Source organism: Quercus lobata, chromosome 8, assembly GCF_001633185.2.
Source record: "Quercus lobata isolate SW786 chromosome 8, ValleyOak3.0 Primary Assembly, whole genome shotgun sequence".
Classification (NCBI taxonomy): Eukaryota; Viridiplantae; Streptophyta; class Magnoliopsida; order Fagales; family Fagaceae; genus Quercus; species Quercus lobata.
The window spans coordinates 48,561,647-48,705,825 of record NC_044911.1 but is presented as its reverse complement, the minus strand read 5'-3'; the positions used below and the strand labels follow the sequence as shown (position 1 = coordinate 48,705,825).

At 35.5% G+C, this 144,179-nt stretch overlaps 7 protein-coding genes across 10 annotated transcripts; 4 read left to right on the top strand and 3 right to left on the bottom strand.

Moving 5' to 3' along the window:
• The first annotated feature begins 10,942 nt into the window (after positions 1 to 10,942).
• On the top strand, positions 10,943 to 20,671 carry LOC115957001 (U-box domain-containing protein 33-like). Its single transcript, XM_031075252.1, has 5 exons — positions 10,943 to 11,080; positions 11,381 to 11,568; positions 12,414 to 12,454; positions 18,338 to 18,759; positions 19,623 to 20,671. Exons 1-5 carry the CDS (start codon positions 10,943 to 10,945, stop codon positions 20,427 to 20,429), a joined length of 1,596 nt encoding a protein of 531 aa, XP_030931112.1. The 3' UTR covers positions 20,430 to 20,671.
• Positions 20,672 to 20,755: 84 nt separating this feature from the next.
• LOC115955728 (protein PAIR1-like) lies at positions 20,756 to 30,708 on the bottom strand. 2 transcript variants are annotated; one of them, XR_004084190.1, is made up of 8 exons: positions 25,493 to 26,388; positions 25,179 to 25,313; positions 24,444 to 24,645; positions 24,122 to 24,187; positions 23,969 to 24,018; positions 22,572 to 22,734; positions 22,258 to 22,392; positions 21,354 to 21,843 (listed from the first exon to the last, which is right to left on the bottom strand). XR_004084190.1 is itself a non-coding variant. In XM_031074017.1 (6 exons), exons 1-4 carry the CDS (start codon positions 30,695 to 30,697, stop codon positions 21,728 to 21,730), a joined length of 585 nt encoding a protein of 194 aa, XP_030929877.1. In that variant the 5' UTR covers positions 30,698 to 30,708; the 3' UTR covers positions 20,756 to 21,094; positions 21,196 to 21,261; positions 21,519 to 21,727. The 2 variants fall into 2 exon arrangements, 1 of the variants encoding a protein (XP_030929877.1); XM_031074017.1 differs by lacking the exons at positions 22,258 to 22,392; positions 22,572 to 22,734; positions 23,969 to 24,018; positions 24,122 to 24,187; positions 24,444 to 24,645 and adding exons at positions 20,756 to 21,094; positions 21,196 to 21,261; positions 30,518 to 30,708 and having other exon boundaries at positions 21,519 to 21,843; positions 25,493 to 25,646.
• Positions 30,709 to 36,835: 6,127 nt separating this feature from the next.
• On the top strand, positions 36,836 to 47,515 carry LOC115956005 (U-box domain-containing protein 33-like). Of its 2 annotated transcripts, none has more exons than XM_031074449.1 (9): positions 36,836 to 37,299; positions 37,999 to 38,120; positions 40,434 to 40,555; positions 41,561 to 41,662; positions 42,432 to 42,996; positions 43,109 to 43,216; positions 44,768 to 45,196; positions 45,965 to 46,725; positions 47,335 to 47,515. In XM_031074449.1, exons 1-8 carry the CDS (start codon positions 37,116 to 37,118, stop codon positions 46,706 to 46,708), a joined length of 2,376 nt encoding a protein of 791 aa, XP_030930309.1. In that variant the 5' UTR covers positions 36,836 to 37,115; the 3' UTR covers positions 46,709 to 46,725; positions 47,335 to 47,515. The 2 variants fall into 2 exon arrangements, with proteins under 2 accessions (XP_030930309.1, XP_030930308.1); XM_031074448.1 differs by having other exon boundaries at positions 36,838 to 37,302.
• A 24,341-nt stretch (positions 47,516 to 71,856) lies between these two features.
• On the top strand, positions 71,857 to 102,678 carry LOC115957000 (U-box domain-containing protein 33-like). The gene is made up of 8 exons (XM_031075251.1): positions 71,857 to 72,186; positions 74,888 to 75,009; positions 85,172 to 85,293; positions 85,911 to 86,015; positions 86,681 to 87,125; positions 87,274 to 87,390; positions 100,616 to 101,044; positions 101,881 to 102,678. Exons 1-8 carry the CDS (start codon positions 72,000 to 72,002, stop codon positions 102,676 to 102,678), a joined length of 2,325 nt encoding a protein of 774 aa, XP_030931111.1. The 5' UTR covers positions 71,857 to 71,999.
• Positions 102,679 to 115,291: 12,613 nt separating this feature from the next.
• Positions 115,292 to 121,561, top strand: LOC115955163 (U-box domain-containing protein 33-like). Of its 2 annotated transcripts, XR_004084057.1 has the most exons (9): positions 115,292 to 115,906; positions 116,541 to 116,662; positions 116,904 to 117,025; positions 117,614 to 117,718; positions 117,960 to 118,422; positions 118,619 to 118,738; positions 119,115 to 119,555; positions 119,680 to 120,453; positions 121,167 to 121,561. XR_004084057.1 is itself a non-coding variant. In XM_031073216.1 (8 exons), the coding sequence occupies exons 1-8, from the start codon at positions 115,732 to 115,734 to the stop codon at positions 120,397 to 120,399; spliced, it is 2,268 nt and encodes a 755-aa protein (XP_030929076.1). In that variant the 5' UTR covers positions 115,292 to 115,731; the 3' UTR covers positions 120,400 to 120,457. The 2 variants fall into 2 exon arrangements, 1 of the variants encoding a protein (XP_030929076.1); XM_031073216.1 differs by lacking the exon at positions 121,167 to 121,561 and having other exon boundaries at positions 119,680 to 120,457.
• A 724-nt stretch (positions 121,562 to 122,285) lies between these two features.
• LOC115956999 (60S ribosomal protein L12-3-like) lies at positions 122,286 to 122,696 on the bottom strand. Its single transcript, XM_031075250.1, has 2 exons — positions 122,634 to 122,696; positions 122,286 to 122,489 (listed from the first exon to the last, which is right to left on the bottom strand). Exons 1-2 carry the CDS (start codon positions 122,694 to 122,696, stop codon positions 122,286 to 122,288), a joined length of 267 nt encoding a protein of 88 aa, XP_030931110.1.
• Positions 122,697 to 136,421: 13,725 nt separating this feature from the next.
• Positions 136,422 to 137,858, bottom strand: LOC115956998. Its single transcript, XM_031075248.1, has 2 exons — positions 137,264 to 137,858; positions 136,422 to 137,089 (listed from the first exon to the last, which is right to left on the bottom strand). The coding sequence occupies exons 1-2, from the start codon at positions 137,856 to 137,858 to the stop codon at positions 136,422 to 136,424; spliced, it is 1,263 nt and encodes a 420-aa protein (XP_030931108.1).
• Positions 137,859 to 144,179: the final 6,321 nt, after the last annotated feature.

The window sequence follows — 144,179 nt, the reverse complement described above, 5'->3', positions numbered from 1 at the left end:
TTATTAATTTATTTGAATAAAATTATTTTATATTATTTTATTGCTTTGTGTGTCTAACATCCAGTTGCGTGAAGATGAATTTAAACTTAACTTCCTTTTATTAAGTATTTTATTTATTTTAATTAATTTATTTTATTTTTAACTTCAACTATGATACACCAAATATATCAATATCTAATGAATTTATAATAATAATAATAATAATAATAATAATAAATAAATAAATAAATAAATAAATAAATAAGAAAACCTACTGCCATGTGTCATCTAAAAAAAAACTTTGTATTATTATCAATAATAATTAAAAATAATATCAATGTATAATGAATTTTAAAAGATAGCATTTTAACTAAAACTTAAGGATCAAAGATATTTAAATGAGTTTTTTTTTTTAATATATTTAAATGAGATGTTTTATAATTTATAAATACTTTTAATAAATTGTGTGCACTTTGACTTTTACTAACATGAGTTTTACACTCCATCATTACTAAATTTGAATTCTTTATAAAATAATGGTAATCCCGAAACGGTACACCGGTACTGACCGGTACCAAAATATTTTGTTCCATTGGCTAAACCGGTACAGTCTTCGGTACGAGATTGACTCCCTTGCTATACATTGAGTGTGGGTGGGTTAGTGTGTGCTAGGCTGTGTGCACTGTGCAATGCTAGTAAGCCAGTGTGTTGTCTTGTTAAGCAGATTAAAAAAATATAATTTGACATATTGAAATTGAATAAAAAGCGAACACTCTTCAATTTTAAATTTACATGAAAATTTTGGAAAGATAGAGAGGGAGAAAGGGGTTACCTCTGCTATGCCCACACCGCCACTCTTCAATCTTGAATTTGCTGTGAAGGCAGTGAATTTGATGCAAAGAATGACTGAATAAAAGAAAGCTTATGGGAAAAGGATCAAGGATTCAAGAATCAAGATGAAGAAAAGAAAGGTAGGAATATAGATGGAGAGGCAGAGAGATGAGAGATTTTTTCTTTTATTTTAGAAATTTATAATCTCTATATTATTATATTTCAAGACATTTACAGTGTATTATTAATAAATTTGTCTGGTATTAATTTTGATTTTAGCATATTTTAAGAATGAGTTAATGAATTTGTCTCCTAACATTTAATATTTTTAGCTGAATTTTGACTATTTTTGTTTTTTGATTTTTAATCTTTTGTATTTTTGGATACAATGAAACTTTTTAATGCATTCTATTGACCAATAAAAGGATCAATTTTTTATTTTTTATTTTTGTAGTTAAAATATATAGATAAATATATTATATATTATATATATATATATATATATAATTTTTTTTTTAATAAGTGGGAGCCTTCTTTTATTTGGAGGCCTTAGGAGATTGCATTAATTGCATCTATAGTTCAGCCGGCCCTGTAAACTAAACTCGATTGGTGTCTTAATTTGATGATAAAAAGCACAATCATAAGAAGCAGATGCTAAAGATTGAAACTCTATCAAGTAAATAAATAAAAGATAACTCTAAAATCCCGTATGAAGGAGTGATGGATTTACATAAATAGTACAATTAATGTAACAGAATGTGATTACTATTTGCCACTTTGGAAAGAAAGAGTATAATCCTTTTAACTACAATAAATAAATATAAAGATAATTCTAAAATCCTGCATGAAGGAGTGATGGGTTTACATAAAGGACAAAGTTTAGTTACAAAATTGGTTGTAAGCTAAGACTACAATCTTACTCAATATCTTTTTATTGGAGGTGAATTTTAACAAATTCATCATTGAATTACATCTTTTTCTTATATTTTTCATTCTTGCAAAATTTATATGATATTAAAGATCAATAGTTATGTCATCAATAAATTGTTTATGACAAGTTTTGGTAGTTTAAAATTATGCATAAAATATAAGCTTATAAATCATATAGTAAATAATATCCGATTGACACAAAATTTGACATATGTATTAAGAGTGTAAAGAATATGTAAGTCAACAGTTGGATTTTCAAAATATGTAGTAACGTTTATTTTATTGAGTAAAGTGGTAACTTAAGGCTACAATCAGTTTTGTAGCTAAACTACAAATAGTAAAATGTAACATAATGTAGCCACTTTGGAAAGAAAGTGTATAATCCTTTTAACTACAATATTATACACTTTGTGCAATGTAAAAATATAATTTTCCTTAATATATTTTGTAAGAATTTTTTTTAATGACTTATGCATAATATTTTATCATGTGGTATATAATATTTATTTCAATTATTGTATTGGTAATTGACGTGATCAGTATTACACACTATTACATCAGTAATAGAATACATAATTTTTTTTAATTAAACAAATAAAAAATTTATAATATTCTTAATATTACTCTTTGTTCTTTAGAGTAATATGATCATTCTATTTGAGTTGGACCCATCTTCGGTGTGTTCACAGGTCATAATAGTTGACCCTTCACTACTGGATCAACACTTGGGAGGTGAGGAATGGGTGAAGCAAAAAATAAAAAACAAACAAAAAGACAAAAACAAAAATTATACAACATGGGTAGTTGAAAATGTGACGGACTTTGTGTTAAATATTTTGTCTTTATACTATTTTTCCTATTTATTTAATTTTTTTATTAAATGAAATTCACATTATTTTAACCTTAACAAGTATTTCACGGTACTGGATAACATTTGTTTTTATTTAAAAATAAATTTTACGTTTAAAAACTCCCGCCTATGACATAATTCTTGGGCTCATGCTACTGACACAAACACATGCAAACGAGCAATATTCCCTTTTGCACCTCAAATCATATATGTAATTGCAAGGTGGTTGTTAAGGTTTGCCTTTATTTAAAAATAAATTTTACGTTTATAAACTCCCACCTATGATGTAACTGGGCTCATGCTTCTTACAAAAACACACGCAAACAAGCAATATTCCCTTTTGCTCCTCTAATCATATAGTATATATATATATATATATATATATATATATATATATATGTAATTGCACAGTACTTGTTAAGGTTTGCCTTTATTCAAAAATAAATTTTACGTTTATAAACTCCCACCTATGATGTAGCTGGGCTCATGCTTCTTACAAAAACACATGCAAACAAGCAATATTCCCTTTTGCTCCTCTAATCATATATGTCATTGCTCACTTTAGAAACTTCACAAATCCATCAAAAGAACTTTTTCAATTTTTCTTAATAATTTTCTCCTATTTTTTATTTATTTTTTTGTTTTTTTGGTTGAAAATTTTGTTTCTTAAGTTCTCTTCAAAAAGTGAAAGGTGGTGAATATTAGTATGAGTTTTATCGTGAGATTCTGATGAATAAGTTTTTGTTAATGAGCAGTTGATTATATATATATATAGTATGGCAAGCAGGCATGAGAATTTAGTGGATCCTGTTACAAGTGTGATCGAAGAAACGATATACGTTGCGGTGGGAATAGATGTGAAGGAATGCAAATCAACCCTGTTATGGGCTTTACACAACAATGGAGGAAAGAAGATTTGCATCATTCATGTGCATCGACCTGCACAACGGATCCCCAGTAATTGTAAGTCACAAAATTTACACAAAGATCCACATACAGGGGTGTGTCTGATCATGTATATTATATTTATATAATTAAAACTTGGAAGTTTTGATGGGAATTCAGTTTTTGATGCGGTAAAAATTGATCTATTGTAATTAATCATTCGTACTAGCTAGCTACTCCTACTAGCTAGCTTAGAGCTTTATGGCCTTTTAGTTGAGAAGAAGACGTTTTTAGCTGAATAGTTTAGTTTAGAGGTGTTATTGGTTGACTTTATTTGTGGAACTTCAAATTACAAACTTGATATTAATGATTTACCTCTCTTGATTTTTGCAGTTATAAAATTTACCAGGGTTTTGGTGTATTTTTTTTGTTTTGTTTTTTCCTTGGAACAATAAAGGATTTCTGCTAGAATCTTGAAACGAATTGAAAAGAAACTTCAGAAAATAATTGGCCACAGTTGTGGAGAAATAAATTCGTAGAATTTAGTAACTTCGGAAAAATTGGTCAATCTAACATATAAAAATTTTGATTGAGATTTTAAACCCATGATCTGGTAATTAATATGAAGAAAAATGACTATGGAGAACTGGAGAATTGCACGTTTGTCTATACGATTTGGCTTTTTTTTTTTTTTTTTTTTTGTTTTTTTTTTGGTGCATGGTTTTCCGTATTTCAAAATGAAATTATTTAAGCTTTTCTTATCTTGCAGTAGGTGGAGGCTGCCCAGCAGAATTAGTGGACGAAAAGATTGTAATGGAGTACCGGAAAACAGAAAGCCAAAATATGAATGAGACCCTAAAAGAATACCTTTCTATTTGTCGCCGAAAGGGGGTAAATTTATCAAATATTCTTAACAAATCTTCCTTACACACACACACACACACACAAAGTTGATATCCATAGCATATCTCAAAATAATGATCCTTGAAAGATACAAAGAATTTCACAAAATATTTCATAATTGTCAAGATTTTAAGTTGTTAATAGTAGTTTAAAAAGTATTGTTGGAGGTGAACTTAGATAAGAATTATTTAATAAAAACTTGTCAACTCAATTATTTATGAAAAATATTGTGAAAATTAGCAGTACTTATCTCAAAATTTATATATATTTCCACATTTTTGGGTTACAAAGTTTTGTTTTTTGTTTTAAAGTCTAGAAAATGGTTTCTTGAAAATGGTTTGTGACTCTATGGTTTTTTGTCTGCACTATTTCATTTCCCCCCCTCAATTTCTTAACATAAAAAAATCACAACCGGGTAGCACAAAATCACCATCACCGAAATATAAACAATCTCCACAAAAATCCACTGGTTGTCTCAGAATCAACCCAAATTAACCTCAAATCCCAACTCCAGCTATCAAATACAATTTCCCTTCTCCACTACATACCAATGTCACAAAAGTGAGCTCCCAGCAACGATCAAAGCCCAGAATCATAAACAAAAGAGAACTCTTGAATCATAAAGAAGAGCAGAAAAATCAAAACCCAGCAACGATCGTGAAATTGATGTTGATTATTGAGACTTCAAGTCTCAAACATGGAGAAGAGACATTTGACTGGTGCCATATGTCCTATACTCTTCACTATAGATGGTATATCATAGAGCTGGTCAGTGGTGGCTCTAAGAATTTTTTTTAGGGTGGTTACTAAGAAATTTAAATTACCACAATATTTTTATTGGTACCATTTTTTAAAGAAAAATGAAATTAGAAATTACTTTTATTGAATAAGTTGAATGAGCTACAAATTTTATCTTTTTGTTTTATAATAGGCTTTTTGTTGAATAATTTTTTCACTTGTTGTTGTTTGGTCTTGTCTTGTCTTGTTTTTGTCTAGTTTATGTTTGTTGTTATTTGAGCTAATATTTATTGTTGTTATTTAAGTTTTAAAAAAAACAAAGGATTAAGAATTATGTTTGGAGTAATGTTACGTTCACAATATTTTTACAATAAATCTTATGCAAAAAAGTTGTTATTGGTGGGTAAAAAAATAATATTAGTATTTGGCCCAAATTAGAATCATCAACAGCTTATTACATTAGATTTGTTTTAAAAATGTTATGAATGTAGTAGCACTATTCTTATTTTTGTTGAACTCAAAATTTTGTAATTCTCAAATTAGGGTGTTCAAAATTTTTATTAGAATAGTTACAATAAGTTAGTTTAGCATATAACATTTTTTTGGCAAATGTACATATACATTTTTTTCAAGTCGGGGTGGTCCTGTGACCACCTTGGCTTGCAAGTGGAGCCACAAGACCACCTTGGCTTGCAAGTAGAGCCACCCCTGGAGTTGGTTCATGAGGAAGATTTTGACTTTATGTTAGAATTTGCCATTTGCCAAACAATAAGTCTAGAATAACTCACTTTTTTCTTAAAAAAGAAGAGGCAAACAAGTCTAGAATAATAATTTTTCTGAAATAATTTTTCACAACTATTAGGTAACAAATTATTAGAAAATTATAGAATACCCATAGAGTTCATATTTTCTCCTCTTATATGAATAATGGGAATGTGAGAGAAGGAAGTATTCATTTATGGTACTCCTAGAGTATTTTATATTTTCTGTTATTAATGATCCATATGAAAATTAATGACAACTAGCCAAATTATTTTTTTATTTTTTATTTTTTTTTAAGGGAGTTTCAACCTATGGCGTCCGCTTCTGATGATAGCTCTTTGTCATCAGACCAAGACACCAATCAGTTTTTGGTGTAGGCGGGGATTGAACTCCAGATCTCTTATTCAACCATTAGAAATTTTACTAGTTGAGCTAACTGGAACCTACGACAACTAGCCAAATTCAACCGTTGTGAAAGCATTAGTACTGTCTACCAAAATGGATTTGAAGTTAATAAAATCAACCCCCCAAAATGTGCATCAATAACTGTCCTCTTTTATTGGTTAATCCATTCATAGGTTACAAGCATTGACAATTTGAAATTTAGGGTATTAATTGTTCAGACTTTCAATATATGGTTCAATGGTAACCACATTTTTTGTATTGCCTTGTATATATAGTTCGAACTCCGAACCCTACCTATCTCAAAGAAAAAATTAAAAAAAAAAAAAAATCCAAGATTCCATTGGCATTGATGATTCCTTTTTGAAATTTCAATTACTGAGTTTTCAAATTTGTTGACACATTTTTTTTTTTTTTGCTGAATGACATTATTGTTTTTTAAATCTAGGTAGAGGCACAGAGCGTATGGATTGAAATGGGCGATATCGGGAAGGGAATTATAGAACTCATTTCTCATGATGGGATCAAGGATCTTGTAATGGGAGGAGCATTAGACAAGCATTATAAAGAGTAAAAATCACATAAAATGCTTTCCATTAAATTTTCCTGTTCAATTCTTGTTCTATGTATAATACACTGTGGATGTCTACTATCAATTTTTATTGCCTCAGAAATCAAAATATATACATGGTTATTAATAGGTCCTAACTGCAGACCATGCGGTTTTTATTATGCAAAAAGAAGCCTAATGTTCAAAACATAAGGGAAAAGGGGAACTATGAATAGAATGCCTAGCTTAGTAACACATCTAGAATTAGTTAGACTAAAAAATAATTAATCTAATAATTAAAGAATGAAATATATCTTTTCCTTGATAAGTGAAGACTGAAGAATGAAATAAATCATTAATAGATATACCATGTAATTTTGATATGCTTTTTTTTTTTTTTTGGGGGGGGGGGCTTTAGAAAATCTTGTACCAATGGGAATGGCCTGATTGATAAATTCAGTTAGTTAATAGAACTCTTTCAAAAGATGGTTTGATTCCTTGTTTATTGAGATTTTTAGTTTTAATTTATCATGTATGTGATGATTCAATTCAAGTATTCTATAATTTAACATCAATGGTTGCTATATGATCTTGGAGAGCTCAGCATCATGTTTTTGATAATTCAATTCAAGTATTCTATAATTTAACATCAATGGTTGCTATATGATCTTGGAGAGCTCAGCATATCTTTAAAAGTATTGACATCACTCAATGATGCAGGAAGATGGGCCTCAAGTCTAAGAAAGCTAAGTATGTGTGCAGACAAGCACCTCTTTCCTGCCGCATACAATTTATTTGTAGCAGTCACTGTATCAATACCAGGTTTGCTTAACAGGGTTGTTAATTACATTTGGTAAAGTAACTGTCAGTTGATGATCGAATAAACTTAACTCAATTATGTTAAAGAGAACTTAGAGAATAGTTAAATGATTAAAATTTCCATTTCATAATAGTTTTAAGCTTTTGGAATAAGTGGTAATTCAAAGAATTGATTACTTAGAGTAAATCAAGAGATTGGACAATCAATTATATTGATATATGAAATTCAAATAGTTAAATGATTAAAATTTCCATTTCATAATAGTTTTAAGCTCTTGGAATAAGTGGTAGTTTTTTGTTGGAAGTATGATTTACTTTCCACCAATTTAAGACATAAATCAAAGAATTGATTGCTTAGAGTAAATCAAGAGATTGGATAGTCAATTATATGAGAAAATTACACTTTATCACCCCTAAACTATACCCTCGATTATACTTTGCACTCTAAACTTTTCGAATGCACGTTTTGCACTCTAAACTATGACTATTGTTACACTTTGTACCATGATGTTAAGTTTTCTGTTAATTTAAATGAAAATTCAAAGTTTAGGGTACAAAGTGTAATCAGGAGTATAGTTTAGGAGGGTAAAATGTAATTTATCTTTATTTTTAAAGAATTGAGAAGATAGGCAATTAAGTCTTTTTACATGGTGCCATATTTTTTGATTCAAGTTAACAACAAACTTGATGTTGGGGTGAAAGTGTAACAATGATCATACTTTAGGGTGCAAAACGTGCACTTGAAAAGTTTAGGGTGCAAAGTGTAATTGGGGGTATAATTTAGGTGGTAAAATGTAATTTCTCTCAATTATATTGATACAATCCTATTAAAAAAAAAAAAAAAAAAATCAAGTGAATGCAAGATGTAGCCATTGGGCCTTTGGTGGTATGGAAGTAGGCCTAAGTGACTGAACCACATTGATCACTTCTGTTCTTTCTTTCTCATGTTTTCTTTGTGTTCCATACTATTTTAAACTCCGACATGGTGTCAAGTTTAACCTCTTCGCTCACATAATATTCCTATTGTTGGTGATTTCTTATACAATTACCTCTTCTTTAAGCATATTGGTATTTACCTATGTAATTCTTACTCTTAATACCTTGCATCATTGCAATGGATTTCATCACATTAACACTATAATGACATTTATCAAAGGAGAATTTCTTGTGATTTCTCATTGAGGGGGAGTTGCCGTTTTTAGTGTTGTTATCTTCATGTGCCGTTGAGCACCTACATTGGTTCATACCAAGTTCCAATTTTGTTGGTAAATTTTCTTGAACTCCAAAAAAACAAAAAGAGAATTAAAAATTTCGGAAGACATTTTCAAGTTTTTTTGGATTCGGTTTCTACAAGTTTTTCATTTCAATAAGGATTCATACACAACTTGAGGGGGAGTGCTGGACTTAGAAGTATGATTTACTTCTCACAAATTAAAGACAAAAATCAAGGAATTGATTAGTTAGAGTAAATCAAGAGATTGAATAATCAATTAATATTAATATGAAATTCAAAATTAGAATATCCATATAATAAATTGGTAGTTGACTTATTTTTAAATTTTATAAATGTTATTATAAATATGAGTTCTCTTGTAATGTGTTATTAATAAATTAAAGGCAAGATGTAGCCATTTGACTTTTGGTGGTGTGGACGTAGAGGTTTCCCTGACTAATGCAAGTATCAAAATAGGGAGGCAAAGCACTTGATATTACGGTCTGTTACTTGGGAGCCCGATAAGGACAACATGGAACCTAGAGCGTCAAACTACCGGAGGTCAAAATCTGTACGCAATTGGGACATCACTGAAGCTGGACCATCAAACCACTTGAGATTAGATCCTGTTACACCGAAGCGTTGGCAAACCCAAGGAGGATTGACCATACACATGGTAAAGATTTTAGAGTGCGCTTAGATGCAAATTTTTGTTAATTGCACCTTTTGTTCATCGCTTATTTGTCTATTTGTTAAAAATGGTTTAAGTACTTTAGGGAATAGAAAAAAAGAGGTTTAAAACTTTAAATAGTTGTACAACAAGTTCAAACAGACACAATAATTGACTATGTACTATACTATGCTTGAAAAGTATACCAATGTAAACTTCAGAAGGTCCACAATATTACACAAATTTCCAATAATCCAATCAATAAACCTAAAAAGAGAGGGAATTTTTTTTGGAGATTTCACATTTAACAAGCCCCCCCACCCCCCCCACACCCCCCAAAAAAAAAAATCATATTACTTATGTATGGTCATGGACCTGTGACCCTTGGCCCAAAGTCAAGAGCCCAAACAATTTGTACCGAACAATGGGGGGACTACCTTGCCTGGTAGATCAATTTGGTGGTTATATCGCCTATGAGCCCAGTGCAACCTGGGCTCGGCCCTAACAACTTCAGTAGTGCCTTGGGAAATATCACTGCCGAGTAGTCACTAGCGTCTATTGCTAGTTCCAAGGCTCCAGTTTCCAATGTGGGACCCTCTTTCGTCAGGAATAATTTAATTGAGCCCCTCCCACATGAGTGGAGAGTAAATCATTACTAACCCACTGAGGCAAGGCTATAAATAGGGAAACCACCTGAGAGAAAGGGGTTAGACACCAAAGAGAGAGAACTAGGAAAGTAATCGAGCATTAATAGACGGGTGTTCGGTTAAAAGAAGTTAATCACTTTAGTCAGTCTAGGGATAATCTACTTTGGAGCTGCCCATTGTAGGATACTCAAAAGCCCACTTTAATAAGTAAATTGTGAGCCCAATTACAGAGTTGGTCTAAGAGCAGGGAATTGGGTACGCACAATTGACACCGTCTGTGAGAATCTCTTACTTAGCTATAGTTCCACCAAGATTTACTTGACTAAACATGTCTGACCATCGCTCACCAAGTTATGCCGATAGTGGGTCAGGGGGCTCGTCTTGAAGTTCGAGCTAGCGAGAAAGGAGGCATAAGAGGAATGAAGACCAAAGGCACAAATGGAACGGGGAACGCTTTGGCTCAAGAGAGGGATCATCGCAGACATACCGGTCAGCATTCGAAGTCCCTGAGCAAGAAAAGCGTGATAGAAGGGATCAGAAATTAGAATGCTTGCGCAGACTGGTAAGGGACCTGAAGTTGGAGGTACAGGGTAGGCGCCAAAGAAGGAATTGCAATGAGTCTCCTGAAGGGTCAGTAAGTGTTGGGGGCAGTTATGGAGAAGCGTCCCGCCAATTTGGTTCCCATTTGTGCAGGGATAGATCAAGGGATTTCGCTAACAGGGATTCGGTTTCCTTTGAATGGCGTAGGCACTAGAGTGCTGCAATGGATGCCATGAGTTATGTGCTGCGCAGAGCGGCCCGGTCACCATTCTCGGATGAGATTGAATGTGCTCAAATGCTGAGGAGATTTAGCAGACCACCATTTATCTCGTATGATGGGAAGACAGATCCCGTTGAGCACGTTAGTCATTATATTCAAATGATATCTTTATACAATCAAAATGATGCTCTTATGTGTAAAGTATTTCCTTCTAGTTTTGGGCCTACCGCTTTAAGGTGGTTTAATGGGTTAAGGAAGGGATCAATTCATAATTTTGGAGAGCTAATTCAGGAGTTCGGAGTCCAGTTTATAACATGAGGTTGGGTACCATAGCTGATGGATTCGTTACTCTCTATGAAGATGGGAGTCGGGGAAACTCTTTAGAGCTATGCCAGTAGGTATTGGGAATTGTATAATGAGATTGGTGGAGGTAATGTGAAGGTGGCTGTAAGTACTTTCAGGCTGGGTCTACTTAAAGATTCGAAGTTACGTGACTTATTAACTAAGAGGCCTCCAGAGAATATGCGGCAACTTATGAGACGTATTGAAGTATATAAAAGGCTAGAAGATGATTGGGCGCAAAGTAAAGGAAAAGCACTTATCGCATCGCAATACACGAAGGAGTCTCGGTTAGGGGGCTTCCAGCCATAGGCAAGAATGGAATTAAGGATTTAAGAGCCTAATGCCCGTACCGGGGAAATCAAGGTGGCCGAGCAAAATGGGGGGTGACCCAACAAGAAGGAATCAAAACCTGTATTGCACTTACCACCGGGACAAGGGGCATATCACCGAGTAGTGCAGGATATTTAAGGATCATTTAGAGCAACTAGTGAAGTCAGGGCATCTAAAAGAATTTGTTGTGGAACTCGGGAGTGGTGTTATCTGGCAGACCTTAAGGCTGCGGGGGAACACACTTCCATCCCTGTTGGGAGTGATAGAAGTTATCCATGCAGCTTCAATGGAAACCACAGTGACTCGACGAAGGGGGGTGTTGACCGTAGTGTCTGCAGAGGGTAATCAGGAAGACCCTTGGCCTAGAAAGAAAATGAAGCCTACTCGAAAGCCGATTGCGTTTGACGACGATGATTTAGAAGGAACAACCCAGCCATATGATGATGCGCTTGTGGTTACTACTCGAATAAACAATTTTATAGTCAAAAGGGTGTTGGTGGACTAGGGAAGTAGGGCCAAGGTGATGTATCCTGACCTGTCTAAAGGGCTAGGATTAAAGGCTGAGGACTTGTCCAAGTATGACACACCTCTGGTGGGATTTGATGGCTGAATGCTGGTACCTGAGGGGTAGATTTCACTTCCCGTGAACACGAAATGAAAGGAGGTGATGGTAAACTTTATTGTAGTCGACTCATTTTCTCCCTATACGGCCTACTCGGCAGGTCATGGATTCACATGATGGGGGCAGTCCCGTCCACTTTACATGTTAAGGTGAAGTTTCATACCGATCATGGTGTCGCAGTATTAAGAGGAGATTAGCAGGTAGCGAGACAATGTTTAGTGGTGGTAGTAAACCAGGAGATAAAGCAAAAAGAATCTGCCGAAAAGGTCCCTTTATAGCAATTATAGGAGCCCCAAGAGGGCTAGGGGGCTAACAGTGCCGAGGATTTGATTAGGGTAAGTATACTTCCATATGAGAATAGGAGTTTTCAAATAGGAACAAGTATGAAGCATGAGGATCAGGTGAACCTATTGTTTTTGCTATTTCAGAATCTGGATGTTTTTGCATGGAGTCCATATGAAGTACTCGGAGTGAATCCGAAAATTTATAACCCACAAACTCAACATGGACCCGTTATTCCCACCGAAGAAGCAAAAGTTGAGGAGATCAGCTAAGCAACACGTTGAAGTTGTTAAGCAGGAGGTTGCAAAGTTGAAGGAAGTAGGGGCGATAAAAGAAGTCTTTTTCCCAGAATGGCTATCTAATACTATGGTAGTGAAGAAGAAGAACTTTAAGTGGAGGGTTTGTGTGGATTTTACTGACCTTAATTGAGCATGCTCGAAAGATCCCTTCCTAGTGCTGAAGATTGATCAGTTGGTGGATGCCACATGTAGACACCCTAGGATGAGCTTCTTAGATACTTTTCAGGGCTATCACCAAAATGCTTTGGCCGCTGAGGACTAGGAGAAGACGTCATTCATCTCTCTTGAAGCTAACTACCATTACACAGTAATGCAGTTTGGGCTAAAGAATGAGGGGGCCACTTATCAAAGAATGATGACCAGAATGTTCAGGGAGAAGATCGAGAATACAGTGGAAGTCTACATTGATGAAATGGTGGTGAAAAGCAAGGCAAATCAGAGACATGTCGATGACTTAATAGAAATATTCAAAATACTCAGGTGGTATAGGTTACGTCTCAATGCCGATAAATGCGTCTTTGGCGTGGGGGCTAGTAAATTTCTCAGGTACATGATCACCCACCGAGGAATAGAGGTGAATCCCGATCAAATAAGTGCCATAGAGCGGCTCAAGCCACCGAGTAATCTAAAGGAGGTTCAGGTATTGACCGGGATGTTAGCTGCATTAAATTGATTTGTTTTAAAGTTTGCTGATTGGTGCCGTCCATTTTACCAATTAATGAAAAAGTTGAAAGGTTTTCAATGGACTGAGGAGTGTGAGGAGGCTTTTCAGGACCTGAAGAAGTATCTAGCAAGCGCACCAATATTGTCTGCCCTGGAGGCTGGTGAGGACCTGTTTATGTATTTGCCAGTATTTGAACACGCAATAAGCACTGTATTATTGAGAGATCAAGGAGTTCAAAAGCCCATCTACTACATTAGTAAAACCTTGGTCGACATTGAGACGAGGTATTTGCCCTTGGAAAAGCTGATGTTAGCATTAGTGCATGCAACTAGAAAGCTACCTCACTATTTTCAAGCTTATACGATGTTTGTGTTGACTAAGTACCCACTACAATCTTTGCTTAAGAGGTCTAGCTTTACAGGACGGATAGCCAAGTGGAGGACCAGGCTAGGATCATTTGATATTCGGTATTGGCCTTGAAGCTCGGTCAAGGGCCAAATACTAGCTGACTTTGTCACAGAGTTTACTCCTCGAAGAGACAAGGGGGTTATATGTAATGTGGAGGCCCGACCTTGAAGGGTGTTTATGGACGGTGCATCTAGTGCAATGGGAGCGGGGGCTGGTATTCATTCAGATTGGGGTTTAGGGCATCAAACAATGAGGTCGAGTATGAGGCTCTTCTTGTAGGATTAAGGGCCACACTTAGCCTTGGAATGGCTGACTTGGAGGTGTATTTGGACTTTCGACTGGTAGTTAGTCAAGTTGAAGGAAGCTTTGGAGCCAAAGATTCTCAGATGATTGACCACTTGAAGCTTGTGAAGCAAATGGTGAGCAAGTTTCAGAAGATGAAGTTGGTTCAAATTACATAATGATAGAACCCTAGGTTCGGTTCGACCCCTGTCACTGAACAGGTAGAAACCTTGCTACCAATTTTCTAAGGATTGGAACCTAGGCTCGATTTGACCCCGGTCACCGAGCAGGTAGAAACCTTGTTACAAATTTCCTAAGGACAAAAGTCTAGGCTTGGTTCGACCTCGGTCACTGACCAGGTGGAAACCTTGCTACAAATTTCCTAAGGACAGAAGCTTAGGCTCGGTTCGACCTCGATCATCGACCAGGTAGAAACCTTGCTACAAATCTCCCAAGGATAGAAGCTTAGGCTCGGTTCGACCCCAGTCACCGACTAGGTGGAAACCTTGCTACCAATTTTCTAAGGACTAGAACTTAGGCTCGGTTTGACCCTTGTCAGCGACCATGTGGAAACTTTATTTCAAATTTTCAAAGAACAAAAACCGAAGTTCAGTTCGACCATGGTCACCGACCAGGTGAAAACCTCACTACATTTTTTAAGAAAGCTCAGGCAGGGCATATAATACACCAAGGTAATGAAAAAAATTAACTAGGCAATTCGAATTAAGAAAAGGAAAAAGGCTTAAATAGTTGAAATTTAAAAGTGTTTGTCACCAAAACCACGATGACCACCAGTATCATGTTATGTCACCTCACCCCAGTGACTAGGGACAAATTAAGGTAAAAGATAGATAGAAACTAATTGTCATAATTCAAACGGTTGGGTCCTGCGGTTGTTCGGTTGAATAAGGGTAGTATCCACTACAAACTGGAGGTTGGGCTCTGGAAGTTGGGGCTGTGTTTGTCCTTGTGCGCCAGTCGGATTGCTGGTGATCTCAAGGTCAATTAGCTCAGCATGAGAATCAATCTCTTCTACTAAAGCCCTTATGCTCTGACTATCTTCGTCCTCAGCACGAGCAAGATTTTGAATTGGAGGAGGAGGAGGAGGAGGTTCGGGGTAAGGAATCTGATCAAGATTTCTGAATGGTGATTCTTTAGGAACATCCAAGGCAGACATAGCCACCATCCACCCCTCGCTGAACCTGTACCTTCATGTCTGCATCACAACTGGCTTACAGAACTTGTCCTTGCTCTCCTTTAGGGCCAATTTTAGCTCGACTACTTCCTTATCTTGGGCTGATATTATGCTTTCTACCTCGGCCAATTTGAGCTCCATCTCCCCGAGTTTAGTCTCCAGATCAGCTACCCTCTGCTTGGCAAGAATGCGTGCCCTCTCGGCTTCTCTAGCCTTTTCCTCAGCTGCCTCTGTGGCTCTATCCCTATCCCTTGCAGTGGCTTCAACAACCTCTTTTAATTCCTTCTTTGTGTCGGCCTCCTCGATGGCGTTCTTCAGGCGATCCTCCATCTGTATGCTAGTTGGGCCGCCTATCATTGCAATAAGAAACAACCATGTAAGAGATACACCGTAAGAATAGCAAAAACAAATAATAATAATAATAATAATAATAATAATAATAATAATAATAATAATAATAATAATAATAATAATAATAATATGTTTTTAGTAGGAAATAAAGGGAAAGACAAGGATTAAGCCTTATTGCAATAGTATGCCATTGAAGTCTGACGGCCACCGCCTCGTCAGTACCGTTCGAGAAGTAATGCACGTCGTTCGGCAATTGTAGAGCTTGCCCCAAACTCCGTGCAATCTTCCCACCCTCCTCGGCAGACCAATTCCTCAAGCTAGCTATCACCGGGAGAGGACTATCACCAAGCACGAAAGTACTTTGCCATCCAACAAGAGGAGGTGCTGAGTAAGAAGCTATGTTTGAACCCACCTCCTCGGTTGGAAGACTATTTGTGCCGGGTTCCTAGATAGTCAAAGGAGCCACGGTTGGGTAGGTGAGCTCATTGGTAAGCCAATTGTTGCTCACCTGAACAAATTCTCTAGCAGAGTTTTTGTTAGAATTAGGAAAACACGATATCAACCGTACTAGCGTGTCCCTAACTTTAAGTTAATACCCCGTCCTCTCATTACTGCACAAACTATACATAAAATTAATGTCGTGTTGGTAGAGGTGTAACTCGTACAAGTTATTTAACCGGCTAACACCGCTCACCACTTGGTAAAAATTGGGTGGACGTTGGTTGGGACAAAGACCGTAGAACCTAAGGGTTCTAAGTATTAAAGAGTCTATGAGAAACCTTACCCCACTCTCTAGTATAGACATTAATGGGAAGAATACTACATAGGGACGTCGTTCTAGTGCTATATTACCCTCATGACAGTAAGCTACATCAATATCTAAAGGGATGTTGAATCTAGCCCTAAAATTGGCTAAGGTAACCTCGGTCTTAAGAAGATGAGAAAAATCTATTCTAATGTATCAAACAATTAGAAGGAAAACTTAAGAGAAGAGGAAAAAACAAATGACTTACAGTAGAAATGTGAAGAGGGATTTGCTTGGGAAGGAGTTTGTGCTCGGTAACTTAGGGCACTCAAAAATGGAAGAAGTAGAAAGTGAAACAAAGAGATGGAAGATGATTTTTATAGGCCAAAAGAAATTAACAAGCATTGAATGTGTAATCAGGCAGGAGAAATAATTACAACCTCTTTTTGAAACTGTCACATGCATTGCCTCGGTACACGAAGCGTCTGATAATCATAACCGTTGGATGAGAGAGCCTGTCATACCCATTTTCCCAAAACACGTGGGTTGTCTTGTCTGTAATTAATGAAACTGACAGTTGGTATTCCAGAGAAGTAAAACGAAAATCTTTATTAAGGATCTTTGATTCTATCCTCGAGAATGGGAAAAGAATCAAAGGGGGGCTATTGTACAGTCATGGACCTATGACCCTTGGTCCAAGGTCAAGAGCCCAAACAATTTGTACCAAACAATGGGGGGACTACCTTGCTTAGTAGATCAATCCGGTGGTTATACCGCCCATGAGCCCAGTGCAACTTGGGCTCGGTCCTAACAACCTCGATAATGCCTTGGGTAATATCGTTGCCAAACAGTCACTGGTGTCTATTGCTAGTTCTAAGGCTCCTGTTTCCAATGTGGGACCCCCTTTCGTTAGGAATAGTTTAATCGGGCCCCTCCCACATGAGTGGAGAAACGAGGAAATCATTAGATTCATTACTAACCCACTAAGGCAAGGCTATAAATAGGGAAACCACCTGAGAGAAAGGGATTAGACACCAGAGAGGGAGAACTAGGAAAGTAATTGAGAATTAATAATTGAGTGTTCGGTTAAAAGCCCACTTTAATAAGTAAGTTGTGAGCCCAATTATAGAGTTGGCCAAGAGCAGGGAATTGGGTACGCACAACTTATGTTAAACTTTCTAGTGTAATACATGAGTTACGACTAATATCTATATACATAAAAGCAGAAACTTTATTCTTGATAATCTAAGGTTCATAATTTCAATTATGTAGTTCTTTAACAATTTAATTACATTATTATTTAAAATATTATTTTATATAAGATTTATAAGAAACAATTAATTTGAAATAAGATATTCTTACTCAAACTTAATCATCACAATAATAAAAACTAAGTACAACAAAAGATAAAAGCAATTTTGATTACTTGCAATTAGGAATCTAAGATATATTTTTGAAATAGGAATTTAAAATATAATAGTGCATTTAAATTAATGTAATAATTAAATATTTGTCAATATACTCAAGTAAGTGGTTCATATTGTTGATTATTCTTTCTAGCTAATGACATATAATATATTTGAAGTTTTTTTTTTTTTTTTTTTTTGAGAAAATAATATATTTGAAGTTGATAAATATTATTGTGCATGATAAGTAGGATACATGATACATAAAATAATTTCTTATAAAATATTTTAAAAACAGCGCCTCAATAATTTTTCTTGTTCCTGAGTAGAATACTCAACACGCAGCACACACTGCACACCTTATAGGCTTATACTATTATATGAACTATGTAATTGAAAATTATACCACTATAAATGTTAAAAGGTTCAAAATCTTACTCAAAGTTTTGATAACCCAATCAACAGTTCCAAGAAGAGGTGAAACAAAGGAAAGAAGTTGAGGAAGCACTAGTGAAAGAGAGAGAAGAACTTGAAAAGTTGAAGAATCTGAAAGACCAAATGATGGAAGAACTTCGGATTGCCAAAGAAGAAAAAGCATTATTAAAGAGCCAAAATGAAGTGTTACAAAAAGAGAGAGATGAGTTGCAGATTGAGCGTGACAATGCACTGCAAGAAGCTGAAGGGTTGAGAAGTAAACAAGCGGAGGCCTCTATACAAATGTTTGAGTTCTTGCCCTCTGAGATTGAAGAAGCTACTCAAGGCTTTGATGATTCCCTTATAATTGGACGAGGAGGATATGGGAACGTTTATAAAGGTCTCCTGCGTCAAAACCAAGTTGCTATAAAGAGTCTAAAATCTAATGGCTCGCAAGGCCCCTCAGAATTCGGAATGGAGGTTTGTGTATTCATTTGAAAATCAGTTTAATAATTTATTTAGTTAAAGATTTATTTGACCTGTGGATATGATTTCAATATTAGGGTGAGATTAGTATAGTTTTATTATTTGTTGTTAAGCTGTTTACTATATTCTGATCTTAATTGATATCTCAACCAAAAGAATATGTCAAATTTGTTGAAAAATTGATAAACAATTTTGGTGCATCCAACTCGATCTTCTATATATGATGATGAGATGATCAATTGCTTAAATAATTTGGAATTATGTAGATGCCTGTTTATTTGGAGAGTATCTGTAATCATTCATTTATGTTGATAAATTTAACTACTGTAAATTTCTCTTTGCATACCAAAGCATTAGAAGATATATATATATATATATATATATTTCATTTTTCCTGATCTGATATATATATTTCATTTTTAAGTACAATTCACTTAAGCATTTTATCTGTAACTACATTCTGTCATACAGTATTATGTTATGTAGGTGTATATAACTACGTTGCAAAATTATCGGTTGACTGTAGCCTATAGAATGAGACAATATTAAAGAGTGGTGCTCAGGTAGTACAAAATTTCCTATAGTCCAATTACAACCTTACGTAGTTATATTTAATACTACCTGCTGCGGTACTTGCTTTTCATGCGCTTTGCACTTGTAAAATCATGGTTTATGACTTTATGCTTGTATAATATGCATAAGGTGACAACTTAATTAGTAGTTTGTAACTCTTTTCTGTTATCAAAACAAGCTAGTAATATCTAACGCACTTCTCTATCTGGAAATTTTTTTCCACTACCTAGAAAGAATAAGTCGGATCAAAAGTTTGTCTTTCTGATTAGTTGGTTGTATATCAGGTTCGCGCATTGAGTCAGCTGACGCATCCCAATCTAGTCAGACTTATTGGATATTGTTCAGAAGCTTCTGTCCTCGTCTATGAGTATCATCCCAATGGAAACCTTGAAGATCGGCTCAACTGCAAGAACGAAAGTACTCCATTATCATGGCAAACTCGAATACACATTGTCACAGAGTTGTGCTCCGTCCTCGTTTATCTTCATTCTAGAAAACCTCACAGCATAGTACATGGTGATTTGAAACCCTCTAATATTCTTCTTGATGCCAACTTTAAGAGTAAACTTAGTGACTTTGGACTCTGCCGTATATTATGCCATGAAAGAAGATCAAGCAACGATACAACACAGTGTCATTTTACAGACCCAAAGGGCACTTTCCATTACATAGATCCCGAGTTTTGTGAAACAAGAAAGCTTACTAGGAAGTCAGACGTTTACTCATTTGGAGTCATATTACTACAATTGTTGACGGGCCAGAGACCACACTTCGAAATGGAAAACGACGTGCAAGTTGCCTTAGATGCTGGAAAGTTGCCATCCCTCTTGGATCCTTTGGCTGGAGACTGGCCAATTAAGACTGCTGAAGAGTTGGCTCACTTGGCCTTGAGGTGTTGTGACAGGTACCAAAGGAACCGACCAGACCTTAGCTTAGAGGTCAGGAAGGTACTTGAACCAATGAGAGCTTCATGTGTGGCCTCATCCTCATCCCCAGGCCATAAGAGGAAATATCTTCAAGTTCTAGCGGCAGACTCTAGTACAAGGTTTTTTACATCAAGCAGAGGCTTTGAGGAGACGGCTGGACAGTAGGCATAACACGTCAGGCAGGATGAATCTAATTTCTAAGCTTGCACACTGTAAATATTCTAAATTCCTGATCACAATGACGGAAGAAGACTCTAGTTTCAAACTAGGAACACTACAACCAAGCACCAGACAATTTAAAGCTCTACAAAAACAATAACAGGAGTTATTGATTTGAACACCATCTTCATGCATGTGCTTATAAAATCTTTCTTTCTTCCCTTTTGGAAATGATCAAGAGATTTCTTGTCCCTCCATTTCAGTCAATGGATGATTTCAAATGAATCTATTGTTAGTCTATCCTTTCTAGATTTCTTCCAATGAGCTCTAGCTTAAATGACACTTCTTATTTTATAAGAAAGATGAAGGATGAGATCATGGGTTCAACATTGAGTTTGTGCATGTAACTTACGAATAAAAAAGAAATCCTTTCTAGCCCTCTCCAGGGCAGGGGCAGGTAAAGAGAAGTAAAGAATATATCCTAGAAGCTAGACTTTAAATTTCAGTTGATACTTGAAACATTTAGGGAGATCACATTATTTCTGAGGATCGGATAGGGGATGTAACTTGTCCAATTAAGCAGGACTATATCCAACAGAAAAAAAACTGAGTTTTACATACTCCCTAGGAGGCCTTGCATATCTCTGTGAAGTATCACGTTGGTCAGTACCCTGCAGATTGACAAATGTAAGAGGTTTTTTGAGATCACACATTCACTACACATGATTACTTAAAGAAACTCATGGGTCATTATCCAAGAAGAATAAAGCACCTCTCGGAGGAGGACAGAGGCTGCTATATATTATTGGTTAGGAGTCTTCAGGCTGCAAGCCATTGCCTGAGAATAATTGATGAAAAAAAAAGGCATTCAATAAGCTGAGAGGCATTACATTATTTAATATTTATAATAGAAATATTGAGTTGAGAAAATTGAAAAGAAAGAGATTAGGGAAGATTTGAGCATTGTTTGTGTCAGGCAAAGAAATAAAATTCAATAAAACATTTACTACAGTCAAACAAGGACCACAAAATGAATTATCTTAAAGCCTTGAATCACACATATATCAGCAGTTTCCATTACGACATCGTACATACTTGCACTTCTTTGAAGAGGGTGTTGCCGAGCTTATCTTGTAATCTCAATATAGATGCTTCCACCTGCTGTGGTAAGGTTGAGGCCACCTTGAAAATCTCCTGTAACTTGTCTTGAACTCTTGATATATATCTTTGCTAAGCCGATCAGATATCAACTTAAATCCCCCCAGCAACGCTAGCTTTCAAATCTTCATGTCCCTTGTTCTGGTTTACCATATCTCAAAACGTGTTAGAAGAAACCATATCTCAAACATCACAGCAGAAGGCTTTACCATTGACTGCAGAAAGTTATCTCGAACAATCAGTTTCCGCCGTATGCTGTCCACTGAATCAAATTTGAGAAAACATAAGAAAATTATTTTGTTAATTATGTTCCCCAACTATTTACATTGCATACAATATAGATTTGGAAGCACAGTTGTTCGCACTGAACAATTTATTGTGTTCACTGTTCATCAAATCTAACTAAGTCCTACCTAATAGATGAAGATCTTTACATAATTCAAATCAAGCAAATTCATCATCAAATGCAACCAAACCATAAGTAAAGCCACACATCAACATCAAATAAGTGAACTTAATTCATCTGAAACTTCATGAAAGTAGTAAATATTTCCTGGTTTTTATGTCACAAGTCTCTTATATAGAAAATGACAGTATTACTTCTAAAGATTGAGTTATATAGTTTCTCTTCAGATCCTACTTTGTAATGTATTGACTGTTGGACTAGATTACTCACTCTCCAGTGAAACTTCTTTCATTCCTTTGTTTAGTTGCATGCCATCGCTCTGAACAGAATCCAGGATCATTCCAAACCTGCTTAATGAAGTTTCCATCAATCCAATTCGATGTTCAAGTTCTTCACTAATCTGACCTGCTCAGGCAAATAAAGAGTTCAATATCCGTGGAAGCAATCAAGAACAAAATCTTAATTGACATGCCTACTTTTGCATAACAGTAAAGAAAGGAAACCACATTTTCTAATAATATTTTTACAGCACATACAAAGATACTTAAACAATTTCAAGATAACAAAGAAAATTTTGAACTTACTTCTTTGATCTGTAACAGAAGCAGAATTCCATTTCCGCATTAGATTGGATGAAGATCTTGAGATTTGCATTTGACTCTCTTCTTGTGTACAACTAGGTTGAGGCAAGCAAGAAATCTTCTTTACAGAGTTTTCTGGTTCTTGAGAACCAAATCTCTGCAAGGACTGAAAAACTAAACTAAGACGTGTATACATACTAGTTCATAGAGTTCATTTTCAAGCCACAAAAGAGGAAACAGAATAGGCGACTCAAAATTTCTGTTTACGCAAGCACAGTTTAAGCCTTTGCCTCTCAAAATCATTACATGAGAAAACCATTTTATGTATTAGGTTTGGCAAAAAGGAATTTTACAAAGAGATCATACCATGGAAAAGAACCAAAAAACTGTTCTAGAGAGCTAAAAACTCAATCAAGCTCGTGTCTCCATTCCAAACTATCCAGATATCATTCAACAATGAGAACACCACATCTCTTTGTATTTATATGCAATCAAGACAGACATGTAAATATATACAAAACTATGTGGGAAGTGAACATCTAGAGCTCACAGTTTATATAAATCCATAAGTTGGTGAATGGTGACCTCTGCAATGGTCGTAGATAAATATGAATCGTGATAGCTTCCACCATTTGGAAATTACAGAAAGCCATGTACACAAAATTTCTTGAACCAATGAGACCTTCATGTGTGGCCTCATCCTCATCCCCTGGCCATAAGAGGAAATATCTTCGAGTTCTAGCGGCAGACTCTAGTACAAGGTTTTTTACATCAAGCAGAGGCTTTGAGGAGATGGCTGGACAGTAGGCATAACATGTCAGGCAGGACGATTCTAATCTCTAAGCTTGCACACAGTAAATATTCATAATTCCTAATCACATTGCAGGAAGAAGACTCTAGTTTCAAACTAGGAACACTACAACCAAGCACCAGACAATTTAAAGCTCTACAAAAACAATAACAGGAGTTATTGATTTGAACACCATCTTCATGCACGTGCTTATAAAATCTTTCTTTCTTCCCTTTTGGAAATGATCAAGAGATTTCTTGACCCTCCATTTCAGTCAATGGATGATTTCAAATGAATCTATTGTTAGTCTATCCTTTCTAGACTTCTTCCAACGAGCTCTAGCTCAAATGAGATCATGGGTTCAACATTGAGTGTGTGCATGTAACTTACCAATAAAAAAGAAATCCTTTCTAGCCCTCTCCAGGGCAGGGGCAGGGGCAGGGGCAGGTAAAGAGAAGTAAAGAATATATCCTAGAAGCTAGACTTTAAATTTCAGTTGATACTTGAAACATTTAGGGAGATCATATTATTTATGAGGATCAGATAGGGGATGTAACTTGTCCAATTAAGCAGGACTATATCCAACAGAAAAAAACTGAGTTTTACTTACTCCCTAGGAGGCTTTGCATATCACTGTGAAGTAGCACGTTGGTCAGTACCCTGCAGATTGACAAATGTAAGAGGTTTTTTGAGATCACACACATTCACCATACATGAGTACTTAAAGAAGCTAATGGGTCATTGTCCAAGAAGAATAAAGCACCTCTGGGAGGAGGACAGAGGGTGCTATATATTTTTGGTTAGGAGTCTTCAGGCTGCAAGCCATTGCCTGAGAATAATTGATGAAGAAAAAGGCATTCAATAAGCTGAGAGGCATGACATTATTTAATATTTATAATATAAATATTGAGTTGAGAAAATTGAAAAGAAAGAGATTAGGGAAGATTTGAGCATTGTTTATGTCAGGAAAAGAAATAAAATTCAATAAAACATTTGCTACGGTCAAACAAGGACCACAAAATGAATTATCTTAAAGCCTTGAATCACACATATATCAGCAGTTTCCATTACGACATCGTACATACTTGCACTCTTTGGAGAGGGTGTTGCCGAGCTTATCTTGTAATCTCAAAATAGACGCTTCCACCTGCTGTGGTAAGGTTGAGACCACCTTGAAAATCTCCTGTAACTTGTCTTGAACTCTTGATATATATCTTTGCTAAGCCGATCAGATATCAACTTAAATCCCCCAGCAACGCTAGCTTTCAAATCTTCTTGTCCCTTGTTCTGGTTTACCATATCTCAAACGTGTTAGAAGAAACCATATCTCAAACATCACATCAGAAGGCTTTACCATTGACTGCAGAAATTTATCTAGAACAATCAATTTCTGCCGTATGCTGTCCACTGAATCAAATTTGAGAAGACATCAGAAAATTATTTTGTTAATTATGTTCCCCAACTATTACATTGCATACAATATAGATTTGGAAGCACAGTTGTTCGCACTGAACAATTTATTGTGTTCACTGTTCATCAAATCTAACTAAGTCCTACCTAATAGATGAAGATCTTTACATAATTCAAATCAAGCAAATTCATCATCAAATGCAACCAAACCATAAGTAAAGCCACACATCAACATCAAATAAGTGAACTTAATTCATCTGAAATTTCATGAAAGTAGTAAATATTTCCTGGTTTTTATGTCACAAGTCTCTTATATAGAAAATGACAGTATTACTTCTAAAGATTGAGTTATATAGTTTCTCTTCAGATCCTACTTTGTAATGTATTGATTGTTGGACTAGATTACTCACTCTCCAGTGAAACTTCTTTCATTCCTTTGTTTAGTTGCATGCCATCGCTCTGAACAGAATCCAGGATCATTCCAAACCTGTTTAATGAAGTTTCCATCAATCCAATTCGATGTTCAAGTTCTTCACTAATCTGACCTGCTCAGGCAAATAAAGAGTTCAATATCCGTGAAAGCAATCAAGAACAAAATCTTAATTGACATGCCTACTTTTGCATAACCGTAAAGAAAGGAAACCACATTTTCTAGTAATATTTTTACAGCACATACAAAGATACTAAAACAATTTCAAGAAAACAAAGTAAATTTTGAACTTACTTCTATGATCTGTAACAGAAGCAGAATTCCATTTCCGCATTAGATTGGATGAAGATCTTGAGATTTGCATTTGACTCTCTTCTTGTGTACAACTAGGTTGAGGCAAGCAAGAAATCTTCTTTACAGAGTTTTCTGGTTCTTGAGAACCAAATCTCTGCAAGGACTGAAAAACTAAACTAAGACGAGTATACATACTAGTTCATAGAGTTCATTTTCAAGCCACAAAAGAGGAAACAGAATAGGCGACTCAAAATTTCTGTTTACGCAAGCACAATTTAAGCCTTTGCCTCTCAAAATCATTACATGAGAAAACCATTTTATGTATTAGGTTTGGCAAAAAGGAATTTTACAAAGAGATCATACCATGGAAAAGAACCAAAAAACTGTTCTAGAGAGCTAAAAACTCAATCAAGCTCGTGTCTCCATTCCAAACTATCCAGATATCATTCAACAATGAGAACACCACATCTCTTTGTATTTATATGCAATCAAGACAGACATGTAAATATATACAAAACTATGTGGGAAGTGAACATCTAGAGCTCACAGTTTATATAAATCCATAAGTTGGTGAATGGTGACCTCTGCAATGATCGTAGATAAATATGAATCATGATAGGTTCCACCATTTGGAAATTACAGAAAGCCATGTACAAATAGTGGCCATTCTTAAATACAGCCATACTCTTCACAATGAAAAATTTATTCCCTATGCATAAGATTATTGCACTCTAAAAAAAATAAGTTTCAGCTATTAGAGGTTTAAACTTTAAACTAGCAGTAAGTTTAAGGCGACTAACAGAATTTCAAAATAGCACGATTAATCGATTGTATTTGGTTTCGCTTAAGACTTATCTTTCAACAATTTCCTGCAAGACTAAAGATCCACAAGGCTCAATAATTATTCTCTTGTTCCTGTTGTCATTTTGTCGTTTTTTGTGTTGTTGGGGGCATGTGTGTGGGGTTTCCCATAAGCAAATACGACATTTTCTGCATTTAATGATTCTGACTTCTGTGACAGGTATTTATTTATTTTAATTTGCTGAATTTCTGTGACAGGTATTTATTTTTCAACAAATACGACCGGAAAATAGGGCCAGTAGCAGCCAAAATGCCTGTTGAAAAATGAGGTAATAAGAGCATTTTTTTTTTGGTAAATAGACGATGCATTAAACAAACTAAACACTTACAGCAGTAACAGAACACAGCCTATTACAATAAACACCATTTAAGTCATCCTCAAAGGCATTGCAAATGTCCACAGGTGGACTTACAAAGGAAATAAAATCAAGCTCCTGAGCAGCACCTATTTTAGCAAGCAAATCCGCGCAACGGTTAACTTGACGGTAATAATGCTTAAACTGAATCTGATGAAACCGGGCTGCCAAGAGTCTACAGTCATCCAAAATGGGAGAAACAACATTATTCTCATAGGCATTGTTCTTCAAAACATCCACCACAGCTTGAGCATCCAATTCAACCATAAGGGATTCAATGTTTAAATTACAGCAAAGTAAAAGACCCTCTCTCAGCCCCCATAATTAAGCTATGAAGCTACTTGTAAAGCCAATGTGTCTTGTGAAGCCCGCAACCCATTCTCCATGCTCATCCCTTACTAGGCCACCACATCCAGCTCTATCCGACCCTCCCAAGCAAGATCCATTTGTGTTAAGCTTCTTCCAGCCCGTTGGAGGCCTTTCCCAGTGAAGATTTCTACTTATTTTGTGATTTGGACTCCTGGGAGACTGCACACAGTAGATAAACTCTAATACTTGGTCCATTATCTCTTTAGGCAGATTTTGGTTCACCCTTTTCCCATGAAAGACAACCATGTTCCGGTTTTTCCATAAGCACCACATAGCAAAAGAAAAAGTAATTTTCCAAGGGGGTTTCTCTTGGGCACGGTTGCAATTGGTTCTCCCATTAAGGTTGATCCAATCTTGAAGATTACTCATCCAAAAATCCCGGTTAGAAGCACTCACACCAAGCTGCATCCAGATTCCCTTAACCCACTCACAACCTCTAGTGGCATGAATAATTGATTCCGGAACCCTTTGGCAGATTGGACATAAGTCTTCAATTGTCACCCCTCTCTTAGCAAGGCAACTCCTAACACCTATGCTATTATGTTGGCACATCCAAAGGAAAGTTTTGATCTTAGGCAGTGTTTCAAGCTTCCAAATCCAGCCAGAACTGAACAGAGGAGTATCTACATCAGCCGTGGCAATTGAATAGGCACTCCGAAGATCGAAAGTGCCCCTTGGATTACCTGACCAAGCAAGCCTATCTTGACCTCTACTCGTGATAGGAATGGGAATGGCTTGGATTATGGCCTTTACCTTGGCAGGGAAATCAAAAGGAATCCGCCCCCAATCCCAACTAAAATCTGAAAGTAAATCACATACCTTCCATTGATTAGCTCCTTGGGTTAAAGGATTGTATCATACAGCGGAGGGGTCCCTTACCCGTCCAATTGTCCCACCAAAAACTGAGATTGCTATCCCTTCCAACCGTCCACATGCTACCCTCATTGAAAGTACTCCTCCCTATCTTAACAGCTTTCCAAATTTGCGAACATGGCAGTCTATCTGCATTAGCAGAGCTGGTCCTCCTCTGGTTGCAGTACTTTTTCCTAAGAACTTGGGCCCATAATGCTTCTCTTTCAACATGCAACCTCCAGTTAAGCTTGGCCAGCAAAGCAGTGTTTCTGCCCTTAGCAGATTGCAAGCCAAGACCCCCCTTCTCCTTTGGTTTTGTAACCTTTTGCCACCCAACCCAATGAATTTTCTTTGACGACTCCGAAGACCCCCAAAGAAAATTTCTATTCACCCGATCAACTCCCTCTAATATTTTGTTTGGAATGTGAGTACATTGCATGACATATGCAGGGATAGTCGCCGAAGAAGCTTGAATAAGGACTGCCCTCCCAGCCAAGGATAGCAAGTTAGCTTTCCATCCCGCTAACTTATTTTTAACCCTATCAAGAATGAAGTTAAAATCTTGAGGGGAAGATTCGGGGTGCTTAATAGGAATTCCAAGATACTTGCCAAGAGAAGGAGTTGAGGCAAAACCAAGAATATCACAAAAAGACTCCCTAGAATCCCTATCCACATTAGGCGAGAAATAGACTCTAGACTTAGCAGCACTCACTGATTGACCCGAAGCACTACAGAACTCATCAATGACGTCCCTCACAGCCGAGCAATTAATGTGATCAGTTTTGGCAAAAAGCACTAAATCGTCTGCAAAAAATAAATGAGAGAAAGCCGGCCCACCACACGAGGCCTTTATAGGCTGCCAAATCTTAGCAGTACATTTCTCTTCAATGAGATGCCCAAGAAATTCCATACATAGAATGAATAAGTACGGAGATAGGGGATCTCCCTGCTTTATGCCTCTCGTAGGATAGATCGGATCCAGAGCTTCCCCATTAAACAAAATGGAAGTCAATACCGTGGATATGCAACTCATAATAATGTCAATTAGGTCAGCTGGAATATTTGCCCTAAAGAGCATGTCCCTAATGAAGCTCCACTCAAGTTTATCATACGCCTTTTCAAGATCGATCTTAATAGCCATGTACCCCACATTCCCTTTCTTTCTACTGAGAGTATGAATGATTTCCTGCACTATAATCACATTATCAATGCTTTTCCTTCCCGGGACAAAAGCTGTTTGAAGAGGAGAGATAAGCTTGTCCAAGTAGGGTCTAAGTCTAGCAACAATAATCTTAGTAATAATCTTATACACCGTGTTGCATAGACTAATTGGCCTATAGTTATTCAATGTTTCAGGACTTTGAATCTTCGGAATCAAGGCAATAAGGGTTCTATTTAAGTATTCCGGGACAGCCCTTTCCGTAAAAACCTTCTTCACTACCTCAATCACTGAATCACCAACAATCAGCCAAAATCTGTGAAAGAATCCTGCATGCAATCCATCCGGCCTAGGGGCTTTGAAGGCTTTTAAAGACCACAGGGCTGATTTTATCTCTTCCACAGAAGCAGCCCCACCAATACTCTCCCTTTCTTCATTAGATAGGCTAGCTTGCCACTGGGATATGACAGGAGCAGCCCGAGAAACCGAGACAAAAGAAGAAGTATAAATACCATTGAACCCGCTTCTAACAACCGCCTTTACATCACTCTCCTCAAGAACCCATTCCCCCATAGAGTCCTTGATAGCTAAAATCTGATTCATTTTCCTTCTAACAAGGGTAGAAACATGATAAAAGGTAGTGTTACGGTCACCTTGTATCATCCAATTAACCCGGGATTTTAAAGCCCACAACTCTTCTTCTTGACTCAACACTTTATCTAGATCTTTTAGAAGCTCATTCTCTAGGTTAACAAGGAATGTAGAAGGTCTCACAGACAAGGCCCGTTGAATCCCATTAATCCTAGCCATTAAGTTCTTTTTCCTAGTAAAGATATTACCAAAATGGGAAGCATTCCACCTAATTGCTACCTGAGTGAATCTATTAACTGCATCTCCAAGAGCGGAAGAATCACTCCACGCTCGAGACACAATAGATGGAAAGGATGGTTCAGACAACCAACAGGTTTGAAATCTAAAAGGCCGCTTTCTCCCCAAATTAATTCTCGGTTGCATCTCCAATAGAATAGGGCAATGGTCGGAATGGCATCTAGTAAGATGGACCACCCGAGCTTCTGGATACAATAGACACCAGCTAGGATTAACAAAAACCCTATCTATTCTTTCTTGGATTAAAGCTTGGACTTCTCTTCTATTAGACCAAGTGAAACGGGGTCCTGAGAAACCGACATCAATCATATTACATTTATCTAGACACTCTTTGAATAACAGAGATCTATTGACACTCACTACTCTACCTCCGAATTTATCTTCCGCCGACAAAGGCTCATTAAAATCACCCGCCAAAACCCACGGCATATTATGTAACTCAGCAGTTTTAATGAGGTTATTTCATAAAATAAGTCTTTCAGCAGTCCTAGGACTAGCATACACAGCGGTAAAAAGCCAGCTAGAGTTAGCATTACGTACCTTCATTGAAGCATGTATTTCCTGTTCAGTATTAGCCAGCGGAGAGACATCCACCCTCTCTGAATCCCACAACATCCAAATACCACCCGCAAACCCAATAGAGTCCGTGTGAAATGATCCATCAAAAGGCAATCTATCAATGATTCTTTTTGCCCTATCACCCCCAACACGAGTCTCCATAATTACTAGAATCGCTGGATTATAACTCCGAACCAACTCACCAATATGTTTTTGAAAGGAGGGCTTACACGCACCTCTACAATTCCAAACGATAGAATTCATAATAAAAAACAATAAAGATTAGGGGAAGGCATACATCAGCGGTCGGCACCACCTTCGCTTCCTCTTTCAAGAACCAAATCCGCATCCCCATCTTTACCTTCTTCAAGTGCGCATGGAGATTGAACAGCTTGGATATTAGTTCCGCTCGGATCCTCTTGCATAGCGCCAGACCACGAAGCTTGATCAGTTCGGGTCGCCACTCCATTAAGCTCTTCTTGTGTAGAACAACGGAGGTTAGGCTCAACAATAGCAAGCGTCGCTCCACCTTCGCTGCCGGCACAACCGTCACTCGGAGCAAACCCTCTGTCAGCGATATACAGCTCCGAATCATTCCTAATATCCTGCCGATCATTCCCTTCCATCTTCCGGTCCGTTTCTGGGCAATAAGCTGCGGTGAACTGAAAACCCGGTGGCACCCCAGATATTTGGTCACCATCGTATATTTGGGCAAGACGATTTTGAGTGATGTGGATCGATGAAGAAGGATTTCCTCTTTCAACTCCAGCGGCGCCAGAGGAATGAGCTTGGAAAGCCTTAGCACGTGCTAGATTTTTCTTTCCTTTGACCAAATCACTCTGGCTGGGCTTAACTCCTCTTTTCTCTTTTCCAAGCCCAGCCCGGCCTATAACCTTGTCCACTCCAACGTTTTTAGCCCGTCCCTCAGCTTCCTTTAGAGCCCAATTGCCTGGTGTCTTCACTAGCCGCTGCAATGAGTTAGCTAATAATGGCCCATTCACTTCTCTAATGGGCGAAAGCTTGCGCTTGATTTCCTTCCCAAGCCCATTGCTGAGGCTTGGTTGAGCATGTCCCATGCTATTCGTAATCTCTGTACCACGCCTTGGCTGGCCATGCATCTGCACCATGGAGGTCCCACCATTCACCTGATTCCTTGTCCCATTACGCTTGCGACTAACCACGATCCAAGGCCCGTACGTACTTGCTGATGCCTCCTCATTCGCACTCCCACTCACACTCTCCTCGCTGCCTTGTCTTTTCTTAGCCATTTCAGATGCATGCATTTCGCATGAGGAGGAAGGCACGCTCCCTTCCGGCGTCGTCTCCGCTCTTTCAACGGGTGGGTCTTGCCGAATAATGTGCGGGCAGCAGTCTTTGAAGTGCCCCACTCTGCCACACTCAAAGCAAAGTTTTGAAATACCCTCGTAGCACACGGGTTGTTCGAATTTTCCTATCAGAATGGCCATGATCAAGGGTTTATTGACGTCGATCTGCACGCAAAGTCTGGCGAACTTTCCTCTAGTTTCAGTGGCTGTATGCGTGTCTACTCGGAGAACATTACCAATCGACTTGCCAATCTAATGCAAGGCTTTTGCATTGTAATACTCAATGGGCAACGCATTCAGTCTAATCCAGACCGCCACTAATGAGACATTGGCCGTTGCCGGATGGAAATCTGGCTCCCACGGTCGGATGGATAGAAAATGCTCTCCAATGAACCATGGTCCCTTCCTGAGAATATTTTCGCAGTCCTCCTTGAGAGATAGCCGAGAAAGGAAGAACCCATGTCCTAAACCTACACAATCTAATCTTCCAACAGGTTTCCACATAGCAAGGAGCTTGTTTTGGATAAAATTAAAACCCACCGACCTACCATAAACCTTCACAATGAGAGCTCGTGTCCACGGGGTGCGAATCTCCTGTTTTAGGTCCTTAGAAAATTTCACTGCGACAAGCCCTTCTCGGAGATTTTCCACCTCATCATCTGATACAATGTCAGCCTCCATGAAGTCCTCAAAACTGAAAGCTTGGGTGTAGGCACCAGGAACCTCACCCACCAGTCTATCCTTAAAGGTCCCGGTCTGATTCCAATAACCATTGCTTTGCCCTGTTGACGAGGAGGGTATATCCAGCCCTTCTTTGAATCCTGCATGTCCAACATTTTTCACTTTTTTGTTGCTACGTGAGAGTTCGTCTTGCTCTTCTGCTGAGAGCATGAGAGAACGAGAGCTATCCATTTCTGCACCCGATTGAGCTAATAAGAGCATTCTCACTAGGCGTGCCTATTGGCATTTGACATACCAAGCATCGGAAAACACTTCACATTAGGTATTTTAAATGCCAAAACACTTAGCACAAGTGAACAGTATTGTTTTAAATTTGAAATTGTATGGGCACAAATGTCAAACAAATTTTTTTTATTCGACTTTTTCTCTTTCCTCTTAATTCTTTATTTGATTCTTTCTCTCTCTTCTCACAAATTTGCCTCTCTCTCCCAACTTGTGTTCTCTCTCTCCCTCTTTCTTCTTCAAATCAAATTCCCAGCCCCTCCCTCACCCTCAACCTCAAACGTTTTTCTCTCTATTAGGGACATATTTTATATAATTGGTTAATCCTTTGATAAAATACACTTTACTTGTAATTAGGTAGATCTAAGATGGGTTTAAGAGTTCAAGAAACATGTTGTTCAAGTCAAGTATTAAAGCCATGAAAATCTGACAAAAAAACAAGTGAAGAAGAGTTGTTCATTAAATTAAAACTCGACAGCAATCTCAACAGAAAGACTTCTATCGAGATTTAAAGTTGAAACTCAACAGAAGCTTGACACAAGCTGTTTCTATCAGACTTACGAAATCAGAACTTCCAGATCTAATTTTCGGCCCATGCTGAAATTTTGTATAGGGTTTCTTTTTTCACAATCTTAGACATATATAAGACTTATTTTAAAGGCCGTCGAGCATGCAAAAAGTGACCTAGTGCTTGTCCTCTCTGAAGAACTTACGGTGCCTTTACACCAAGGGTTTTGTGACCAAGGGGTTTTCTAATCTTCATTATTGATGAACTGAAAAACTTTGCAGCCAACAACCTCTTCAAATTGCTGGAGTTAGTCACGTACTAGGATCCGTGCATCATTAGTTAATCACGTATTGGGATTCGTGCATTGAACGGAAAGATTACAGTTACAATACAAGTCCAATTGGGTATTGGGGTTAGAGTTCAATTGTAGGTTGGTATGTTGGGATAGGCCAAACGGTTTGGTAAGTTTCCTTATACTTGTAACCACTTGTGATTGATAATAGTAGATTTTTGGGAGTGGTGACCTTAAAATCACCCGGTGGGGTTTTTGTTTTGGTGGTTTTCCCCATTCATAAACAAATCACCATGTCAAATTTAATTTCCACTGCATTTAGTTTAGTAGGTGATTTGTTTGTGCTACCACACCATTGCATGTAATTGAATCTAATTAATTAACTTGGATAATTAATTAATTTGCAAGGGGTCAATACATTTTTTCCCCATCACTCTCTCTTTGCACCTCAAATCAAACCCAAATAAACTTCTTTCTTCTCTCTTTATTGAGCGGCAGAGCTATGGATTGGTGTCAAGGGCTTTTGGATCATGGGTCAGCTGGTTACGGCGACGTTGTGGATTGTGGATCTTCCCTCCTCTCCTTTCTGCCTCCCTCACCGATCAAGCCATCGCCATCGCCATCGCCGTTGCCTCTGGTTTGAAGACTCCATCACCATCGGTCTGAAGTCGCCATTGCCACCTTGGTTTGAAGTTGCCATGTCGCCTCGGTTTGAACCCATCTCAACCATGGCTTGAAGTTGCAGTCACCGCTTGTTTGATGCTCATCTCAGCCACGGTGCAAAGCCGATCTAAGCCACTATCGCCGATCTAAAGCCACCATTGCCGACAAAGAAAGTCACCATTGCCAAATCTCTCTACCTTTCTTACCTGTTTGTTTTTATTTTTAAATCTAATTTATGGCGGTTATGGCTGTGGGTTTGTTATGGGTATTTGGTTGGAATTTATTTCGTTTGTTTTGAGTTGTGTTTTAGGCTATAGAGGATGAGGTGGTTGTTGGTTGGTGGCCACTGGTTGTGGCAGTGGTTGTTGGTCGTTGCCATTGCCATTGCCACTGTTTGTGTTTTGTATATTGGCTGAGTTTTGAGTTAATATATTATTTTAATATGTTGTATATATTATTTTAATGTATGGAATTGAAGAATAAAACATGTGATGTAGGGTATATTGTAAAATGATGTGCTAAAATAATAAAGTAGGCTTTTTGGTGTGTCAAAATGACATATTTATAGAAAACCTGATGAGAATGCTCTAGCAGCCAAAAATGCTATAATTATAAGTTTCATTTTCTTGTTATGGTTCGTTTGGAATGAGAGGGAGAAGAAAGGGGAGTGTATCAGATTGAAGGTAACAGTGAGCAATAAGAGTAGCATAGCTCTGTAGCTAGAACAGAGACAAAGCACAAACGACAGTAGCTTGTAGTGTGTTTCTTGTATATAGGACTTGTAGTTTAGCAGATAGTTTAAAGCTTTAAGTTGAAGCATGCGTGAAGATTAGTTATTACTGTAGGTAGACACGTGTATAGGTGGTTATTATTTATTTATTTTTTTTTTTTCTGTTTTGCAATTAGACGGTTTGCTTGGTACATTCAGTGTATATAAACTCTTGTAATCACTTTTTCCTAATTAATTCAATACTGAAATTCATCATTTCATCAATTCTTTGATAGAGTGGAGGGGAGTGGAGTACAGTTGGCTGAAAATAAACTAATTTTGGATCAAATCTACTCTATTCTCTCTCCCTTCCCTTCAATCCAAATGGACCATTGATTTGCCGTGAAAAGGAAATATCTATTTTCACATAGTCTATCTTTTTTTTTTTAAATAAAATTTTTAGGTTGAGAAGATATCATAATCTAGCTAGCTTTTAAAGAAAAAGAAACATGTGAATAAGTAACAGAATAAAAGTCCAAAAATTCCAAGAATGTGTAATGGCTTAAAATCCAAATACTTTGTAACAGAAGTTATCTACACTGTTAATAACAGGATTCCCAGGTTGAGTTTCAACATTTTGCGTACTAAAATATTCTCACATAAAATCTTAAACTTTCTAAAATATCTATATCTTTTAGTTGAATAATTTTAAATTTAAAAACACAAATTGGTTAAAAGAGTAATTTATTATTTTTTAAAAATTTCCTAAATTTTAGGCTTAATGAATTGCCCCCCCCCCCTTTTTTTTATAGATATTTTAATCCATATATTTATTGATCAGTAATTTCAAACTTTTATCAAGATCTTAAAAATTAGGATATTGTCTTTATCTCACTTTTAAATGTTATTTCACTAAATCCAAAAAAAAAAAAAAAAAAGAACCTTATTGCACACGCAAAGTGCGTGTGATGAGTCTAGTATACTGTAAATAGATATTTTCTATGAAAATATTTTACTATTAAGATAACCAGCTAAAATCTCCTCAAAAAAGAAAAAAAGAAAAAAGAAGATAACTAGCTAATTAAAATCCTGTGCATAGAGTTTCTTATATTTTCATTTAATATATTTTGTAACAATTTTTTTGACTCATGAATAATATATTCTTTTTTGTGGTATATAGTATTTATCTTACTGTATAGGTACAATTAATGTGATTGGTTTCTCAAAAAAAAAAAAAAAATTATTAATGTGATTGGTTTTCACTATTACCTCAATAACAAAATCAATCAATTTATAGAAAATTTATAACGTTCTTAACATTACTCTTTACTCTTTAAAATGATATGATTATTTTATTTGAGACGGACTCATGTTGTGCATCCATAAGCTATAATAGGTGACGTTTTGTTAGTTCGCTCAAGAGTAATGCTAGGTTTACAATATTTTTATAACAAATTCTAAATAATAAAATATTACTAATTGTTACTAGTAAGGAAAAAGATTATTTTAATATTGGATCCAAATTTGATCCAATAATAACTTATTACTTAGGATTTGTTATAAATTAAAATATTGTGGAAGTAATGAGAAAAGGGTCCAAGTCTCTAGACCTCTAGAGGATCAATACTTAGAAGTTAAGAGATAAGGAATGAGGGAAGGAAATTAAAAAAAAAATATATATATATATATATATATATATATATAAAACATGTATAGTTTGAATATGTGGCTATCGTAACTCTTGGGCCCATGCTTCGTACACAAAGAGTCCGGAGAAACAATGAGCCTTACGCTACTCTAATCATTATATGAATATCATACGTGTAATTATACAGAGCTCAGAAACTTCACAGAACCATCAAAAGACTTTTTTTCTTTTTCTTCTTTTTTTTTTTTAGTCAGGAAAAAAAAAAAAAAAAAGACTTTTTTCAATTCTTCTTTATAATTCCTCCTCCTATTTTTTTTTTTTTTTTGGTTGAAAAATTTGAAGTTCTCTTCAAAAAGTGAAAGGAAGTGGTGAATATTAGCACGAGTTCTATATAGAGAAAGCAAGTATTCTTATGAATAAGTTTTGGTTGGTGAGCGGTTGATTATATTAGCTTTCTAGAACATCGGCAACTATGGCAAGTGGGCATGAGAATTCAGAGGATCCGGTTACAAGTGTGAGCGAAGAAATGATATACGTTGCAGTGGGAACAGATGTGAAAGACTGCAAATCAATCTTGTTATGGGCTTTACGCAATTTTGGAGGAAAGAGGATTTGTATCGTTCATGTTCATCGACCTGCACGGTGGATCCCCAACGGTTGTAAGTCTGAAAAAATTATGTGTGTGTGGCTATTTGGGCTCTTACATTTATGCACAAAGATCCACATACAGAACTGTGTCTGATCATGTATATTATTTTTTTGGAAAACTGATCATGTATATTATGTTTATATAAAGCTTGGAAGTTTTGATGGGAATTCGGTTTTTGATGTGGTAAAAATTGATCATTTGTGCTAAGCTAGCTTAGAGCCTTATTACTTTCTAGTATTTAAGTCTAGAAGTGCATTTGGTTGACTATATTTGTGGAACTCCAAATGACAAACTTTTTTTTTTTTTTTGTTGAGAAAATCCAAATGAAAAACTTGATATTAATGATCTACTTCTTGATTATTAATTTATTATAGTTCTAAAATTTACGAGGGTTTTTAAAAATTATTCTTGGATCAGTAAAGGATCCCTGCTAGAATCGTGAAACAAATTGAAAAGAAACTTTGGAAAAAAATTGGTCACAGTTGTGGAGATCGAAATAAATTTGGAGAATTTAGTAACTTTGGAAAATTGGTCAATCTAACATTTACCTTACAAATTTTGAGTGGGATTTTAAACTCATGATCTGGTAATACAAAGAAATATGACTATGGAGATCTGGAGAATTTCACTTTTGTCTTTAAGATTTAGTTTTATCTTGCATGGTTTTAATTATTTCAAAGTGCAATTTATTTTTCTTATTTTGTAGTGGGTGGAAACCATCCAGTAAGCTCATTGGACGAAAGGATTGTACGGGATTACCGGAAAGCAGAAGGGAAAATTATGAATGAGATCCTAGAAGAATACCTTTCTATTTGTCACCGAGAGGGGGTAAATCTGTCAAATCTCCTTAACAAATTTACCTTACAATTAAGAAATTTTTTTTATATATAAACATAGCATATTTCAAAATAATACTTGAGAGACACAAGGAATTTCATTAAATATTTCATACTTATTGAGGCGGTAAGATTTCAATGGTGGTTAAAAATATAATGTTAAGTGGTGAACTTAGATAGTTATCATAAAAACTTGTCAACTCAATTGTTTGTGAAACGTATTGTGAAAATTATTGTGTTTGTGACCATGTAACATTACTCATCTCAAAATTTATATACTCCCAAACTTATAGAAAATGATCATAGAGTACTTGCCACATTTGTTGGGACACCAAGTTTTGTTATTTGTTTACAAATCTAGAAAAAGATATTTTGAAAGCTTAATCTGAAACTAGTTTTGAGATGTGGACACGTGTCCACAATCTAACGTGTCCAGTGAAAACTTTCACTGGACACAAGCTGGACCTTTTTTGTTTGTGCTTGTTTTCACATACAGCTGTTTTTTGTTCCTCTTTGCACCCTTTCATTTCCTCCCTTGATTTCTTAACATAAAAATATCACAACCACCTCAACACAAAATCACCACCACTGGAATATATGTAACAAACCATCAGAACAATCCACAAAAATTCTCTGCTTGTCCCAGATCAACCCAAAATCCAAATCCCAATTCAACCTATCGAGTACAATTTTCCTTCTCCACCACACTCCAAAGTCACAAAAGTGAGTTCCCGGCAACGATCAAAACTCAAAATCATAAACTAAAGAGAACCTTTGAATCAAAAACAAAAGTAGAAAAATCAAAACCCAACGATCGTGAAATTGGTGTTGAGAATAGAACATGACAAGAGCCCACCACTGTTGTGAACACATCCTACGTACCACACGTCCACACCACAATATAAACCCATAAATCCCTAGATTGACCACCCAAAATTGTGAAAATGAGGAGTTGGAGAGGCTAAAAGAGAGGGACAAGATTTCTCTCCAAACTAGTTTGGAGAGAAACTTTTCAAAGTCCTCACATATCTTTCTATTGGATGTGAATTTTGAAAATATAACTGTTGGTTGTATTTTTTTTTTTTTTTGTCTTTAACACACAAGTCAAATTTTGTTCAAATTATATGTTATTTACTATTCGATCAATAAACATATTTTTTAAGCATAATTTTAGACTACAAAAACTTGAAATTTAAACATTTGATTTATGATATAGTTTTATTTTTTATTTTTTATTTTTTTTATTGAGATTGATGACATATATAATTATTGATTTTTGATATTTTCAAAAGTTTATAGACACGGAGGATATAATAAAAATATATAATCTAATGGTTAGATTTTCAAAATTCATATCAAATAAAAAAATATGGAAGAAGTTTAAAAGATTTTTTTTCCAAAGTAGTTTAAAAAAAAAACCTTTTCAAACAGGGAGGGACGGACAGATAAAAGAGTGAGGATTGAGAAAGAGCGAGTAAGAGGGCCAAACATATAGTGAGGATTGAGGAGTACGAGAGAGAAATCTGACTTTAATATAGACAACAAGACTAGTGTGGGCCCTAGTCTGTTCTCATAACCAAAATTTGGATTTTTTTTTATTTTTTTATTTATAAAGCTGAAAACAAAAACTTCAACCCAACACATTTTCACCTAGTGGGGCCTACTGTTTTCAGGAATGAAACCAAAGACAAACGATTAGTTGAGTGTATGAGAAGAGAGCACCACATCATCCTATTAAGCCTAGTGGGGGATCACAAGTTCAAGCTCCAAAGAGAGCATTATATGTAGGGTAGATTAGGATTTTTGATTTAGTTAAAAAAAAAAATATATATATATATATATATATATGGAAGGTATATCATATGAACTGACCGTTGACAAAGATTTGGACTTTATGTTAGTATTTGCCAAATGATTAGTCTAATATGAGGAGACATCACCAAATCACTGTATTCTAAAAATACTTAATAATTTTCCATTGTTTGCAACATTTCTTTCTACCAAAATGGATTTGAAGTTAATAAAATCAATCCCCCAAAAGATGCATCAATAACAATCATCTTTTATTGGCTAATCCATATATAAGTTACAACTTACAAGCATTGAAAATTCAAAATTTAGGGTATTAGTGGTTCAAACTTTCAATATTTGGGTTCAAGTGGTAGTTTTACTACATCAATGGTAACCACATTTTTGTAGTGCCTCATATCTGTAGTTCAAATCCTAGTGCCTCATATCTGAGTTTTCAAATTTGTTGACTTTTTTTTTTGGCTGCTGAATGACATTAATTGTTTTTTAAATTTAGGTACAAGCACAAAGAGTCTGGATTGAAATGGACGATATCGGGAAGGGAATTATAGAACTCATTTCTCGTGATGGGATTAAGGAGCTTGTAATGGGAGGAGCATTAGACAAGCATTATAAAGAGTACAAACCACATAAAACGCTTTCTATTAATTTTTCATGTTCAATTCTTGTTCTATGTATGATAGACTATGGGTATCTACTGGCAATTTGTATTGCTATAGGAATTAGAATATATGTTTATAGGTCCTAACTGTAGAACATGCGTTTTGGATTATGCAAAGAAGCCCAATGTTCAGACCATAAGTGAAAAGGGGAACTAATGAAAAGAATGCCTTAAACTAAAAAAATAATTAAACTAATAACTAAGGAATGAAATAAATCTTGGACAATGTTTAGCTACAAATTGGTTATAGCCTAAGATTACAACCTTATTCAATATCTTTTTATTGGAGGTGAATTTTGACAAATTCACCATTGAATTATATATTCTTCTTATATTTTCCATACTTGCAACATTTCTAGAAAAGTAAAAAACAATAGCTATATCATCAATAAATTGTTTAAGTTGTAAATTTTTGTAATTTGAAATCATGCATAAAATATAAAGTTATAGATCATATAGTAAATAATATCCAATTGACTCAAAATTTGATATATGTATTAAGAGTGTAAATAACATATAATTCAATAGTTAGATTTTCAAAATATGTAGTTTGAGTAAGATTGTAGTTTTAGACTACAACTAATTTTGTAAGTAAATTTTGTCCATGAATCTTTTCCTTGATAAAAAAAGATTGAAACAAATCATGAATAAATATACCATAAAATTTTGATATGCTTTTTTTTATTTTATTTTTTATTTTTTATTTTATAATTCTGCATTTATTGATAGGTACAGTTAGTTAATAGAACTCCCTCCATAGATGGCTTTATCATTTTAGGTGTCGAATGGGGTGTTTCCCAATCTGCTTCCTTGTTTGTTGAGATTTTGGTTTTAATTAAGTTATCATGTTCCTGATGATCTAAGTATTCTATGCCTCTATATGATTTAACATCAATGATTGCTATATGATATTGGAGAGCTCAGCATATCGTTAAAAGTATTAACATCACTTCATAATGCAGGAAGATGAGCCTCAGGTCTAAGAAAGCTAAATATGTGTGCAAACGAGCACCCCTTTCCTGTCGCATACTATTTATCTGCAACAGTCGCCTTATTTATACCAGGTTTGCTTAACGGGGTTGTTAATTATATTTGGTAAAGTAACTGTCAGTTGATGATCATGACTAGTAAGGCTTATAAACTAAACTTAATACATTGCTTCATAGCAATAGATATCATCACATCAACATTATAGTGACATTTTCATAAGAAATATTTTTGCAGTTATTGATTGAGAATTGCCATTTTAATAGTGTTGTTATCTTTATGTTCTGTTGAGCACCTACATTGGTTCATACAAAGTTTCAATTTTGTCTGTTAATTTTATTCTACTCCAAAAAAGAAATAGAGAAACAAAAAATTAGAAAAACATTTTGGATTCAGTTTCTACAAGTTGTGCATTTCATAAAAAATTCATACACAACTTGAGGGAGATTGTTGGGCTTAGAATTATGATTTACTTTGCACAAGTTGAAGATAAAAATCAAGGACTTGATTGCTTTGAGTAAATTAAAAGATTGGATAATCTAATATGAAATTCAAAATCAGAATATCCATATAATAAATTGATAGCTGACTTATTTTTAAATTCTATAAATGTCATTACAAATATGGGCACTTCTGTAATGTGTCATCAATTAAGTGAATTCAAGATTTAGCCATTTGGCTTTTGGTGGTCTGGACGTAGAGTTCTATATGACCGAACGGCATTGATCGCTTCCGTTCTTTCTTTCTTACGTATTCTTTATGTTTCATTCTACAATATTTCAAACTTTGACATTTATCGTACTTAATAATAGCTTAATCTTATCACTAATGCAAGTATCAAAATAGGGAGGAAAAAGCAAGTTCGGACACTAAAAATGGACAAGCAAAGCACTTGATACCACGATCTATTACTTGGGAGCATGATAGGGACAACACTGAATCTGAAGCATCAAACCACTCGATATCAAATTCTGTAAATTTGGGACATAATGGGGACATCACTAAAGCTGTACCATCAAATTGCTTGAGATCAAATTCTGTTACGCTGGGTAATGAAAGGGAAAATGGTGGAAAGAGAATGATGGATTTTCTTATCAACGAAAGTATAGAAGAGTGTTCATCTCCAAAGAACAAGTTGGATGTAGTGGTAGAAGGGATTGGGAATTTTGATGAATGGGATGGATCAATCATTAGTCCAGGTTCTGCTTGCCCGTCATTCCCTCCCAAAAAAGTGGATGATTTAACACTGGCTTTGTGGAATGCGAATGGGTTAGACTTAAGCCCAATTTCTTCAGCTTTAACTAATTCAGCAAGCCCTTCTGCATCTTCATTATTGCAACCAAGTCCGACATTGACTTCAAGTGGAAGTACAACATCAATATACTCATCTATTGGATCTCGCAGTGCAGTGGTATGTGCAAAGCATTCATTCGCAGTGTTGTGTTTTGCGTGTAATAGATATTATCCTTTCCTGAAGTCACTTCAAAGTTATTCACGTGATCAATCACCATAAATCCTAACAGGATGTATCTCTTTATGAGAAACTTCTACTACAAGTGATAGAAGAGGCTGGAACTGAGGCACAGATGCGTCGGCAAGCCCAAAGAGAATTGCTTGAGACCACACGCATGGTAAAGATTTTAAAGTGCATTTAGATGCCAAATTTTGCTGATCGCACTTTTTGTTAATTGCTTATTTGTTTATTTGTTATTTTTTTTTTTTGAAAATACTAAGTATTTTTGACACACATATATGGGGAGAGAAAATAGAAGGTCTTAAAGAAACTGACAGTGGTGAATATTCAAAAGGGCCTAACTCTTTGATACAAAACACCGATTTTAAACCTTTTTAACTCACAATCATTTTCCAATGTGGGATTAACTTACTGTTTTTTCTTTTGAGAATATTAAGTATTTTTAATACACACACTTGAGAGAGAGGAGAATGTTTTAAAGAAACTGACAGTTGGTTAAGTACTTTTGTGAATAGAAAAAAAGAGGTTTAAATAGATATACAACAAAGTCAAATAGATACAATAGTTGACTATGTACTATTCTTGAAAAGTATGCAATGCAAAATTAAAAATGTCCAAAATTTTACTCAAATTTTTAAGAGATTAAATTTAATAAGAATGCGGTGTAAAATCTAAGTTTTATCTTTCCAATTTCAACATGTTATATCATCATATTACATATTAAAGAATAAACACAATCACACTCAATTAATTCTAATACCCATTGAAAATCTTACTTAACTGAGAGTTTATTGAAATGTTATTATGTATGGTAGAATGTTTTGAGTTTTAAGTAAAAAACTGATATGACAATTTTTGGATGGTATAAAACATGAGTTTTATATCCCATACATACTAAATTCGGACTCAATTTCTAATAATCCAATCAACAGACCTAAGAAGAGAGGGAAAAAAAAAAAAAAAGAATTTGAGGAAGGGTTGGCAATACAAAAGGAACATGAAAAATGTCTATTAATAACTACTATAATTAACAAATATCACATTAAAAAAAGAAAAAAAAATTATATTAATTGTGTTAAACTTTAATTCCCGTGCAGTACATGGATTACAACTAATATCTATATACATAAAAGGAGGAACTTTATTCTTAGTAATCTAAGGTTCACAATTTTAATTATATAAATCTTAAAAATTTTATTACATTATTTAAAATATTTTTATAAGATTTATATAAGAAACAATTAATTTGGAATATGATATTCTTGCTCAAATTTAGTTGTTTTGACAAACTAAATACAGCAAAAGATGAAATCAATTTTGATTACATGCAATTAAAATATATTCTTTTAAAGAGGAATTTAAAAGATAATAGTGCACTTAAATTAAGAAAATAAATAAATATTTGTTATTCACTCAATCCAGTGGTTCATATTGTTGATTATTCTCTTTCTCTAATGACATATAATATATTTGAAGTTGATAAATATTATTGTGCATAATAAGTAGGATACATGGTACATAAAATAAGTTATTATTAAATATTTTTAAAACGATGCATCACAAATTTCTTCTTGGTACTGAGTAGAATACTCAACACGTAGCACACCTTATACTATCATATGAACTATATGCTTGAAAATTATACCACTGTAAACGTTAAAAGGTTCAAATTCTTACTCAAATTAAGTTTTGATAACCCAATCAACAGTTCCAAGAAGAGGTGAAACAAAGGAAAGAAGTTGAGGAAGCACTAGTGAAAGAGAGAGAAGGACTTGAAAAGTTGAAGAATCTGAAAGACCAAATGATGGAAGAACTTCGGATTGCCAATAAAGAAAATATATTATTAAAGAGCCAAAATGAAGAGTTAGAAAAAAAGAGAGATGAGTTGCAGATTGAGCGTGACAATGCATTGCAAGAAGCTGAAGGGCTTAGAAGAAAACAAGTAGAGGCCTCTAGACAAGTGCCTAAGTTCTTGCTCTCCGAGATTGAAGAAGCTACTCAAGGCTTTGATGAATCCCTTATAATTGGACGAGGAGGATATGGGAACGTTTATAAAGGTCTCCTGGGTCAAGCCCAAGTTGCTATAAAGACGCTACAATCTAATGGCAACCAAGGCCCCTTACAATTCGAAATGGAGGTTAATTTGTGTGTTCATTTGAGAATCAGTCGAATAATTTATGTAGTTAAAGATTTATTTGGCTTTTGGCTATATATGATGTCAATATTAGGGCAAGATTGGTATAGTTTTCTAGTTTGGTGCTTTTGTGAAGCTGTTTACTATATTATGATCTTAATTGATATCTTAAATGAAAGAATATGTCAATTTTGTGGGAAAATTACACTTTACTCTCTAAATTATAATTTTTTATATTTACCCTTCTAAACTATGAAAATACATATTTACTCTCTTAAACTATTACCTGTATAATAGTTGCCCTTTAAACTATTGAGAGTGTAGACTTATCCCCCTTCTAAGGCTTTAACTACTGTATCTGGCATGCTTGCATGTAATTTTTCTCTGCATATATACTAGATCATTAGGGTTTATATATATATCTACTTTTTTTTTATTTTTTATTTTAAGTACAATTCACTGAAGCATTTTATCTGTAACTAGATTCTGTCATGCAGTATTATACTATGTTGGTATATATAATTGCGTTACAAAATTATCTGTAGATTGTAGCCTATAGAATGTGACAAAGTTGAAGAGTGGTGCTCGGATATTACAAAATCTCTTTTCATCCAATTACAACCTTACGTGGTTATTTATTGTATAATAGTACCACGGTACTTGTTGGATCGTGCACTTTAATTTGCACGTCTAAATTCATGGCTTGTGCTTGTATAATACGCATAAGGTGACTACTTTGGCTTTCTTTCTGATTAGTTGGTTGTATATCAGTTGCGTGCGTTGAGTCAGCTGAGGCATCCCAATCTAGTCAGACTTATTGGATGTTGTTTGGAAACTTTTACGCTCATCTACGAGTATCTCCCCAATGGAAGCCTTGAAGATTGGCTCAACTGCAAGAACAAAAGTCCTCCATTACCATGGCAGACTCGAATACGCATCGCAATAGAGTTGTGCTCTGTCCTCGTTTATCTTCATTCTAGAAAACCTCACAGCATAGTACATGGTGATTTGAAACCCTCTAATATCCTTCTCGATGCAAACTTTGTGAGTAAACTTAGTGACTTTGGAATATGCCGTATATTATGCCATGAAAGAAGTTCAGGCAACGACACAACACTATGTCATCTTACTCAACCAATGGGCACTGTTCCTTACATGGATCCTGAGTTCCTTGTTTCAGGAAAGCTTACTAGGAAGTCAGATGTTTACTCATTTGGACTCATATTACTACAATTGTTGACTGGGCAGAGACCAGACCTCACGATAGCAATGGAAATGCAAGTTGTCATAGATACTGAAAATTTGTCATCCCGCTTGGATCCTTTGGCTGGAGACTGGCCAATTGAGATTGCTCAAAACATGGCTCAATTGGCCTTGAAGTGTTGTGACAAGTACCGAAAGAATCGGCCAGTCCTTGGGTCAGATCATGTCAAGAGTTTACTTGAACCAATGTTGGTAGTACAAGGCTTTGAAGAGACGGCTGGACTAGTAGGAATGACACTTCACGCAGAATGATTCTAAGTTTGCACACTGTAAATATTCTTCCCCAACCATTCTATTCGCCCTATCATTCAAAAATGGCTGCAATAGCATTGGAATCTTTATCGTTTCTTTCTTTTAGGTTCGGTTTTACAAATCTAATTGTTTGTGTCAATCTTTTCAAAAAAAAAAAAAAAAAACTAATAAAAAATAAATAAATAACAAGAAAAAAAGAAGACATTATCAGATTGTTTTTTCTTCATTATTTCAAACTTTGTTTCTTTGTTGTATGTTGAGGGGTGCAATGACATTATCATCTTGTTGTGTAGAACAGAAAAGTTTATAATAGTTTGAATCTCAAGCATATTTCTAAATGGAATGATGACAAGTAAGGGAATTAATTTTGTGTATTGTAGACACCTCATTTTGTACATGTTATTAAATTTTGGTCCCCGGCCCCAATGATGATCTTGACATATGTCAATCAAGGGTAATTAAAGAGTTCACAATAGAAATTCAAAACCTTTTTCTAACACAAAACTAAGGCAGAAACTTGTTTCTAATTGGATTTCTTAAAACCTTATGTTCTTGAGTTGTAATTACTAACTATTGTTGTGTTTTTCAATTATTCTTATTCCCTCAATCTAATTTGTGTGTTGTAGGCACTTAGGAGCTGGTTAAATAATCTCAAACTCATATTGTTAAGCAAGGTGAGTGTTCTTCCCATGAATTCTTTCTTTGTTTAATAGGATTTACATGAGTTTCTCAACATAGTTTTATATTTGTTTTATTTGATTTGTTTGTTGATCTTAATTCTTTTGATATGTGTTAATATGATTTTGGGCTGATTATAATCTGTTTTTGTTGTTCTTGTTTTATTATTTTGGTTTTATGTAAAGTTTAACATGTTTATTTATTTTATGTTAGTTTAGTATACTTATTTGATTTTGTTTCACGTTTATTTGCTTATATTGGTGTTTGTTTTATTTACTTCATGTTAGTTTAGTGTTTAGGGTTTCTAACACACTTATTTGATTTCACATGCTATATCTTTGTTTTATTAAATCTATAACAATGTGATTTATCGTTTCTGTGCTAAAGGATGCGTATGTATCATTGAGTATGCGTGTGCATTGTTTCGATCATGCGTATGCATAGTTGAGTATGCATACGCACTTCGAACTTAAATTTGACAAAAATCTTATTTTTATTGTTTTAATCATTTTTCATATGTTCTTTGATTTTGTTTGACTTTGTTTAGGTGAGTCAATTGTGTTTAATTATTTTCCATGTTTGTTTGAGTCTTTTTGCCATGTTTGGTTTATTTGTGATATTTTTCATTTTGTGTTTGTTTATTTGTTATCCTTTCATTTTTTAATATATTTGTTTGATTGTGTTTCCTTTTATATTTATTAGGACATATGTGAATCAAACATATGTCATTATAGAATTGGCTAATCCTTTGATAAAACGCATTTTATTTGTAATTGGGTAGATCTAAAATGTATTTAATACTTCAAGGAACAAGATTCTAAGTTCAAGTGTTAAAACCATGCAAGTTTGTTCAAGAATTAAGTGAAGAAGTGCTAGATTTTAAAGCTCGACAGCTAGTATCTATCGAGATTTAAAAGGCTATTTAAGCCTGATGCTTGACAGCTGCTCGATATATAGGGTATCTATTGAGATTTAAAAAAGTCAAATTTTTAGTTTTGATTTCACACCAATCCGTGTATACATGTTTATGATTTCTTTTCTCACAACCTTAAACATATATAAGGATTATTTTAAGGGCCGTCGTAGATGATGCAAGTGAGTGCAACTTGATGCAAATGTTTTTTACAAGCATATTGTGAACTAGAGACATATGCCCTGGTTCATCTTTTTCTTCAAGAAGCTGCTGTATTTGTACACCGTATGGTTTTGTAACCAAGGAGTTTCATGATCTTCATCAGTGTGATGAACTAAAGAACTTCGTAGCCAACATCTTTCTTAAGTTGGTGTGTAAGCCGCGTACTGAGATCTGTGCATTGATTGGTTAGTCATTACTGGGAACCATGCATTAAAAAGGAGAGATTGTCATTATAGAACAAGTTCAATTGTAGGTTGGTATAAGGTACTGTGATTCTTTTACTTGTAACCGTTTGTTGTTATAATAGTAGATTTTCGGGAATGGTGACCTTAAAATCACCCGGTTGGGTTTTTTTTCGTATAGGTTTTCTCCATTTGAAAACAAATCACCATGTCAACTTTATTTTCCATTGTATATTAACTTAGTTGGTGATTTTTTTGTGCTACCACGCGTATTGCATGTTAATTAATTCACTTGGCTAATTAATTGGTTAATTTATCACAAAGGGTCAATATAATATTGGCCTATCAAATGGTATCAGAGCAGGCACATTTTGATTAGGTTTTAATCTTTGCTGTGTGATCCATTGAGCCCTATTTGTCATGGATAGAGGACAATCTCTTATTATACATCCTTTATTTGATGACACTAACTATATATACTGAAAAGTACGCATGAGAGCTTTCTTGTAGTCATTAGATGAGAAAGTATGGCAAGCTGTGGAGATAGGCTGGATCAAACCTAAGGAAGTGCCGGCTGATTGGGATGATGCTAAGATCAAAGCAGCTAACTTCAACAGTAGGCCATTGAATGCGTTATTCAGTGCGGTCACGGAAGAGGAGTTCAAAAAGATATCCTCTACTGAAACTGCTAAGGAAGTATAGACCATCCTCCAGACAACCTATGAAGGAACTAAGGCTGTCAAGGATTTGAAACTTCAGAGGCTTACTACAAGCTTCGAAGAGATTGAGATGGAGGAGGATGAGTCATTTGATGAGTTCTATGCCAAGTTTAAGGACATAGTGAACTCAACCATTAATCTTGGGGAAACCGTTCCTGAATCCAAGATTGTTAGAAAAGTGCTCAGATATCTACCCGAGAGATTTTATGCCAATATCACTGTGATTGAGGAATCAAAGGATATTGAAAAAATTCCTTTGATAGAGCTGGTTGGCAATCTGCAGACCCATGAGTTGGGTTTGACAAGGATTAGGAAATCTAGGAAGGGTAAGAGCATGGCTTTGAAAGCTAAGAGTAGTGACATTGATAAGTCTTAAGACGATGAAGAGTCTAAAATGAAATCCTATATCACTAGGCAATTCAAAAAATTTATGAAGAATGCTAATGCCAAAGGATTTGACAAAGACCGCAAGTAGTCTGTTTCGTCTCAGTTTAAGAACTAAGACAAAGGAAAGAAAGATGCTAGGGATGGTGATTAGTACATTGTTCCCTCAGTACCAAAGTGTTTTGGGTGTCAAGGTTTCGGTCACATGAAACAAGAGTGCCCTACATATCTCAAGACCATTAGAAAAAGTAAGGCACTTGCTGCTACTTTAAGCGACATCGAGCCTGAGGATGATTTAGACAATAAGAATGATGGAATCCTAAATGCCTTCACTGCCACTGTAAATCCTACTGAGGGAATTGTTGAAGATGTGGATAATGAAGTGGACTTGTGGACTCTAAGTTTAAGAAAATGGATGATCAAGATGATATCCATACAACCTATGAAAAGTTGTATAAAGTTTCTGAGAAGCATGACAAACTATATAGGCTGGCCTAAGAAGCTGAGTGATGTGGAACTTGATCGAGAAGAGCTTTCCATAAAGTTTGATGAAGCCAATCAGACCATTGAAGCACTGTGATTTGAGAACAACTTCTTGGCTAAGAAGACCAAGAAACTTGAGGTAGAGCTGTTCCAAGTCAGAGCTCAGTTGGAAAGTACTTCAAGTGCAAAACTTGATGAGATGCTCAGTCTTCAGAAATCTGCTTATGATCGAACTAGTTTAGGGTATGATTTCTCTTCTCCTAGTATTACAGTTTTTGTTTCTCCTACTAATAATGTTGAATCTAAGAACAATAATGTGAAAACTGTTGTTGTAGTTAGTGAGAACATAGAAAAAGGTAAATCTATCTTAAGAGCATCCTCTAAGCTCGATAAGAAAGAGACTAAAAACCCTAGGGCTAAGAAGGGAAACAATCAAAAGCCTAAATAGAAGAAGTAACATCTCTGTCATCACTATGGAGCAGCTGGACATAATCGACCTAATTTCTATAAGTGGTTAGCCACTCAACAGAGTAACAATATGATCTCATTGGGAAACCAGAATCAGTTTCCATCCTCTTTTGCTCCTCTTGGAGATCTACTCAAAGCCCTTATGTTCCTTTTGAACTTGAACGGTTTCAATTCTTCCCCTTCATTGCTGGATCAAGGGTTTGCAAAATGGAAAGGTTCTTCCAAGGTGTGGAAGGAAAAAGGTTCCAAGTGATTTAGTCACTTTTTCTCTCTCTCCCCTTCTTGTTTTTGATTTTGCATTACTTGTGTGTTTTGGTTTCTTGTTTTTGAGTTAGTCTAGTTTTATGCATTGCTTTATTTAACATGTTTTTGTTTGTTTATTTTCAATTTTACTTTATTTTGTTTTTCATTAAAAAAAATTGAAAAAAAATAATATAAAAACAGTGTGTGTTTGTGTATATTAGTACTTGTGTACCTTGGATGGCTATTGAAACAAAGTTTTCTAAACTTTGTATATTTTGTAGCTTAGATGAGCATCTCTATGCAGAACTAAGTAAGTGAGCTTTGTGGGTCATGTTTGTAATGAGTAAGATTAAGTAATCTCTTGTACTTAACACTCGTATTACTCTTTTTGACAGAAAGGATTAGGAAATACTAAGAGAAAGACATAAATAACCATCTCACCACTGTTGCCTACCAATCATGAAATGATATCTGTATGTTTCGACATAGCAAAAGTGCAATGCCAAAAACTTAACATAATTGGGTATTTCTTTTCTTTCTCTTATATGCCCATGCATAGTTTGCTTAAAAGAAAAATATGCAAAGAAAAAATTAAAAGCAAAAAGAATCAAAATGATTGCAAGCGTGTTTTCTAGGAGATGTGGGAGTTATAAGATGTACCTCGTAAGTGATAGTCCCCATCAAGTAGCTATAATTATGTGTGAGTTAAAATGATTTTCTCATATCTCAAATTGTCATAACATGTAGACACTCATGCAATCTTGCGATATTTTTCACACATAACACATAATATTCTTTGCTGCTCTTGATACATGTGCAGGTACAATGTGATTTGGCTATCACAAGGAATACATGTGTTAATGTATACTCACTAAACTTTCTAAATTTGTTTTTGAAATATAAAATTAGTTAGACTCGTTTAGTGTGTGTGTGTGTGTGTGTGTGTGTGTGTTTTGGGTCTAAATGCTTGACATTTTTCTTGACGAGAGATGTTTTTGAGAGCTTAAAATGTTGTTTGGATTTTTGGTTGTGTTGCATGCTTGATTGCATTCATTTTTGTGTTTTTCTCTTATTTGAAAAATTGTTTTAAGCGATCTCGACAGCTGTTGGACACCTTTCGATAGCTAGGCTATCTACCGAGCTCTTTAGCTTCTTTTCTCGATAGCTGCTATCGTATTTTTGATCCATCGAGCTTTTTGAGAATTTGTCTCAATAGCTTCTTGATCCATTGATGAAGTTTCTGTATGCTTAATAGCTTCTCGATCCATCGAGCCCATTTTGTTGTGGACACCTTTGGATAGCTTCTCGATAGATGTATCTGTCGAACTTTATATCTTGACACCTTTCGATACCTCTCGATCTATCGAGAATTATGGATTTCTATATAACGGGTCAGCGCAATTTCTACTTCATTTTTCTCGATCTCTCTTGATCCTTTCTGTCTTCTCACCTTCCCAAACTCTTCTCTCTCACTCCAAACCTCTTCCCTAAGTGTTCTTTGGTCTCAAGAGCATTTTCTTCCTCTGATATGTCTCTTATTCATTCATTTATCATGCATTTCATCTTTTGTGACCTAACTTTTGGGGTTTTTCAAAATTAAAGAGGTTTTCGCAAAATTTTTGGGATGGGTTTTGTTCAAATGATCCTAAATGTTCATGCATTGCATTACATTTGCATTTTAACTTTATTTTCATGCATTATAGATGTGTGCTATATATGTTGAATTCATGTGTGCTGGTAGGATTGGATTGGGCTGAGCCCATAATGTTTTTACTATTGAATATCACATGCTCATGCATACGAACCTTCATTTCTTTATATTCCTATATTGATCTGTGTTGGTGCTTTTTTGTTTGTCTCTCTCTCTTTCTACGTGTTAGCTTGCTCCATGGCACCTAAGCGTAAATTTGCTTTGTCTCGGAACTCCCTTCGTTCCGGGGCATCTTCCTCTGATTCTACCCCCTCCCATGTTAGATTCCATGATGAGAAGGCCAAGTCGGACTTCTCGGAGAACTTTTCACGATGCGACATTCATTCGGAACGCCAAGTCGTTCTATCAGACTTTTTTGATACTAACTTTCCCACTGTCATCTACAGTAAGGGTTGGGAATCACTGTGTGGCATCCCGATCGCTTGTCCTTCAGTGATCATATAGGAGTTCTACTCCAACATGCACAGATTCGACTATCCAGTACCTTATTTTATCACTCGCATTCAAGGTACGCGCATCGTAGTCATTCCGAATGTTTTATCCGTGGTGCTACATGTTCCTAGGGTAGCGCATCCTAACTACCTTGGCTGCGATCGTCTGAGGACTGTGTCCAAAGACAAACTCTCGGCTCTTTTTTTTCTATGAGACACCTTCTTCTTGGGGTGACCGTCAAAACACCCTCTACTCGGACTTTGCAAAAGGTCCGAGGTTTCTTAACATGGTGATGACATTTGTTCTTCATCCTTTGTCTCACTATAACTCTATCACAGAGCCTCGTGCTTAATTTTTGTTGTCCCTTCTTGAGAGGCTTACCACAGATTTTTCCTCTCACTTCATCCTTTCCTTTATAAATGTCTATAAGGATACGACGACTTGTGATAAGCTCATTTTTCCTTCAACTATCATGAGGCTTTTTCACCTTTTTTCTGTCTCCTATCTCAAGTCTCCTTATTTTACGATTATGTGTGTTATAGACGCTGCTACTATTAGATGGAGCGAGACCCAGCTTTAACTGAGGTGGCCACGGACTGAGATGGCGACTCCTCTAGCTTCTTCCGCTCCATCCACCTCCGCTCCTTCTTCTTCTGGGAGTGGAGTGACTTTCGAGGCCATCATGGCATAGCTTATGTGCATGGATGCTCGCCTTGACACTCTAAGTGATGAGTTGTGTCAGGTTAACACCCATGTTGATCGTATCGCACGACGACAGGCTGTCATGGGTGGTTTCACTGCTTCTTCTTCTCCATCTCCACTGGCTTCAGAGGATGAGAATGATAATGGCTCTGGTAGTAATGATGTTGATGAGGACAATGGTGTTAGCTCTTCCAGCGATGATGAGATGACTACTTGAGTTACTTTTCCTTTGTCGCTCGTGAAAAAAAGGGGGAATAGTTTTGGGTATGAGAGTAGTCATATACATAGGGGGAGAGTTAGTATAGGAGATTTTTGTTAGGGGGAGTGTTTTTCTTTTTGAGGGATGTAGTGAGGACTAATGTATTTTTTTTTCTTTTTCTTACTTTATAAATACATTGTTTTTACTTTGTGATAGCAAACCTTGTACTTATGATGTTATATATATGATGAGGTTGTTATTACAATTTTTTCACCTATCTTTACTTTTGTTGTTTCTTTTCTCTCTTAATGCACATACTTCTTATTTATTGTATGCAATCTTTTATTTCTGTTTCACACTAAGATGCCTTGATGAATTTTGTTTAAAATGTTTCAGAAATACAAGTTGTCAAAGTCTTCTTGCCATAAACTCTCTTTTTGCAAAGTTTTTCAAGAGTTTGCGTTAGGATAGATTTTATTGTATTCAACAAGTGAATATGAGTTGAGTGATTTATGACTTCTCTCATATGTTTATTTGTTTGTTGTGGTTTTGTCATAGATTGCCAAAGGGGAAGATTGTTAGGACATATGTGAATCATGTTAGGAACATATGTTATTATATAATTGCCTAATCCTTTAACAAAACACACTTTACTTGTAATTAGATAGATCTAGGATATATTTAATACTTCAAGGAACAAGATTTCACGTTTAAGTGTTAAAGCTATGTTAGTCTATCCAAGAATCAAGTGAAGGAGTGCTAGATTTTAAAACTCGACAGCTAATATCTATCGAGATTTAAAAGGCTGTTTAAACCCGATGCTTGACAGTTGCTCAATAGATAGGGTATCTATCGAGATTTAAAAAAGTCAGATTTTCAATTTTGATTTCACACCAATCCGTGTATACATGTTTAGACTTTCTTTTCTCACAACCCTAAACATATATAAGAATTATTTTAAGGGCTGTCACAGATGATGCAAGTGAGTGCAACTTGATGTAAATGTTTTTCACAAGCATATTGTGAACCGGAGACATATGCCCTAGTTCATCTTTTTCTTCAAGAGGCTACTGTGTTTGTACACTGTAGGATTTTGTAACCAAGGAGTTTCGTGATCTTCATCATGTGATGAACTAAAAAACTTTGTAGCCAACAACTTTCTCAAGTTGGTGTGTAAGCCGCATACTGGGATCCGCGCATCGATTAGTTAGTCACGTACTAAGAGTCATGCATTAAAAAGTAGAGATTGTCACAACAGAACAAGTGCAATTGGGTATTGGGGTAAATGTTCAACTATAAGTTGGTATAAGATACTGCGATTTTTTACTTGTAACCGCTTGTTATGATAATAGTGGATTTTTGGGAGTGATGACCTTAAAATTATCCGGTAGAATTTTTGTCATGTAGGTTTTCCCCATTCAAAAACAGATTATCGTGTCAACTTTATTTTCATCTGCATATTAACTTAATTGGTGATTTGTTTGTGCTACTACGCATATTGCATGCTAATTAACTTAATTAATTCACTTGACTAATTAATTAGTTAATTTCACAAGGGGTCAATACATTCTTGGCCTATCAATATTGTGATGTTATCTTTGAAATGTGTGTGTTATTTCATTTAAGTGCATGATGTATGTTTAGGTTAAAAATTAGGGCTCTTTTTATAATTTCTTTATTTAAATATGGCTTTGTAAACATGATGGAGGCCAGCCCATAAGCCGGGTGGTCTTGAATGCCTAACACCTTCCCTAGCCTCAATAGCTCAACTCAATGAGTATGACCTAAGAGTAAAGACTACTTGATAGATCAGAACTCTGAGCCCGGTCGTTTAGTCGACATAGATATCTCCAAGTATAGATATCTCCCTTCGCATCAAATATTAATTGTGACTCACTTACAATATTTACATTTAATGCAACATTATAAGGCTTTTTCCTTTGCAACTATATACAAGGAAGCTCAGAAGTCACGGGAGAATGGCATGGTGTCAGATTTTATTTATGACTGCATAACTTAGAGAGAAATGTATGCACTACACCATCGTAAATGGCATTAGATTTCATTTATGACTGATAGACAAAAGCAAGAAAATTTTCGTAAACACTAATGCTATCAAATACAATTCCCCCATAGCATTTTTTATCTTCTACTAATCATAACTTATCATGTTTTTGTTTAGTTTACCTTATAAAATAACCAAAGTTTAAGATGGAAAAAAATAAACACATGACAAGTTGTGTTTGGTGGAATATAAAGTGGAACATAAAATGTGGTACAAAGGATTTGTATTCAGGGTTCTCATGTTGTACCCTTCCCCTATTTTCCAAAATGTCATCACATTGATTGGCTTCACTAGTCACTATTCACTAATCACTATACACTTATTGATGAATTACCCTCTATTGTATGGTCAGCTACTCCTTGCAAGTTGCAATCCAAAATAAAAGTGTACTTGGTCCGGATGGTTTTCTTTTGTTGTGTAACTTTCAAAAAGGAGCGATAGATGAATGTACTGATAGTGTTACTTGCACAAGTGCGCTGAAGATTATGGGGTTACCAATTATAAAGGATTTGATGAAAATATCTCGTGTAATTGCATTAATCTGATCTTACAAGTATATATATACATCTAGCAAAGATTAATCCTCTAACTAATTCCCTTAATGAGCTCCAAACTATGCTGAATTAGTGCCCCTAAATAACTAACTAATCAGCCACTGAGATAGATACACGTGGCTTATAAATTATAATGTAACTAACTCATTATACTAAACTACCTGTAGTTTTAGACCATACAAGGAAAAACTATATGTCGTATTACAAGAGGCTAATCTAAACTAACACTTGCTGGACTTGCTTCCTTTCTTATGCCCTGGATCAGGATCATGATTCCTCTTATGCTTGTTATTTTCAGCTTTCTGATAACAATGAAAGAACGCTAGAAACTTCAATTGTGTAGAGGCATAAATGAATTCGGTTTTTTTTTAAGAGGATATTTGCTTCCACTCAAAGAGCTAGTTTGCTAAAGGGCACAAACAAATTTGCCTCCAAGATATCAAACTTGGAGAATGCTGTGGATTTCTCTAATGTTTTAAATTGTAAAAATATTTAATATGAACTCTATATATATAGACAATATATGGAGTGTTGCATTTGAAAAGTTTTTGGAAAATCACATTGGTCGGTAGTCGGTACAAGCTTTGAAATTCATGTTGTTACTTGTTACTAATCCTTAGAGACAAGAAATCTCCCATTTCCTTGTTGTTGGCCTTTTTGTTTGTTTGTTTTTATTTTGCAACATTATGCAAAAGTTGACATTTTGTAATTGTCTTGCTCGAGTGGATATTGGGTGAGCGTAGAGCGAGATTCCTTCCAACTTCACTTGTACCCTGCTCGTCCTCGCTTATACGTTGTTCCTCTTCTGGATAGTGCAAACTTGGCTAAAAGTGTCGATATGACCACTCTGTTTGTCGTTTGATCAGTTTGTCGATCATACTGTTGCTTGCACTGTGGCCTTGGTTGAGTGAGTCACTAATAAAGCTTATATTTATATGGATAATTGTTGATGAACAAACCATACACAAGTTATTTTTTGAATTTTTTGAACTGAAATGTGTGTAATACGCGGTGTATAATAATAAACACTGCAACTAATGTTTCTTAACAATAGCTTTCAAGCATTTGAATTCTCACAACTTAAGCACTCACACCAAAGATGTTAAAATGACTTAAAACTTATTTTAGCAACCAAAACACAAAAAATCAAGCTACATCAAGGTTGCTAAATTTAAAACCAAGCTACAGTAAAGTGTCATCTTTGACACTACCGTAGCTCCAAAGCTATAAAAAAAAAAAAAAAAAAGTATAATATTTCATTCTCTTTCATCTTTATTTTATTGGGGTTATTTATTGTGTTGAGAATATTATTTTATTATGTTGTTTATATTATTTTAATGTGTTGAATGTTAAAATAAAATCTTTGATGTTAAATATATTATAAAACTAGGTGTTAAAATAAAAAAAGTAATATTTTGAGTTAGTAAAAACTATATTTTTTAGCATCTTTGTGGTAAATGTTGTTGTCAAATAACGAGACAGCGATAACAAATAAAACTATAGAACAGAAGTACATAAATTTCTCTTAAGTGGTCATCCATTCGTCCACCCATTTATATTCAGAGAAGATATATAGTTCTGAAAAAAAAACAAAAAAAAACAAAAAAAACAAAACAAATGTTCCAACTATATATATATATATAGAGAGAGAGAGAGAGAGAGAGAGAGAGAGAGGCTGGGCGGCTATATTGCCGCCCAGTACTGTAGGATAGTGTGGGCAGCTTAAATGCCGCCCGTATTAAATATTAACAACAGAACGTATTTTTTTTACATTTGTTTTTCTCATCTGGTTTTTCTGACCCCATGAAGTCAACTCAATTTGTATCATCACGCATTCTCGACTTTGGCCTCTTCAAAGATTAAAAAATATGAACAGTAGTTTATTACACACAAATTATTTTACACATACCCAAAAGCATTGAAATCGTGAAGTTAGGATTTTTATTTAAATTTTTTAATAAAGTTTGTATGCAACAAGTTTAACTCATATATGAACAGGGATAGACCAAAGAAAATAAAGGAAAAAAAAAAAAAAATTGGGCCCCCTAGCCCAAAGAAAAAAAAAGAATTTTTTTAATGATTATATATATTTTTTATTTCTAAAGTTGTGCGTGACTCTTCCAAAAACTTAGACTCTCCCCTTTTAATTATCCTAGTCCAACTAGCAACTACCAAACTCAAAAACTTAACAAAAACAAAATTTTAAAATAAAAAATAAAAAATCTCAGTTAACCCAGTATTAGGTGTTCTAAATGGTAAATATTTAGTATTTAGAACGTCAAATATCAAAAACACTACTATATGAGACATTTCAAATGTTATATTAAAGTAGTAAAAGTAAGTTTTGGTTTGTGAAAATAATTTTTTTTAGCAACAGTTGATGCTCTTAAGAAACAATATTATTTTGTATTATTTTATTTTTATTGATAAATGATTGCATCTTAATGTATGACTAATAGTTTGTTAGTACTATATGGATACTTATTGAGATTTTTTTTTCTTATACTTCGGCTCCTCTTAACTTGAAATCCTAGGTCTAGCCCTGTGTATGAATAGGAAACATGGCAATTGTGTTCATTTTTTATGAGCATGTGACTCTTGGCACTTTATCCTATAACTAACAATGACTATTTCATATTTTAGCTTTTTCTTATTTTCTTCCAACAAATATGACTTGAAAAGTGAGGTAGTAGCAGCCCAAATCTAGGGCCGACTTAATGTATTTTGGGAACTAAGGGCCTAAGGAAATAATTAAATTGAGACATTTTATATAGTTAAATATTAATTAAAAAATATTTTGTTTACTTAAAATCTATTAGTCTTGTTTTGTTAGATGTAAAATTACTAATTAAAAGAAATTCTATCTATAGAATTATAATACTTCATGTGTATAGCAATAGCAACTAATTTATAAAATGTACCATGCAACTTTACTTAACCTTAAAATTATTTAGTAGTCTCAACCTACGTAAATAAAGATATATTTGTTAGATTACTCAATGCATTGAATAAAAGAACACAATACAATTAAATGAAATACTATCTCTTGGTTGAAGCAACCAAATACTAGAAAAATATGATTGAAAATTTTAATGAAATTAGATATATTTTAATTATAAATTTAGTTAATAGTACTTAGTTATACATTTCTTTGATGTTCTTTTTTTTTTTTCTTCCACAAATCTTAACTTTTTGTTAACAATTGGCGTGTGTATATAAAGCAACAAGTAAATTCAGAAGGTAAAATTTTATTTAAAGAAAAAGGAGTGTATGATAGACCACCTATAGCTATTCTTTTTGGTTTTTGATAAAACCTATACTACAGTACTACTACTACCGGTTTCCAAGTAATACTACTTTAGGGTTTATCAAAGTATAAGTTTTGCTTGAGAGAGAGTTTTTTTTTCGTATGTTTGTAGGGGAAAGTGAACCATGAGCACAACACACAAATAGAATTTCCTTTTAGTACCGATGCTAAGGGTATAAAAAAATATATTGCTTATAATTAAACTGATGTATCACTGGTCATTAAAAAACTGTCAAAATGACAGCAAAGAAATGCAAGAGAGCAAGAGTTGATTCTGCACTGGGTTTTGATTTTATGACAGTGGCATATCTTCTGTCCTAAGACGCATGGATGGAGTCATCTCCCCAATTTTTTTTAAAAAAATATTATTATTGACGAGTAGTGTAAAATGGTCATCTATAAAGTGACCATCATTACTAAGGACGACCGTCATTACTAAAGACGATCGTCATTACTAAGAGCGATTATAAGCACACATTAATTCTTAGATATAAATTCTTTACTTAAATGGCATAAGCATAACAGACGTACAACATTTCTAGCCACCAGCTCACAACTATTACAATTATCTCAAGCTGACCATTACATAGCCGTTACAAAACATTGAATGGGGAAGTTAAATGGCTATTAAATGAGCCATTTAACCCTCTAGCTCAACCATAACTGATGGATAGTGATAAAATGCTCCTCCATATTGCAAACCGTCCATGTTAATGACGAGTAAAAGTACGGACGAGTGTAAGCGCATTAGTTCCAGACAACATTTAATGTCCAGATGATAAATGAGCATGGAGTCATTACTGCTATCCAATTATGCGCATTTAATGGCCGTTACAAACGTTAAAGTACTAAGGATAAATGGTCATTATTAGGCCATAAATCCTCTAGTTGTGGTACAACGTTAGAGAGGCCAGTAGACTGAGCATTTACTCACACAAAAACTATATAAAGCCAACAGAGACAAGTAAGTGAGGCATATTGAACACATACACAAATTATTCTACAAATTACAGATTTCTAAAAGAGTTTAAGCTAACTTAAGAATCGGAGGGTCATTGGCAAGCTCCAAACCGGTGTCGTTATCTGCTTAATGCTTTCTTTCATACAGGATCTCCAAGTCGTCCATCATACTAATGAGATACATGTAGACAAGCTCCAGGTCGTCCATCGTACTGACAAGGAACATACTTACGAGGTGAAATTCTGCTTCATCAATTATGTATATGGGTACTAATTTTAGTAATTTTGTTTTTATAAAATTATACTTTTTCACCCTTAACAATAAGCATTAATTCTTTTAAGAGTATTGTTATAGTCACAAATTTTTTTACAATATTTTTGTTAGGGTTATATTTTTTGTAATTGGCTAATTTTTTAACAAAATGCACTTTACTTATAATTGGGTAGATCTAAAATGGGTTTAACACTTCAAGAAACATGTTGTTCAAGTCAAGTATTAAAGACATGAAAATTGATCCAAGAAACAAGTGAAGAAAAGTTGCTCATTAATTCTTGATAGATAGCTACATAAGTGCTTCTTGATCTTCATTGTTGATGAAGTGAAGAACTTTGCAGCCAACAACAACTATTCAAGTTGCTAGAGTGAGTCACGTACTGGGATCCGAGCAAATTAGTTAGTCACAAATTGAAGGTTTGTGCATTAAGGGAAAGAAGGCTAATACAAGATCAAGTCCAATTGGATATTGGAGCGAAGGTTCAATTGTAGGTTAGTATTTCGGGATAGGCCAGAGTAGTTGGTAAGATTCCTTATACTTATAACCACTTGATTGTTGATTAATGGATTCTTAGTAGTGGTGATCGTAAAATCACCCAATGAGAGTTTTTGCCTTGCGAGGTTTTCCCCATTTGCCAAGAAATCACCGTGTCAAATTTATTTTCCACTACATTTAGTATTTTTGGTGATTTGTTGGTGCCTCCACGATTTGCATGCAATTATATTGAACCTAATTAATTAACTTGGGTTTTAATCTGACACACTCTGATTAGAGCTGACACACTCTGATTAGGTTTTAATCTTTGTTGTGTGATTCATTAACCCCTGCTGTTATGGATTGTGGGAAATCTTTGATTATTCCTCTTTTATTTGATGAGACTAACTATGCATATTGGAAAGTATGCATGAGAGCTTTTTTGCAGTCTCTAGATGAGAAAGTTTGGCTGGCAATCAAAGTAGGATGGACTAAATCTACAGATGCACCTGCAGCATGGGATGAAACCAAGATCAAGGCTGCAAACTTTAATAGTAGAGCATTGAATGCCTTGTTTAGTGCTATGACTAATGAGGAATTCAAAAAGATCTCCTCAATTGAAATTGCTAGGAAGTATGGACTATTCTTCAGACTACCTACAAGGGCACAAAAGCTATTAGAAACTCCAAACTTCAGAGGCTCACTACCGATTTTAAGGAAATCATGATGGATGATGATGAGTCATTTGATGAATTCTATGCCAAGTTCAAGGGCATAGTGAATTCAGCATTCAATCTTGGAGATAAGATTCCAGAGCCCAAGATTGTTAGAAAGGTTCTCATATCTCTTCTAGAGAGATTTCATGCTAAGATCACTGCCATTGAAGAATCAAAGGATATTGATACTATTCCTTTGACAGAGCTAATTGGGAATCTGCAAACCTATGAATTAGGTTTAGTAAGGGTTGGCAAAGCGAGCAAGAGCAAAAACATTGCATTGAAGGCCAAAAGTGATGAAAAAGATGAATCATCTAAAGATGAGGATGCTAAGTTAAAATCATGCATCACTAGACAATTTAAGAAGTTCATCAAGAATGCGAATGCCAAGGGCAGTGACAAGGATCGCAAACAATCTGTATTCTCTCAATTCAAGTCCCAAGACAAAACCAAGAGAGAAGCCAAAGATGGTGGCCAAAACAGTAATGTTCCTTTTGGGCTTAAATGCTATGGATGTCAAGGGTATATACACATGAAGCAAGAATGTCCTACTTTTCTCAAATCCATTGGAAAGAGCAAAGCCCTAGCTGCCACCTTGAGTGATATGGAACCGGAAGCTGAGTTTGATGATAGTGATCAAGAAGGGATAATAAGTGCATTCACTGCTACTATTGATTCCCCTAAGGAAGCAGTTGAGTCCGTTGATGAAGAAGAAGAGCTGATGGAACCCAAATTTGAGAAGATGGATGAACTAGATGACATCCATACAGCCTACTCAAAGTTGTACAAAGTTTCCAAGAAACATGAAAAACTTTATAGACTTGCTACAAAGAAGCTCAGTGAGGTGGAATTAGAATGAAAAGAACTCTTCAACAAGGTTGATGAAGCTAATCAGACCATTAGAGTTTTGTGGTTTGAGAATAATTTTCTGGCTGAAAGGACCAAGAAATTGGATGCAGAATTGTTCCAAGTCAGAGCTCAATTGGAAAGGGCTTCAAGTGCTAAGCAAAATGAAATGTTCAACTTCCAAAAAGCAGCTTTTGACAAAACCGGTTTGGGGTATGATCATTCTATCTCTTCTCATAATACTTCTACTCGTGCTCATAATAAAGTCATTTTTATGCCTCTTGCTAATAATGATAACTCTGAGGATAATGAACCTAAAAATGATAAGAGAAAATCTATTCTAGGAGCACCAAACCCCCCCCCCCCCCCCCCCCAAGACTGTTAAGAAAGAAACCAAGCAAAGTAGCCATCTCTCTACTAGCAAAATGTCTCAACCAAAGAAGCCATACTTTTGTCATCATTGTGGAGCATTTGGGCACACACGTCCAAATTGCTATAAGTGGCTAGCCACTTAACAGAGCAATAGTGTGTTCATCTTTGGTAGCCAAAATCAACTCCAACTCTCTATGGCTCCTCTTGGAGAACTTCTTAAGGTTGTCATGCTTCTTTCGAACTTCAATGGATTCAATTCTCCTTCTTATCCACCCGAACAAAGGTTCATGCAAAAGAAAGGTTCCTCATCCAGGTCTCCCATTTGGAAGGAAAAGGACTCCAAGAGATTCTATCACTTTTCTCCCCTGTTGCTTGTGTGTTTGTTGTTTTATATTTTATGTTTTGAGTTAGTTTAGTTTTTTATGCTTTCTTTTTATATGCTTGCTTTGTTGTTGTTGTTGTTGTTTTTTATTTATTATTTATTTTTTAAATTAAAAAAAAAACATTGTGCGTTTGTGTACATTGGTACTTGTGTACCTTAGATTGCCTTTGAAATAAAGTTTCTTAACTTTGTATCACTTGTAGCTTAGATAAGCATCTCAATGCACAACTAAACAATGTTAGCTTTGTGGCTCATTTTTGTGATGGGTATGGTTGGTTGATCTTTAATCATTCATATTCATATCACTATTTTTGATGGGAAGGATTTAAAAATTCTAAGAGAAAGACATAAATAAACATCTCACCACTAAAATTTATCAATCATAAATTTGTGTGCAATTTATAAAAGCCGTGCTCGGTAAGGTATAGCACTTGTACAGCAAAATCAAGATGTTCAACTTACATAATTGGGTATTTTCTTTTCTTTCTCCTATATGCCCATGCATGATATGCTTAAAAGAAAAATATGCAAAGAACATGAAAAGCAAAAAGAATCAAAATGCTTTTAATATGGTTGCAAGCGTGTTTCTAGGAGATGTGGGATTTATATGATGTACCTCAAAGGTGGTGGTCCCTATCAAATAGTTACGATTGTGTGTGGGTGTAATTGATCTTCTCATATCATTACTCTTCAAAATATGAATCACTTATACTTTCTTGCAAAGTTTTCACACATAACACATGTAATCTTTGCTACTCTTGATATATTTGTAGGTACAATGTTGTATGGAGTATGGCCTTGGCCTGAATATTCTCAAGAACCAAAACTGGGTCCAAACCCCATAATTGGTCCATATCGTTTTTGAGTGTGTGATAGACAAGCCCATGTCCGACCATTTATGATTTATTCAGGAGTGTGTATGCCCAGAACAACATACCTCCCCAGTGGCTCGGTATTTCCTTGGGGAGTATCGTTGCTGAGTGATCTTTTGGAGACAGAAATTAGTTCCAATGCCATTACCACCGTTTCCAATGAGATATATTCCATGTCAGGAATGATCACATCGGATCCCACCCACACCGGAGAAGAAAGACAGAATTTGTTAGGGTTTAGGGGTGCCGTTAGGTCATTTGGCCAGGAACTACCCTCGGTAGGAAATACTAAGCCCACTAATACAAGTAAATTGTGAGTCCAATTCTAATCCCGGCCTATCAAGTAGCCATTGGGCTCGCACAAATGTGATTTGTCCATCACAAGGAATACATGTAGTAATATATGCTTACTAAATTGTTTAAACTTGTTTTTGAAAATAAAATTGGTTAGACTTGTTTGGAGTGTTTTGATCTAGGAATGCTATGAATCTAGAGTTGATGGCGTGTTTGAGTGCTTAGCATGCTGCTTGGATGTTTGTTATAGTGTCTATCTTGTTGCATACATATTGTGTTGTTTTTCCTCCTTGAAAAACCTTGGGTTTGGCCTCTCGATAACTGCTCAATACCTCCTTGACAGCATCTCGACAACAATTCGACACATGCCTCTTCTATCGAGATTTCCGAGTTTGTTCTCAACACCTCTCGACAGATAGCTCAATCTATTAAGCTAATTTCCTAGAGCTTCTGTCAGCTCTATAACTTCTCGACACCTTTTCGATCTATCAAGACCTTTTTTGCCATCGACACCTCATCGATACCTCTCGATCTATCGAAAATTAATTCTCGATACCTCCTTGATCTATTGAGCTATGTTTTTTTTTATATATATAATTGAGGTTCGACTCGGTTTTGCTCACTCTCAAACATCTCGATACCTCTCTCTTCTCTCTCCACCCAAACACTCATTTTTCACCAATATCTCTCTTCCCTTCAAGATTTTGGCCTTACCCAAGCTTCAATTTCTTGGTAAGTGTTCTTAATCCTCTCTTTTTCACATTCTTCATGCATTTCATGCATTTAGACCTAAGTTTTCTAGTTTTGGGAAAAAATTGGTGATTTTGTGTTTTTGCTAAAATTTTTGGGATGGGTCTTGTTTAATTGTTATCACATGTTCATGAATTGCATTATATGAGCATTACAACATTGTTTCATGCATTCTAGGATTGTGTAACTAATTATATCTTGTGAATATTATTAGATTAGATTGGGTTTTTGCCCATAATGCAATGTACTTTTGCATGTCATATGCTCATGCATTACCATGCATAGTTCTTTCTTTCCTTCTTTCCAGAACGTTCTGCTGTGTTCATGTTTTCTTTTTCTTCCCTCTTCTCGTTTAGTTTTTTTTTCTATAGCACCTAAAATGTTAGTCCCTTCTTGGAACCCGATCTCACGTCCTCTTTCTGCTTCTTCCTCTTCTTCTATTCCTCCCTCTCCTCTCTTCTATGTCATGGGTGCCATTAGCAAAAAGTCTATCTGGAGGAGTGCAGCGTAATTGGCTGTGAAGCGAACTCATGCGGAGACAACGGATCCACCCCTCAACCCTCTTATTTATCTGCCTTTTTTTCCTCCTCTAGGGCTAATGTCTCTCTTTCTAACATCATGGATCAGCTTTAGCACATGAGTGCTGATTTTGGTAGTCGTCTTAACCATCTGTCTAATGAGATGTGTCAGATGAACACCAGAATCGATCGCATCGCTCGCCTTTAGTCTAACCTTGGTGGTTTCGCGCCCTCACCTTTATCTGAGCCTGCTGAAGAGTCCTCTTGTGGTGGAGATGATGATGATGATGTTGATGGTTCTAGTTCTTCTAATGATGATGAGATGACGACCTCTCAGTGACGCAATCTTTGTCACTCGTGACAAAAGGGGGAGTAGTTTTGTATATGAGAATAATCATTATGTTAAGGGGAGAGCTAGCATAGGATATAATGGATAGGGGGAGAGTGCTTTGAGGGATTTAGTGAGGTTTTGATGTATCTTTTCTCACTTCATGTATCGTGGTCTTGTGACCATTTTTACATACATTGTATTCTTCTTTCTATATATATATGATGATGTATGTTTTTCTCCTTAACTCACATGTGTTGTTTCTTTTCTCTCTTTATACACATGTTTTTTCTTTTATACAACTTGTTTATGTTTCACACTTGATGCCTTGATGAATCTTGTTTAAGTGTTTTAGTTAAGCTAGGTTGCAAGTCTACCATGTCATGATCTCTCTTCTTGCAAAGTTTTTCAAGAGTTCGTAGTAGGGTTAGACTTATGCACTTTTGTAAGTTATAGGATAGTTGTGTTAGACTTCTCTCATAATTGTTGTTTGTGGTTTTGTCACGAATTACTAAAGGAGGAGATTGTTAGAGTTATATTTTTTGTAATTGGCTAATCCTTTGAAAAAATCACTTTACTTGTAATTGGGTAGATCTAAGATGAATTTAGTACTTCAAGAAACATTTTGTTCAAGTCAAATATTAAAGACATGAAGATTGATCTAAGAAACAAGTGAAAAAAAATTGCTCATTAATTCTCGACAGATAGCTGCTATTGAGCCTTAATTCGAAGCTTGACACAAGCTCGATCTATCGAGAATTACAATTTTAGAATTTTCAGATCTGAAATTTGGCCTAAGCTTATGTGCATGTGTAGGGTTTCTTTTCATACTACCTTAGATATATATAAGGCTTATTTTAAAAGCTTTCATATACAGATATAGTGACCAAGTGCTTAATTTCTCTGTAAGAAGCTACTACGTTTGTATGTTGTTGGGTTTTGTAACTAAGTGCTTCTTGATTTTCATTGTTGATGAAATGAAGAATTTTGTAGCCAACAACAACCATTCAAGTTGCTAGAGTGAGTCACGTACTGGGATCAATGCAAAGGAGTTAGTCACAAATTGGAGGTTTGTGCATCAAGGGAAAGAAGACTACTACAAGATCAAGTCCAATTGGGTATTGGAGTGAAGATTCAACTGTAGATTGGTATTTTAGGATAGGCTAACGCAGTTGGTAAGATTCCTTATACTTGTAATTGTTTAATTATTGATTAGTGGATTCTTGGGAGTGGTGACTTTAAAATCACCCAATGAGATTTTTGCCTTACAAGGTTTTTTTCATTTGTCAACAAATTACCGTGTCAAATTTATTTTTCCCTGCATTTAGTATTTTTGGTGATTTGTTGGTGCCTCCATGATTTGCATGCAATTGAACCTAATTAATCAACTTGGGTAATTGAATTAATTAACCGGGGTCAAGTTATCTTAACCCAACAATTTTTACAAACTGTTAAGATAGTAAATTCTTATTAGTTCGCATTTGGACCGACCAGTTACATTATTTTTTTGCTTACTAATAACACCATCATATCTTTGTAAAAAAGTTTGTAGCTCTAGCATTTTTCTTATTTTAAAGACCATAAAAAAATTTATTGATCTAAAATCTAAAACAAAATACACAAGCCTCAAAAAAATTAGTCCAATAACAAAAATTACCAATAGTAAAACTAAAAAAGATTAAGTATAATCAAACAATTTTGCCCAAAACAAACAACTCGGCCTTTTAAAAAAATTTTAAACAATATAATTTTTTTTCCTTACCCAGCAATACACATCAAAGACCAAAAAAAAAAAAAAAAACTCTCAGCAGCTAAGCAGCAAAAAAGTCGAAGGCTAAAGTCACTGCACACAACCAGAAGTAAAGCTGCCCTCTCTAACTATAAGTTTTAGCTCCATCCCTGCTTAGATGAACTGTAGGTCGTTTTGTTATCATTTGTATTTTATAAATGGGACATGTGCTAATCACGTGCTCCTATAATGTATGTGCATGTCTAATTGTGATAGGTTTGAAGATATTTTAAGTAAGTTAAGTTTGTTAGCATCTCTGTTAGGCATGGCAAACAAGTCAAAATTTGCTGACCTAACCTGAAAATATCCAATCTGACCTTGAATTTTTTTTCTGAAGCAAAAATGGTCAACTCATGACTTGACCCACTCTTTGCGGGTCAATTCAACTTAACCTGTTTTAAGAACTTTTTTTTTTTTTGGTAAAAATAAATAAATAAATAAATAAAATTAAGACATCATTGGTTTAATTGTATTTTGTGAGCTTTACAGTGCACAAATTGAATTCAATGGACAATATATAATGGAAATTACTATTATTATTATTAATTTAAAAAAAATCAAAATTTTAATATTTTTTGGATAATGACATTTCAAAAAAAAATATAAAAAATATATATATATATATATATATATTTATATAACGTCATTTAGATACAATGGCTTTAAGGAAACATTTGAGAATTTTACATAACTGCATGCAAATGAATTGAAAGATGAATGGTTGAGGCATTCAATAATGAGTAAAAAATTTTAAATATCAAATAACACAAAGTAGAGTTAAAAACGTATATTTAAAATTATAGACATGTATGAAAAACTTTCATAAGCGTGAAAAAAGTAAAGCCAAAGTATATCAATGAAATTAACATAAATGATGGATGCTTAGGCCTATTTTTTAACAATTTATATCCAAATTAAATAAACGACTTTTCAAAATAAAATATGATATTTCCTAGGGTATGTGTTGCTTAACAATGATATGATATTCATAAAAGAGACCATGTATAAATAAGTAAGTAATCAAACTTTAATGTATATTCTCAAATTGAAATAGAGTGACAATCGCAGTTAATATTAGATTACAAAATTAGTTTTCAAGCTAGATGGTAAATTTCTTATATGTTTCTATTATTTGTCAAATTAGTTATCCAATAAGGCATTTGTAATTTTGTTTTTTATGTTTTGGGATGTTGATATTGTGTATAAATGAAATTTGTGTGTCTATTTTAATTATCTTTCGTGGTACTTTGTTTTGGTTCGTAATGTTGAAATTTGTATAATTTTAAAATTATTGAACAATTGTTTTGCTGAGCGATCATTCTTGATATGAGTGGGGAATTCAAAATAATACATTTTACATCAAGTAATTTACTGCATAACTTTTCAAATGACAGATATATTTTCTTTTCTTAAAAAAAAAAAAAAAGAAAATTCAGGAAAAAAAGACTACTTAAAATGACCCATTTTCAACCTGAAACTTGATTGACCCGACCCGACCTAACCTGCCAGTTTGCCACATCTAGTTTTTGTGATGCTGCAAAATAAGACACATCAAACTTGACAAAAACAAGCAAGCTAGTTTTTTAAGAGTTGCAATATTTTCAAACCTAATCTTTCAGAATCCCAAACTCCACATTATCACTAAACTTGACGAGTTCATCCCATCAATATTTTAATTACTGTTCAAGGTATTATGAATTAGTTCTATCCAGATCAAACTTCACGTTGAACATTATTACTCATTAGGCCAACATGTTATAGTTAAATGCTTAGAACTTCTCTCGTTTTAATTGTAGCAAATCATGGATTAAGTTTTTTTGCCATCATTAACACTAGCATGTTTGGTTCTAGTGAAAGTAGGGAGAATGGAAAAGATAGAGGAGAAAGCCGAAGAGAAAATGTTATTTTTCTCTAACCGTTTGATTCGAAAATACAGAAAAAGAAAAAAAAATCCATATCCATAATATTTTCACAATAAATTCTAAGTAATAGACTATGATTGATTTTTAATCTAGGCTAATCATTGAAATTACAATTTTGCATACCAATAATAACCGGTATAACTTATCACTTAAAATTTATTGTGAAATTATTATGAAAATATTAGAGGCAAATCACGTGATCCAGTATTTTTTATCTGGACCCATCAAAATGCATCCCAAAAAGGGAGAAGAAACTGAAATGACTCTTTTGCCTATTTCTCGTTCTTTGTCTTGCCAAACTCTTTGTTTTTTTTTTTTTTTTGGATGCCGAGATTATACAAATGCACATATCAGAAGAGGATCAGAGCATTGGGAAGCTGTTGTTATGCGATGCTAATGGTGAATCGGTAAGATGCAAAAATTTATTAGATAAAAATGTAAAAAGGCTCTGCTACATTTTTTCATTTCTAAAATATTTTTAGCCCATTTAGAGAGGTGCTGTCCACAACATTTTCATAACAAATCATAATTAGTTAGTTGTTATTGATTTAAATTTGAACCTAACATTAAGATTACTTTTTTGCCTCAATAATAACAACCAGTAACAATCTGCCACTTAAGATTTGTTGTAAAAATGTTGTGGACATATCATTTCTTTTTATAATAAACCTTTAGTTGCTGTGGAAAATGATAACAAATTAAAATGAATTGATTAAAACAAATTATAATTTTTCTCTCCTATTTTTTCCTTCCAATAATATATATATATATATATATATTTTTTTTTTTTGTATTTTATCATTCCACTTTTCCATTTATCTCAGCAAACAAAAATAATGAACAATTAAAATCTTTTCCATTCTCTTGTTCTCTCACTTTTCCATCCCACAACTAAACAGGCTCTAAAAGATTAGACTGAGGTGGTGAGGTTGGGAACGTGGTGGTCTGTCTTTCTGAACTGTTGAATCTCTGAGATTGACCAGTAGCGGGTTGGTTTGGCTGTCCTTTCTACTGAAACAGACTAGCTATCTTACTTTTGAGCCAGACTGTACTTTGGTAGAGAATAGTGGAATCTCATGTGAGTGAAAGGTGCTATATATATATATATATCATAAGACTAATAATATAAACATATTGTTTGTTTCAATTAACGTTGATTGCTCTTAATCTTATATTTAAATTTATAGTTTTTTGGCGATTTGTGATTGAAGTAGCTTGTGTGACAATTTCATTGGACATTCTGGGGAAGGGGACTACCTTTCGCTCAATGAAAAATACGGGCCAGATTCTACCTGAATGATGGAAATGAATTTAAAATAAATAAATAAGAGAGAGAAAAATTTATAAAACAATAAAAATAAGTAAATAAATGAAAATGAAGTGGTAGATCCAACAATGTCGCCTAGATGGTCCTGTATTTAAAAACTTATCAACTCCCGCACAACTCTCGGGTCAATACTAGTATTTAGTATTGCGGTGAGTTTTGAGTCCTCTTGTGCCTGGAATCCACAATACTGGGGTTCCGGGAAGTATGGCATGTAGGAATGAGACTTTAGCAGAGGATTCGATGGCACGCGTGACCGGAGATACATTATACGTTGCAGTGGGAAAAGATGTGAAGAAGTGCAGATCAATACTGTTATGGGCTATACAACACAGTGGAGGAGACAAGATTTGCATCCTTCACGTGCATCAGCCGGCTAAACGGCTGCCCTTATGTAAGTCCCCATATTGTATCATGTAGTGTACACACAAACACCCACCCACGCCACGCATATATGCAGCGTTCTTTGGATTCTGAATATGGTTGGAGGTGAAATATGAATGATAGAAAACAAAGGAGATAAAATAGGGAAGAACATAAGATTTTGAGCTGTTTGGTAGGGAGAGAAAAGTGAGAGGAATTTTTGGTAGGTTCAAACATTTTCTCCCCTATCCTGCCAAAAATTGATTTTTCCAAGCTTGAAGCAATTGATGTTACTAAGTTATTCTCAATTAATACCTCTCACCGACCTCTCCTTTTTTCTCTCTTTTGCAATTTGTATGCAGTTAGGCACAACCAGATATGTCTCTCACCCTTCTTTTCTTCCTGTTAACATTTTTTTTTCTTAACTAACTGTGTGTTTTTTAATTAAAGGGTGGTTTTCACTTTTAATACAAAAATATCTAAGTAATATAATGGAAAATTATTATTTTTATTTAATGATTAAAAATATTATTTCTTATGTTATATAACAGGGACATAAGAATAAATTTATACAAAATATACATTTTATCTTTTCACTTTTTCATTTTTCCAACCAAACAATACCATGAGAGAAAACTTAAATTTCTTCTATCATCCTATTTTTCTATCATCTTCTCATTTTCTATCCTTACACTTTTTCATCTCTCCAACCAAATGGACCCTTAAGATAACTTTATTGCATTAGTTCTTAAAATATTTCTTATTAATTCATTTTAAAAAAATTTAAAAAAATTGTAGAGTGATTTTAAAACGAGTAGATTGAGTTTTATTAATGAAAAAGTTTGGTTTCAAATTTGGTTGTAACGTAGCTAAGACAACAACTTCTTTTTTTTTAAAAAAAAAAATTTAACATTGCTACATAATTTAAAAATCTAACCATTGAATTGCATGTTATTTACGTTTTTAAGTCTTGAGTCTTAACACACATGTCAAATTTTGTATCAATCATATGCTATCTATTATTTGATTTATAAAATTATTTTTTATGTATAATTTTAGACTATAAAAATTTGCAATTTAAACATTTGATTGATGACATAGCTATTGATCTTTGATTTTCTGAAAAATTTTCAAATATGTAGGATATATGAAGAAAATGTAATCTAATGACGGATTTGTCAAAATTTATATTCAATAAAAAAATATTGAGTGAAATTGTAGAATTAGGTTACAACCAAATTTTTAGCCATACTTTGTCATTTTATAAAAAAAAAATGAGTGACTTGGTAAAATCTAATCCGTTACTCGTTTTAGTGCATCATGCTCATGCATATGTATGTTTTACTACTCGAAAGGGATTAAATAGTTTACACTCAAGTCTAGAATCGCAGCCAAAGTTTACGTATTAGTTAGATTGACCAGTTTTTCCTAAATTACCCTGAACTATTCCAATTATTTTCATATGTTATATTTTCAGTTCGTTTAATGACCCTAGTTCGAATCCTTTCTTTTTCCAAAATAATTAAAAATCACTAGTTACAACTTACAAACCCATGCATCTACATAAAAGTATAATACATGTATATACATAAATATATATATATATATATATATAAGTGCTATGCAGTCACCATATATTTGTTAGAAGATTATAAAAGTTGATTATACCGTTTCTTGTGTACACCTCGATTGTGATTGTTTTTTTGGTTCACTACGATTATCGTTACTTATATATATATATATATATATATATATATATATATATATATAGAAGATTACAAAAGTGGGAAGGGGTGAAAAAGTGTATGCATAGAAAGCTTAGGTAAATCATTACGAATCTATTAACTGCGTATAGCATTAGACCTAAAATTTATTTAAAAATAAACATGAAGAAGAATCAAGTTTTATATCCAAGAGTTTCTCAAAAAAATTTATATCCAAGAGGAATATTCATACATCTATTACTATATATAAAAACAGAAGCCTAATCCTCAATTTCCTCCCATTAGGCCATGTGGCATATCTTGTGAAAGATGTAAACTCCCAAACTAACAAACTCTTCCATCCCAAAAACAATGCCTAAGTTTTAAGTGGAAAAAAATTGGTTAAAATTAATGTTATGAATTTTGTTCCGTTTTAGTTGGACTAAATGGAATTTCTTGTACTGGTATGCAAACTGAAACGAGAATACCCTCAATACCCTCTATTTGACCTCTGATCAGATTCTGGCCTGTTTCGGCCAATAATGGACATTTTGATCAATTTTGGGTAATTTCAGCTGAAATGAAATTTTTGCCCGAAAAAAATTCTGGCCATTTTTTTCCTTCTTGAACCTGTCTTTTTTACCCCCCCCCCCCCACACACATATATGTGTGTGTATATATATAAAGTAAACTGGTAATAAATTAAATTATATCCATGATATTAGAGAAAGTTTTACATTAAAAACTGAATTCCTTTCAAAACTTCCCATTTTTATATGCGTATATTATATTGTGGATTAAAATAGAGTTGAGAAAAAAATGTGTTGATTCTCACATCAAATATTTACTGAGTGAAATTGACTTATATTGAACCACCCAATTGATTTGCAATGCCAACTTAAAAAAATTGTTTATTATGGAGAATTGCACTTTAAACTCTTTTTGCATTGCTTTCAATAATTTTTTCCCCTCTCAGGTTTTCTCAATATTTTAAAGTGAAACCTATTTAATCTTTTTCTTGCTTTGCAGTGGGTGCAAAATGGTCAGCAAAACTATTGAATGAAAAGAGTCTAAAGGGTCATCGGGACACTGAAAGACAAAGGATGAATAAGATCCTAGAAGAATACCTTACTACATGTCATGAAAATGGGGTATAAAACAAACATCCTTCTACCTGCATCAATAACATCCACTTTTAATTTTTAATGGTTATACATAACAAAGTAGTCATTATAATTGTTATACATAATACAGTAGATTTATAGATGTATTGTCAAATCCTAACGCCAAAATATATTATGGTTGAATTATAAAAGTTTTAAAGTCTTTCAGAGCTTTTTAAATACATAGGATTGTTAAATTACTGATTCTCTCAAAAGTTTAAGTTTTTAGGAAATTTTAAATTTAATCATTTAACCATAATTCCAACTTTCCCCCTCACGTGTGGGCCTAAACTTTTCATTAATAAGTAGAGGCCTAACATGTGAGAATTTAACATTTTAAATTGGAAATAGAGTGAAGACAGATATCAAACTCGGGATCTCTTACTTTGATACCATGTTAAACTACAAGTTCTTCCAAAAGCTTAAATTTTTAGAAAATTGTGAATTTAATCACTTAACCTTAATTCTAATAGGATTTAAGGCTCAAACAGATTTTCGATTGGTATTGGAATCTAAATACACAATTGGTGATATTTTCCTGAGTGTGATCCCTTGTTATTATAGATAAATCCCGGTCCCTTGGTGTTCCCCTTACCTTAATAGAAAGTATTTGACTTTACAACCTCAGTTAGGAATGGATTAGTCCAATATGGAGGATACACGAGACTTGGGCAGCTCATCTCAAGAATGTTGTAGTCAGTGATTGTGATGATAGACTTCAACAAACTATAATAAGCTCTTCATTGAATGTATTAAATTTAATAAAATTTCTAACAAATTACTAAAAAAACTAAATGGGGTTCAATATGAAAAGGAGACTTTACAGGTTAAACTTGATAAAGTGAGCTTGATAAGTCTAGATCTCATTTAAAGAGGTTCTCAAGTGAAAAACTAGATCAAAAGCTCAGTTTTTAAAAGTCTAGTTATGACTAAAGTGGCTTATGATACATTGGATTGGAATAAGATCTTCTATCCCATTAGCTGCCTAACAATTTCCTGCTATACTAAATCACAAACAATCTTCATTCCTCCACCTTTCAAAAGTCACAATGTGGGTAGGAGGATAGACCAAGTTTATGTAGACAAGGGCAAAAGGGCAAAAGAACCATAGCCAAAATTCAAGCCTCAAAATCCAAGTGTGTAAATTGTTAGAAGAGAAATATATTTAAAATCCCACGTGTTGGGCCTGGTTTCACCTATTAAAAGAAAGTTTGGGCCCACACATGAAAAGTGTTAGACACTTTCACTTCTCTTGACTCTTCACCTACAAAGCCAATTAATGATTCATGTATGTAAAAATATATTCTAAATGAGTATTATTTTATATTGTCCATGTCTCAAATCTTTTAATCATTTGAGCTTTATTTTTGTTGTTTACTATTATGTTTTTTTTTTTTTTTTGGGTGAATTTTATTTTTACTCTTTTTTATTGTCCATAAACATTGAAAATGTGTTAGGGTCTGTTTGGTTCCGCATTTTAAAAATAAAAATGGGTGTTTTGGACTCAAAACGCCAGTTGTAACCTGTTTGGCTATGCATGTTCTAACGTTTGTGATTTTAAAACGTGCGATTTCAAAACGAAACTATTTCCAGCAAATTCGAAAACACCATTCTGAGGGGCTGTAAAACGCATTTTTAAAATACAATTTACCACAAATACCCCCATCAAACTTGAACAAAGAACCCAGATAAATATTTCTCATTTTTTCCTCCATCATACCTTCACCCTTGCTTCACCTTCCATTTTGTTTCGCCCTTCTCTCACTCTCACCATAGCCTACTAAATCCTCAATAAGCTAGAGCACTCATATTCATCTTCTTTCTTTTCTTCAAGACTCAAATGGAAAGTATCATGGACAACAAAAGGATGGGTATTTGATCAGTGAGGATAGTAGCTAGTGTTACTGGAGGGATAAGTGCAGAAGTAGGACAGTAAGAGTAAAATGAAATTGGTAAAGTGAAAGGTGTGCAGTTGATAGGGAATCTTTGTTAGGTGAAGTACTTCATGTGGAGTGGTGTCTTCACCCTCCACGTGTAGTTTTTTATTTATTTATTTTTTTTATTTTATTTTTTTTTATAATAAATGGAATACTTTATTTATTTATTTTTGTTTTTGAGAACTGAATACTTTAGTTTTATATATAAGATTGAATTTAATAAATGGAATACTTTAATTTTATAAGATTGAATTTAAAAATGTTGGTGTATATAGTTCTTTATGGTGATTTGTAGTTAAAACAACAATTGAAAATCACACTTTTACAAATTTTGCCAAACACTCTAAAATTACATTTTTAAAACACACGTTTTAAAACTACTACTTTTTCAAAAACGCACTTTTACAACCAGTTTATCCAAACGGACCCTTAGAAAAATAAAAAAGATATTTTGTTTTGTGTATTTTATTTATGTTTTGATTTGGAAAGTCTTAGAGGCATATTATATGAATAAAAATATCTTTATTTTTATTTTTTATACTTAAAACATGCTCGGCATTGTCCAAAAACATAGGAAATATGTATACAACATAATTAGTTAAGTATATAACTACTGTAGGATAAATGCAAATTTATGGGGTCAATGTATAAAAGTCATGTACGTATTGTATGTTCATCACGCCGTGTCCACACTTGTTTACTTCTAATTAAACTTACTTGTAGTTAATTTTAAAAATAAATATTCATTTAAGTCAAGCGTTGCTTTAAATTTTGATGATATTATTTATTTTTCACACAAATTTTGCTTGAAAAGATAGTGGAGAGGACTATTACTAAATTAGTGCAAAATTGTATGATGTTGAAACAAAGAGAGGGATGAATTGCCTATTTTAATAGTGTGAAAGCCACTACTCTGTGTAGCATGTGTGAATATGGATAGGTATGGTGGCAAAAGCAAAGAAAAATCATTTGCAAAAGAATAAGAAAAGGAAAAAAGATATCTATGCAAAGAGAAAATGTGAAAAGCAAATGTCGTCAAGTTTAAAGAGTTTTGATTGATTTGAAAACATTAGAATCTATAATGTTTGATTTCGTAACTTTTCTTTACCTTTGACGCTGATTTGAGTTAATAGAACACTTTTAACACAAGAAAATACTTTGCATACAAGAAATTTTATATGCTTGTTATCTCTAGTGCATAGTCTTAAATAATTTTGCATGGAAAAATGATATCTATTTAAATAAAATGCATTCAAGTTTAAAGAGTTTTGATTGATTTCAAAATGTTAACAATAATTTAAATAATATTTGATTTCATAATTTTTCTCTACCCTTGAAGTTGATTTAAATAATTGTATAATTGCATGCATGACATGTTATATCATTGCTATCTCTAGCGCATAGTCGTAAGTAATTGTACCTGAAAGTGTCTACCTGAATATATATATATATATATATGCATAGTCGTAAGTAATTGTACCTGAAAGTGTCTACCTGAATATATATATATATATATATATATATAATGTATGTATGTTTTTTTTATTTTTTTATTTATTATTATGATGAAAAACCTCATAATTTTAGTAAGAAGAAAATAAAAACAATAAAAACATTACATCTTAGGTCAAAACTAACTCAATCATAATATGATTTTCCTTTATCCAAACTACATATCCATCAATTCCCGTAGCATGGTGAGCCAATAAGAGATGGGTAAGGCGATTGTCTTTCCGTTCAACATGAGACACTTGTACCTTTCTAAACTCCCTCAGTCTTAGACGAATCGATTCAATGATGTTGCCGATTGATACCGGAGGAACACTTGAACCGTTCACAGCCTTTGAAACAATCTTGGAATCACATTCCAAATAACTTCATGGATGTCGACATCCAAAGAAAAATGAACATCCTTCTCCAAAGCCTTGGCCTCAGTCTCTAGGGGACCTAGTGGGGTTGAAAGCTTCTTGCTCAAGGTCACCTCTACCCTACAAGCACTGTCACAAATCAACACCCCAACACCAGCAGCTTGAATGTTAGCAAAATTAGCTTCGTTCGCGTTAAGCTTGTACCAAGGTGCTTCAGGTGGAGCCCAGTGGACTTCATTCTTGGCTTCGGTTTGAGGTATCTTAAGATTGGCCATGTGAAATTCATCTAGTAGTAGTGTAGCTTTTTGCACAATTGTTGAAGCTTGTTGTCGTACCTTACCCTATCTTGCCTCATTTCGACTAAACCACATACTCCACGCCACCATAGCCACTAGTTCCAACAACTCATCACCAAAACATAGGCCAGACTTCAAGCGCCATAGGAAGTCGGCAAAACCCGGAAAAACCATACCGTGTGTAGCAAAAGAAATACCAGTAAGTTGCCAAACCTCACGAGGCTTATCACAATCCTAGAATATATGCCCACTACTTTTAGCTTCCTCCCTACATGCTTCGCAGATTGGATCATTAATGACATTCTACTACACAAATTGACTTTTGTCAGTAATATGTTCTTACTTGCTCTCCACAGAAAGGACTTAACTTTTTTGGAACATTAAGCCTCAAGATTGTTCTCCAAAAGAGTTTGTTATTTTGGTTGCTTGACGCTTCCCCAGAATCCCCCAACAAGAGTTGTAGCAAGAGCCTTTGTACGCACTCTTTACTGTGGACAGCCCCTTAGGGTTGTAAGCCCACATCAGATGGTCCGCAGGAGCTTAAAGGGATGCTTAAAATGGCTGATGCATCATCTGGTGAGAAATATTGTCTTATCATGTCCATTCTTCAGGCCTTCGTATTTGGGTCAATCAACAACGAAACTTTAGCATCAAATGGTACCTCATTTGGTCTGGAAGTGAGTCAAAACGTGGATGGTAAAGGCAACCACTTATCCTTTAAGATGTATAGGCTCAAGCCGTTACCTACCTGCCACCTATGCCTTTCACGAATGATAGATTGTGCGACCATAATACTTCGCCATACAAATGAGGGGTGATTTCCTAGCTCAGCCGATAGAAAGTCCCCATTGGTAAAGTAGCGAGCTTTAAACACCCTATGAACCAATGAGTTTGTACCCGTCAATAGGCGCCACTCTTGTTTGGCTAAAAGAGTAAAGCTGAAAGCCCCTTCTTCCTTTAGCTTACACATCTTGTCCCAACTTAACCAAGTCATTTTGTTTTTCTCATTTGCTTGCCCCCACCAAAACTTGCATACTAAGCTTGTCATCTCATCACATAATGCATTAGGAAGCTTAAAGACACTCATGGTATAGGTTGGAACCTCTTGTGCCACTGTCTAGATAAGGATCTCCTTCCCTACAATAGATAACAAATTTTCTTTCCACATAGATAATTTGTTATTCAGCCTATTAATCAATTGGTGAAAAGTGTTGCACCTATTTTTCCCCACTAAAGAAGGGAGACCAAGGTATTTTTCATTCTGTTGGATAATCTGAGTTCCAATCCATGCTTAACATCGTCACGGATCTCCTGATTAGTGTTTCAACTGAAGTAAATGGATGTTTTTTCATGATTTAATTGTTAGCTAGAAGCTATCTCATATTTCTCTAGGATGGTAAGTAAAGTAGAGCAATTTTCCTTTGTTGCTCGACAAAAAATGAGACTATCATCAACAAAGAATAGGTGAGAAATCGCAGGTCCCCGAGCATAAGCTGCAATTCCTTTAAGTGCACCTTGTTCAACCGATTCTCTAATCGATGCAGATAGACACTCTGCACAAATTAAAAATAGATACGGAGAGAGGGGGTTCCCTTGCCGCAAACCCCTTGCCACCATAATTTGCTCCAAGACCTTATCATCCTCCTGCCATACACCTATTTAACCACAAAGCCCATGAATGCTATTCCTCTAAAATCGGATAGAGGCCTTTGCATGGAAAAAATCGGTGTTACGGTCCCCACATACCAGCCATGTATTGCGTGATCGTTGCTCCCACATCGTATTCTCCACATTAAGGCAAATGTTAAGATTCCTCCTAACCTCTTGTATTTCCTCTTCGGTGCTACTGCTGGTCTGGCATGATTCCAGCATTTGTAACCGATTTTGGAGATTGACAATCCTCCTTCTTACATGCCCTAACTCCACCTTGTTCCAAACTTTTAGCCGCTCTTTGCAAGTATCAATGAAATTCTTAAACTGAGACCCTCCAAGCTTGTTTAGTCCCTCTTGCCAAGACTCATTTATGACCTCATCACATCTTGGATCCTTAACCCACAAAATTTCAAAGAGAAAAATCTTTTGCTTGAACTTTAGTGGAGCCTTACCATTTATACAAAGAGACAACATGGAATGGTTTGATGCAAAAGTTGAGAGATATTGAACTACTGCTTCACTGAACTTTTGCCTCCATGTAGTAGTAGCCAAAGCTCTGTCCAATCGTATCTTAAGGTGACCCTCCTCAAAATGATTCTTGAACCACATAAACGGTGGACCATAGAAGCCTAAATCTGAAAAACCACATTTATTGACACCTTGAAACCAAGACATTTGCTACATTGGCCTCAAGTTTCCACCCTCTTTTTAGATGCTTTAGTAATCTCATTAAAATCTCCTATGCATAGCCATGGTAAATCACTAATTAAGCTAAGTGATTCCAACAACTCCCATGTTTCCTCCCTTTTACTTGTGTCCGGATGGCCGTAGAAACCTGTTAACCTCCATACATCAGCGAGAGTATCTGCGCACCTCTACCCTTGTACCAGGTTTCCATTGTAACACAAGGCCCCCTCTATTTCCTTCACTAGAAATTGTCATACACTGTGTATACCCCAGCTCATGCTTAACTCAATTCATAATATCTTTATGAAGTTTCGTTTCCATTAGGAAGACAAACTTGAAATCTTCGACCCCTATGACTTTCTTTAGAGCTTGAAGTGTTTGTTAGTTCTTAAGCCCCTGATAGTTTCAATTAAAAATACTCATTGGTCCCGACGGTTCTGCGTAGCAGTTATCACCGATCCAAAATTCATTGCCAACACCTTTCCAAGCACAACTATGTCATGTTCTAACTTTTGCCTTTTTTCCTTAACGGAGGTCAACTCTTCATAAGCCACCTTACCTTTTTTTTTTGTTCCCAAAGGGTCTGCAGTTATCTCTACCATGTCCGTAATTCCTTGGTGTGGTGGATTCCTTTTCCAAGATCCTTGCTTAGCACCCCCAATTGTAAGAGTATTCTCTATAGGTTTGTTTGCATGGGCATGCACCTTGTCTATGTCCACCAAACATCTTTTTGCTTATCAAAAAAGGTTTCCTTTGTCAGTCGTTGTTGGTTTTTGAAATATCTCTTGAGTCAGAATTTTCCCACTCTTTACTGATGGTCCTTGTTGGTCTTTAAACAAATTCAATTTTCCCACTTGGCTCTATCGATCCCTAGACTTTGTCCACTCCCTGAGTTCTTTATTGGCTCAAAAAATGTGGGTACCGTGGCTACTTGCTTCGTACTCACATCAACAATATTAATCCTGCCATCCACCTGTAACTTAGAGGTTAGTTCAGCTAAATCATTGTCAATTTCCTAGATATGAGCATTAAACAAATCTGGGTTTTGTAAAATATTCTTATTTGTGTGGGTAGTGGAGGGAATTCCATCCCCGTGGTTCTCAATTTTGGCCATTGGTGTAATTGTCAACCTCGTTTGTCCAGTGGTGAAGCGTTTTGTTTGCTACCTCGGTGTTCCCCATGTTGTTGGATTGGTGGTGACCTGTAAAACCTGACTATAGTAGCCTGTAACCAAGCACCATACTGCTAGTCCTCCTTACGCAAAGTTCCTTTGCTATTTAGCCACAATTTACAATCCTTTTCGTTATGGTTTAATCTACCACACCAGTAGCAGAAAATTGATAAGCGTTAATATTGGAAAGACACCCATTGAGGATTAGCAACCCCTGTTCACCATCCGCCCTCGGCATAAAGGTTGGCTGGTATCTAGATTGACTCGTACTCGCATACACCGCCCATGACAATCCCCCATCTTGGATTCCTCCACACACTCCACCTAGCCTAGTGTGCTAACAATTGCTTCAGCGTTCTCCTTCTTTATTCTACTCAACTGCAAACCATGAATTTGAACCCAGAACGACGCCTGATCAAATGTAGCATCATCTACAGTTGCCTTTGCTCCAAGTTTGTATAAACCAATAAGATATTTGTTGAAAGGCCATGGCCACTGCATGAGTATATGGTTGACATCTGCCTCATCGTCAAATAAAATCGGTACTTTATTGTCCCCTATGCGCCTGATCTTAAAAGCGCCACCAGTTCTCCACATGCTATGTAATGTTCGAGTAATGGCTTCCATGTTTGGCTGCCACTTAATAAAAAACCTTGTAACTAGAGTTCTGTAATTATTGATTTTATCAGGCTCTAACTCCATTGTTTGGCTTTCTTTCGTGTTGAGAAAGAGCCTCACCCATCTGCCTGTGATGTCCTCCATAGAAGAGGTTGAGTATTGGTTAAGGAAAAAACAAGATTTCACCCAAAGGGAAAAAACTGGCCTATTAGATGATATGCGAGGTAGTTTCACTAGTCTAAGGTTTCTTAGAGAAAAACTTGAGCCGCAAATTTTTTTGTTTTTTGTTTTTAAAGTATATTCAAAATAACTTTATTTGGTCACCTGAATATATATATATATATATATATATATATATATTGTAAAGTTGTAATTTCCAACTAGCCTTTGTTGGATTTAATTCCGTGCCAAATTTGGTTGTAATTTAGTCAATCATTTCCCTATATTTATGTGGGTTTTGATTGTTAGAGATTGTCATACCCATAATCATCTACAAAAATTCTCTTGGTTTTCCTCTACTCCTACCTTTCCATCTATACATCCTTGAGAGGATCTTAGCTCAAACACTTATATCACTCTCTGAGTGTTGAGTGAAGTTTTGGTGCATTTGGGAAGTATTGGAAGAAGCCATTGAGTGGCGGATGCAATTCGGCGGAATTGTGGGATCTAGAAAGCTAGTAAAGATAAGACTCCGAGAAGTCCGTTGGTAGAAGAAGCTTGGAGGGCTTAAGTACATTGGGTAGATTAGGTTTGGAGGGTCTTTTTGATATTTGTGTATTCCAACTTATTCACTAGTAGATCGATTTCGACTTGGAGGGTCGCGGACAGGTTTTTCACCAAGTACTTCGGTTTCCTCTTCGATAACATGTCTTGGTGTTATCTTGTGTTTGCATCTATCTTCCCTACTCTTTAAGCTTTACTTTTATTACTCATTGTGGTTGCTTATGGCTTAGAGTAGTGGTACTAGTTTATAACGCATGCTTTACTTTTGTTTCGTACTTAGTTAAGTTAGAGTAAAAGCAAATAAGCCGTAATTTAAAATTGGGGGTCTAAACAAGTATTAGTGTTTTCACACTAATTGAGCTTTCAATATATGTAAACACATACACACAAGGATTACAGTGTCAAAAATGCATATAATGAAAGTAAGAGTATTAATATTATATATGAAATTCCATTGCTTCAATTAACTTTCAGTGAGTTTTTCCCCAAAAATGTTTTTCCAAATGTGTTTTTTGAAATAAAAATGTATTTCTCATATGGGAAAAATTATAAAGGGTCGATATCGAGGTGAGTCATAAATTTGTTTTCTTTAAAGTTCAAAGACTTCGTTTCTTTGTCATTTCATGACAAGAAGAAATGAAAAAAAGAGCGTAAAATAGGTTTTTGCGTGTTTTTGCTACATGATGCTAAATTGGAATTGTAACTAAAGCTTTTTGTTTTTTTTATAGCAATCTGTTATAGACTTCAATTTTAATGTAAGCTGCATTTTTATATGTATTTTTTGATAATGAAAATGTGTTTGTTTATGTTTCAAGTCTCATAAGTAGTCCTAGTTTTTGTCTATGGTTTATAGGGTTACTTTATGTTTAATTGAGCTGTTGTATTGTGATGTTTTGTCACCGAGTTGCTTAAGGGGGACATTGTTAGAGTTCATAGATGTGTTGGCAAATCCTAGCGCCAAGACATAACAAATTTGGATTGCATCAATTGATTTTTCTAGTGGTATTAGAGCTTTTAGAACTCATAGGATTGAAAACAGATTTTTCTGTGTACACGTATAAAAACATAGGTTACCAGATTTTCATAACTTCCAAGATTGGTATCGATAAATTTAAGGGTCCAGTGTAAGTTTCTTTTCAGACTGCTGAGTTACTGAGTTTTCTGATTTTTATTGACATTGCTGTTTTTTAAATCTAGGTACAAGCACATAGCATTCATACTGAAACAGACAATATTAAGAAGGGAATTGTAGCTCTCATTTCTCAACATGGGATCAGGAATCTTGTAATGGGAGCAGCGGCAGACAACCGTTATAGAGAGTACAAACCACATAAGAATCTTTCCATCTTTTGGTGTTCACTTCTTTTTTTTATGTACGATCGTTCTTTTTAATAATAATAATAATAAAGGTTGCCTTAGAATGCATACATGGTTAATACGTCCTAACTATAATATGATGTCTAGATTATGAGGAGAAGGCCAATGTTTAGACCACGAGGGCAGTGGAGGAACTGAAGAAAAAATATACCTTGGCAGCACGGCTATATCATAAGTTAGACTGAAAAATATATAAACTAATAAATAAATAAAGAAAGAAATCAGGAATAGGTACACCTTACCACACAATTTTGATATGTCTCTCTTTCAACAAGGCCGAATGGGACTGTACTGATTGATATATAGGTTCAGTTAGTTAAATGAACTCCTTCAAAAGATGGCTTTATTGTTGATAGTGTCAACTGTCAAATGGTGTGTTTTGCAATCTGCTTCCAGATTTGTTTAAATTACGGCTTCAGATTGTTATCTTTGTCAGCAACAATTTGTTATGTAGCTGATGATCTAAGTTTTTGTGTTTTTTCATCAACAATTTCTATGTGATCTTGGAAAGCTCAGAATACCGTCACAATTATTAATTTAAGATAACTCCATGATGCAGAAATATGAGGGACCCCAGGTCTAGGAAAGCTACATATGTGTGCATTCAAGCACCTCTTTCCTGTCGCATACAATTTATCTGCAAGAGCCTCCTCATCCATACCAGGTTATCTTATAATATTTTATTAGATTAATATTTCAAAAATTCTACCATTACATTACATTTTATTTTTTATATTCTTAAAATGTATACCAAATTTTGTATCAATTGGATGCTATTAACTATTTAATCTATAAATTCATCTTTTATGCACAATTTTAAATAAATAAATAAAGTAAAAATTTAATCAGTTAATTGATGATATAACTATTAATCTCATTTCATATTAAAAATTTGCAAGCATGTGAAGTGTAAGAATGAATAAAATCTTATCCAACAATAAATTTATTAAAATTTGCATCAAATACAAAAATATTAAATGTTATAACATAGTTTAGAATTACATGAACACAACCTTATATATATAAAAGTGAAAATAAATAAATAGATATATATATATATATATATATATATACATACACACACATGGAATCCTAGTATGCTTTATGAGACTTTTAAAACCGTGTGATTGATACTGAAGGTTACAAAGTGCTTGATTAATTTCTAATCAGGAACATTGTACATTTAAAATTGCCGATGTTCTTCAATGGCCACTTGATGGTCTTTTGTTGTTTAAGTAGCTGTGGCTAATGATGGTTACCACTAAAACATATAAACTCAACTATGCATTAATCCTATTGTTACTGATGCAATGACCATATCAAAATTAGGGAAGAAGGTAAACCCTTGAGAACACGGTCTGTAAGTTCAAGTCCAAACAGGAAAAACATTGAAGCTGGACCATTAAACTTGCAGAGATCGTTATCTGTTGATAATTTGCGGCACAATAACGTCAACGATGGAGGGAGGATCATGGATATTCCTTTTAGAGAAGGTAGAGAAGAGATTTTGTCCCCAAAGTGCGGGTTGGTTGTAGAAGGAAGTAGGAGTGATGAATCATGTTCATATGGGTCATCCAGAAGGAGTCTTCCAGGCTCGAGTTACTCAATAAGCCCTTCTAGAGAATTGTCAGATGTAACTCTAAATGCATGGACTGGTGAGAATGAATTAAACGTATTCTCTCCAAAAAGTTCTTTGGCATCTTCATCGACATTGATTAATCCAAGTGCGAGTACCATACCAAAATGCTCTTCTAATGGATCACGCAGTGTTGTGGTATGCGCAAAAGCTTCACTTGTGTATGTGTGTGTGTGTGTGTGTGTGTGTGTGTGTGTGTTAAGGAGCATGTGGACATTTTAATTTGTAAGTCGAAACTTATGAAAAGGCTTCGAATGAAATTTAAACGTTTAATGGATTTTAGCAGGACGGGGGTTTGGATGATACTCTTTTTGGAGAAGTTCAGAAAGCTAAGCCAAACGCTGAAAAAGAGACACACTTGCGTCTGAAAGCAGAGAAATATTATTTTGAGGCTCTGAATATGGTAAAGTTTTTAGAACTTCTTGAACCTAGTCCATTTGCGGAGATTTTCTTTCACACCATTAAATATTAATTTAGACATTTCCACATAATAGAAATGGATTTTGCTTTCTTTATAATATTTTCATCCATGACCTACTCTCTATTTAGCACTCCACTTAATCAAAATCGAAAGTTTGCATCTATGTCTTTTTTTTAGAAGATGTTTACATCTAAATATGTAATGTATTAATTAATACAAATTTTATTACTATATCACTTTTACAATCTAAAGTGGCACTTCCTCAAAAAAAAAAAAAAAAAAAAAAAAAACTAATGTGGCAATAAATCAATTTTAGAATTACTTTATTGTAATGGGGAACACATAAGTTTTTAATGGTTATGTAATAAATTTTGCACTATCCCTATCATCACTTTTAATTAATTGTCACATTTATGTATTAATTATCAATAAATGATATACTGATTATTTAAATACTTATTTTTTCAAATTAAGCCTCATGGCTTTTTTAGGGCGTTCAAGGCCCCTATCATGTCTATGATTTTTATTTCTTGTATATTCTTTCTAATGGGTTTCATATCTAAAAATCATTATATAAGAATGCTTATTATCAAAGAGAAAAAATAAATAAATTTTAGTTGGAATATGACATTGTCATATTTAGTTGTTTTGGTAACTGTAGGGGAACAATTTGGTGGCCCAGTCCTTGTTGTTCAAGTCTTGGTCCAAAAAGTCCAACACAATGAATTCTTGTAGAGTAAGGGTTTAAGAACTAGGCTTAAGTAAGCTAAACGGATTACTGCATGGGTTGAGGGAATATATGAACAAGAAACAAAGTCATTACATTTCAAAATCTCCCAGAATGATAAGGATAAAAACTAATTTCTGGATACAAAGTAATGCAGCAGGACCTCTTTACATGCAATAGTCTTTTCTCTTTTTTCTTTCTCTCTTCTCCTTTTTTTCTCATGCCCTCCTCTTTTTTACGGGGACTTATACACATTATATAGACCCTTTCTTATCATCTGGGCCTTACACTTGTCGATCATCTAGACCCTTACCTGAGCACCTGTCCCATCAGACACCCCTCTCAGTTCTTTGTGAGTTGCGGTAGCTAAGGTAGTACTGTTCAGGGGTCTTCTCCACATTAATGCGGTCAGGAGAGTAATTGTAGTGCATTTAATGTGGCGGTGACAGCTTTACTTAGATATTTCATGTTTCTTCCTTGTTCACGTATCTAAGAAAGGGGTTTCAGTGGCTGGGATGCACATTTGCTCTTGTTTTTCAGTATCCGAGGAGAAATATATCCTCGAACACGTCGTCTTTGTTCCTAGTGACGATTGAATATGGATGGCTTGAGTTACATTGACTCCTCGGATGGGCCTGTGTCCTCGGACGGGTCCAAGGCCCAACCTGTTATTTTGGGCCGGTCCCCACAATAGCCCCTCAAAACTCCAGTTTTTGATCTCCTTCCGAGGAGAAAAGCGGGGTTTTGATATTACAAAGGATGAAATTAATTAGTTCCTGGTTCACACGTGTGGGGGTAGTTACTTTTGACGCGCTACAATTTACGAGGCGCGGCTATTTACTCCAGGCGGCTTTATGTCTCCCCTATCTAGCGGCGAGGCACAGATTTAACGGCTGACATTCTTCCCAGAGTTCTTGAGCGGGAGCGATTCCCTTTTTCCCCCTTGCTATATAAAGCCCTAAAGAGACTTGTTTTTCTTTTTATTCACCAGCATATAAGAAGTCCAAAGAACTCCAGAGAACTCCAGTGCCCAGACATCCACGAACACCCCCGACCTTCGAATTTCTATAGCTATTTCTGCGAGGTGTCCTTCCCTGAAGAGATTTCTAAGTGTTTCGGAGGTTGTCACAGGGACACTCGTAAGTTCTACTTCCTCCTTGTAGTCTCAATTTTCATCTCGGCCCTCGATTTTCACCTCGATCTTCCTTCTTGGCCAAACGGTTTGACTAGATGGGTAGATTCAAGTATCTGGTAGATACTCCGGTCGCCATGGAGGCCTTTAGGAAAAAATATCGCATCCCATAGGGGGTGGGTTTGCAGTACTGTCCTCTAGAAGGAGTGCTAACTGATAGGGACATGGGTCAAGTTGTCATTCCCATGATAGCCTTTATAGAAGGAGGAATGGTACTTCCCATGTGTAGGATTACTCGGGACTACTTGTTAACCATAGGTTGACACCGTATCAGTACGCTCCAAACATGTTCAGGATCTTAGGCAACATAGATATCCTGAACGAGCGAATGGGCCTAGGCCTTACATGGCACGATGTAGTTCACCTGTACGAGTGCCACTACCTCGAGAAGGCGGGGTATTATCTTAAATCTCGGTCCGAGGTCGTTAGGCTAATCTCTTGCCTCCCCAAATCAATTAAGGGTATGAAAGATGACTTCCTTATTGCCTCAGATGGTTTTCATTGTCCAACTCGGGCAGGAGATCCAGGTGCGGCGCCTCTAGGGCTAATTCTTTAAGGAGGGGGTTTAGCCCTTTAGCTTCATTCTCTTTTGCTTAAAAATCAAAAATTTTATGACCTAACCACAGTCTCCTCCTCGGCTATTTTGCAGATAAAGCACACGTTGCTCCTCAGCTGAGCCACGTAAACGTTCCGGCATTGAACTATCTTTTGAGGTCAGAGGTCTACATTAATGAGGATGGACAACTACGTGTGGCTCATTTGATTTTGGGATACCAACCCCTATCCCGCACCTTCCAAGACGTTGGCCAAGCCATAAAAGCTGGTAGTCCGAGGTTGGCTAGGATTGACGTATCCAAGCCCAAGTTTTTAGCCCGAAACGATCTCAGGCCAGTCGTTTTACTCGGCATTCAAAATCCTCCACCAGTTGCGCAACTGCCTCCACTAGACAATCTTGAAGTTGCCACACAAGCTGAAGGAGAAACTGAATCATCTCGTCTTTCTCTAGAGGAGGAGATAGACGAGTTCTACTTTGAATAAGATATCCCCAAAGCTCCTCTGATTGAGCTTTCAGATCCCGAGGGAGAGCATGACCGAAATTCAGTGGTCGACGCGCCACTTGTTATAGCCTACTCGGACGACTCCTTAAACGAGGAGGTAGATAATATGGCTTCCAACAAAGGAAAAAGCCTACAAGAGTTAATGGCCTCCCAAGGCAAAGGTCAATCATCAAAGGTTCCCTCCAAGTCCCAGACCCCTATTCTTCCTCCCGTTGCTCCTCAACTCCCTTCCGATCTCGGCCTAAAAGTTAATCCAGACCTGAAGAAGAAAAGGCCGGTTGAAACCCTTGAGGAAGGCGAGGTGGGCCCCCGCCTGGGTAAACAGCAAAAAATGACCCAGGAGCAGAGGGATAAAAGGGCTCCATCCGTAGAAAGTCGGGAAGATGGGGACCGAGCTGAAGTGCGTGTTAATCCACGTACTTAGAGCCCGAAACTCAAGGTGGACGGGGTTGCCATTCCCTATAACGCCTCAGTCCGAGAGTACAATAGGGGCTAAGCAGGATATATAGCTAAGGCCCTTGAGCAGCCCGTGCTCTTTCCCAAGGACATGGAGGCTTATAGGCGATTTTCATAGCCTGAGCTCTTCCTATCCATCAAGAGGGACCTCACAATGGTAAAGCGATTCATTTTACCTTGGATAAAATTATTAGACCCTGTCACACTTTAACATATCGTTTTGTTGTTTCGTGAGCAGATTATTGAACAAGTGTTCGTGGCCGAGGAGTATTGCTGCAACAACCGCAAATTGGCTGAAGCTGAGGCTCTCTCTCGCGCCGAGGTGGAGAAGTCTTTAGGGTCTCTCAAGCAGGAGCAATTTGAGCTATCTGAGAAGCTGAAAGAAGCTAAGAAAAACCGCTGGAGCGTCGAGGCTGGTTTGAAGAATGCTGAGAGTCAAGTCGAGGACCAGCGTAAAAAACTGTTCGTGACTGAGACCAACCTTGCCACTGAAAAGCAAACCGTGTTAGATCTCAAGGCCGCGTTGCAAAAAGCCAAGGAGGAGACCCGGTTGGCCAAGGAAGAGGCTTAGCTAGTCAGGGAAGCAGCTGAGGCTGAGAAGAAGGCTTCTTATCAGCTAGGGGCAGACGAGACCGAGGCCAGGCTTTCCGAGGAGTTGCCAGAGGTATGCAGGGATTACTGCAGCATTTCATGGGCTCATGCTCTCAATGCTACAGGGGTCCCTACAGACTCGGCCTTGAGGTTGCCTGAGAAGGTCTTTTTTTCTCCTGAGATCTGAGAGATCCCTGATAAAGCAACTGAGCAAGCTACGATTGTTCCTGATGCCATCCCCCTAGTTGATACTGCTGGGGGATCTGGTCAAGTAGCCGTCCAAACTGAGGACGCGGTAATAGAGAAGAATAAGGACCAGGGCAAGGGCAAAAGAACCTCCTCGAAGGCCAAGGATCCTGCTAAGGAGTCAATCACCGAGGATCTTGGGGCATATTCCCAAGCTAAGGACGTTCCTCCTTCTCAGCCAGAGCAAAAAGAGAATCCACCTGCCGAGGCTTAGCTCCTAGGGTTTTTATTACTGTATTTTTTTTTTAAACGGGAGTTGTCTTGCATTTTGATCTTTTGCAAAGACTTCCCTTTGTATTATTCTCGGCCTCTTAATATAGAATGTTCTTTTTCTCATTTCTCTTTTGTATTTATGACTGATGTTGATAGAATTCTATTGCTTTATTCAAAGTTAATGCTATTGTTCCCCTAATTGATGTTTGCAACAATCCTACCGATATAAACAAATGAGAAGGGGCAGTGCCGTGCGGCAAACTTAGAACAATAGATTCTATTATACGAGACTATGAACGTACCTTAAAATTGCACAGGAGTCCTGAGTGGTTAATTTCCCCTAAATCTGTGGTTCGAGGAGCCATGCAGAACTTAGGTTATGTTTAAAACTTGGATAGATGCCATAAGTAGTTAATTTCCCCTAAGTCTGTGGTCTGAGGAGCCATGCAGGACTTAGGTTTTGTTTAAAACTCGAATAGATGCCTGAAGTTGTTAATTTCCCCTAAGTCTGTGGTCCGAGGAACCATGCAGGACTTAGATTCTGTTTAAAACTCAAATAGATGCCTGAAGTTGTTAATTTCCCCTAAGTCTGTGGTCCGAGGATCCATGCAGGATTTAGGTTCTGTTTAAAACTTGGATAGATGCCATAAGTTGTTAACTTCCCCTAAGTATGTGGTCTGAGGATCCACGCAGGACTTAGATTCTGTTTAAAACTTGGATAGATGCCATAAGTTGTTAATTTCCCTAAGTCTGTGGTCCAAGGATCCATGCAGGACTTAGGTTCTGTTTAAAACTTGGATAGATGCCATAAGTTGTTAATTTCCCCTAAGTTTGTGGTCCGAGGAGCCATGCAGGACTTAGGTTCTGTTTAACACTCGAATAGATGCCATAAGTTGTTAATTTCCCCTAAGTCTGTGGTCCGAGGATCCATGTAGGACTTAGGTTCTGTTTAAAACTTGGATAGATGCTATAAGTTATTAATTTCCCCTAAGTTTGTGGTCCGAGGAGCCATGCAAGACTTAGGTTCTATTTAAAACTTGGATAGATGCCATAAGTAGTTAATTTCCCCTAAGTCTGTGGTCCGAGGAGCCATGCAGGACTTAGGTTCTGTTTAAAACTCGAATAGATGCCTGAAGTTGTTAATTTCCCCTAAGTTTGTGGTCCGAGGAGCCAAGCAGGACTTAGGTTCTGTTTAACACTCGAATAGATGCCATAAGTTGTTAATTTCCCCTAAGTCTATGGTTTGAGGATCCATGTAGGACTTAGGTTCTGTTTAAAACTTGGATAGATGCCATAAGTTGTTAACTTCCCCTAAGTTTGTGGTCCGAGGATCCATGCAGGATTTAGGTTCTATTTAAAACTTGGATAGATGCCATAAGTTGTTAATTTTCCCTAAGTTTGTGGTCCGAGGAGCCATGCAGGACTTAGGTTCTGTTTAACACTCGAATAGAGGGAAGTGGACCAATGGATATGCGATGATCACGGAACAAAACATAGGCAGAGCTGTTTTCATTTATAATAATATCTTCTTAGATTATTTACATTCCATGGGCGAGGTACAGTTTTTTCATCTAAGTCTTCTAGGTAATAAGCACCTATTCCGGCCACAGATGTGATGCAATACGGTCCTTCCCAGTTGGGTCCCAGCTTGCCCTAGGAAAGGTTCTTAGCGCTGCTAAGAATCTTTCTCATCACGAGGTCGCCTGGATTCAAGGGTCGCAGCTTTACGTTAATATCATACCCTTGCTTTAACTTTTGGTGATAATAGGCCATATGGATCATCATTTTTTCCCTTTTTTCCTCAGCTAAGTCTAGACTTCTCCCCAATAACTCGTCATTTTTTTTTTTTGGGTAAAGATGCTAGATTTCAATGTGGGGAAGCTGGCCTCGAGTGGGAGTACGACTTCGGCCCCATAAGTCATTGAAAAAGGAGTTTCTCTCGTTGACCGTCGCGGGGTCGTTCGATAGGTCCATAAAACATGTGGTAGCTCTTCCACCCATCTCCCCTTTGCATCATCCAACCTCTTTTTCAGCCCGCTCACTATGACCTTGTTCACGGCCTCGGGCTTGCCCGTTTCCTTGGGGGTAAGCAGGAGTGGAATATCGGTTTGTGATCCCAAAGTCGCAGCAGTATTCCCTGAAGTTTTTACTATCAAATTGAAGACCGTTGTCCGAGATGAGAGTGTGAGGGGTTCCGAAGCGCGTAATGATGTTTTTCCAAATGAATTTCTTGGCATCCAGGTCCCTGATGTTGGCCAAAGGTTCAGCCTCTACCCATTTGGTGAAATAATCGGTGCCGACTATTATGTACCGCTTATTCACTACTGCTTTTGGGAAAGGGCAGACAATATCAAGACCCCACTGAGCAAACGGCCAAGGGCTGGAGAGGGGGTTAAGGACTCCCCCTGGTTGGTGGATATTTGTGGCGAATCTCTGGCATTGATCACACTTCTTTGCATATTCTTGGGCCTCTCTTTGCATGTTCGGCCACCAGTACCCTTGAGTGAGTGCCCTGTGCGCCAGTGATCTTCCTCCCGTATGACTTCCACAAATCCCCTCATGCAGTTCTTCAAGCAAGGACTCGGATTCCTCTGGGTGTATACATAGTAGGTACGGCCCAGAATAAGAGCGCCGGTATAGCTTGTGGTCCTCTGATAACCAGAACCAAGGAGCATTCCTCCGTATCTTCTCGGCCTCCAATTTTCCTTCCGGTAATGTATCGTCTTTGAGGAAGTTCATTATAGGATCCATCCAGCTGGGATTCCTTCTAATCTGATGGATCCGAGTTGTGTCTCTTCTTATTGAACTTGTCTGGCATAAATCCTCAACAAGGATCATTCATGGTAGATCTTGCGCAGAGGACGTGGCAAGAGTGGCCAGCGAATCCGCATGTGTGTTCCCACTTCTAGAAACATGCGTCAGGTTAAAGGATTCAAAGTCTAATTGCAGGCGTTTGACTCGACTGAGATACTCTTGCATTCTAGCATCTTTAGCTTCTAGCTTACCCATCACTTGGCCTACGACCAATCTGGAGTCCGAGAATGCTTCCATTGCCTTTCCGTCCATTTTTTGAACCATCATCATTCCTTGAAGTAAGGCCTCGTACTCGGCTTCGTTGTTCGTAGCCGAGGACCCAAGTCTTATCGATTTTTCAATGGTAATACTTTCGGGTGATATCAGAACTAACCCGATCCCAGATCCTTTTTGGTTGGCCGCACCGTCCACATAGACTTTCCAACACGAGGTTTCTCGAGCTGAAATTATGCCAACCGATTTTTCATCCATGTTTTCCCTTTGTGTTACTGTTTCCACAGAGGGCTCAGCGAATTCTGCGACCAGATCCGCGAGGACTTGACCCTTGACAGAGGACCTAGGCATGTATTTAATATCAAATGCCCCCAAGAGTGCACTCCACATGGAGATTCTTCTCGTGTAATCGGCGCTTTGGAGCACCGATCGAAGGGGAAGCTGGGTTAGAACAATGACCATGTGTGCCTGAAAGTAATGGAGGAGTTTCGCGTATCATGCACTACTGCCAGAATTGCTTTCTCCAATGGTAAGTAGCGCACTTCAGCCTCATGTAATGATTTACTCACGTAATATACTGGTCGCTGTATCCCATTGTCATCCCATATCAGTACCAGGCTTACAGCATGAGGGGCTACTGCTATGTATGCGAACAGTGTCCGCCTCAGGGCTAGACATGATGGGTGGTCGCGACAGGTATTCTTTAAGTTGTTGGAAGGTTAGGACACAATCCTCCGACCACTCAAACCCTTTCCACTTATTTATTAAGAGGTAGAAAGGTCAGCATCGGTCTGCAGATCGTGATATGAACCGGTTCAACGCTGTGATCATGCCAGTGAGTTTCTGCACTTCTTTCGGGTTCCGAGGAGCCTGTAGGCTATTAATCGTTTTGATTTGATCTGGGCTTACCTCTATTCCTCTGTGGGTTACCATATAGCCTAGGAATTTTCCAGACCCAACCCCAAATGAACACTTAGAAGCATTGAGCCGCAACTTATGCTCCCTTAAGACGCCAAAGATGATCTCCAGGTCTTTCACGTGCTCGGACACCACCTTGCTTTTTACCACCATATCGTCTATGTAGACTTCAATAACCTTGCCTAGCTGCGGTTCGAACATACTGGTCATCATCCTTTGGTAGGTTGACCCTGCGTTCTGATGATAGCCAGTGGTATCTGATGATAGCCCTAGAAGGTATCCAGGAAGCTCATTCAAGGGTGGCCTACAGTCGCATCTACCAGTCGGTCTATTTGAGGTAACGGGAACGGGTCCTTCGGGCATGCCATGTTCAAGTCTGTGAAGTCCACGCAGACTTGCCACTTCCCCGTTTTCTTTCTTACCACCACCGTATTTTCCAGCCATTCGGGGTAAAAGACCTCTTTGATAGCCCCTGCCTTTTTCAGCTTCGTCACTTCGTCTCTAACAGCACTGGCATGTTCTTTTGAAGGGCGCTGGGGTGACTGCTTCTTTGGAATAGAAGATGGGTTAACATTTAAGTAGTGACAAATGAGACTAAGGTTAACCCTCGGAGCATCGTAAGCATCCCATGCAAATACATCAACATTTTTCCTCAGAAACCCGACCAGTTCCTCTTTTTCTTGAGGAGGTAACTCCGAGCCGACCTGGAAAAATCTCTCTGGGTCATTGTCAACGGTAAACCTTTCCAAACTTTCACACCTTATCTCCTCGGCTAGTTCGTTGACTGGCCCTGTTGAGGTGGTTAATTGCTATAAGTTTTCAGAAGTCGAGGACTCAGCATTGGACTGGCGTAAGATGGCGGCCACCATACATTGCCTAGCCATGGCCTGATCTCCACGAATCTCTTCCACTTGGCCTCCGGACGGGCATTTTACCTTTTGGTGAAGTGTAGAAGATACGGCTTCAGGGCATGGATTCATGGCCTGGCTACTATCGCTGTGTAGGGCGAGTAGGCATCGACCATGATAAAGTCCACCTCTACCACCTCTGATCCGGTCTGTATGGGTAATCTGATCTACCCTTTTGGTACAACAGTCTTCCCTTCGAAACTGATAAGCGGGGAGTCATAAGCCGTCAAATCCTCCGGCTTTAAGTTCAGCCCCTTGTATAAATCAGGGTACATTACCTCTACTGCGCTGCCCGAGTCTACTAGTACCCTTTTCACATCAAAACCTCCGATTTTCAGCGTAACCACTAAAATATCGTCGTGAGGTTGGATAGTTCCCCTCTTATCTTCGTCCGAGAATCCCAATATTAAAGAGCTCCCCTTTTTAGACCTTTTAAATTCTCTTTCCCTGTCCTCGGCAGATAGCCGAGCCACGGACAGCACCCTGGAAGGAAATGAGCCGGTTCTTCCTGGAGCGGCGAGGATGACGTGTATCGTCCCTGTGGGAGGTCTTAATGATACATCTTTTCGAGGCTCTTGCATTGCCTGGCCCAGATGACAGCTTGAGGGGTGTAAAAGGTGACGTAACTTTCCTTCTCGGACCAGCTGATCTAGGTGATTCCATAGATTCCTGCAATCCTCAGTGGTATGCCCATGGTCTTGATGATAGTGACAATACAGGTTCTGGTTGCGTTTCGAAGGGTCCCCAGCCATTTTTCCTGGCCATCTAAAGAAAGGTTCGTTCTTGACTTTCTCCAGAATTTACTGTACTGGCTCTCTGAACACGGCATTAACCGTTTGCATGTTGCTTTGTCCAGCCTGTCTCGAAAAATCTCTCCTCGGCTGGTTATGGTTATATCGTTCCGACCTGTAATCAATCCCTCTAGGGGGAACGATCTTCTCCTTTCCCTTTCCTTGCAGCTGGTCTTCTTCCACCCTTTTGTACTTGTCAATCCTATCCATTAACTGATGAACGTTGGCAACGGGTTTACCAGTTAGAGATTTCCTTAAGCCATGCTCGGTAGGGAGACCGCTTTTGAATGTGCTGATGGCGACATCGTCATGGTTTTCATCCAACTCGTTATACATCTCCCAATACCTATCTGAATACGCCTTTAGGGTCTCTCCCTCGTGCATGGATAAGGACAATAACGAACTTAGGGGTCGAGGGACTCTGCTATTTGTAATAAAGCGAGAACAGAAAGCCTGAGTGAGCTGCTTATTGGAGCCTATGGAATTTGTTTTCAAGCTATTGAACCATCTCATCGCCACTGGCCCCTAGCTGGACGGGAAAACTTTGCACATCAGAGCCTCATTTTGGGAGTGGATGACCATTCTTTGGTTAAACTGGCTCACGTGCTCCACTGGGTCTGCTCGGCCATTGTAGATGGCAAACGTTGGTTGATTGAAACGTCGAGGTAACTTAACCCCTTCAATCCTGTGCATGAAAGGCGATCTAGAGATCTGATCCAATGCCTTGTTCATGGCATCATTACCCAAACCCTTGCTAGATGGGCTCTCATACCTCCGTGCAGGGCACAACTCATTCTCGTACGAAAAAGTTTCACTTGGGGGAGTTCTCGACCTCCGTATATAACTGACGTCCTCCTCCTAGTTAGAGGATGCATTTGAGCTGGAGGGAGATTGCTTTTGCCGTGCACGACGCAACTTTCTTTTCAGGTCCTCTATCTCTCGTTGCATGGCCTGATGATTGTTTCGCCTTCGAGATACACGACTACCTATTTGGATATGGCTTTGGCTGGTCTGGGTAGTATGTACGCTTCCCTCATGGTTCCTTCCATTGCCTGGATTTGTCCCCGGGTTGGGAGGATTATTTTGCCGTTGAGACCCAATAGGTTCCGTCAGTTGAGGGTCAGCTTGGTGGGGATTCTCCTGGTGTAGACCTAATTCTGCCATGCTTAACTGTCGTACTTACTAACACTTAAGTTATTCCCACAGACGGCGCCAATTGTAGGGGAACAATTTGGTGGCCCAGTCCTTGTTGTTCAAGTCTTAGTCCAAAAAGTCCAACACAATGAATTCTTGTAGAGTATGGGTTTAAGAACTAGGCTTAAGTAAGCTAAACGGATTACTACATGGGTTGAGGGAATATATGAACAAGAAACAAAGTCATTACGTTTCAAAATCTCCCAAAATGATAAGGATAAAAACTAATTTCTGGATACAAAGTAATACAGCAGGACCTCTTTACATGCAATAGTCTTTTCTCTTTTTTCTTTCTCCCCTCTCCTTTTTTTCTCATGCCCTCCTCTTTTTTACGAGGACTTATACACATTATATAGGCCCTTTCTTATCATCTGGGCCTTACACTTGTTGATCATCTAGACCCTTACCTGAGCACCTGTCCCATCAGACACCTCTCTCAGTTCTTTGTGAGTTGCGGTAGCCAAGGTAGTACTGTTCAGGGGTCTTCTCCACATTAATGTGGCCAGGAGAGTAGTTGTAGTGCATTCAATGTGGCGGTGGCAGCTTTTACTTAAATATTTCGTGTTTCTTCCTTGTTCACGTATCTAGGAAGGGGGTTTCAGTGGCTGGGATGCACATTTGCTCCGGTTTTTCAGTATCCGAGGAGAAATATATCCTCTGACACGTCGTCTTTGTCCCCAGTGACGTTTGAATATGGATGGCTTGAGTTACATTGATTCCTCGGATGGGACGGTGTCCTCGGACGGGTCCAAGACCCAACCTGTTATTTTGGGCCGGTTCCCACAGTAACAATTCAAACAGGAACCATCAAAAGGGAAAAATAAATAAACATACAATATATTATATATATATATATATATATTTATATATGTATATATGCTAAAATTACTGAAATAATTAAATATTTGTGAATTATTTAAAGTAAAATGTTCATGTTTTTAAATTATAATAATCTTAATAATTCATCATTTTAAATCCTTCTCATGACATCACATGATATATTTATATAGACGCACACTAAAGTTGCATAATTGTTTAAACATAGTATTAATAGGGCAAATACATTTAATCTCATGTATTGATAATTTATAGGTAGTGCATTAATTATTATATGTAAACTGAATTCTTGTAATATCTTTATGAGAAATGTTATGTTTATAATATTTTTATTGCACTTATATAACAAATTAAAAGTGGTAAGTTGTTATAAGTGGGCCAAAAAATAATTTTAGTAGTAGGTTTAAATTATAACCAATAATAACTTACCATTTATGATTTATTGTGAAAATATTGTAGAAATAACACTTCTTTATTTTTATATAAAAATCAATTGGTTTGGAAAAAGACATTATTTCTCAATTAAATAGTTTTACAACAGTTGAATCTAAGTACAACAACAAAAACATAAAATAAATTTAATTATACGGAATGAAGAAATGTAGAAGATATTTTTTTAAAGAGGAATAAAATAGATATTTATATGTTTAAATTAAGGAAAAATTAAATATTTATCCATTTACTCAAGTAAGTTGTTCATATTTTTTATTATCCTTTCTTAAGTAAGTTGTTCATATTCTTAATTATCCTTTCTTTACAATGACATGTAATATAATTTAAGCTAATAAATATTATTGAATACATAATAAGTATTATGTATGTGACATAACATAATTTCTTACGAAATATGTTAAATACACCCTGCATCACGCTAGATAAATATCAACTGGTGAAAGAAGAATTTCTACTTGCTACAGAGTAGAACGTTCAACAGAGAGTACGCCCCACACACCTTGTATATACTATTATGAACTCTGCTTGAAAAGGATACCAATGTAAATGTAAAAAGGTCCAAAATCTTACTCAAGGTTCCGATAATCCAATCACAGGCCCAAGAAGAGGGGAAACAAAGGATAAAAATTGAGGAAGCGCTAGTGAGAGAGAGAGAAGAATTAGAACAGGTGAAGAATCAGAGAGACCAAATGATAGAAGAAATCCGCACTTCCAAAGAAGAGAAAACATTATTAAAGAGCCAAAATGAAGAGTTAAAGAAAAAGAGAGATGAGTTACAGATTGAGCTTGACAATGCACTGAAAGAAGCTGAAGAGCTGAGAAGACAACAAGTACAAGACTCTAGACACATGCCTGAGTTCTTGTTCTCCAAGATTAATAAAGCTACTCGAGGCTTTCATGAATCCCTCAGAATTGGACAAGGAGGATATGGGAGCGTTTATAAAGGTCTCTTGCCTCAAACCGAAGTTGCTATAAAGAGGCTACAGTCTAATGGCTCGCAAGGTCCCTCAGAATTCCTAATGGAGGTTTGTGTGTTCATTTGAAAATCAACTTAAATAATTTATTTAGTTAATTACTTAATTGGATTTTGGCTATGATGTCAATATTAGGACGAGATTGATGTAGTTTTCTAGTTTGGTGCGTTCGTTGAATTGTTGCACTTTTTGCTCCAGTCTAATTAACACACATTTTTGGTGCATCCAACTTCTGTATATGATGTTGAGATATTGATCCATTGCTTAAATCATTTGGAGTTATGTAGATTCTTGTTTGTTTGGAGAGTGCCTATAATCATTCACTTATCTTGATAAATTTAACTACTGTATCTGGCATGCTTGTTGCATGTGATTTATCTTTGCATAGTGCATAAATACTTGGAACAATAGTTTTTTTTTTTTTTTTTTTTAAGTACAATGGACTTGAGCATTTATCTGTAACTAGATTTTGTCATGCAATGTCATTAAATGTTGCTATATATACTTACAGTGACAGTATAGAATTATTGTGAATTGTAGCCTATAGGATGAGACAATATTGAAGCGTGGTGCTTAGGTATTACAAAATTTCATATCATCGAATTACAAGCTTAAGTAGTTACTTGTAGTACTGCGGTACTTGTTGGTCATGCATGCACTTTGCACACCCAAATTCATGCGGCTTGTGTTTGTAATTAACTTTGTATAATAGGCTTAGCGTGATAACGTAGTAGTTTGTAACTCTTTTCTAATAAAACTTGTAAGGGAAAAACATATTTTATGTCTATCAAAAAATTTGATTATATATATTCCCGAGGCTCGGGGACAATTTTTTTAACTATCTAAAATGAATAAGTTGGATCAAAAGTTTGGCTTCTTCTTCTCAGGTTCAAGTGTTGGGAAAGTTGAGGCATCCCAATCTTATCAAACTTATTGGATGTTGCTCGGAACAGTTTATGCTTATCTATGAGTATCTCCCCAATGGAAGCCTTGAAGATCGGCTCAAGTGCAAGGACAACAGTCCTCCATTATCGTGGGAAGCTCGAATACGCATCGCCACAGAATTGTGCTCTGTCCTCATTTATCTTCATTCTAGAAAACCTCACAGCATAGTACATGGTGATTTGAAACCCTCTAATATCCTTCTTGATGCCAACTTTGTGAGTAAACTTAGTGACTTTGGAATCTGCCGTATGTTATGCCATGAAATAAGTTCAAGCAACAATACAACAGCTTGTCATAATACTGACCCAAAGGGCACTTGGCATTTCATAGATCCCGAGTTCATTTTAACAGGAAAGCTTACTAGGAAATCAGATGTTTACTCATTTGGAATCATATTACTACAATTGTTGACTGGCCGGAAACCACCTTTCAAGATGGAAAATGACGTGCAAGTTGCCTTAGATGCTGGAACTTTGTCATCCCTCTTGGATCCTTTGGCTGGAGACTGGCCAATTGAGATTGCTCAAAACTTGGCTCGCTTGGCCTTGATGTGTTGTGACAGGAACCGGAAGAACCGGCCAGACCTTGCATCATACGTCAGCAGGGAACTTGAATCAATGAAGGCTTCCTGTGTGGCCTCATCCTCATCCTCATTCAGGCTGCAAGAGGAAATATCTACAGATGGTAGTACAAGGTTTTTCTCATCAAGAAGGGGCTTTGAGGAGATGGCTGGACAGTAAGTGTGACACACTACGCAGAAATGGCTGTTATAGCATTCTTCCCTAACCATTCTTCTCTTCGTTCTGTCATTCTGAAATGGTTGCAATAGCATCGGAACCTTTGTCATTACGTTTTTTTAATTTCGGTTTGTTTGTGCTAATCTTTCCGAGAGGAAAATGAAAGCAGAAAAAATACATCGTCAGTTCTTTTCTATTTTTTATTCTTTCTTTCAAACTTTGTGTCTTTGTTGTACATGTATGTTGAAGACTTGATTACTTGAAGCATGCAACGAAATAATACTTGTCATCTTGTTGTGTGGAAACAGACAACTATGGATTATATACCTATATAATCGTTAAAAGGTCCAAATCTTACACAATTTTCAAATAATCCAATCAACAGGCCCATGAAGAGTTGATACAAAGAATAAAAATTGGGGAAGAGCTAGTGAAAGAGAAAGAAGAAGTTGAAAAGGTTAAGAATCTGATTAACAAGTTCTGACCATCAATCCCATGATTGATTGATCATTGTATTCAAATGATCACTGCTAGCTGTATGGTCTAGTTCCGTGGTTTTAAATGATACTATTGTTTGATTACTTGATTATTTCTTTTTATTTTTAGGCTAAATTACAACTTACCCACATGTGGTTTAGCCGAAATTTAAATTGCCTATTTGTGATTTGAAATTTGACCACATAAGATTAACTTAGTTAGAATTTCGTAACTCACATCTATTAAAAATATGAGTAATGTGTAATTTTAAATTGTCTGTATCTGATGCTTTTAATGGATTTGTTCGTGATTTCATAAAAGACAGGTTAAAGTTTTTGAGTCAGTGTCTCTAGTATATAGATGCAAGTGAGGCTGTTTCTATGTTTCATAGGCTCACATTTAGTACTTGAGTTTGTATTAATTTTGTTTATATGCAAAGGTATCCCATAAGGTCTCTGCTTTATTACTAGTATTCAAGATGAGGGTGGTAATTGGATTCACAATGTGGAGGAAGTTAAGGAGCTTTTCCAAGCCAGTTTCATAAAGCTGTACCAATCAGAGCAAATTTTCTGCCCTATGGACCATCCATGGTGCTTGGACCGGTGTGCGAGCCTAGATGATATGCAAGCTAACACATTGGTTCATACCCCTTCGAACGAGGAAATTTGGGGAGCCTTAAAGTCCATGAAACCTTATAAAGCCCCTGGGGTTGATGGTCTACACACGGGGTTTTTCCAGAGATTTTGGTTGTTGGTGGGTAATTCAGTTAAGAAAGAGGTCAGAGATATTTTTGTGAGCCAAATTATCCCCCTTACCTTAACCAAACTCTCATTGTCCTCATCCCAAAGCAACTAGGACCTGAAACCATGGGGCACTTTAGACCCATCAGCTTGTGCAACACAGTGTACAAAGTTGTCTCTGAAATCCTTGTTCGAAGGCTTAAGCCTCTCTTACCTTCTCTTATATCGCCCATGCAAGCAGCTTTTTTAGAAGGTAGAAGAAGTACGGATAATGTGATTATCGCCCAAGAATTAATCTACTCGCTAAAGGGGAGGAGAGGGAAGGATGGTTACATGGTAGTTAAGATAGACTTGGAGAAAGCCTATGACCGCATTGAGTGGAGTTTCTTAAAAATGGTGCTTGAACACTTCGGCCTCCCCCCTAACATTATTAGATTGATCATGAGCTGTGTGTCTTCAACATCCAAGGCAATTGTGTTCAATGGCAGCAAGCTGGATCCTTTCCTACCCTCTAGGGGGATAAGGCAAGGTGATCCCTTATCCCTTTACCTTTTTCTCCTTTGTATGGAATTTTTGGGTGCCCAAATTTCAAGTATGTGCGAAGCGAGAAGGTGGGATAGAGTTAAAGCATCCAGAAATGGCCCTAGCTTCTCTCATATTTTTTTTGCAGACAACCTGATGTTGTTTGCAAAGGCCAACTCCAAAAATTGTGAGGCCATGATAGAAGTTTTGGATAATTTCTGCAATCTAGCAGGGCAGAAGGTGAGCAAGAACAAATCTCGTATCCTTTTCTCCCCAAATGTTACTCGAAGAAGGAGGAGGTTATGTAATAAGCTAGGAATCTATGAGACAGCTGATTTGGGCAGATATCTCGGCTTTCCCCTCCTTTATCAAGGTAGAAATGGCAATGCATTTAACTTTGTGGAGAAGAAAATCCAAGCCAAGCTGGCAGGATGGAAAACCAAATTGTTGTCTAGAGCTGGGAGATTAGTCCTTGTCAAGACAGCAGCAGCCCCTATTGCTGACTACTACATGCAATGCCATGCATTACCCATCAAGGTGTGCAATAGCATAGACAAGAAAGTTAGGGACTTTCTCTAGTGATCCACGGATGAGAAAAGAAAGTTGCACATGGTGAATTGGCAAACTGTTACACTCCCTAAGGAATTGGGAGGGCTGGGACTATTCCAAATGAGGCAAAGGAACCAAGCTTTGTTAGCCAAACTTTGTTGGAGACTTGCCACGGACCATGAAGCTTTATGGGCAAAAATGCTCACAACAAAATACCTTGCCCCAAGACGTCTAACTGAAGTAGGAAGAAGCCTGTCTTGCTCAAAAATTTGGTTTGCGTGCAAAGTTGGGGGTCCAGTGTATGTAGAGGGCCTTAAATGGACTGCCAACAATGGTGAATCTATTAACTTTTGGAAGGATTTTTGGTTGCCCTGTGGTCCCATCCGAAAGCTTATTGAAGGGCCTCTAACAAGAGCTGATGAACAGCTATCTGTACAACAATGTGTTGACCCTAATCTTGAGGGCATGACATGCCACATTTCTTTTGAACTTCCTGAAAATGTCACAAGCTTAATCAAACCACACCGTTTTCAATTGATCCAAACTCTGTAGACACTCTCACATGGGCTTTCTCCAAGGATGGTTTTTTCTCCCTCAAGTCAGCTTACCTTTTGGCAAGAGGCTTAAATCCTTTGAACCTAGTTACTCCCTCCATGGCTTGGGTGTGGAAGATTGAAACACACCCGCATATTCAGTTTCTTATCTGGCTATGCTTGCACAATAGTCTGCCTACTGGAGAAGTTCTAGGTGCAAGGGGTTTAAACCTCAACCCGATATGCACCATGTGCCATAAAAGCAACGAATCAATTGATCATCTTCTTCGAGGTTGCGACATCGCTCAAAGGTTTTGGCAAAGCCTCAAGGTCCCTCAATGCCTCAGGAGTTCCTTTTACCTTTCGATTGGGGAGTGGATAGAGGTAAACTACAAGTCCGAAACAAAATCTAGCCATTTGGGCATACCGTGGAAAATTCTTTTACCCATGGGCCTCTGGCACCTCTGGCTTGGTCGAAATAATTTCATATTCAGAACTGGAATTGTGGATAAATTGGTTCCTACAAAATGCATCAAAGATAGTGTTGAAATCTTCTCCATTGGAACTAATTCGAGGCTGATCAGAACAAAGGCGGTGATACCAGTTATGTGGGAAAAGCCACCTATAGGCTGGTTGAAACTCAACTCCGATGGGTCTGCTCTGGGCAACCCGGGAAAAGCAAGGGGAGGGGGACTCATCTGCGACCACCAGGGCAATTGGATAAGAGGCTATGCAAGATCCCTCGACAATACCAGTAGCTTCATAGCTGAACTTTGGGCTTTTAGGGATGGTCTAACCATTGCCCAAGAGCTTAGAATTAATAATTTGATTGTGGAGATGGTTGCACTTAGTGTGGTTATGCTTATGAATAATAGCTCGGCTAATCCATTAATGGAGCCTCTTCTATCTAACTGCAGGAACCTATTGCAGGACATACCCAACAAGCGGATAGTCCACACATTCCGGGAGGCGAATCAATGCGCTGATGCACTTGCTAGATTTGGAGGAAGCTCTATCTCCTCTTTTGTTGTTTTTTTGTATCCACCGCATGTGGTGGTTGAGCCTCTCTTTGCTGATAAGGAGGCTGTTAGTTGTAACAGACTTGTGTTCTCTTAGTTTTTTTAATATAATTCAGGGTTACCAAAAAAAAAAAAAAAAAGATTATATCAAATATTATATTCTCTAAAAATATTCCAATTAAATTAGATAATTTAGTTTAATATTTATATATTAATTAAATAATTTTTGGTCAGCTTGAGCTATATGCCCCCCCCCCCCCAAACCCAAAAAAAAAAAAAAAAAAAAAAAAAATCGGTCTTTTTCTTAAGCATACCTTTGGATTTTGGACGCAAAACAAAAAATGTTCTTCCAATATACTATGATGATCATCAACCAGAAAATTACTTATTTACGTCAATTATCACATATAAAATTTTCTTTTTTAAGTCAAAGATTCCTAAAGCATCTGGAATGCCAGTATACGCAATTAGCAAGCAATAAAAATAAATCCAATACAATTGAAATGGGTGAGATTAATGTCCGCAACGAGTTGAAGACTTGCTTGAATTTTTTAAATCAAAGATTACATTATATATATTATAAAATTTATAGTCGTTTTTCTATAGTGTTGAATAAAATTATTAATATTAGCAATGCGATGTATTATACTATGTTGTGTATGCTAGAGTGGATGCGGAAGAGGAAGTATAGAATAGGAATACTGAGAACACGAGGGTTACATGGTTCAGCCTTGACGGCCTGCATCCACGGAAGAATCCCTTAAGGGTTACATCTTTATTATGTATAAGAGTGTAGTACAATAACCTCCTGTATTACAATGAACCCTAACATGAGTATATATAGGTGACTAAATCTTAGACTATTAGTACAAGCAGGATTGGGCTTAGGCCTATTACATTGGGCTAATATATGTTTAATATATATCTCTAACATGTTGAATAAAATTATTAATATTAGCAATGCGATGTGTTATATCATGTTAAATATATTAATGTATATTATTAGCAACAACGTGATGTGTGTTATAATGAATCCTAACATGAGTATATATAGGCGACTAAATCCTAGACTACTAGTACAAGCAAGATTGGGCTTGGGCCTATTACATTGGGCTAATATATGTTTAATATATATCTCTAACATATAGGATAAAGTGTCTGTTTCTCTAAATAAAAAAAAAAAATAAATAAAAATAAAAGTCTATTTGGCTAAGTGTTTGGAAAGATTAAAAGAACATTTTTAAAACTTGAAACTCTATTTTACAACTACAATTTCTCATAATTTTTTTACAAACACTCATTTTAAACCCACAATTTTCTAATAGTTTATACAAACCACCTAAAATGTAATAGTTGATTAAGTATATTGTTGTTGTTTATAACATAATATATTTACCTATTAATAAAAAAATATTAATAATCACAAAAAAAAAAAATATATATATATATATAAGTTAATTAAGGATGAAATTCATCGTTTGGCCGGTCAACAGAAGCCAATCTCACATGTTGACATATTTTAGTAAGTAGGCCATCTCAGAAAATTCCTTGTGACAGCCAATATTCTTGGCATTATATATATTTGTGTGTGTGTGAGAGAGTGAGAGAGAGAGAGGGGGGGGGGGGGGGGTTAATTAAACACTTCACCTTCAATAAATGGAATTATGGAAATTATTCATCCATGCACCTTTCTAAGTTAACACTTGTACCATTATAGGTAGGCTGCAGTGGAACAACCATGATTTTATCTTTGGGGTCAAAACATTAAAAAGAAATTTGAAGATTCATCAAGAATAAAATATATATATATATATATTAAAATTCAAAAAATAAATGAATACATTAAAAATAAAACCAACCTATATTTAGTAACAAAATACAAAATAGAAAAACAAAACATAGAAATAATTATTTCTTAATATATTTCAACTCAATCATCTATATCATATCAAAATAGAATTCATCATTCTTTTAATTCTCCAAAAGTATTTTATATAATTAATTTTTTTACTTAATTTCTTTTTTAATTACTATATAAGATCAAACATTTCATTAGAAAATCATCTTTCATATTTTTGCAAAACCTAGTTTCAACTATCAACAATATTATAGTTGAATGCTCATTCCATGGCCAAAATGAGGATATACTCCTTTCGCCAAAATTTTCCAACAAAATGCCCCATATCTAAAACTATTTAAAGATATACCCATGTTTTAAAATCGAGTTTCAATGAAAAACTCGATTTGACGAAAATCGAGTTATAGGCAATCAAACTTAAAAATAAAAATAAATAAAAACCAGCATAGAACTTAAGTTTCATGGTAGTTTTTTCAAGAAACTCGATTTTCTAAAAATTGAGTTTCAAAACAAGGACATATCCCTAAATAATTTCAGACAGGAGCATTTTGCCATTTTGGCCCTTATTTCATAGATACAGACTTGCAGTTGAAACTATAATAGTAAGTATACTACAACCTCTCTATAAATAAATTTGAAATTCGGATGTTGAATTATTATGCTTATAATGGTGGATACTAGATACTTATACAAATAAAAATAAAATTTACCAAAAGAAGACATTTTTTAGCTGGTGGAAATATTCTGAAGATATTCGAAGGCCTTGGAAACCTGAGAGTGGACATATTCTTGGGGGGGCACGTGTGGGGAGTTTCCTGTTAGCATACTATTCATTAAGAATTTTTAATTTTTAATTTTTTTGGGAGAATAAACTCACTAAAATATTTCTTGGTCAGGATTGGGTTTCTTCACTTCATCAATAGACTATAGTCTTTGTGTTTGGGGGGGGGGGGGGGACCTAGATGGCAAGCAAAATTCATATGGTGGTGGCCTCGAGAGACATAGGCAAATTTTCCTTGGAAGGTATGCACTTAATTCGCACCTGGATTGCCTAACTATAGTTGATGAGGATGCCGAGGACACTTGCCTAATCTCGGATGGTTGAGGGACAGAGTCAGTGGGTGCATGGGGCAACTTGAGGGGGAACAAGGGAAACTTGGTACTGAACCAGGAAGAGAAGAGAAAGGAAGTACAAGATGGCCATCCCCTTCACATTAAATGCATTGAAACCACTTAGCTGACTGCATTAATGGGAAAATGACTTTGAATAGTGTTACCATAACTAATGTTCAAGTGTAAAAACCTTCTAGCAAAGTCCTAATGGGACAAGTATCAAGATAGTTTGATCATTGCCTTCCAAATGTAAGGTCCAGATGCATCTTGGCTAAGCTATATAAAGCCAATAAGCACCTAGATTAAATGGGGGGAAGGGGGGGAACAGAGAGAGAGAAAAACCATTCAATTGTATCTTCATCCTCGGGTTGAAGCCAAGGACGAACACTTAGCTATTTCCTATACAAATTCTAGTTGAATACTTCCACTTCGTATACACAATTTGACTCTGATCTTCGTTTCATCTTACACTATGAATATTACGAGGTTGACCTTGCATCCCATCTCTATAAATTAATTGTGTGAGTGATGTAATACCCCACATAATTTTATTTGAAGTTATTATTAAGTTTTCTTTTAAATATAATTGATGGGCCATAGGTATTCTTTTTATTAATAACTACAGTCCGCTACCCCACTAAGCCCACATCTCTAATACAAACTACAAGGTAAAAGAAGAGATAATTAGGGTTTTCATAGCAAGGGTTTTATCAAAGAGGCTAAGAGGTGTTTTTCCTTGCAGTTTAGAGCACATACAATTGAAGAATCAATCAAATTGTTCAAGGTATGATTTCTCACTGTTAGAAACAAAGAATTAAGAAGTTAGAATTCTATCATGGAAAACTTTAGTGATGTGTAGATTGTTGAATTGGTAATTTCTTAGATTACGATTTACACTATTTCAATAATTCTTGAATCCTAGGTTGCCACTGTTCGGATTCTAGAACAAAAGCCGAAATTATTAAATCCATGAATAAGGCTTGCATCGTTTTCGTAGGACTATAAGAGCTTTTGGACTGCTGATCTATACCATAATGTTAATTCTGATTTGCTGGAGAATTTGCACCCAACCCCACACATGTTTCACTAGCTAGCTCTCATTTTTTGAAAGTCCTATTTTCTCTTATTGATAGCTTTGATAGTCTATGCCTAGGTGTTGACCATTCCCAAACACAATGAACCATTTAGGGTTTAACACGTCTACAATTTTTTTAAATGGATAATGACAGATTTGAGATTTCATACCAAAATTCTTATATTAAATCCATAGGGTCAATGAATGTTAAATTCATTAACAGAATCATATTGGTTTTGGCCCACCGTTTGCATTGAGGTTATATATTAAATCCTAAAGTGTTGGCTACTGCATTTCTCATGGTAAAATGAGTTTCGATTAATGCAAGGATGTAGTATTGGTTAGAATACCATTGGTTAGAGAAACATTAATTCAGTGTTGAAAGTGTTATTAGTTCAACAAAGTATAATTCTAGTGAGTCTATTTGTATAGTTCTATAAACTTTATATTTTGTAGAGGATATTAAGTATATTTTCATGATTGATTATAGGTCCTATTTAAGAGTGTTTTGAGGCTCTTTGGAGGTTGTTTTGGCTGGACTTTCAGAGTGATTCAAGTGCTATAAGTAATTATGCATGCACAAGTTTTGTTCTTTAGGTTCTTAGAAGTTAAAGATTTTCTAAAATTATATTTTTAAGGTTAAATTTTTAAAAGTTTATCAAAAATCATTTTTACACTATTGAAAGAGAAATTTTGACTTTTAAATAATGTTTTAAAGAGAAACTTTGAATTCTAAATAATGTTTTGAACGTCCGAATCTCATTTAAAAGATGAGTTCTAAACTAAACTATTTTCATAAAATAATTGAGTTTCAAAGTAAGTTTTCTAAAAAGGTTCTTGTTCTTTAAATTTGTGTAAAACCAAGTGATTTCAAAGTCATATTCCTATTCTCCAAATGATATTTAAAATGTTACTTTTAGCAAATTGAATTTTCAGATTTACTCAAGAATTGTAAAATATTTATATAATTCCTCGGTTCCTATTTGTTCCCTAAGGGAGTCAAGCATCCTTTGATTCTATTTCAATTCAATATTGTGATATTCGATATGTCTTTATATCTGGAATAATTGTTAATATTAAAAAAAGTATTCTATTTTGTATATATTTTGTTTTGTGATATGTAACTCAAAATGAGTGTTTTTAGAATTGATCAGATATATGTGTAAATCCACTCACAGGATTGTATGTGAAAATATGTGTTGATCCCTCACCAACAGAGTTTAGATGTTGGTATCCGCTCATAAGATTGTATGTGAGAATATGTAATGTGTAGATATGACACTATGCTCTGATCAATTATCTAGATGTGTTTTCAAATGACTTTAAGATTTGATTATATATGTATTAAGTGGTTCTTTATATGTTTGGAAAACTACATCGGATATTTTGAGTGAAATTGTGAAATCAAACTCGTGCTTTGCTTGACTCTATTCCGTTGTGTATTTTGAATAATTACTTACTAGATGTGTAGCTCACCACATCAATTACTGTTTTCAGATTAAAGTGTAGTTGGGAATATAGAACCTTTAGATCGCTTTGTAAGGTGCAAGGTAGAGCGTGAAAGTTGTAGGCGACTTCAGTATTACTTGAAGACTTATAGAATTTTAGTTACCTTTATTTTGTAATTCATGTTTTATATAGTGGAGATTATTTCCAATTTGTGGAGTTTAGATTTTTGTAAGAGGTTTTTTTATTTTTGATGAAGTGCAAATCGTCAATCTTGTAGGTTCGTCCAGATGGAGCCGTATCTTCGTCGGTGTCATTGTGAAACTGGTAAGGTAGCTCCCTTAAGGTGGACACCGGTGTGGTGCCTGCCACAACGTCTCCGATGCCAAAGTCAGTATAAGAGAACTTTGAGGAAATAACAAAGTATCAGAATAACTAGAAATGCTTTGAGGTGTGTCTGTGTACCTTGTGTTGGTGTTGTGAGGGCTCTATATATGCTCCCACAGCCCCTAGCCGTTGTGGTTGTTAATGTGGCTTTAATGTCTCTTTTGGTAACGTCTCATGCTTAGTAATGTGTGCCTTAATGAGGCATCCAACGGTCTGTACAGCTGGTCTTGTAACCGCTCGGGACATTATTGGCTGTATTGAATGGTTTTGTTACCTTCGTCAGTGATATGGACATGTGGTTAGTTCGTCTCAGAGGACAGCCTCGTCGGTCTCGATGAGGTCGTCCAAGAAAGGTGAGTTCGTCAGTCCCATCAGATGGTGAGTTTGTTAGTCCCATCAAATCGTGAGTTCGTCAATCCCATCAATTTTATTTTATTTTTTTTATGAGTATTGTTTCTTTGGAGTTTTAATTTATTTTGGATCAATTATGTTTATAGAGTTACATAAGTTCAACAAGTTAGTCATGCATCTAAATTCATGTTCCATGGATTTGGGTCGTGACAAGTGAACAATAGCTCAATTAAAAACGAGCCTTTATTAATTGTTCTACTTTTCACCCGCCATAGGCTTGTTGTGTAAGAAGAAACAATAGATTAATACATTGATATTGTATGATTCACAAGCTACTTTATTAATTAATTCTTTTTCTCGTATACATACATACATACATACATATATATATAACCATGACTAAAATTTTTAATTTTTTCATATATCTATGAATTCTTACTACAAATGGACTAATTATACTATTAATAAACTACAAATAATAATTGAAATCATATAAACCTTTTTTTAGAGAGTTTCAACTTATCTTGATGATAGCTCTTTATAAACATATTTACAAACTTACATTATTCAATCTTGAGTCTATATAATTATTATTTTTAAATAACTACACATATAAAGTGTAATAATATAATATTATATATAGTTAAATCAAACTTTTATGTTCATCAGTTTGTTCACAAAAACGTTATTGTGTTCGAACTTGGTTTATTATATAGTTGAGCCTAACTTTAGACTTAAGTTTGAAGTGTTTGATAAACAAATGAACATATACTTGTCTTTTCCTAGATAAGTTCAGGCTATTCATAAACATTTTTTTGTTTATTTACAACCTTCCACCTTTACCTAGTTATAATTAATGGATATGCTAATATTATTTTGTTTGAACTTAGATCGTTTAATAGTTGAGACTAACCTTGAACTTGTGCTTGTTTTATTTGCTAAACAAACAAATATAAATATGACTGTTACAGAAGCGAGCTTGAACTATTCATAAAAAATTTTGCTCATTTACGGTTCTATACCTTAAACCAAATATAATTAATGGAGCCAAAGCATTTGAGTATTTTGTGGGCCTAACTCATTTTGTAGTATCGCCCACCTTACACTAATCTATTTAGTTTGTAAGCTAAGGATATTCGGTTAGTTATTATATATTCTTTAGTCACTTTCACCATTACTTCAACGAAATTTAGACAGATAAGATACAATTTATAAAAAGAAAATATAGTTTCTTAACCAGAGGAAATATTCAAAATTAATGATATTCCTTCCTCAAAAAAAAAAAAAACAAAAAAATTTAATGATATTCCAGCTGCCTACTTGGGATGTGGGGTCTTGGGGGAGTGGGCTCTTATCAGCCTACTTGCTCATCAAGAAATGGCTTAGTCAGCTAAAGTCTTCCTGCCTTATAAAAAAAATAAAAAAATAAAAATGTTACTCGAACAAGTAGTTTAAAGAAAAAAAAATTATGTTTCTTCGTATCAACATCAAGTTACAAATTCAAGGATTGGAATCGTTTATGAATTTTTTCGGAATTATTTTCTCGTCTGGTTTTTCAAACCTAACGATTACTAAGCCGCCCTGAGCCCAAAAAGTAATAAATCAATTTGCATCATCAAGTATGATTTCTCAACCTTTGGTTCTTAAAGAGAGTAAAAATGGCATCGCAACCGTGTCTGCATTTTATGGCTCTGTGACTGGTACTTAAATTTTGACTAGCAATAAAGAGAATTTCGTGAAACAGATAGAACCTCAAATCGGCTATATAAATATTACACACAAGTACACAAGTTGCAATAACATTTTGTGATACCATGTAACAAAGAAACATCAAATGTGACACAAAAACTTTCTAATTAAATAATAAAATAAAAATAAGTAGATACCTTTTCAAAATGACCATTTCAGAATCCCAAACTCCATATATATAATTACTGAAATAGATTGTTCATCCAATGTAGGCCAATGTTCTTGATTGAAAATATTAATATATATCCGTACACGCGTTTCCTCACTAAAACTTTAGCTATAGGCTATAGGCTATAGCTGAATCAATCAACTTTTCCTAGGCTCGATCTGTTGAATGTCGGGGCATTTGTGAGCAAAAACACGTGATATATATATATATATATATAGTTTAATTTTAAATCCTAAGTTCAATTTAATTTTTAAATTTTTGTGTCAAATTAATTATTAAATACAAAAATTAAAAAGTTTAAATTTAATTAAATTTTAAATTGAAGTTTATTTTTTTATTACGTCTCTGATTTTATTTTTTAAATATTTATGACAAGTAAATTATTGGAGAGTAGAAGCCAAGAGTCCAAATCCAGTGTTCATCAATTAGTCCCGCCCGGGTCCATGCTAGTGTACAAACAAAATAGGCCAGAGATGCAATCCCTTAATAGTCCTAGTCAACTAGTCATATTTTCAACCTGTTGATATTTCAGAAACTTCATAGAACCAACAAAGTCAACTTCCAATTCTTCATTATAAATAGGTACCCCACTTTTTGCTGATTCTTATATTCTCTTCAAACAATTAAATCTGGTGGTCACGATGATCTTTGAGTCTTGATTGGGGTGCCTAGCCCTTGTTGTCTTCTGAGTTTTTGTGTTTCTTTTGGTGTTTTTCACCTTGTGTTTGCTGCTGGTGTCAGAGATTACTTTGTTTTGTTTGTCTGGTGTTTTGGTCAAGCTGCGTTTGTATATACTATGTGTATTTGTTGATTTAAACATTTCATTCCTTAAAAAAAAAAAAAAAAAAAAAAAAAAGTGGGGATTATTAGCATGAGTTATACTTTAATGAGGTAGTGTGAGATTGTGATGAACGAGTTTCCTATAAGAAGTGAACTTTTAGATGTTTTCCATTACTTATCATAGTTGTGGGGGTGAGTTGTGAGTTGTCTTGTGCCTGCAATTTAGGTGCAACCATTTGATTATATATTTCAAGTATTAGATTTCTAGATATTGGGGCTCCAGGAAATATGGCAAGTAGGCATGAGGCATCAGAGGTTTTCTTGTTTGAAGATATTATATATGTTGCTTTGGGAACTGATGTGAGAGAATGCAAATCAATCCTGTTGTGGGCTGTACAGAACTCTGGAGGAAAGAGAATTTGCATCCTTCACGTACATCAGCCTCCACAGTTGATCCCTTTTAGTATGTCCCAGAATCTACATCTATATCTGTCTGTCTGTCTGTCTGTCTGTCTGTCTGTCTCTCTCTCTCTCTCTCTCTATATATATATAGTTTGCATGTTCAGTTATGAACACATATATAATAACACAAACACTCTCACACACACATATATTTGTCTGAATATGTTTTATGTATACAAAACATGGAAGTTTTATGATAATTCAGTGTTTGATGTTGTAAAAATTGATCTATTACAATTGACTATTCTTTGTTTTATGACTTTTTGGAGTTGCACTGTTCAATGGTTTGTTTGTTGACTCCAAATGACAAACTTGATAACGATCTGCCTCTTCATGATAAATTTTCTAAAATTTAGAGAATTTTTATTATCCTGAAGAAATGATTTGGAATTTTGGATAATTTAGGAAAATAAGAAAAACTTGGTAACTCCAACTTATATTTGGATGTGATTCTAAACTAATGATATTGTAATATAATGAAATGTGGCTAAACAATCGATTTACAATACCAAGGTAATTGACTGAAGATTGTTCATTATGGAGGGATGCGTATTTGTCTCAAAGGTTTTTACTTTTTTTGAATGGTTTTCATTATTTTTAAAGAGAATTTATTTGACCTTTTTCTTGGTTTGCAGTGGGTACAAGAGCTCCTGCAAGCAAACTGAAGGAAAGTATCGTAAGGGAATACCGGGAAAAAGAAAGGCAAAAAATGCAAAAGACCCTGGATGATTACCTTCTTATCTGTCGCCAAATGGGGGTAATAAATCCTTCTCTTTTAATTAGTATACACTTTTTCTTGTTAATTTGTTCAGTTTGTTTTGGCTTTAAAGAAGCTGTCTCTCTAAAACAGAAACCATGAAGCTATGTATGGAATGACGGTCACTTTTAGAAACTTTTAAGTTTGGAATTGATAGCTTAAATGTCCAGTGAGTTCCTTTTGAGAATGCAAATTTGCTGAGTTTCTAATTTATTTTGGCTTTGCTGTTTTTTAATTCTAGGTACAGGCAAAGAAAGTATATACAGAAATGGACTGTATTAAAGAGGGAATCGTAGACCTCATTTCCCAGCATGACATCAAGAAGCTTGTTATGGGTGCAGCAGCAGAGAAGCAATACAAAAAGTACAAAATACATTAGAACTTTCCCTTTTTTTCATGCTGACTTCTTTGTATATCCACCATGGCCACATAATACTAGAATAAAAATTATATGATGTACATGAATGTGCTTTATTGAGTATCACTTTTGATTGCTTCGGAATAGATACATTGTTAATAGGTCTTTAACTGTACAAGATGATCTGGAATTTTCAAAGAAGGCCAGGCCAATGTTCAGACCATAAGGGAAGTTGGGGAATGAAGAACAGAACACCTTAGTAGCACTTATTCAAGTTGTACTAAAAAGAAAGTTTTCTAATAATAAACAAAGACAATAAATCTTGAATAGATACACCAAGCAATTTGAAATGTCTGTTTGTTTGTTCAATTAGTTAATTGAATTCCTTGAACACATGGCTTTATTATTGTTGGTGTCAAATGAGATTTTTATTTTTTTTGCAATCTACTTCCTGGTTTTTTGAGATTATGGTCTTCATTTGTTTTTTTCATGATGGTCAAGTAGCTTATGTTTTGACATCAACAACTTCTGTATGATTTTGAGATCTCAGAACATTGTTAAAGATATTAATACATTGTCTCTCAATGATGCAGAAAAATGATGGAACTCAGGTCTACTAAAGCTATGTATGTGCGTGAGAAAGCACCTGTCTCATGTCAAATACAATTTATCTGCAAAGGAAACCTCATCCATACTAGGTTTGCTTGACAGTTTTCTTAATGACATTGCAGCTATGATGTGTATGATTGATAGTAAATATTACAAAATGCTTGATAAGTTTCTGATCAAGAAGGTTGTACACTAGAAATTGTGAAAGTACATTGGTTGTCATTTCATGATCCCTTGTTGGCTAAGTAACCGTCACTCGATGCAAGTACCATATCATTTCTACTTAACTGTCTTAATCTTTTTACTAATGCAAGTACCATATCAAAACAGGCAATCACGTGCAGACACTGAAACAGGAGAAGCAAACCCTTTGAGATCAAGGTCTGTTACTTTCAGCCAAAATAGGGATATCACCGAACCTGGACCAGCAAACTACTATAGATCACAATCTGTAACACTGGGGCACAATAGGGACATCCATGGAAGGAACATTCTATTCCCACAAGGTATGGAGGAGCTTCCATCTCTTAAGAACAAGTTTGATGCAGAAGAGAGTTCTGATGAATGGGATGGGTCATCAAGGAGGAGTACTTCAGTTTACTCAACCAGGTCTCCCAAAAGAGTAGTTGACGTAACTCTGACTTCATGGAGTGAGGGGAATGAGTTTAGTACACTCTCTCCACCTACCTATTATTCAAGAAGCCCTTCTACTGTGGAGGCTGCATCTTCATTATGGCAACCAAGTTCAAGTTCCTTATCAACAAGCTCTTCTAATGGAGCTCTCAGTGCTGCAGTATGTGCAAAACATTCATTTGTGGGGTGGGAGACATGTATTTTTGTTATGAAGCATTTGAACATTTTGATGTGTGAGTTCTAATTGGATTTATCTATACAAAGCATTTTTCCTGTTCTTCAACATTATTCTTCTGAATTGATCAATCACTAAACAATATGAAGGCTTTGAAATTTTTACTTTTATCTTATCCTAGCAGGATGGAAGTTTAGATAATACTCTTTATGAGCAATATCAACAAGCGGCAGAAGAGGCTGACAAAGAGACACAAAGGCGTCGGAAAGCTGAAAGAGATTTGGTTGAGGCTCTACGCAGGGTATGTTATTTTAGAAAATCTTGAACTTTTTGCATTTATGGAGATATTCTTTTACACTCTTTCATCTTAAATGCGAATGTACTATAAATGGATTTTTCAATTTTGTTAGTTTTTCATACTTGACCAAAATATTGTAGATGAATATTAGCTTGTTGTGAATGTACTTATAATGGATTTTTCAATTTCATGTTAAATTTTCATACTTGACCAAAATATTTGAATATCAGCTCGGCAAAGAAAAATCTCTGCTTGCTACAGAATTAACTGTTTCAGCACACTGCAAACCTGTTCTTGTCTATCATATGCACCATTCTTGAAAAATATACCAATGTAATCACTAAAGGTGCAAAATTTAACTCAATTTTTTTATCAACAGGCCCAAGAAGAGTCGTTTCAAAGAAAAGAAATTGAGGAAGCTCTATTAAAAGGGAAAGAAGAAGTTGAAAAGGTTAAGAATCAGAGGGACCAACTCATGGAAGAATTTCGGAATTCCCATGAACAAATAATATTATTAAAGAGCCAACTTGAAAATTTACAGAAAGAGAGGGATGAGTTTAAGATGGAGCGTGACAATGCACTGAAAGAGGCTGAAGAACTGAGAAGAAAACAAGCAGAGGCCTCTAGACATTTACCTCAGTTCTTCTCTGAGTACTCACTCTCTGAGATTGAAGAAGCTACTCATGGCTTTGATGAATCCCTCAAAATTGGACAAGGAGGATATGGTAGCATTTATAAAGGTCGCCTGCATCAAACCAAGGTTGCAATAAAGAGGCTAGAATCTCAAGGCTCACAAGGCCCCTCAGAATTCCGAATGGAGGTTTGTGTATTATTTACAATTTGGTTAATACTAAATTCTTTCTCACAACATAAAAGATAAGAAAAAGCTACAACACATATTTGCACTTGAATAATGGACTTAGTTTACTTGATTGTTATATCAGGTTCGTGTATTGAGTCACTTGAGGCATCCCAATCTTGTCAGACTCATAGGATCTTGCCCGGAAGTTTTTGCACTAATTTATGAGTATCTCCCCTGTGGAAGCCTTGAAGATCGACTAAATTGCAAGGACAACAGCCCTCCATTATCATGGCAAACTCGAATATGCATTGCCACGGAGTTGTGCTCAGTCCTGGTGTATCTTCATTGCATTAAACCTCACAGCATTGTACATGGTGATTTAAAACCATCCAATGTACTCCTTGATTCCAACTTTGTTTGTAAACTTAGTGACTTTGGAATCTGCCGTATGTTATGCCATGATAAAAGTTCAAGCAACACAACACTGTGTCATTTTACCGATCCGAAGGGAACCATTCCTTACATAGATCCTGAGTTCGTTGATACAGGAAAGCTTACTAGGAAGTCAGATGTTTACTCCTTTGGGATCATACTAATACAGTTGTTGACTGGGAGATCAGCCATCAAATTAGCAAATGCAGTGCAAAATGCCTTAGATGCCAGAAATTTGAAAACCGTCTTGGATCCTTCAGCTGGAGACTGGCCATTTGAGCTTGCTCAAGAGTTGGCTCGCTTGGCCTTGAGGTGTTGTGACAAGAACAGAAAGAACCGGCCAGACCTTGGGTCAGATGTCAGGAATGTACTTGAACAAATGAGGGCTTCATGTGGAGCCTCATCCTTGTACCGACAGGAACCTGAATAGCATTATTGCCAACTACCTCCATCTATATATTGTATTTGTAGCAAAATTTACAAGGTAAGTTAATTATGTTCCTATCTTTTTTTCAATATTTGGGAATGGCTTATCTCTATGTTCATATCCATCATAGACCTTATGGCACTCTCCGTTATAATTCAAGTGTCTCCAATACTTGCATTGCATAAATTCATCCTTATGTATACTGGTTACTCGGAATAATATTTGCTACAGGTACTTTACCACAATATGATCCTTTTGTCTCTTCCAACAAACACTTTATCCCACAAACTTCTATTTGTTTTGTTTTGATGAATGAGAAATTTTATTTCAAAGAATACACATTTACAAAGAATTAAAAAAAATCAGAATCAAAACAGTTCAATACTTAAGACAACCTATCCCACTTAATCATTAGGGGGAAAAAAAAAAATCAAATACAGGCTAGAAATACCCCCACATGGAACATAAGGCCCTATTCTGAACACTGTTGCAGAAACTGCTATTATCAAACTCAATTATACTCTTGGTCTCCTAGCATATTAGCTTCACAATGTTGTGCTCAAATTTAATCCTCTGGTGAAGGAGGGCATTCCCATGTTGTCAAATGTGATAATCAGCACTGAGCAGACTATTAGTATGCCAGGGGATATAAGCCACAATCTTATTTCATACCAACAGAATTTATGGTGCTTAAATCGGAGGACAGATGGTTAATGGTTTATGTTATTGTCATCAAATATAATGAAATATATTTATTTGAAAATTTTCAGGTAGTCTTGCAAGATTTGTTTGTGGCAGCAAATGGTTTTTTTCTCATGAAGCAGCGCTCGACTTTGAGAAGAGGGCTGGACAGTGGTCAGCGGGCTTTACACTTAAAATAAAGGACAATCTTAAGCTTGCATACTACAACCTTCTTCTCTTCCTTCCATCATTCAGATGTGACTGCAACACAGCATTGAAATCATTTTTTTGTTTCTTTCTTTTTGAGCTCTACAAATCATTCATACCAATCTTTCCGGGAAGGGGGGAAGAAAAAAAAATGTATATATATAATGTACATGCTTTCTTCATTCTTTAAATCTTTGTTGTATAATATACTTTTTTTAGCCTTTGTTGTATCTTTGATGTATGACAATAGATGAAGTCAATTTTTGTTCTTTGTTAATTTGTGACATTTTAATGTAATTTTGTAGTTTTATGAGTTAGGATTTTTATATCCTTGAATTTATGTGTTTCTAAGGCTTTCCTAATCAAATTAGAGTCTTAATATGCTATAGCTTTAACTATGATCTCTTTGAATTTTCTTTCACTTTAGAAAATAAGTTTTGGAACTTTTAAATATGTCAATAACTAGTAAGAGCTTTGTAGATACCTTTTTGTATTTCTAATAGTGACGTCCATGATTCAAATTTATTAATCCCAATTGTAATTATTGAATTTATTTGCAACAAAAACTTGTAAAATAAAAATGAAAAATTATCTATCATCAATGAAGTTTCAATTAAAAATTTATATATAATAATTAAATTTTTTTTATTTGTTTACCCTTAAAAAAAAATTAGGAACACCCTCAAATTAAAAAAAAAAAAAAAAAAAAATTGTTCTACTTTCAAGCCAAAAAAATTTTTGAACTAAAATCTGAAAATAAATAAATAAATAAATAAAAAATGGAATGGAGCAAGCGGAAAGCCCACGAATTCTCAAAAAAATAAATAAATAACGAATGGCAAGCCCAACATCAAACCCATGGCAAGCCCAACAGATTATAGAGGTAGCAAACCCACGGATTCTCAAAAAAAAAAAAAAAAAACAAAAAAAAACAAACAAACAAACAAACCCAATACAGAGCAAATCACTAAATCAAAAATCACTAAAGGCTAAAGAAAACCCTAAGCTCCCAAAATCTCCTTCACAGTCCCACTAAGATCCTTCGCCATAGACCTAGGCTTCATCACCTTAGTGATCTCGATGACATCGTCGAGCGAGATGTAACCATTGTGCTTGATGTTCTTCATCTTCTTTCGATCGCGCTCTGGCTCCTTTAGCACCTTGATGACCAGCACTACGGCTGAGGGCACCATGGACACCTTAGCCTAACCATTCTAGACTGTTAGCTTAACCGTTACACAGAGGCCCTTCCAGTCCTTGGCGGTTTCCTTGGCTATGTCTTCTCTGATCTTCTTCGGGGAGAGACCTAGTGGACCGATCTTTGGAGTGAGTGAACTCGCCGCTCTAACCTCACCTCCGGTGACTCGGACGTACACGTCCACCACTTGTGAAGGATTGAGCTTTGGAGGCATCTTTTAGGTCTCTAATGGTGGAGCTTAGCGTTTGAGGAGCTTGTATGAAATAGCTATGGGGGCGCTGTGAAAGTGAGTCAGAGAAACTATGAGGTATTTCATTTTACTAACGTTTCTCTCTTTTGCTCTCTAACTCTCTCTCAGTCTCTTAGTCTCTCTCTCTCTCTCTCTTTATTTGAAATCACTGAAATGAAATGAACGAGAGTCCCTCTCTCTCTTTATTATGTAAGACTAACTTTATCTGATTCTTTTGAATTGTGATTGGCTGAAACTTTAACTTTATTAATATTTTTCCTATTTTTTGACTTTTTGAATTTGGCTTTATCTTATCCATTGGTGTTGGTGTGTGTTGGTGTTGGTGTTGGTGAGACATTAATTGTCTTTTAGTGTAATGTGTATTGTGATTGTGAAATTTTCTGATTGGCAGCTGGCTCTTGTGATTGGAGTTATCAGGCATGAGGCTTGTTTGTTGAGTAGGGTGGGGGGTGGATGGGCACATAGGGCTGGGTGGGATATTTGAATTGGGGGAAGTAAATGCACATGAGATTTTTTTTTTTTTTTTTTTTTTTTAGAGATAATTACAACATACTGCTAACCCCGCAGCTAAAACCATTTTCCCCTAGACCCCCAGGCACTTTGTACATGAGGAGGTATCAATACAACTACAAGACCTTTGGCAAATGCACATGAGATGTGTGCTAATGCAACTAATGAACAATAATTTAATTAACCAAAATTAATTAGGGAAAGCAACTAATAAATAATAATTAATAATTTAATTAATCAACACATTATAAAAGACAAACAAATTAAATTATGTTAGGCTAAACAACAATTAATAATTTTATAATTAATGAAACAACAATATAACAAATTATAGTTTATAAAAGACAAACAAATTAATGAAACAACTAAACAACAATAATTAATAATTTTATTAATATTTCAAAGAACTTATAGTTTATTGTTTATTTTTTTGCTACCCTGGGAAAAATTCTTGGGAACTTATATGAACACCCTAGGAAAAATTCCTAAAACTGTCACTGCTTCCTAAAGGTTTTTTTTTTTTTTTTTTTGGCTTTCTTATCTGTATTTTGGAGGGCTTAGAATAATAATGATGATGGCGGTTTTATTATTTGATGAAATAGATCAATGAAGTAGAAATATTTGACCAAGTGCTTAGGAATGGGTCCCACAAAAAGTAGAAATATTTGAGTGATAGGAAGCTGAAAACAGTGTGTCAAACGTGTGGAGTTTAGGAAATTGTGGTATTTTAAGTGATGAGCGATGAATAACGAAAATTGAGTAAGGAGTAATAAGTGATGGTTTTTTTAAAACCAAACAACCCCTAGGGGTCTGTCTGGTAACAATGTTTAAGTATTGTTGTTCAATTTTCAGTGTTTTGAAAATACGTGTTTAAGTGTTATAAAAATACGTGTCAAAAAATGTCAAAAAAATACGTGTCAAAAGTGTTATAATTGTTTAAATATTGAAAGAGAAATGCTAATGAATACCCTTAGGGCATTAATTAATAATCCATTTAAATAAAGATTTTATAAGGAAAAAAAAACAATTAATATTTTGATAACTTTTTTTATTTTCATAAAAGTAGTGTCAAAATTTTTCTAAAATAGAATGTTAACCGATACCCTTTGCTAGCATTACGCATTCTAAAAATACCAAACATCCCTAAGTCTACTCCTCTTAATAATGTCTAAGGGTCCGTTTGGATACAGCTGAAAACTGAAAACTGAAACTGAAAACTGGAAAACACTATAGCAAAATAATTTTTAAATATGTGAATAATATCGTGGGACCCATTTTTAATAAAAAAGTTGTTGAAAAGTGTAATTTGTGGGTCCATGAACAGTGCACGATATGCACTGTTCACGGAAAAAGTCAAATATTGCTGCTGAAAAGTTCTGAACAGTAACAAAATTGGCCAAAACGTGTGTGGAAAAAAAAAAAAAAAAAAAAAAAAAGGTTGAAATGGTTGAAAACGCAAAACGTGCGTTTGGGAAACGCAAACGCGCTTCCCAAACGCACCTTAACTCACTATGCTTTCCGTTTTTGGGGAAGTATGTAGCATTAATTGTAGCAAAGTAACATGTCATCTTGTTATGGAGAAATCGACAAGACAACTATTGACTTTCCTATATATTTGGTCAAATTAAAATTTAATTTTCCTATAATTTGTAAAAGGCACAATTTTATTATTTGGTTATATGTTGTGCCCTTTTTGGATAAAAGGCAAAAAGTTTTATTGCACCTAAAAATCAAGAGAAAGAGTATGTTTACAATAATTTCACAATATTTTCACAACAAATTATATGTTACAAATTGTTATGAGTGGTTATTGGTAGGCAAAAAAGTAATTTTAATGATAAGTTTAAATTACTACCTTAGGCTTTAAAATTTTCTTTTTTGTCTCTAAAGTTTTTAAAGAAATTTTTTCAATAGTTTAAGGAAGAAAAATAAAATTATAATAGTTTAAAGATGAAAAATGAACATTTAAATTTAAAAATAATAAGTGTAATATTTTTAATAGTTTAGGATTGAAAAATGAAATTTATGCAAAGTTTAGGGATAGAAATGATATTTTCGCCTACATTATATCAACCCTAAAAGCTTGAACAAGCGTAGAGGGGGAGCTTGACCATGACATCTATATACACATATAGGGTGTCGTATAAGTATAGTCCGTACTACAACAACCTTTTATAGTGAATTTTCTTTTTGTAGCTTCACCCTTGGAGTATTTTTACCCTGGTAATATTTTATACAAGAGTTTTCACTTCATAAACAATTTTTTGTCTCTTATGTGTGATTGTGATTGTGATTGTGATTGTGTTTATTTGTTATTTATTGGTTATTTGGAAGTTGTGTTGTTTAATTATCTTAGATCATAATTGAATTAATTTAATAGAATTGGTAGTAAGCTGTCCAGGGGTCTAAATTGCGTAGTTTCAATTGGAATCAGAGCATAGCTACACAATAAAGCAATTGTGTAAATGTCTATAGAGAGATAGAAGAATTATACTATTCATAAAATATCATAGAGAGATAGAAGAATCAATATTATATATATATATATATATATATATATATAAGCAGATACCTCATGTGGGAAAGTACGAGATTCTGCCAAGTGGCACATTGTATGACATTCTACTGAGAGAAAAGAAATACCCAATTATGTTAAGCTTTTGACATTGCACTTTTGCTATACTGAAGCATATAGATGTCATTTCATGATTGGCGGGCAACAGTGGTGAGATGGTTATTTATGCCTTTCTCTTAGGATTTTTTTGTCCTTCCCGTCAAAATGAGTTATACAAATATTAAGTACAAGAGATTACTTAATCCTACTCATCATAAACACGAGCCACAAAGCTTACTTGCTTAGTTGTGCATAAAGATGCTCATCTAAGCTACAAAAGATACAAAATTTAGAAAACTTTATTTCAATGGCCATCCAAGTACACAAGTACCAATGTACACAAATACACACTGTTTTTATATTTTTCTGATTTTTCAATTTTTTTTATATTTTTATGAAAAACAAAATTAAGCAAAACTGAAAATTAAACAAACAAAAACATGTTAAACAAAGCAAAGCATAAAACTAGACTCACTCAAAACATGAACACAAAACACACAAGTGATGCAAAAATAAAAACAAGAAAGGGAGAGAGAGAAAAAGTGACTAAATCACTTGAAGTCTTTTTCCTTCCACACCTTGGAAGAATATTTCTATTTTGCAAACCCTTGATCCAGCGGTGAGGGGAAAGAATTGAAACCGTTCAAGTTCGAAAGGAACATGAGAGCTTTGAGTAGATCTCCAAAAGGAGCAAAGGAGGATGAAAACTGATTTTGGTTTCTTGATGAGATTATACTGTTGCTCTGTTGAGTGGCTAACCACTTGTAGCAATTAGGCCGAGTACGTCCAGCTGCTCCACGGTGATGACAAATATGCTACTTCTTCTGTGTAGGCTTTTGAGTGTTTCCCTTCTTAGCCCTAGGGTTTTTAGTCTCTTTCTTATTTTGCATAGGGGGTGCTCCTAAGATAGATTTACCCTTATCTATGTTCTTACTAGCTAACACATTTTTCACATCATTGTTTTCAGATTCACCATTATTTGTAGGAGAAACAAAAACAGTAGTACTAGTAGAAGCAATACTAGGAGAAGAGAAATCATACCCTAAACTGGTTCGATTGGAGGCAAATTTCTGAAGACTAAGCATCTCATCAAGCTTTACACTTGAAGTCCTCTCCAGTTGAGCTCTGACTTGAAACAATTCTGCCTCAAGCTTCTTGGTCTTTTCAGCCAAGAAATTATTCTCAAATCTCAATGCTCCAATGGTCTGATATGCTTTATCAAACTTCGTGGAGATTTCTTCTCATTCAAGCTCCACTTCACTGAGCTTCTTGGTGGCCAACCTATACAACTTCTCATGTTTTTTGGAGACCTTGTATAATTTTGCATAGGCTCTATGGATGTCATCTTGTTCATCCATCTTCTCAAATTTTGACTCCACCAAGTCCTCTTCTTCACCTACATTTTCAACAATCCCATTAGTAGGATTTACAGTGGCAGTGAGGGTATTTAGGATTCCATCATCCTCATTGTCAAAATCATCTTCAGGTTCGATGTCGCTCAAGGTAGTAGCAAGTGTCTTGCTTTTCCCAATAGTCTTGAGATACGTAGGGCACTCTTGTTTCATGTGACCGAAGCCTTGAAACCCAAAGCATTTTGGTCTTGAGGGAACAGTGTACTAACCGCCATCCCTAGCGTCCTTCTTTCCTTTGTTTTGGTTCTTGAACTGAGATGAATTGAACTGAACTGCTTGCGGTCTTTATCAAATCCTTTAGCATTGGCATTCTTCATAAACTTTTTAAATTGCTTGGTGATATAGGATTCCATCTTAGAATCTTCATTGTCTGAAAACTCATCATTGTCACTGCTCTTGGCTTTCAATGTCATGCTCTTTCCCTTACTAGATTTCCCTATCCTTGTCAACCCCAACTCATAGGTCTACAGATTACCAACCAGCTCTATTAGAGGAATTTTGTCAATGTCCTTCAATTCCTCAATCGCGGTGATCTTGGCATGAAATCTCTCAGGTAGAGATCTAAGCACATTTCTAACAATCTTGGGTTCGAAAATGGTTTCCCCAAGATTAAAGGCTGAGTTCATTATGTCCTTGAGTTTGGCATAGAACTCATCAAATAACTCATCCACCTCCATCTTAATCTCTTTAAAGCTTATAGTAAGCCTTTGAAGTTTCGAATCCTTGACAGCCTTAGTTCCTTCATAATTTGTCTAGAGGATGGTCCATGCTTTCTTAGCAGTTTCAGTAGAGGATATATTTTTAGAGGATATATTTTTGAACTCCTCATTTGTGACCGCATTGAATAACGCATTCAATGCCCTGCTATTGAAATTTGCTGCCATGATCTTAGTATCATCCCAATCAGCCGGCACTTCCTTCGACTTGGTCCAACCTATCTCTACAGCTTGCCACACCTTTTCATCTAATGACTGCAAAAATGCTCTCATGCGTACTTTCCAGTATGCATAGTTAGTGCCATCAAATAAAGGAGGTGTAATGAGAGACTATCCTCTATCCATGACAAATAAGAGTCAATGGATCACACAGTAAAGATTAAAATCTAATCAGAGTGTGCTTGCTTTGATACCATTTGATAGGCCAAGAATGTATTGACCCATTGTGATGAATTAACCAATTAATTAGCCAAGTTAACTAATTAATTCAATTAGCATGCAATAAGCGTGGTAGCACAAATAAATCACCAACTAAGTTAAAATGCAGTGGAAAATAAATTGACATAGTGATTTGTTTATGAATAAGGAAAACCTACACAGCAAAAACCCCACCAAGTGATTTTAAGGTCACCACTCCAGAGAATTCACTATTATCACAACAAGCGATTACAAGTAAAGGAATCCCAGTACTTTATACCAACCTACAGTTAAACCCTTACCCCAATACCCAATTGGACTTGTTCTGTAGTGACAATCTCTCCTTTCAATGCACGGCTCCCGGTATGTGACTAATCAATTTGATGCGCGAATCCCAGTATAGGGCTTACTTACCAACTTGAGAAAGATGTTGGATGCAAATTTCTTTAGTTCATCAACACGATGAAGATCATGAAGCTCTTTGATTACAAAACCCTACGATGTAAAAACACAGTAGCTTCTTGAATAGAAAGATGAACTAAGGCATATGTCTCCGATTCACAATATACTTGTGAAAAACTTTTGCATTGAGGTGCATCATTTGTGATGACCCTTAAAACAATCCTTATATATGTTTAGGATTGTAAGAAAAGAAAGTCCAAATATCTATTCATGGATTGGAGTGAAATCAGATCTGAAAAAACTGATTTTCATAAACCTCGACAGATACCTTATCTATGGAGCAGCTGTTGAGCATCGGGCTTAAATAGCCTTTTAAACCTCGATGGATACCAGCTATCGAGTTTTAAAAACCAGCACTTCTTCACTTGATTCTTGGATAAACTTGCATAGGTTTAACACTTGAACTTGAAACTTTATTCCTTGAAGTATTAAATACATCCTAGATCTACCCAATTACAAGTAAAGTGTGTTTTGTCAAAGGATTAGCCAATTCTATATTGACATATGTTCCTAGCATGATTCACATATGTCCTAACACAACTTATTTGGGAACAGTTCATATTGTTTATTTATTTATTTATTCTTCGATACTAGCTTCCCATAAATTGATCACCATTATTCATCTCAAAGTCTTAAATAGATCGGTGACGAAATATTCAGTACTCTGGTTCAGATTTTATAGTCTGCGTGCTCTTTAGTGATGATTGGCTTGACAGATTTCTATTTTTTACTCAAAGTAACACTAGTACACACATTCTTACACAGTGTGTATTAAAAAACCACTACCTAGTAGCAACCCATTCTATAAAGAGTGCTGTTTTGAGATGGGCGAAAGAGTAGGTATAGTCATAAGCTAGGAAATCTGGTAGGTATGTCATTGGTGGGGTTATAAATTTGGCTATTTGGCACTACAAAAAGTTACTTTATCTATTTTACCTTCTCACTTTACAAAACACCCAATATCAATGGATTTATTTTAGTTTTCAACACAATAAAATAGTATATCTACTACAATAAAATAATATATTCACTACAATAAACAACAATCACAACCACCACTTCACACAACCCACCACCACCACCACTACCCACAGCCTACTCTACCGCCACCATAACTACCAGAATCAGCCCACGACTATCCAAGAAAATCAACTCACAACCACAAAAATAAAACCCACAACAACCCAAGCCAAGAAAATCAACCCACAGCCACAAAAGAAAAACTCAAGCGAGATCGGCGAAAGAAAGAAAAAACTAAGGCGAGATTGGTGAGGAGTGGAGGAAGAAAGAAAAAAAATGAAAGAGAGAAAAGAGATCGACGCTGGGCAAGCTAGAAGAGAAAGAGACAAAAAGTGGGTACGCGAGATCGGTGAGGTGGGCGGTTGAGCAGACGAGGTTGTGGGTCTTCATTTTGTAGCCTTTGGCAGAGACAATGGTGAGAGAACAAGGTCTCTAAGGAATTATGCAGAAGTTATTAGTTGTTGTTATGAGAATGAAGGGAGCTGAACCCAAAAATTGAATGCAAGGAATTAAGTCTAAGGAGCAATGGGCAGACAGGAGAAAGAAGGAAAAAAAAATAAGAAAAGAAATTGAAAGAAAGAATTTAAATATTCCTATCAATGTGAACACAGTGGTGCTAAAAATAGCAATATAGCTTTTTAGCACCACCAATGCTAGTGCTCTTAGGTTGGGCTTTTGAACTTGTTGTGGGTTGTCATGCTCTTCATAGTGGGTTTGATTGTTTAAGGTCTCTGGTATGTGGGCTCAGGTTGATGTAAATGGGCCTTGGTTAGCAAAAGGCTCCTAGTCCGTTAGATTGTTGGGCATGATGAGGTGAGATTTATTTATTTATTTTACGGAATGATATATTTAGTATTCGTTTGGATACAGTGGCCACGTCTAGCGTCTACGTTTCACCTTTCTTTTTTTTCTTTTTCTTTTTTTGAGAAGAGCGTTTCATGCTTTTCCAGTGGGTCCCGTGCACTATTCACAGGACCCACAAATCTCTTTTTTCAGTAAAACTTTCATTAAAAATGGGTCCTATGGCACTATTCACACATTTAAAATTTATTTTGCTATAGTTTTTTCAGTTTTTAGTAAAATAAATGGTATTCAAACACACCCTTAGCTAAGATGAGTTAAAATCATCAATTAACTCATTAATTGCGTGGGGCACTTACACGTGGGCTATTGAATAAATGCTACCATAGTTGTCAGTATCGTACGATACGCGATACGTATCGTATCGTATGTAAAATGTTTTGTATCGTATCGACGTATCGTAAGTGCTCATGAATCGTACAATACAGTGTGCGTATCGTATGAATCGTATCGTATCGTAAAATCTTACGTATCGTACGATACATGGACAAATGCTTTAAAATGAGATTTTTTGTTAAAATTTGTACATTTATTTGAATCTAACAAGTTGTTAGACCTGTTTTTAACAAAAAATTATTAGTTTGCTTAATTTATCCTACTAAAATAACATATTCATAAGTTTTTTTTGTTCTCTCTCCTACAATTAGACTACATAGTACACACTTACCTTTCACTTTAATATTTACAAATTTATTTTATATACTATGAATAAAATATTAATTGACAATATAAATTTTTTATTTTTATCATTATTGTTATAAGTCCAAGAAACTAGAATGCCAAAATTTTTTTTATAAAAATATTATTAAAATAAAAAGAACAAGAAGAGATTGTAAATGTTAATGACAAATGATGATGAAGAAAATTTTAATGAAGAAATAAGTTCGCAAAATTATAAACATGATGATAGCATTGATTTAGATGGGGTTGATTAGGCAATATGATGAAAATAAATTATTATTTTTGGGTCATTTGTAATATATTATCACTTTTGGATTTAGAAAATTTGAATGCGTATGTTATAAACACACGCTAGTTTGATTTATTTAGTTAGCTGGTTAAATATTATTACATAAGTGATGAATAAATTAGTCATTAGTTGAATATATTCAAAATTTATAATGAATATACCCTTTATATATATATATATATATATTTATAATTTTTTATAAATTTTATTAAGTGTTTGTGTATCTTACGATACACGATATGATACGATACACGATACAGAAAAATTAAAAATCGATTCACGATACAATTCACGTTTTAACAACTATGAATGCTACTAACATATGCAAGTTTTTTTTTTTTTTTTAGCTAAATTGTAAATTTTATCTTTTAAATTTGATTGAACTTTTTTTTTTTAAAAAAAAATTTACTTTGATTCAATTGAATTCTCAATTTTCAAATTTACTCAATAGATTTTATAAATATTTTCATGTGAAAAAAAATATTTATTACAAATTTTTAACGAAATTAAACAGCATACCTAAATTAAATTAATTTATAATTTAGAGAACTCAATTGAATGAAAATAAACTTAGAGGATTGAAAATAAATTACAGTCAAATTTAAAGGATACAGTTTATATTTTAGCCTTTTTTTTAACAATATTTCAATAGTTAGGAGTGAGGAGTTTTGAACTTTACATATTTTTGGAAACACCAGTAGATATTGAAACCTTGAGCCACATGACTTTTGGCTACACTTTTAGACTTAAATGGATTGATTTCAATTAATGACAAAGACAAATTCCTTAGATGTAGTTCGTAGATTTCTTAATTAAGTTTCAAATACATAGTTGTATTGACCAATAAAATATAATAAAAAAATTATTTTTCTAAAATAATTAAATTAAATACAACATGTGTTTGATTTAATTAAGAAACAAGCACCTCGCCTAAAGATAATGAAAACTTTTTATCAGTGGTAACCTTTTCCTTGTACACAAATTATAAGATATATCAATTGAGCAATTATGATATAGGAAACACCATGTATTATAACTTACTAGTCACAAGGCTATGCATGGATTAACCAACACGTCAGAGGTGTTTTCGATTTTTTTTTATTTTTATTTTTGGTGAAAAGGAAAGTTTTATAAACTAAACAACTGAAGCAGGAGCAACACTCCTCTCATACAAAAACCCAGCATCATCTAGACTCAACAACAAAGCAACGTCTGCTGGGGGAGAATCAAAAACAAGAAAATTACAAGGGAGCAGCGCACCCCTCCTAGCTAGTGCATCCGCACATTTGTTAGCTTCTCTATAACAGTGTTGGATATGAACTCTTGGAATTCTAGCCATACCTTCTTTGCAATCAGCAACAAGATTGTTATTTCCATTTGGGTTGTGTTTTGTACCCCTTAGCAAATTAATTACCAACATCGCATCCAATTCAATTATCACCATGGGAAGATTCAACTCCAAACATAATTGAATTCCATCTCTCAACACCCACAATTCAGCAGCAATGCTAGTCGTAGTTCCAATAGCTCTCGCATACCCCTTGATCAACTTACCCTCTTCATTCCTAATGATGCCTCCTCCACCCGCACGCCCCGAGTTGCCCATTGAAGATCCATCCGAATTAAGTTTAACCCACTACACCGAGGGTGATGTCCAACGCACTTGAACAATAGTTTTCACTCTAGCATTCCTCCCATTCACGCCCAAGAAAGCAAACTCGGTTGCCTTAGTGATCACTTCGTAGCTATTCAACTTTGGGGGATTATTGCCTCTAAATACAACCTTATTCCTATGCAACCAAATACTCCAAACACCAAAAAGAAACATAACATCCCAAGAAATTCCCAAATGAGAGCAAGCATTAGAATTACAATTGGAATGCAGCCAGTTCACCAAGGATGAGCCATAAAAAGAATTTAATATAGAAGGAGGAAGAAGCAAATCCCAAACCTGACAGGCCAAAGGGCAATCTCTTAACATATGGATGATTGATTCAACTTCATTATTGCAAAGAGGACAGAGATGGGAGATGTTCATACCTCTGGATGCAAGAGTTTCTCTGACAGGGATACTTAAGTGGCAACATTGCCAAAGAAAGCACCTGATTTTTGGAAGTGTAGAAATCTTCCAAACCCAACTACCAATGTCAAGATTAAATGTATGGCTACCATCTTCAGTATAGGCAAGCTTATATGCATCTTTCAAGACAAATTCTCCACTTGGGGACAAGAACCAAGAGACACGGTCTGATTTAACAGTCATGAGAGGCATAGGATTTGCTTTAATATCCTGCATTAGAATCAAAGGAAAGTCGAAGGAGATGCACCCCAAGTCCTAGCGGCCCTGTTTAAAGACATCTTTGAGCTGAAGGTTTTCTTCCTTTCTATTAAAAGATCCAGCAATAAGCTCTCACAGAGTCCCTTGATTGAGCCACTTATCATTCCAAAAGGATAAATTGCTCTCACAACCAGCAATCCACTTGGTGCCTTTTTTAAAAACAGATTCCCCTTCCTTAATAGCTTTCCACACAGAAGAGCAACCTTTAATTCTTCCCACACCAATCCGGTTCCTAATATACCTCCTACGATTAATGTATTTATGCGTCAACACCTGAGCCCAAAGGGATTCTTTTTCACGACACATACGCCAGTTTAGTTTAGCAAGCATGGCAATATTCTTTTCCTTGGCTGCCTGTAATCCAAGACCTCCATCTTTTTTGGGCTTCGTAACCTTCTTCCAGCTCACCATATGGATTTTCTTTTTATTTTTCAATAGACCCCCATAAGAAATCTTGATTAAGCTTGTCTACACACTTGATAATTTTTAGGGGTAGGATAGAACACTGCATGGTATAACTAAGGATGGCCACGGTGATAGCTTGCGTGAGCACAAGCTTTCCTGCAAATGAAAGCAAATGAGATTTCCAACCAGCGAGATGGCTTTGGACCCGTTCAATGACAAAACCAAAATCATGAGGGTCCGAGGTATGCTTGATGGGGAATCCCAAATACTTCCCTAGAGTTGGAGTAGATCGGTACCCAAGTGTGTTGCATAATTCCTCGCGAGCATCTCTAGAGACATTCGGGGAAAAGAAAACACAAGACTTTTCATCACTCACCTTTTGCCCAGAAAAGCACACAGAATGTCTCAATGGCATCTTTTCTGGCAATAAAATTTTTCCGATCAGCCTTAGTAAAAAGAACCAAATCATCTACAAAGAAAATATGAGAAAATGCTATACCTCCCGGGGCAGCTTTAACAGGGTCCCAAAACTTGGCTTCACACTTCTCAGTAATTAGCGTGCCTAGCACTTCCATACACAAGATAAACAGATAAGGGGATAAGGGGTCCCCTTGGCAAATTCCCCTAGAAGGCTGAAAATAGTCAAGCGGGGCATCGTTAACTAGCACCGAAATAGAGGAGGTGGACACACAACTCATAATAAGAGAGATCAGATGATTAGGAAAATTGAAGAACTTCAACGTATCTCGAATAAAGCTCCATTCGAGGTGATCATAAGCCTTTTCCATATCAATTTTTATAGCCATCAACCCTGTCCTACCTTTCTTCCTAGACATGGAATGCACTATCTCTTGAACTAATATTGCATTGTCTACCCCTTTCCTACTAGGCACAAATGCAGTTTGGAGGGGAAATACCAGAGAAGACAGTAGGTGATATGCGACTTCATACTCCAAAATTCTTCTTCAAGGCACAAAGCCTCCACATATTCAACCCTTAAACCCCTCTCAAGCTCAATAAGGGAGCTACTAGGCCTATCCGCCAGCGCAGACTGAATGCCCTTAAGCCTAGCACCAAGTCTCCACTTCCTGTGGAAGATGTTGCCAAAATGATTCTTATTCCACTCCTTTGCCTTAACTGCAAAGTTTGTCACCCCGGCATCCAAGCTATTAGAAGCACTCCACGTTGCCCTTACCACACTAGGAAACGAAGGATTAGACAACCACATTGGCTGGAATCTAAACGGCCGAGGAAATTGCACACCAACTTCATAATTCAACCTAAGAACAATGGCATAATGGTCCGAATAAGCCCTCTCCAAATGAGTAACACTTGCTTCTAGATAGATGTTATACCACTCAGTATTCACAAACACTCTATCAATATGCTCCTGAACTAACTGCGAGAAAGGGTGAAGGTTAGACCAGGTGAATTTTGGTCCAGAGAATCCAAGATCAATCATTCTGTAGTTATTTAAGCACTCTCGAAACTTCATTGCTCTGCTCAAATTCACTCTTCTGCCCCCAAATTTATCCTCACTATCTAGCATTTCATTGAAGTCACCAGCAATAACCCAGGGCAAGGAGTGTAGCCCGGCAACAGTGGAAAGATTTTCCCACGACAGCTTCCTTTCAGCATATCTGGGGCTAGCGTATATAGTTGAGAGAAGCCAGGAAATATACAGAGACAAATCCTTGACGATGGCATGAATCCCAGAGAACCCACAATCCTCCAGTCAGACCGATATTATTAGCATGAATGGCCCCATCAAAAGGTAAACGAATAGTGATATTCTTGGCCCTGGTACCACTAACCTTGGTTTCAGTTATAATCAAAACAGTACGGTATAAAATATGAACTAAATCACGAAGAAAATTATTAAATAAGGGGTTAAGAGCACCCCGATAATTCCAACTAACAATATTCATTTATAATAAATAAATAAATAGGTAAAAAAAATAAAATCAGAGAAGGTGTGAAACACTTCCCTCATCATAACGCCTATCATCACCACCATGGCCATTCCTACTGTCAGCTTGCACTTGATCTTCACTATCATCAGAATGAAGAGACTCATCATCTTCATTGTTCTGCTTGACATCCGCTTTAGCTCTCAAAGTTGGATCTATTCTTTTCAAAGAAGCCCTTGAGATATTCACAGCAGCGTTAGAATGCGCACTAGCCAGATCCCCACTTCGGGCTTGATTATGAAGCTTAAAGGCTTGCACCGAACTATTTGTTGGTGAAGACGACATCTCTACCTTGTCAAAATGAGCCCCTTTTTCAACCCTAGAAGATTTGATTGGATTTTTTGAGCCCTCAGTAGTGAACGCATGAAATTCTTGTGGAGCTTGATCGGAAATTCGCCATTCCTTCGTCGGCATCCTGAACTTACCGCTAGTCTGGTCAGCTCTTAAGATACCCTTCTCTTTGTCAGACGAGCTCATCAATCCATCCCTAGCCCCAGCAGAAACCCGGGCTTTTTGTTTACTTTTTTGCCCTCGAGAAGGACCTTTGCTTGGCGCATTGTGTTGTGTCAGTCTAGACTGATTCGCACCATTGAAAGGGAGAGTGCGATCTGCTAAAGGACCCTTGAAAGTTGTATGGGTCACGTGATCACTTCTATCTGCCTCTGAATAAACAAATTTTTTATGTATTGGGCTCAAAGTTTGACTAGGGCCAGCTATTGATGGACCTTGATATCCAGAAGAGGAAGGTTGGGTGTTTACCTTTCCAAAATCACTGCTAAATTTCTTTTTTTGTGCAACCAAAACCCACGGCCCAAAGTTATCATTTTTTGGTCAACTCTTGTCAGGAGGCGTGGCCTCTTTTCCCTCCAAAATTTCCCCATTGGCATCATCCCCACCAGGCAACTCTGAAGTTCTTACTCCGTAAGGACAATTTTCCTCCCTGTGACCAACACGCCCACACGAGACACAAAGAGAGCTAAGCCCTTCGTATTGAACAGGTTGGGATATACCCCCTACTTTGATGAGCTTGATCAAAGGCCTATCATAACTGATTTGAATGCATAATCTTGCAAACCTGCCCCTTGTTTTAGTAGCTATATGCATATCGATTCGCAAGACCGGACCTATGGCTTTACCAAAATCCCGCAAAACAGATGGCTCATAGTACTCTATTGGCAAATTTGGTAGGTGAACCCAAGCTGCAATCATTGCTACGTTCGCCTTAGCAGGATTAAAATTAGCCTTCCAATTTCGCAAGGATAAATAGTGACTGCTCACAAACCATGGACCGTCTTTAAGAGCTCTACCATAATCCTCTTTGGCCGACAATCTAATAAGAAAAAATCTCTCGCCAAAATCAACGCAATCCATACGGCCTGAAGGCTTCCATAGACTTAGAAGCCTTGTCAACATAACCTGGTACCCCACCATTTTCCCGATAACCTTCACAATCAGAGCATTAGACCAATGGGCTCAAATGCTAGCCTTTCTTTCTCCTGACAGGTTCACCGCAACAATACCCGCCTCAAGATCTGAAGTTTCATCGTCTGACTCTACTTCGGTTTCCATCTCATTTTCAAACGCAAAAGCTTGTTCAAAAGCTCCCGGTATCTCCCCCACAAGTTTCTCCTTGTAGGAAAAACCCCCACCCCTCCTCTCCGTTCTCGGTGAAGCGAGGCGACTCGTCGTTCCCTAGGAATGGTTTTCCTTAACCTTCTTAGTGCTCCTTTCCAGTTCTTCATCTTCCTCTCTAGACTGTACTGTTGCCTCTTGGGCCATAATAAGTTTTAGTGTTTTTTATTTTAGTACTTAGATAGAAGAAACATTGTATATTATTGAGCGCTTTATTGCTCATGATGTATTACTTTTATCTTCCTACAAATAAATTTTTCAAAATTTTTATAAAAAAAAAAAGGGGTCTTGTGACAAGGTTAAGCGTGGATTAGCTCAACCTTCAGTTTTCCATAAAAAAGTTTCAAAAGTATTTTCTAAACTAATAATTTTAGAATATCCGTTAACTTTTCCCTAAATATAAATAAATAAATAAATAAATAAGTGTCATTACTTCAAATTAAGTAGTTTAATCACATTATACTAGGATCTTCTAGAGACGTTAGAAGAATAAAAATTCAAGGTTCTTTATTCTATGCCTCATTTCATTTTCATGTACCAATATCCTATAGAAAACAATGTTGCCGGAATATTAATATTATTCTTGCCGTTGTTTCCAAGATTTCTCAAGCAAGATATTTGACCATTTATTTTTTATTTTTTATTTTGAGAAGAAGATATTTGACCATTTAGATTTCCTATTTAGAATAAATTCTTACTCTTTTTTTTTTTATTTATTTTATTTTATTTTTTTTTTTTTTATGGTGGGATCGTTGGATTAATATTCCAACCGGATATCCAAAAGGGATAGAATGAATGTGCCGCTCAGGCCCGCCCAGCTGGATTCCGTAGAATTTTTGAGATAAAGTCATAGCTGTATAGCAAGGAGACACATAAGTAAGGTTTTGATGTTTGAAGTTTTAACTACAAATATGAATTGATCCACAACATATGTCATTATACAGTGCTTTTCTTTGTCTTATACGAAGTTTTGTCGTGCTAAAATTTTGTTTTCTGATCTGTGGAGGCATTGAATTTGTAGGTTCACGTTACAATTTAATTAATTTGTTAAAACACACTAAGACTTATACTGACTTTTCTGCAGGTTAATGAATTATGCCAAAAGAATCCAGTGTCGAACTTACCAAGAAATTGCTTTTTTCTCAAAATTATTTACTTCAGTTTGACAAAACAAAATAATTGTTTACTTCGGGGACATCCGATACAATTGGAACGATACTTCGGTGTTAAGAAATAGAAAAAGGGATTGCTTCCATTTGCCATGGACAAAATCTAATTGAAGATTCCAAATTCAACTTTCTTGTGACTGCGTACTGAAAACATTTTCATAAAATTAAAGAAATTGCATTTCTTTTTAGCAATGGAACACATATTAGAAATAAAAATGGTGATTCTTAAGATTTGTTTGGATACAACTTATTTTGCTAAAAACTGAAAACTGAAAACACTGTAGTAAAATAATTTTTAAATATGTAAATAGTACCGTGGAACCCATTTTTAATATTTTTTTCTGAATAAAGTGATTGTGGGTCCCGTGAACAGTGCATTAACAGTCCGTGAACAGTGCACAATGTCTCTGCATAATGTAATCTACGTGCATGAACAGTGCAGGTTACTATTTATAAGCCTAAATACACTGTGAACGGAGACATGAACAGTGCAAGAGGCGCTAAAAAAAAAAAAAATGCAAATCAAAATCATCCATATCCAAACCACACCTTAATATGCGTTTTGTATTGGCTTAAATTTTTTTATTATTTATTATTCAGTCTATTTTTGCATTATTCATAAGTTCTATTGCACTTTTTGGTACTATTCATAAGTCTCACTATATTATTTTAGTTATCTTTTAACGTTATTTACAGTACTTTCAGTAAAAAAATTTCAATTTCAGCTAAATAAGTTATTCGGAAAATACAAACCTTAAAAAGAGGTTTTTAGTTTTTGTTATTACTGAATGAATTTAAAAATACAGTTAAAAATCATATGCCTTTGGACATAGAAATCTGATTGTAATGTCAATAGGAAAATTCGTTGTAATGTGGTAGTGAAGTCTGTCGATCTTCTACTGAATGTTTTGGTGAATTTGCCTTATTATTTGATGATTGCAGGAAGCATCTCAATTGGCTACCCATGAAGAAAATTAAGCATTGATTTAGAGAAGGGAACAAGCATGATTATGCACTTGCCATAAGAGTAGCCTGAAAACTCCACCTACACATTACCATTAAATTATTTACTCTTCCACCGGTAAAACTTTTTTGTTTTCTATAGAATAAACAGAATCCCATCAAGCATCCGTCATCAATATTGACAAAAAAAAAAATAATAATAATAATTGTAGCGAAAATGACAAATCATTAATAAACAGATTTCATTAGATTCATATCTCAATGCAGTGTATATGATAAACCCACCTGGCTGCCTTTGACCCCAACCAACCGTGAATACCATGTTGGAGGTGAGTTGCTAAGTGAGATTTTATTTCAAAGGGACCAAATTATAAAATACGGAGTTAGGATTTTAGTTTAAGAGGATAAGATTAAAAAATACAATTGAAAAAAAATAATAAATAGATTAATCCAAGTACATCAAATTTTTTTTTTTTAGAGAATCAATGTACATCAAATTTAAATATATAATTTGATTACTTTAAATCTATGTGAAGGTGTTAAAGTATAGTAATATATTGAAAGGTTATATACCTCCTTATTGCCTTGATTGCTTTTAAAAAATTATATGGATTACAAATTTCTTTCTCTATTCTTTTAATTATTTATAAAAGTAGAGTTTATAGCAAAAACCTAAAGTTTAAAACTATGAAAAAGTCAAGAGATTGAGGGTGAAAAACTTAGTTAAAGGAAGAAGGCGGTGTACAGATTTAGTGCCGTCTGTTTTATTAAAAAAATAATTGTTTTAAATTTAAAATATGGCATCCATTACTCTAAGTTGAAGTGTTGTGAGAAAGGTGAATTCTATTTGAACTAAAAAATTGTTGTAACATAGGAAAAGAAGAAGTGAATTGGGAAAGCTTGACTTACATATAAAGAGAAGTTATAAACACCACACACGTACGATACTCAATTATACTACAGAGTTATAATCTTTGACAAAAAATAAAAAATAGAGAGTACAATGAGGTTATATTGTTAGGACATACTTTATGTAATTGGCTAATCCTTTAATAAAATGCATTTTATTTATAATTGGGTAGATCTAGGATGAATTTAGAACTTCAAGAAACATATTGTTCAAGTCAAGTGTTAAAACCATGAAGATCTAACCAATAAACAAGTGAAGAAAAACTGCTCATTAAAGCTCGACGGTAATCTCGACAAAAAGACTTCTATCGAGATTTAAAGTCGAAATTCGACAGAAGTTCAACACAAGCTGTTTCTGTTGAGACTTATGAAATCATAATTTTCAAATCTAATTTTCAGCCCAAGCTTATGTATTTGTATAGGGTTTTTTTTTCTCACAACCCTAGACATATATAAAACTTATTTTAAAGGCCATCACTTATGCAGATAGTGTCTTATTTCATTATTCTCTCTGTAGAAGCTACTGAGTCTTTACGCCAAGGGTTTTGTAACCAAAGAGCTTCCTGATCTTCATCGTTGATGAACTGAAGAATTTTGTAGCCAACAATCTCTTCAAATTGTTGGAGTTAGTTACGTACTGGGGTCCGTGCATCATTGGTTAGTCACGAAATGGGATTCGTGCATTGAACGGAAAGATTGCCGCTACAATACAAGTCCAATTGGGTATTGGGGTAAGAATTCAACTGTAGGTTGGTATTTCAGGTTAGGCCAAAGGGTTTGGTAAGATTCCTTATACTTGTAACCGCTTGTAATTGATAATAATAGATTCTTAGGAGTGGTGACCTTAAAATCACCCAGTGGGGTTTTACCTTGGTGGTTTTCCTCATTTGTAAACAAATCATCTGTGCCAAATTTATTTTCAACTGCATTTAGTTTAGTTGGTGATTTGTTTGTGCTACCACTATTACATGAAATTTGATCTAATTAATTAACTTGGGTAATTAATTAATTAATTGCAAGGGGTCAATTCATTTTAACCTAACACATGCCTATCATTGTAAGGAGTGAGTTTATACTTATCTCATTAGGGGAAATTATTCTAAAATTTTGTAAGGGAAAAACTAATCTACTCCTATTTTAAAGGTGTTTGTTGGTAATTGCCGCCCCCACACCAAACCCCCCCCCCCTCTCTCTCTCCCTTCCCTTCGCAGTATTGGGGGTTGTTTCGAATTGATTAAGAAAACAAAATATATTAAGTGATAGAAGGATAAAAGGAAAACTGAAAAGACGAAGAACCAACCATCTCACAACCTCCTCACCTAGAGGGAAAAAAAAAAAAAAAAAAAAAAAACAAGTTTCAATAATATTTCATAGAAATTGTCATACATCCTCCCTTTTCTTAGTGTTGCGTGCCCAAATGAGATGAGTAACTTCCGTAAGAGAAAATGGGTGAGCTTTTTATATCTGTAGCAGAGTTGAAAAGAGAGAAAAAGCAATGCCAACCTAGAAAAGAAAAATATAGAAAAAAAACAAAGTTGAAAAGAAAGGGAATGAAGAAGAAGGGGGAGGGGCACATGACATGATGGGAGAAGATAGAGAGATTAGGAGAACTAATGGTACAAAAAATTGAAATAATTCAACACTTAAATCCTACATCCATATTATGAAAAGCTTAAAAAAAGATTACGTTTTTCATTTACTTGGTCGATTAAATAATAAATTTTACAAGGTTATTATAATAGTGTATTATTAGTTATGTTCAAGTTTCATTAATTGGTTGGTATAGCTTTTGTTAGTTATATGTAATTTAGGACCTGTTTGGTAATGTTATTCTAGTAACGTTGTTTGTATTTTTTAGAAATATGTGCGGGTAAAAAGGTGTGTGGAAATACGTATGATATTGTTTAAAAACCAAAAACTATTGTTTAAGTGCATGTACCAAACACCCCATTATTAATTATTATGTAATGATTTTTTCATAACAATTCAAAGTCATAGTCACTCCTTCTGTGATTGTCGACTTGTCGCTTTGGGTTTGGAATTGACCCCCTTACACTATAGGGCCGGGGTTGAACGTGAATATGAATGTGGCTTCTAGCTCGACAATGACTCTAAGTTCAAATGTTAAAGCCTGCGAGTTCAATTTTTCTTTCTAGCATGCTATGGCATTCCTACTAGGAGTTCAAAACCCTTGATTGACTAGTAGCAAGCTAGCATCACCTTCTTTTCATGTTTTGAAAATTCAACATCGATATCGAATCTATTAACTTCTATTCACGCCTCAAACAAGAAAGGGATGTGGATTACATTGTCTTATTATACCCTAGTTTATTCCTTCAAAATATCAAAATAATTAAAGATTATAATAAGCATTTCATCTATAATCAAGTGTTTTTTTGTATTATTAAATTATACAAAGTACATAATACATTAGATGGAAAATAAAATTTGATTGATATAAATATGTCATGCGTGTTTTTTTTTGGAGGGTCTGTATATGTCAAACGTGTTAAGAATAAAAAGAATGTATAATACTAATGATATAGTCTTAAAAATATTAATCTAATAAAAATTTATTAGCTGATGTAACATACACCGGATTAACTTAAATCTAACTTGTATATTATATGAAAAAAAAATGGAAATAGATTAGAAGATGGATGAGAATAAGGAGATGCAAATAATTACATGCTTTAAGTTCAACTACATATTCTATCTATAAATGGACCTAGTGGCAATATAGCTTGAGTAGATTAGACGTTGTCACATCTTCAATAAATAGATATTAAAATTGTAATAGTAACAATTTTTTTTAGAATGTTAATGATGCAACAAAAATGAAATATGTTTGATGAGTCAGAAATTTATGATCGTCATTAAACTAAGATCGTCATTAACTAAGAGAAGACGTCACGCATTTATTAGGCTCATTGATGACAAAGCGTAATGGACGGAGCAACAGTCACAGAATGAGCTGTGAACTTCAAACAAAAATTTTGTAACGCATTAGCCGTTGAACATAAATATAGCAATTCATTGCCCATTAATTAGGCACGCAACTAAATAAAAGAAGGCAACA

Bases quoted from the DNA above. Each gene is read 5' to 3' on its own strand.
- LOC115957001 (XM_031075252.1), top strand. From the start codon at position 10,943: ATGGATGCCATGAGTTATGTGCTGCGCAGAGCGGCCCGGTCACCATTC. The intron at 11,081-11,380 runs GTTAGTCATTAT...GGTAATGTGAAG, and splicing joins AGACAGATCCCGTTGAGCAC to GTGGCTGTAAGTACTTTCAG. The intron at 18,760-19,622 runs GTTTGTGTATTC...GTTGTATATCAG, and splicing joins CCTCAGAATTCGGAATGGAG to GTTCGCGCATTGAGTCAGCT.
- LOC115955728 (XM_031074017.1), bottom strand. From the start codon at position 30,697: ATGGAGACTCGTGTTGGGGGTGATAGGGCAAAAAGAATCATTGATAGA. The intron at 25,314-25,492 runs GTAAGTTCAAAA...TTGCCTGAGCAG, and splicing joins TTCTGTTACAGATCATAGAA to GTCAGATTAGTGAAGAACTT. The intron at 21,844-25,178 runs GTGAGTAATCTA...AATTTGATTCAG, and splicing joins GAAAGAAGTTTCACTGGAGA to TGGACAGCATACGGCGGAAA.
- LOC115956005 (XM_031074448.1), top strand. From the start codon at position 37,116: ATGGCAAGTGGGCATGAGAATTCAGAGGATCCGGTTACAAGTGTGAGC. The intron at 42,997-43,108 runs GTATGTGCAAAG...AAATCCTAACAG, and splicing joins TTGGATCTCGCAGTGCAGTG to GATGTATCTCTTTATGAGAA. The intron at 45,197-45,964 runs GTTAATTTGTGT...GTTGTATATCAG, and splicing joins CCTTACAATTCGAAATGGAG to TTGCGTGCGTTGAGTCAGCT.
- LOC115957000 (XM_031075251.1), top strand. From the start codon at position 72,000: ATGGCATGTAGGAATGAGACTTTAGCAGAGGATTCGATGGCACGCGTG. The intron at 75,010-85,171 runs GTATAAAACAAA...TTTTAAATCTAG, and splicing joins CTACATGTCATGAAAATGGG to GTACAAGCACATAGCATTCA. The intron at 85,294-85,910 runs GTACAAACCACA...TCCATGATGCAG, and splicing joins GCAGACAACCGTTATAGAGA to AAATATGAGGGACCCCAGGT.
- LOC115955163 (XM_031073216.1), top strand. From the start codon at position 115,732: ATGGCAAGTAGGCATGAGGCATCAGAGGTTTTCTTGTTTGAAGATATT. The intron at 117,026-117,613 runs GTACAAAATACA...TCAATGATGCAG, and splicing joins GCAGAGAAGCAATACAAAAA to AAAAATGATGGAACTCAGGT. The intron at 118,739-119,114 runs GTATGTTATTTT...TTTTATCAACAG, and splicing joins TGGTTGAGGCTCTACGCAGG to GCCCAAGAAGAGTCGTTTCA.
- LOC115956999 (XM_031075250.1), bottom strand. From the start codon at position 122,696: ATGCCTCCAAAGCTCAATCCTTCACAAGTGGTGGACGTGTACGTCCGA. The intron at 122,490-122,633 runs GTTAGAGCGGCG...TAGAATGGTTAG, and splicing joins TCCGAGTCACCGGAGGTGAG to GCTAAGGTGTCCATGGTGCC.
- LOC115956998 (XM_031075248.1), bottom strand. From the start codon at position 137,858: ATGGTGGGGTACCAGGTTATGTTGACAAGGCTTCTAAGTCTATGGAAG. The intron at 137,090-137,263 runs GTTGACCAAAAA...TTGTTTATTCAG, and splicing joins GGCCACGCCTCCTGACAAGA to AGGCAGATAGAAGTGATCAC.